Source organism: Ipomoea nil, unplaced genomic scaffold (genome assembly GCF_001879475.1).
Source record: "Ipomoea nil cultivar Tokyo-kokei standard unplaced genomic scaffold, Asagao_1.1 scaffold2761, whole genome shotgun sequence".
Taxonomy (NCBI): Eukaryota; Viridiplantae; Streptophyta; class Magnoliopsida; order Solanales; family Convolvulaceae; genus Ipomoea; species Ipomoea nil.
This window is the reverse complement of record NW_017619189.1, coordinates 1116235-1260413: the sequence shown is the minus strand read 5'-3', so window position 1 is coordinate 1260413 and position 144179 is coordinate 1116235. Positions and strand designations below refer to the sequence as shown.

General features: G+C 34.6%; 6 protein-coding genes, 2 long non-coding RNA genes and 2 other non-coding genes across 23 annotated transcripts; 4 read left to right on the top strand and 6 right to left on the bottom strand.

Moving 5' to 3' along the window:
• Positions 1-22866: 22866 nt before the first annotated feature.
• Positions 22867-24367, bottom strand: LOC109156993 (ethylene-responsive transcription factor CRF1-like). Its single transcript, XM_019304878.1, has one exon. It carries the CDS (start codon positions 23947-23949, stop codon positions 23017-23019), a length of 933 nt encoding a protein of 310 aa, XP_019160423.1. The 5' UTR covers positions 23950-24367; the 3' UTR covers positions 22867-23016.
• Positions 24368-42402: 18035 nt separating this feature from the next.
• Positions 42403-47183, top strand: LOC109157152 (fluoride export protein 2-like). 5 transcript variants are annotated; one of them, XM_019305062.1, is made up of 8 exons: positions 42403-42715; positions 42835-42881; positions 44778-45198; positions 45318-45395; positions 45736-45834; positions 45944-46136; positions 46229-46635; positions 46796-47183. In XM_019305062.1, exons 3-8 carry the CDS (start codon positions 44851-44853, stop codon positions 47009-47011), a joined length of 1341 nt encoding a protein of 446 aa, XP_019160607.1. In that variant the 5' UTR covers positions 42403-42715; positions 42835-42881; positions 44778-44850; the 3' UTR covers positions 47012-47183. The 5 variants fall into 5 exon arrangements, with proteins under 5 accessions (XP_019160607.1, XP_019160605.1, XP_019160604.1 ...); XM_019305060.1 differs by lacking the exon at positions 42835-42881; XM_019305059.1 differs by lacking the exons at positions 42403-42715; positions 42835-42881 and adding an exon at positions 44207-44518.
• Positions 47184-47232: 49 nt separating this feature from the next.
• Positions 47233-47925, top strand: LOC109157153. The gene is made up of 3 exons (XR_002050183.1): positions 47233-47247; positions 47641-47719; positions 47836-47925. It is a non-coding gene; the product is annotated as an uncharacterized LOC109157153 (long non-coding RNA).
• Positions 47710-50531, bottom strand: LOC109157151 (probable inactive receptor kinase At4g23740). Its single transcript, XM_019305056.1, has 2 exons — positions 48554-50531; positions 47710-48467 (listed from the first exon to the last, which is right to left on the bottom strand). The coding sequence occupies exons 1-2, from the start codon at positions 49809-49811 to the stop codon at positions 47839-47841; spliced, it is 1887 nt and encodes a 628-aa protein (XP_019160601.1). The 5' UTR covers positions 49812-50531; the 3' UTR covers positions 47710-47838.
• Positions 50532-64622: 14091 nt separating this feature from the next.
• Positions 64623-64693, bottom strand: TRNAG-GCC. The gene has a single exon. It is a non-coding gene; the product is annotated as a tRNA-Gly (tRNA).
• A 10064-nt stretch (positions 64694-74757) lies between these two features.
• Positions 74758-78513, top strand: LOC109157173. 9 transcript variants are annotated; one of them, XM_019305095.1, is made up of 4 exons: positions 74758-75039; positions 75247-75285; positions 75363-75423; positions 75508-78513. In XM_019305095.1, the coding sequence occupies exon 4, from the start codon at positions 75534-75536 to the stop codon at positions 78240-78242; it is 2709 nt and encodes a 902-aa protein (XP_019160640.1). In that variant the 5' UTR covers positions 74758-75039; positions 75247-75285; positions 75363-75423; positions 75508-75533; the 3' UTR covers positions 78243-78513. The 9 variants fall into 9 exon arrangements, with proteins under 9 accessions (XP_019160640.1, XP_019160643.1, XP_019160639.1 ...); XM_019305098.1 differs by having other exon boundaries at positions 75224-75285; positions 75363-75415; XM_019305094.1 differs by having other exon boundaries at positions 75224-75285; positions 75363-75419.
• A 21530-nt stretch (positions 78514-100043) lies between these two features.
• LOC109157167 (V-type proton ATPase subunit E-like) lies at positions 100044-103482 on the top strand. Its single transcript, XM_019305084.1, has 6 exons — positions 100044-100301; positions 100428-100528; positions 101710-101866; positions 102551-102744; positions 102829-102928; positions 103137-103482. The coding sequence occupies exons 1-6, from the start codon at positions 100200-100202 to the stop codon at positions 103173-103175; spliced, it is 693 nt and encodes a 230-aa protein (XP_019160629.1). The 5' UTR covers positions 100044-100199; the 3' UTR covers positions 103176-103482.
• Positions 103483-110603: 7121 nt separating this feature from the next.
• Positions 110604-110676, bottom strand: TRNAK-CUU. Its single transcript has one exon. It is a non-coding gene; the product is annotated as a tRNA-Lys (tRNA).
• A 4253-nt stretch (positions 110677-114929) lies between these two features.
• LOC109157090 lies at positions 114930-116049 on the bottom strand. The gene is made up of 2 exons (XR_002050170.1): positions 115978-116049; positions 114930-115214 (listed from the first exon to the last, which is right to left on the bottom strand). It is a non-coding gene; the product is annotated as an uncharacterized LOC109157090 (long non-coding RNA).
• Positions 116050-127615: 11566 nt separating this feature from the next.
• LOC109157154 (BTB/POZ domain-containing protein POB1-like) lies at positions 127616-132699 on the bottom strand. Of its 2 annotated transcripts, XM_019305064.1 has the most exons (7): positions 132654-132699; positions 132158-132404; positions 131117-131269; positions 129882-130003; positions 129682-129745; positions 128885-129164; positions 127616-128664 (listed from the first exon to the last, which is right to left on the bottom strand). In XM_019305064.1, the coding sequence occupies exons 2-7, from the start codon at positions 132372-132374 to the stop codon at positions 127854-127856; spliced, it is 1647 nt and encodes a 548-aa protein (XP_019160609.1). In that variant the 5' UTR covers positions 132375-132404; positions 132654-132699; the 3' UTR covers positions 127616-127853. The 2 variants fall into 2 exon arrangements, with proteins under 2 accessions (XP_019160609.1, XP_019160608.1); XM_019305063.1 differs by lacking the exon at positions 132654-132699 and having other exon boundaries at positions 132158-132573.
• Between the last annotated feature and the right edge of the window lie 11480 nt (positions 132700-144179).

Below are 144179 nucleotides of genomic sequence, written 5' to 3'. Positions count from 1 at the left end.
ATACACACTATAATATCCTTAAGATAAGTAAATAACCAAGGTTATCTTACATTACCTAAGATTTTGAAGGGAATCACATTCCCTTCAAAATCCTATGTGGAGGGAATGTGACATTCCTTGGGAATGTGACATTCCTTGGGAATGTTAGATTCCCTAAGATAATATGAACCAAACACCAGAATGTGAGCTTTGGAATGTCACATTCCCTTGGTTATGTTATATAACCTGAACCAAACGCCCCTTTACTTCATATCTTTATAACACGAACGGTACACAATGCCTTCAGTGAATAGTGCGCAAATTATGCCGTGGAATCGTGTTCACCGAGAATGGTGAACACAAATCAAAATGACGTCGTTTTTAGGCAAAAAAAAAAAAAAATCGCAGATGTGGAGTTAACGGCGCGTTACTGATCAAATTATGAATTTTCTGTTATGAGATTATGAATTTTATGAAAATTCATAATCGCATAACAGAAAATTCATAATCGCATAACAGAAAATTCATAATCTCACAACTGAAAATTCATAATCTCATAACAGAAAATTCATAATCTCATGGTTCCAAAGTGAATGTGTAGGCATGGTTCCAAAGTGAATGTGCAGGCATGGATTCATAATTTATGAATGTCCGTGATTTCGGACGGGAATATGTAGGCATGGTTCCAAAGTGAATGTGCATGCATGAATTCATAATTTATGAATGTCCGAAACTCCGAAATTATGAATGTAATGAAAATTCATAATCTCATAACAGAAAATTCATAATCGCATAACAGAAAATTCATAATCTCATAACTGAAAATTCATAATCTCATAACAGAAAATTCATAATCTCATAACAGAAAATTCATAATCTCATGGTTCCAAAGTGAATGTGTAGGCATGGTTCCAAAGTGAATGTGTAGGCAGTCACGTAATTAAAAAAAAAAAAAAAAAAAAAAAAAAAAAAAAAAAAAAAAAAAGATAACGGTGCACTAACACCGTTGGAACCGTGTTCACCATGAATGGTGAACACGGTTCCATGGCATAACGTGCGCAATGACTTTATTGCCCAAATTTAAGCTTGGAATTCCTAAGCCCAATTATTATACTATGAACGTCTGATATACTCCGTATATATGTTAATATTTAAGTGTATTTTTAGTGTATTACATATTTATTTTTTGAAGGCTCATGTTTAGTTGATATAGATTTAATTTTAATATATTACTATAAAAAATCTTCAGTATATCTTAAAAATGAACGTCTATTAGTGATTCACCTCACCGGATAGAACATGGTTTATAATATAATCTATATATATATATATATATATATATATATATATATATATATACCAATAAGAGCTCAAGAGAGTTAGACCTATAATGGGTAGAAAAAATGACGGTCAAATTTTTTAATCAAATGAATGACTCAGATAGATCATATTTTAATTTTTCTTTAAGATTTACTAATTTATCCTTAATGAATATGATTATCCGTTAACTTTTCTGTTAAATATTATCTTTCCGTTAATTTCTGCTAGTTCACCATTAACTTACTCATTGATTTTAATAAAAAAGGACTTAGGTTCGAACCTCATCCTAATCAAAGTTGGCATAATTAGTACTCTATTTTACTCTTATTAAATTATTACTAGTTTTTTACGCGCATTGCGCGATTGGGATAATGCCCAATGTTTTTTTTAAATAAGTACTTAGTATATTAAGGCAGGATTATATTGAAATTGTTCATGCATAGATAATTGAAGGTTGAATTTGCGTATTTAAATAGGTAATTCTTCTCCCAGAGGTTGAGTCTCCAACCCCAAGGGCCCCCCACACTCCGACCCGACAGAGCATTGTGGACAAGGAATCTGCCCACTTTGGACATAATTCCCGCACTGCCGCCGCCGAGGTTCAAAACCATTGAGCTAAGCCGGTGCGGGTTAAATAGGTAATTCTAAGTTTACAAATGCAAGATAATATAGTCAAGATTGATTATAATTGTCAATAAAATAATTGTATAGGTATGGTTGAAACCAAATACGGGACATAAGGGAGAACAAATAAAAATTAGGGCATAAAATATTAAATATATACTAAGGGGGTGTATTCAATCATGACTTTTGTAGAGTTTTAAAGACTTTTAAAATGATAGATTTTAATAAACATTGATTGACTTTCATAGAGTCGTTCAAAACTTTTTAAAACTTTATAAGACTCTATAAAAGTCTATATAAAAAACTTCAATAGACTTTTATCAACTTTTTATTTAAAAAAAGTCTACTAAAGTCATTGAAATTCTAAATTGAATACATCCTTACAAACTTTCAATGATTTTGATTCTTATCATTTATATAATTTTCTTACAAAACATTTATAATATATCATAAAATTTTTTTATTATATAGTTCTTCACCCACATCAACATTATTATTTATCTCCATAGAATGTAGGTTGAGACTTATATGCTAATTACTTATATATATTATTAATAAACATAAAAAAAAATTATTTCATTAGAAATTCATAACAATATTGAATAATAAAATTTATAATAAAAGAATTGATCAAATAAAATATTTAAAAATATAATTACAAGTTGCATAAAATAAAAAAATAAAAATTTAATATATATATATATATATATATATATATATATATATATATATATATATATATATATATATATATATTTATACTTGATATATTGCTAGACATCACGCAAAGAACTATTATTTACAATAAGAGACTCCGAACAACAAGAAGGTGCTACTGTTTGCAACCCCAAATTGTTGTTGCGAACAATAGTTCGCTATTCGTAGTAACTTGTTAAAAATAAGAAAAATATATATTACGAATATAAACATAAAAAGAATAAAAATCAAAATATATAAGTATTTATATGAATATTATGAAACATATACTAAAATTTGATAGATGAAAAATTTGCTTTATTCATGTATTTACGGAGAATTAGAGAAAGTTAGAGATAAAAAATTCACTGAAAAAATAAAAATCAATATAAATAAGCAATAATGAAGTAAAAATAATATTATTTCGAATTTTTAGAGGAAGATTGTAAAGTTTAGGAGAGAGAAAAAAATTGGTTGAGTTTTAGGTATGAGGAAAATATGGGATAATGAAAACGGGATTATGAGGTCAAGGAAAATATGGGATAATTTTATTAACATGATAAAAAATTCACTAAAATGAGAGATGTTAAGGAAAACGGGATTATGAGGTCAAGAACAGGAAACAAAAACGAAGAAAAAGAAGAAAAATTTACACATTTCAACCAAGAGCTAAAGTCTACTGGAGAGAACAGATCTTTTATTAATTGTGATAATATAATAAATAATCTTAATGGTACATTTACAAAATTACCTTTGTACCGTACTACAAGAACATATTCGGGTTCCGCTTTATTTCTTTTCACTATATTTAAACAACTGTTATCTTCTAGTAACATATTAAACATATACCGTAAAAGATATTTATGTAGAAAAGTGAGGATTAAATGAGGGTGTTGTACATGGTCTTAGACCAATATTACTTTCTTGTCTTGTCTTGTTAAAGAAACACAATATTTGGAGGGACCCAAAACCAAATATCGAAAAGAAAATGACCCTTCAAGGCAATTAGGAGGTAGACAGAGAAGCACAAAATTTGCTAGCAATTCAAAGTAGGCCCATTCCTATCCTCACTCTACTAATTCTTCATCCCTACCTGCAGCACAAAACTGATTATCTGAAAAAGCCTGAAAGTAGTTATTGCATAAATTGACAATAGACTAATGATATAAAATCCCAAGAAAATTTTGTTTTCTTCTGTTTCTTATTTCTTAAAAGATTACACCTTAATTTCAAAAATCTCTACCACTTCTTGTTCCGAGATTTGATATAAGAGAGGGCACGGGTTTAGCTCAATGGTTTAGTGGACAGTATTTGAGAGAAGAGATTTGATATAAGAGATTAATTACGAAATAGAGTTAATTTCACTTTTGGTTCTATAATTATTGGGGTTTTGTTAATTTCAATCCACGACTTTTAAAATTGTCAATTTATTACTTTATCTATTCAATTTTTATCAATTTTGATCACTACAGTCAAAACTCACTGGAAAATATTAATAGGTAAACTAATAAAGGTAAAGTAAAGAAGAAAGAAAAGAGAAGTAAAAAGACTAAAATACCCTCTTTATTTTACCTATTAATATTTTCCGGTGAGTTTTGGCCAACAATTTGGCCTGAGTGATCAAAATTGATAAAAAATGAATAGTTAAGATACTAAATTGACAGTTTTAAAATTCGTGAATTGAAATTGACAAGACCCTAATATTTATAGGACTAAAAGTGAAATTAACTCTTACGAAATACAGTCGTTATATCGTCGACCGTGGTGCACATGCACCGGGGTAAAAAACGGCGCTGTTTCTTTAAGTAAAGAAACGGCCCGCCGTTACTGTTAACGGAATTCGTATGTTTGGTGTATTAAACACCAACTGACACTACAGTGCATCTAAACCGACACTGCCTCACGTATTATTTTTATAATATTATCAAATGAAACTGCAGTTATATCAAAATGATACTGTAATGTGGTGAAATGAAATTGCAGTGTATATAAAATGAAACTGAATAACATTTCATATATTTGAGTGTATATTGTACAATGAAGCTGTAATTATATCAAAATGATCATGTAGTTGTGTTTTAATAAAACTATAGTGTATATAAAATAAAATTAAATAACATTTTCACATATTTGAGTCTATAAATATCAAATGAAACTGTAGTTATATCGAAATGAAACTGTAGTTGTGTTCAACTGAAACTGCAGTGTATACAAAATAAAACTGAATAACAGAGTTACTTTTTGCGGAATAGTGCGGAACGACGGAAAACAAACACCGTTTCTTTTCATTTAACAAAACAACGTCGTTTTAGTGCACGATGCATAATTAATTATGCACCGCGGTGCACGATATAATTTGCCAACGAAATATGTCTCAACTCACTTTTAGAAATCCAAATGTTTGTACAATTATACACTAATCTACACAAAACGCCTACCAGGCTACCAGCAAAAGTAAGATTCTAGTAATAATGTAATCTTACATTTTCTTCTATTGTTTACTCGTACTTTTTTTCATTCAATAAAATCAGAACATATAATTTCTGAGTACACTTATCATTGTGTCTTTCATCTCTTTCATATCTTTTGGTCAAATTGATGAGTGGTTCCTAGAATCCTACTTGGGTTTACAAAAAACATATGGCAATATGGGTTGCTTTTCATTGATGTAAATTGAATTAAGGAATGAATGCCAAAGTGTAATTAGCAAACTTTCTTGGCTGGGTGGTACATACTACAATCGAGATTCAAACATAGTGATTAAATATATAATTTTTTAAAATAAGTTTCATGTGTAATAAGTTGGAAGTAGTTAACTGAAACGACTAATAAAACTTTACTATAACTTTGGACATATATGGCAAGCAATTAAGGTTGCAAAAATCGCGTCTGGCTGCGTCGAGAAATACCGGAATCGGCCTCTTCCGCAGCCGGGCGCCTAGGCGGCCGAACCACTCTCTCTCTCCCCCCTCCTCCCCCCCCCCCTTCCTTTTTTTTTTTTTTTTTTTTTTTTTTTTTTTTTTTAAGGTTATTCGCCAAAACAACGTCGTTTTGACGAATAATCTTATAAAATAAAAAATCTAGCGCCTAGCATCTTTTTCAATATTGACGGCAAGTATAGCTAAGAGCAATTCCAACAGTTGAGGGGTTTTTTTAATTTTTCAAAAAATAAAAACAAAAACAAAAACAACAACAAAAGGAGGGCGATGTTGGTGAAGAGAATGTGCTTCAACTTTGGTGCAGTGCACGATTTTATTTTTTATTTTTTATTTTTTATTTTTTAATTTTCGTGGGGTTCATAAAAAATCAAATTATTGCAAATACAAAAAAAAATTTCCCTTCTTTCTCCTCTTCAGAGTTCACCTCACCTTCTCTCTCCTCCATGTAAGTACAAAAAAATTCACAAAAAATATTGATGAGGATGCTTTGAGAGTTACCATTAATGGTGCAGTTTATGTAGCAGAGATAGCAGTTAGGCAGCACCCAAAGTTGGTTGTCCAAACTCCAAATCTTTGTCTTGTCCGACAACCAGCTCATCATACTAGTATAGGACCACTTCTAATTCAGTCCAAATTAACCTTGGTAAGGACTCGTAGTACCTAGAATGTTTTTTTGTACATATGAATCACAATTCTGAGCTGAGGGTAGATTTTTTTGGTTATTCATGTTCCAATTTTTGGTTTACCTGTTCCAATTTTTTTGAACCACAATATATGAATGATGAGAAAAATATTAATTTTTTTTTTTTTTTATTTCAACCTTATCAGTTGTAGAGTAAGGTTGGTTTACACCTAATTTATATTTATTACCTAACTCAACTTCTTATTATGTATAGATTTTTTGCAATTAACCTCCATAAGGGCAAATTATTGTGTGGATCATGGTTCACAGAGTGTTGTGCACTATAACAAAAAGTACATTTTTAATATAAATGTACATTATTTGTGTACTGAATGTACATTATATAATATAATGTATAATATACACTCAGTACACAAATAATGTACATTCCTTGAATACAATGTACATTTTTAATATACTAAAAGTATATTATTTTTGTACTAAATGTACATTATTTTACAGTATACAAAATATGGTCTACACAGCTTGGTCCATACAATAATGATTGCGGATAGAATAGTGTAATTGAGAGCCCTTCTAATTTTATTTTTTTAAAGGTTCCACATAACTCCCTTTAACATGTAAAAAAAAATAAATAAATAAATAAAAATAAAAATAAAAATAAAAAGAGGTGATTAAATCCTATTGTTACTTGTTCATCAAATTATCACTGATTTGATCAACATGTGACTTTTTTTATGCTTACATGGAATCCAAATTTGTGTGTGTATTAAAGCCACCAATAGCCAATAGTTAGCTCATAAATGGTCATGGTACAAAGATGTATGCTTGTGATATCTTGAAGAAATTCAATATGAAAGATTCCAAGCTAGTTCTAATTCTCGTAGTTGAGAAGATGAAGGTGGTAAGAATGTGAATGGTACAAAATTGATTGGGACTTTGAGGTATTTGGTTGCTACAAGGCCAAATGTATTTTTTTAGACTTCGGTTGCTTAGCAAATTCATGGAGAAACCAAAACAATCACATGGACTATAGCAAAATGAATTTTGAGATATATCAAAGGTACAAGCTAAGTAATTATAGAATTTTTACTATACTAATGAAGTTGTAGAACTTATTGTGTATACAAACCGTGATTGGGCTAGAGATGTTAAGACCAAAAAAAGCAAATCGGGATATGCGAACCACTCTGAACAGCTAGTCATAGAAACGGGCTGCCTTGCTATTGTATGGGAAACTTAGTTTGCTAATCGTTTTACAAAAGTAATAAACACATGAGAAAAGTCACTCAATAATTGTTTAATATCCTCAAGGATTAAAAGAAAAGAAGAGATTTCAGTTTTTTGTTTAGGAGATTGCACCACTCGAAGAGAGCCAGTTTCCACATGAACATTGTTATAGTTCTTTTCCTTGAGCCAGCTTAATGCTTACTTCACTCTGCTGGATCCCTTTTGTTGCAATAAAGAATCCATTATCATCTCTTAGGACACCATTGAATCCCATCTTAGCTTGAACCTTGTTGTCAATGGGCACATTAACATTGACTTTCAGTAAACTCTTGGGTTTTTAATTATTTGATTTATTTGGATTGCTTTGTGTTAGGAACAAGTGTAGTTTAGATTTTGATGATACCAAAATTATGAAATTTTGATCCCCAATTTATTTTTATTCTTAGACTTAAGAACTCTATTCTCTTCGTTCGAATAGTCTGAATAGTAACTTGAATAGTTACCCTTTCGGATGGTTAGCAGTCAAGCCTACAACGAAGCTTCGAAGAATTCAAGAACTGAAGAGTTTGAGATGAACAATCGAAGAGTAGAAGTCAAAGAGTACAAAATCAGAAGGTTGCAAAGGCCGAATAATGAAAGGGCCTACCTTACCGAATAGGAGAGACGTGTAAAAGGTCAAATAGTAAGGTCAACTACCCAAATCCAAAAGGTTGAAAGCTTAAGGTTCGAACCATTAACTCGAATGATAAAGAGTTAACTGTTCGAAGGAACTGCTTGGAACATTATCTGAGCAAACAGTTTGAAACCTTAAGAGTTTTTTCCCATTTTGGTCCCTTGACTATCGCTCATTCTCAATTTTGCATTTCGACTTTTAATTACACCTAATGTGGTCCCTTGACTTTAAAAAATTATCCCAATTTGGTCCTCCGTAACATTTTCCATCAACCAGCTGTTAAGTTCAGGGGTATTTTGGTCCATTCATATGCTACACGCCTAAATCAACTATTGTTCATCCCTCCATCGTGTTCCTATTGTTTAACGTTCAGAAAAAACTCCAAATAAAAAATCATAACTCCAAATGCAAACCGAAAAAATCTCCAACTTATATGATAAACCATCTCCATAAATGTTAAGCATCTCCAACCATTTCTTTATAGAAAAAGACACACCACCCCTGTGGCCCTATTCAAATCAGACTGCCGCAAATCAAAAGCCAAAATACTTCTATTCTTCAACTGTAAATTTAGTATTTTGTAAATAAAACGAAATTAGGAAGCTAAGACTTGGGGAGAAAACATAGATTGGGGGAAAAGTAACAGAGACCCTCACCTATGATGTTTGGGCCTTTGCGGGTTAGAAAAGCCGAAGGGAAACGGAATGCTCTTTCTCTTAAAGATTAGTCATGGAGCAGAGTATGTAGCAGATTGTTCATTGACAAATCAACCTCGGACAATCTAGAAGATTCTGCAAAACCCGACGGAATATGACCCGAAAGCCCGTTTTTGAACAGGAAAACCTCGCTGAGATTAGCGAGCAAGAACAATCCTCTAGGGATTTACCCTTCTAAACTATTATAAGCCAAATCCAAATGCTCAAGGATTGATAGATTCTTGAAGCTTCTAGGAATTTCTCCGATCAAATTCGCGGCCCGCCACCAGATAAACTTGAGCTTCTTAAGCTCACCGAGTTCCGGCGGGATGGCTGCCGACAAGAAATTGTTGAACGCCATTCCCAGGCTCTCGAGATTCGACAATTTGGAGATTTCGACGAGGAAAGTACCATCGAACAGATTGGAGTAAAGATGTAGAAATCGGAGCTCCGTCATGTTCCCGATCGTAGGCGGGACGCCGCCGAGGTTGAGGTGTCGGAGGATCCGGAGCTGGTCAATGTCAGAAGGAATGAGGCCCACGAAGAAGTTCTGGGAGAGGTCAAAGTACTCAAGCTTCGAGCAGTTATACAAACCCGTCGAAATTCACATTGAATCAAGATTCTGGAATATAGATTTTGGAACCATAATTCACATTCAATCAAGATTCAAGACTGAAAAAGAAAAAGAAAAAGAAAAGGAAAAAGAAGAAGCTAAGGCGTACAACAGATGAATGGACCAAAATACCCCCGAACTTAACAGCTAGTTGATGGAATATGTAATGGAGGATCAAATTGTGGTAATTTTTTAAAGTCAAGGGATCACATTGGGTGCAATTAAAAGTCGGAATGCAAAATTGAGAATGAGTGATAGTCAAGGGGCCAAAATGGGAAAAAAACTCAAACCTTAAAGTAATAAAGCTTTGTGAGAAAATGTGACTAAGGCAAAAGGAGACCTAGGTACACATCTCAATGGAGACTTTCCTTAAAATGCCTAGAAAAAAGGAGCAGAACAACAAGTATTATTCAGCAATTAAAGGTGGTCTAACGGCTGAAAAATCATACACAAAAGCAACCTTAGCTTTTGAACCTTTTGAATTGTCCATTGCTCATTACCCGATGATTAAAGGACGTTTAAAATAGATTTCCCTCCAACGGGTTTATTTCAAAACGCCTATAAATACTTTCATTCAAGATTGAAGAAGATACTACTCTTTCAAAAGAGAAATTCACAAGTATTCAAAGCAATTTCCAAGCGCTAAGTTTAAGTGACCAGTGAGAGAGAAACAAGCTAAAAAGCTACATGTAGTCGTGACTTGAGTTGAAGAAGAGTGAAGATCAAGCTTAATGCAAGAGCCAAGTCTACGAGTTGGAAACTCAAGGATTTTTATCTTTGAAAATTTGTATTTCTACTTGGAAGAAGTAGAAAGGGGTGGAGTAAACTCGTGTGGAGTTGAAAAACCTAGATACTCAAGACCGGCCTTTGTGTTCAAAGCTAGAGTGGTCTTTTGTAGTAAAGGGTTTAGTACAAACCTTCTTGGAGTTTAAGCAGAAGAGTGGAGTAGGCTGGATTTTGGTCAAACCACTATAAAAATCTCTCTTTTATCTTTTAGCAAACAAACTGATATTTTAGCAAGATCAAAACTTAAGTGCAAACTATTAAAAAGGGGTAAAATTATTTCCGTTGTGCAAACTCCACGATAAGTTAATTGAGACGAAGTAACTCTTCGGTTCAATTAACTGAATAGTAAAATTTTCAAAATCGTATACAATTCTATTCACCCCCCCCCCCCCCTCTCTAGATTTGTAACTAGAGGTGGCCACGGGGCGGTTCAAAGTCGAACCAGCCTTGAATCGGCCCAAAAAAAAAAAAAAAAAAAAAAAAACGGGCCTGAGTTTTAACGGGCTTAGTCGAAACCCGAGCCGGCTTATAGATGGTCGATTCAGGTCCTATAAAAGAATAGTCCGGAGCCCTGCTTGAAACCGGCCTAGGCACGGGTCTAGGCCTAAGCAAAATCTAGCATAGACCTTATAAATTATAATACACTTTATAATATTTATAAGTTATCAAATAATATTTCAAATCTTATAAAAAAAATTTAATAGTACAAGTTCAAATGTTATTAACAGTGCAAGTTCATATTAATTTTTTTATTTTTAGATTAATAGTTAAAATATTATTTAATTTTAAACAAAAATATTAACTTTGAAAAACTGCGCGTGAGTGTGTGTGTATATATATATATATATATATATATATATATATATATATATATATATATATATATATATATATATATATATTGATCTATCTAGTGCACTATAAAAATTGATCTATAGATGAGATTAGTCGGAAATTAAAAATATACGTGTGCATATTAAGTATGTCCTTGTGTTGCACACAACACATATGTTTAATATGCACATAACATAACGCTCCATATGCACACGCGCATTTTTAATTCTCCCAATTAATCTCATTCATAGATCTATATTTTTAATGCACCAAATTGGTTCTCATAGTAACCTTACCTTATATATATATATATATATATATATATATATATATATATATATATATATATATATATATATATATATATATATATATATATATATATATATATATATATATATCACTACAAGAAAAATCTCGATTTGCGACGGAATTTTTCCGTCGCGAAAACGAGAAATTCCATCACGAATCGCGTTTTGCAACGGAATTTTGCATTTTTGCGACGAAATTCATTCCGTAGTCTCCAGGCTTGTAGTATTCTATTTCGTGACGGAAATAATCCGTCACGAGCGGTGGCGACAGAAAACCGCAACGGAATATTCTGTCGTGAAGTTGGCTACGGAAATCATTCCGTCGTGAGTCTGTCGCGATTTTGGCAACGGAAATCTTTCCTTCCGTCGCCATCGTGTGAGAAAATATCCCGTCGTGAAACTCATATTCTGTCGCACATCGTCGTGAAATATAACAACGAAAATAATTGTCATCGCGATTCCATCGCTAACCTTTCCGTTTTAAATTTTGTATTCCGTCACGAAATTCCATCGTAACAAAACAACAGAACAAACTGTCGTCGCAATTCCATCGCTAGATATTTTGTCGCAAATTTTGTTTTCCATCACTACATTTCGTCGTAAGAAAGTAATAAAACTAATTACTGTCGCAATTTCATTGCATTTTGGGCGACAGTAATCTTCTCGTCACCAATTTCGTCGTCATAACGACAACGAATATTCTATTGCTAAAATCACATTTCGTTGCTATTCTTCTAAATTATTAATTTTTTAATATTTCAGTAATTATTATTATTATGTTAAAATTCTAAAGTGAGTATACAAAATGTTAATATGCAATTATATTTATAAACAAAAGCACTATTAAAACTAAAATACAATATAATTTGTAATATAAAAGTAATAGTGCTTTATAATTCACAAATTTAATGGTGTACTTAATATGAAATTCATGTCTAAACAACAATATAATAATCCATAAAATATGAATATCAAGTCTAATCCACTTGTGATGAGGGTGATGATGAAGTACCAGCTCTCTCACATTCAAGCTGAGATCCAATCTTTGCTGCATAAGAAGCATAGAAAATCTATTGTGTTAGCATTAATTGGACCACAAATGATGCTACCATATGAGCCTATAAACTCTTCTTTTCTTATCATGCCTGCCAACCGCAACATAGTCCTCATTTAAAAAAACAAAAAAAAACAAAAACAAAAAAAAAAAAACGATTAAGAATCTTGGGAAGAAGTCAAGAAAACAGTTTAACTATTCTATATGTAAAGATTATAAATTTACAAATTTACTTGAACCTAATCCCTTTTTTATTAGTTATTTCCTTAAACAAGCTATAACAACTACGTTTTTCAAAAAAAAAAAAAAAAAAAAAAAAAAAAAAAGAAGCTATAACAACTACGATATAATATGATATGAGAGGCTAAGAGATAAATCCTACAATATTTAACATTAGAAAGCACATGAGTAATGAATCTTAAGCATATACACTCATTTCACATTACGCATTGCAGTAAAATTGTAGGATGTAACTGATATATATATATATATATATATATATTCTCTGATAAGTAGAACCAATCACATTTTAAAGCCTCCAAATCCCTAGAAAAGGAAATAATGTGAAATGTCAAATGTACTAAATATCCAACTATGCTAAGTAGAACAAAAATGAGGCTGGACATTTTAAATGTTTCTAGGCTAAAGATTGAATTCCTTGAGAAAACAGAAGCCTTACATACGAATAAACACACTTATGGAGCTCTAAGCCATTTACTGTCAAATACATTAGTTCGGTTTGAGAATCTCAACATTTCCTAATTATCTAAGGCAATTTTTTTTTTCACAAATAATTTAAATTTCAAAACACACAATCTAATAATGCATATTTCAAGTTTCTCTAACATTGTCTAGTGTTGGAAGATGTTGACTGCCATTTTTGTACTACAGCCAATCACCTTAACAACAACACTCTTACATTAGTAGGTAGCTTTGGGAATGCAGTCATCATAAGATGGCATGGAAAGGAAGCTGAAATCAGAGGTTTGCAGCCTACATGCAATTAAGAAGAAAATTTTAAATATATTGTCTATGCTTTGAGTGAGGATTTGTAAGATATGATAAATGCCACAAATGAAGAATTAGAATTATACTTTTCCTTGTAAATCAATATCAACCATGCAAGGACATGCAGAACGTACAAACTATGTTGTGCAATCTGCAGTAGCAATCATAATCAATTTCAAACATTCATGAGGAATATATATATATATATATATATATATATATATATATATATATATATATATATATAATCAACTCTTAAACAAAGATATATAGTAACCACCTGAACCTGAGCTATCCATATAAAACCTTCAGAATGCAACATTGACAAAACCATATATATACATTCCCATTACACATTCCAGTTCTGGTTACAATACAAATATATATAGGAGTAGACACCTATTACACATTTACACTAATAGATTAAATAATTAATTTTTTGGGACGACAGTGTAATTCTCCTATTACACTAACAAATTAATTTTCTCAACAAGCAACAGAGAGACGACAAACGACGGCATATTCTGACCACGCCGGCAGAAATTCATGGCCACTGGACGACCGACATAATACACCAGAATAGCACAGACGAGAGAGAAACCTAAAAGAAAACAAAATAAACTGAGAAATGAGAGGAGGGTGAGGGAACCTGTTCAGATCTGGGGAGACTCTACAAAGGCCTTCTCAGAGGCGATCGGAGAAGATGACTAGAGACTCTATGCAGCGGCTGACGGCTCACGGGGAAGGCGGCTGACGGCGACGGCGGCTGATGGTGACGGAGGCGTTGGCAAGCAGCGAAGATTGCGGCAACTTGGGTTCCTGTGGCGATCGATGAAGAGGGTTTTGGTTTAGGTTTAGGTCTGGGAAAAACTGTAAGATTTTTGGGAGCTTTTGAATTTAAGTTTGGGGGGAATTTTGGATTTAAGTTTAGAGGGAATTTTTTAATATATATAACTGAAGTTATAAAATCAATTCTATTCAATTCGAATAATAAAATGATGTTATACAATATATAAGATTTATGTTTTTTAACCTATGTTATATACCATATAATAAAAATAAAATAAGAAATATATATATATATATATATAATAAAATATATAAACAAATATTTTGAAAAAAGAAAATAACTTATATGTATGCCTTATGATAATTTTTTAAAAAAACACATATGTATATAATAATAATTTTAAAAAAAAAACACATATGTATATAAATTTTTTAAAAATATATTATATTTTATCTTAACCATACGACGTTTTTTTTTTTAAAAAAAAAAAATTAAACCTAAGATGTGGGTTCTTTATGGAATCCACGTCGCAGGATTATTATTTTAAGTTTTGTTAAATAATAATAATAATACGGTGGGTTACAAAACCTAACATATTATATGTATTTATATTTAAAATAATTTTAAAAATCCTATGACGACGGTTCCCTTTGCACGGTTATATATATTTTTATCATGCATATATTGTGCGTTAAAATTGATTCCAACACACAAGTTAAAATATGTAAATGTTTAGAGTAATTTTTAAATGTTAAATAATTAATATAAAATAAAAATGATTATTTTTGATATAATCAAAAAGAGTTTTTTAAACTTGTAGTAAAAACTAGTAGTAATGATAATTATTGTTGTACATAGTTATAATTGATAATAAAAATGACATCCTAACAATTTTTCATGTTAAAATAATTTAAATCTTCTTCATACAGTATTAATTAGACAGTAAAACTCAACTTAATATTTGTTAAAAGTGAAATTACTGTAATAAGTTTACTGATGTTGTGAAATAATCCACATGTCCATAATATCTTGTCACTTTTTTTTTTTTTTTGCATGGTTTTTAATGCAACAAAACAAATGTTTCTAATTTTTTAATTTTTCCGTTCAAAAGTAGGTGTCATTTGTACAAAGTACAATTATACTTGTCTCATTAATTGTCAAGAAATTTGAACAAGTCAAACGGACAAATTGGAAAATGTAAATAATAGTTATGTTCAATTTTGGGAAGAAGGCACTATTTCGTGACAAACTAAAAAGGAAAGTAAAACAAGTAAAATAGAATGGAGGGAGTAGTGACAAAAGAGTAATGCAATTTAGTTATATCATATGAATTCATTGTCCGAGTATAATTATTTTGCTAGATCAAATTAAATTTCAGTTATATAATTATTTTATATATTTTGCCAAAAAGAGTCTCAAATTTTTATTTTGTGATGATTTCACAAATTGTAATTTAACTACCAACTTAATTTTTTTTTTTTTTTTTTTTACAAAGGGAAGGGGGATACCCATACAATCTATGCCTACACTGAGGCTCGAAACCTAGACCTCCCACATAGGGAAGCAATCCGATACCAATAGACCACAAACCACCGGTACTACCAACTTAATTTACTAAGGAATTCTTAAAATTTTGAAATTTTAAATACATTGTTTTAATGATTTAATATATTTTATTATTTTTAGTAATTAACCATTTTAAATATCAATTCTTATTGTAATTTCAAATATTTATGTCTGTAACTTTATCTTAGCAAATCAATATAATTATTAAACAAAAAACTTTATAAATAAATAAACTTCATATTTCATTTTTACATATAAAATTTAATAAGATTAATAATTTTTAATAATTCATATGCAATTTCAATTTTAAATTAAAATTTGAAAATTTACTACTTGTAAATTGTAATACCAAGTCTAAGTACAAAATTCGACCATAAAAAAGTTATAAATTTTACTTAAAAAATTAAATATTCTTGCGACGGAAAAAACGACCGTCGCATGTTCCGTCGCCAAACTCAAAAGTCAAATATATCTTTGCGCAATCAAACATCGCAACAAAATTAATTTCCGTTATTGACTCCATCGCCGTAACACGACGAACATGTGGGGTGTCGCTTTTTCTGTTGCCAATGTGTTAACATATTGGCGACTGAATCGATTCCGTTGTCTCATTCTGTAGCAAAAATAAACTTTACTTTAAAACATAAATAAATATTTTAGTGATGGAAAGAACGATCTTCGCAAGTTCCGTCACTAACCTCAAACTTCAAATCTATCTTTGCGCCAAACATCGCAACAAAATTAATTTTATTTGATGATTCCATCGCCATAGCGCGACACACATATGGGCCGTGGATTTTCTACAGCCAATGTATTAACATATTGGCGACAGAATCGATTTCGTCATCTCATTCTGTAGCAAAAATAAAATTTACATAAAAAATTAAATATTTTAGTGACGGAAATAACGATCGTCGCAAGTTCCATCACCGACCTCAAACGTCAAATCTATCTTTGAGCCAAACATCGGAACAAAATTAATTTCTGTTGTCGATTTCATCATCATAGCGCGACAAACATGTAGGGCGTCGTATTTTCTGTCGCCAATGTGTCAACATATTGGCGACGGAATTGATTCTGCCGTCCCTTCTTGTAGCAAAAATAAACTTTACTTCAAATTTTAATTATTTTCGCGACAGAAAAAAAAAATCATCGCAATTTCCGTCGTCAACTTCTGTCGTCAATTCCTTGGTGCATAGATTACGTGAGAATATTTTCCACTTTGCCCAAAATATCGCAACAGAATTGATTATCGTCGCCGATTTTGTCGCAAAAAGATGATGGAACCATCAGTCGTTGCCTTTTCCGTCGCCGTTGTGGTGACAGAACTTAATTCTGTCGCAAAATCCGTCATCAAAATATAGGCGCCAAAATTTCCCAGTTTTTTTTTTCTCACTTTGCGCCAAAAATTCCTATGGAATTGAATTCCGTCACCATTTCCGACGCAAAATTATGACGGAACACATTCCGTAGCAAAAACCATCGCAAATCGACAACGGATTACATTCCCTCGCGATGTTTCCGTCGCGATTCGTGATTTTTCTTGTAGTGTGTGTGTATATATATATATATATATATATATATATATATATATATATATATATATATATATATATATATATATATATATATTGGAGAGGTTCTGGTGCGGTAATTTGCTCAAGTGCGGATGTACGATTTAATCTGAGCCGTTTATCAAATCTAGATCAACGGCTCAAATCAATGATTTTTTTTTTTAAAAAAAAAAAACGCGCCTCTGGAAGGAACCAAATATCTTAACCTTATGCATGAAAATGACGCACCTTCAGTACACAAATCACGCACCTTAAGTACATAAACCACGCACCTAAAGTTTTAAAATGGCGCACCATAAGTTTTAACAACTTATGCACCTTAAGCATACAAATCACGCACCTTAAGAAGGAAAACCACGCACCTTAAATTTCAGGTTGACGCACCCAGAGGCGGACCCACAGTGGGGGCAGTGGGGGCAACTGCCCCCACTCCCCCACCCCCACTATGTATAGGTCTTTATATAGATAATAAACGTTTATATATTAAATATACCAAGTTTTAAATAGTAGTTAATCTTTCTTAGATGGTAAGGCTACTTATTCTTATGTGGATAGGCCAGGGTTTGAAACCTGTAAAGCTTATGTTTGCTTTTGAATTCTAATTGTGACTTCTTCTCTATTTTATTTTTATTTTTACTTTTTTATATTAATAGTGTGATGAGTAATTTATAATGTGTTTTCCATTCGAACTATTTTATCTAATTAATTATGTTTTATATTTTGTTTTAAATATTTTTTATTGTGATGTATTTTAAGTTTTCATCTTTAATTAACGCTATGTCTCTAAGTGTTTTATTTTTTTATGTTTCAAAATATCTCGTTAATAAAATTCTCACCCCTAGTGGAGAAGATTTCTGGGTCCGCCACTGGACGCACCTTCAGTTTCAACAATTACTCACATTAAGCACACAAACCACGTACTTTAAGCACAAAAATCACGCACCTTAAGTTTCAACAACTACTCACATTAAGCACACAAACCACGCACCTTAATCACAAAAACCACGCACTTTATAAGTTTCAACAACTACTCACATTAAGCACACAAACCACGCACCTTAAGCACAAAACTCACGCACCTTAAGCACACAAACCACGCACCTTAAGCACAAAAAACACTCACCTTAAATTGACCTAGATGCAAAAATTATCAAATTGTCACCGCATTTTTTTAAAAAATTTGTTAATCCTTGACGTTGATTTAAACAAGACCAATGTCTCAAATTTAACTACACAACCGCACAGGACACACCCAACCGAACTGAATTCTTATTTTTCAGCAATGTTGATCTAGATTGATCAAATCTATCCTCACTTTTTACCTGCAGAGAACCTATTCTTACCTACACCATCTCCTATATATTAAGTTTAAATGTAAACAAGTCACTAATCTTAGCTAGTTGAGATCATCAACTAGCAATATTGTGTTTTAGTACAAGCTATTAATATGAAGTGTTGGGATTCCCTGAATACAACATTTTCTTTTGGGATCATCTTTAGAATTCTTATATTATAAACAAGAATGAATATAAAAAGTAAAATCTGTTATCAAGTATAGACGCATAGTTATAAATATAAAATTAATTTAAAGAGTAAACCCAGAATTTGTCATTAGTAATTAATTGATAACGTAACTAAAACAACAATTTTAAAACAGTTAATAAGTAGACTGTTAATACAATTATAAAGTTAGAAGTTCAAACTTTATAAAAGACACAAGTGGTTAAATCAAATTTAGATTAGTCTCAAGGTGAGTATATAGATACCACCAAAAATAAATAAAAATAAAAAGAAACTTAACTAAAAACTGTAATTTATATATAAGGATAACAACTTTAAATTGAATTTTTTGTTAAGTGATCTAATATATCTTTTTGTTAAAGTGGGATGCGATATTTGAACATCAAAAATGAAGACGAATAAAGTATTGTAGTAGTAGTATTGCTTTTTGAAATTTGTACTTTGTTTGGTCTACATAGTGTCTATGTCTCGCAGACCCCAGACACAAATGAGCTGAGGGAAACAACTACGGTTTATTTCATTAATTAACTGCATAAATGGCACCCAACTTAACTACTACCCAACCCAAACATCTATAATTCATTTACATTGTCACATCGCTCAATTCAATTGGTTAACTAATCCAAAATAAATTTTAAAAATTTACTTTACTAGTACCGCTGACTATAAGATTCGAATCTTATATATATAGAGAGAGAGGATTCGAATCTTATACCTGTGGTATTAGTAAAGTAAACACTAGTGTACAAATATTTGGCAACTTATAAGGATAGAGTGGTAATGAACCTTCTAGTTTGAGGTTCAAATTTATAATTCATCTACTCTTGTGGTCAACTAATTTTCATTAGATGCTAATTACACTTTAATCTCTCAATTATTAATGGTTAGTCATTGTAAACCTTTTTTTTTTTTTACATTTTTTTTCACAAATGTCATCTTCTACTTAGATTGCTAAATTGGTCTATGTTGTCAATACTTGCTAATTGAGGGAAAATCCAATTTAGTCCATCAATTATTATAATTTTACCACTTCAACCTTCGACTTTCAAACTTGCTCAATTTTATTCCTAACTATGACTATGCATATTTTTTTTACTCAAAATAGTATTAAGAGAAAATTTCAATTTTGGTCCACTGACTATAGAAGGTGTGTTAATTGCAACACTTGACTTTCAAAAATGTTAATTTAGTACTTTGACTATGCAATTTCTATCAATTTTGGTCACGCCAGCCAAATTGACGGCCAAATCTCACCGGAAAAATTTAATAGATTAAATAATGAGGGTATTTTAGTCATTTTACTCACCCCTTTCTTCTCCGATGAGTTTCTCTCCATTTCCGACGACGAATAACCTTCATGAGCGGCAACCTCCTTCAACCGCTCCTATCCGACCAGCTCTAAGGAAGCCCCTTTCTGACTACCAAACAATCGAACCTAAAAAAAGAATTGACTTGAAGATTCAATAAACGTAAATCCAAAGCAAAGAAAATGAAACATTTTCTGGGAAGATCCGAAACGCACACCAAAACTGGTTCTGAACCTAACAGGTCCAGAGCTGAAATCAGCAGTTTAGTCAAGAATTGAAAGCCTTATGAGTAGATACAGAGGTGAGTTTATCCATTGGGATGTCATTAACGAACTGCTGCATTTCGATCTGTACGAGCAGAGGCTCGGACTCGACGCCACCTTAGAGTTCTTCAAGACAGCACACGAAGCAGTGAAGAGACACGACATTTTATATTTTTCCGGTGAAGTTCATCGGAGAAGAAGTCGCCGGAAATTTGTTGGAGCTACCGAAGAAGAAAGGGGTGGTGAGTAAAATGACTAAAATACCCTTATTATTTGACCTATTAAATTTTTCCGGTGGAATTTGGCCGGCGTGACCAAAATTGATAGAAATTGCATAGTCAAAGTACTAAATTAACATTTTTGAAAGTCGAGTGTTGCAATTAACACACCTTCTATAGTCAGTGGACCAAAATTGAAATTTTCTCTAGTATTAACTATGACCATTTTGATTAACAATTGCATAGTTGGGGATGAAATTGAACAAGTTTAGAAGTCGATAACCAACGAGTCCAAAGTGATGAAATTCTAATAGTCGATGGACTAAATTGGGTATTAACTCATTCTTGATATAAAGAAGTTATAACTAAAGAGATAAAAGGAGAGAAAAACTAGATGAAAGACGAGAAATTACTAAATTACTTTAAAATAGCCCTAATTGTATATGACAATTAGGTAGCTCGTGACACAATCGTTATGCTATGGACGCGTGTCCAGCATGTATTGTGGACACGGTAACGGAGTCGTTAGTGGCACCGTTATCTTTCACTTTTTTTTTTTAATAATTTTAGACCGCTTCGTTATAGGAGTATATGTTCATAATTTTATCACTATATGTTCATAATTGTAAGTTCATAATGTCATAGCTCTGTGTTCATAATTCCATAACTGTACATTCATACTTCAATAACTGTACATTCATAATTCCGTAACTGTACATTCATAATTCAATAACTATAAATTCATAATTTTCGAAGCTCTATGTTCACAATTTTATCACTATATGTTCATAATGTCAGAGCTCTCTGTTCATAATTCTATAACTGTACATTCATAATTCTATAACTGTAAATTCATAATTCTATAACTGTACATTCATAATTCACTAACTGTACATTCATAATTCCATAACTGTACATTCATAACTCCACAAACGACGTTAACGGCGAGACAAAATTAAATTATTTTTTTAACTGAAATGTCGCGTTTTCCTTAAAAATGACGTCGTTTTGGACTCGTGTCCACAATGCGCTCGTGACATTAAGAAAATGAAACTTGTAAAAATTAAAAACTTGTTCTAAATTCTAATTAATTAACGTTTACGAATTAAAAGAAAAAGTGAAATTTTGTCTAATTTTATTTAATAAATTTAAATTTTATTTAAAATAAAATTCATAATATTTTTTTTAAAAACAAATGATAGCCTATATGAAACACCTGTCAATTTTTTTTGTTTTTACTTAATTTCCTACCATCCGACAGGAAATGATATTTTTTTGTTGAGCACGTGACATGTCACGCATACGTAAACGTTTTTTTTTTTTTTTTTTTTTCGGGAAAATGGCACTTTTTACCCTTGAGTTATATACTTATAGCACTTTTCCCCCCTCAATTATTTAGGTAAGCACATTAGCCCCCTCAATTATTCTAAAAGTGATGATTTTTCCCCCCTGATATATTAAATTGACATTTATACCCTTAAAGTAAACATTTTATTTATTTTACTACTCCAACAAATTATTGCGTATACGTAGGGATGACCATGGTTCGGTTTGAATTGAACCGGATACTAAAGCAATCGAATTAATAGTTTACGGTTATAATTCAGATCTAGAACCCAATATTTAAATGTCAATTTATTAAAATTATGTATCAAAAAAATTGAATCTTGAACCGTGAACCGGCGGTTCCGGATCTGATTCGCGATTTTGAACCGTCTTTATTTTAAAATTTTATTTTTTATTTTAAAATAATCTAAATTCAACAATAAATGTATTTTATTTTTTTAGTTCGGAACATGAACCGTCCGTTCCGGTTCACGATTTTAATAAACTCTAAATATCGAATTTCGATTCTAAATTGTAATTGGAATATTTCGGTTTGGTTGCTATAGTGTTTGTTTAGTTTGAACCAAATTATGGTCATAATTTGTTGGAGAAAAAAAATAAATTAAATATTTAGTTTAAAGGTAAATATGTCCATTTAACATTTCAGGGGAAAAAACAGTCACTTCAATAATGTAGGGGGAAAAAATGCTATAGGTATATAACTCAGGGGAAAAAGTGCCATTTTCCCTTTTTTTTTTTTTGAGGAAACACTCATACGTAAACGTATTCAGTCCATTTCGCTCATTCACCTACTCTATAACTCCAAAGGTCACGTGTTTCGTGCACGTGCCACAATCAAACAGCAGCCTAACGACTGGTAAAATGAGTTAAGCACGAAACACAAAAACAACATGTCCGTCACCGTTAATTTAACGGACTTGCTTAATTACTATTTAGTATTTACTACTACATCGTACTTAACTCCTAATTAACAAACCTTAAACAAAACTGATTTATATTAAACATTCTCTAGAGTCTCTGGAATCTCAAAGGGCGACGAGAGGATCCGACCCGAATATGTCTTCGAAATCTTGGAAGTATTCGTCCGCCGGGCTGGTGGATGACCCGAGTCCGAAATCATGACTTGACCCGATGAACATCTCAGTGCAGCTTTCTCCGAAAATTTCGTCGGGGAAACCCGGTTCGTGGAATAAACCGGGTTCGTGGATCGGGTTCTCGAACCAGTGATCCGGAAACGGCGAGAAGCTTGAGAAATTTTCCGAGGGGATGACGACGTCGTTTGGGTGGGCGAATATAGACTCGGAATCTGCTTCGGAGTTGAAGAGGAAAACGGAGTTGGGAGAACGGCGGCTGGCGTGAGATTCCTCGCCGGAGTTGTAGCCGGAGAGGGACTCAGCCGGCTTCTCGACGGTTGCGGGAGGTACGGAGAAGTTGGTGAGCGCGTGAGGGCCACGCAACTGAAGGGCCGCGTTGTCGTAAACCATAGCGGCTTCTTCGGCAGTATCGTACGTGCCCAACCACAGCCGTACGCGTCTCAGTGGATCTCTTATCTCCGCCGCCCATTTGCCCCACGGCCGTTGCCTCACGCCGCGATACTTGCTCACATTATTAACCTTCTTCTTCTTCAACGGCGGCGCCGCCGCCTTCCGCCTCTTCAAAACGCCGTCGAATTTCCCCTTTCCATAGCTATCTCCTCCACACCGCTCAATCGTCACTTCATTCACGTACTTCTTCACTCTCCGCCGCCCACCGGAGGGCTCGGGCTCTCCTTCGTCGCCGGAGGAATCCGTAGCATCATCGTCAGTGACGGATATCCGTACAACTCGAGGCAAACCACCATTCACCTCCGACAACTTTCTCTTGCCGGAAAACCCACCAGCCGGAGCCGGAGCCGGCCCAAACATCCTGGTTTGCCGTCGGTGCTCGCTGTACTTGTACTTCACTGGACCAGAGAACATGCTTGGTGGTCTATATTCGACCTTTTTAGACCCGCATTGAAACACAAACTTTTATGAACAGCGAAAACGACCAGATAAGATTCCCAGAATGAATGAAGCAAAAACAAGCAAATCTTGGAAGAAAGAGCATCCAAAACGAGTATGAGAAGAAAACCCACCAGTAACAACTCAATTCAAGAAGATAACTAATGTAAGAACAGACAAAATCGAACGGAAAAAAATGGAGATTTTCAGGAAAGTTTGAGAGGAATCCAGAAAAGGAAAAGGAATCCGTGTTTGTGAACAAGTGGGTATGTGAGAGTATGACTTACACAGTAAAAGCAACGTGTAAAGAATTTGATTTCTTCTATAATAAGCTTTTTTTCTGGGCAAGGAGGCAGAGAAATTATGGAAGCTTTGTAGGAATGTAAGGTTCAGTTGCAATGGAGAATGGAGAATGGAGATGGAATCCTCTTTGAAATGCCGTTATATAGGATCCACTATTGGCGAAATAACTTAAACCACCTCAGATTTTTTTTTTTTTTTAAAGTAAAAATATTTGTTATTTTTATTATTAAATCAATTTGAACTAAGATGAATTATTTCCATATATTTGCCAATTAATGATTAATAACGAGCTTGGTTGGCATGAATGGCTGAGAGGCTGAACCTCTCTCGTATGTAATTACAGGGCTTTTGGTATAGAATTATAAAGTGTCACGTAATAACAATCAGGGGTAATTTGGTCATTTTCATGTTTGAAGAAAATGATTTGGAATTCAATAGCAGGGGCATTGGAGCTGTGATTTTCCGGTCAAGAAACAAAGTCTTGGACTCCTTCGGTCAAGAAGAAGGCTGAAGACCAGAAAAGACCAAAACACCCCTGCGAAATCGGAGTTCTCACCGGCTAGTTGATGGAAGATGGCCGGAAGGTGCAAATCAACTAAAAATAATTGATATCGGGGACTAAATCGATGAAAAAGCGATTGAGGGACTACATTGACAGTTCGCTAATAATTGAGAGACCAAATCGTTGATTAACCCATAATTATATATAAAATTAAACTATTATTTATAATAATAAAAAGAAAAATATATAATTTTTGGTTGCTGGTTTAGTTCCCATTGGAAATGAAGTTAGAATTATGATGAATTGTTATAATTATAAATCACTCTGATTTTTTATTAGTAGATATTTTCTCACGCAGTTTAACTGGCAACAGATGTTAATTACTTTTTCTTTTATTTCCTTTATTCATTTAAATCAAAGTATCATTATATTGAGCATTATAAGAACATCCAAGATGATAAATATTTGGTTGCGAAATCAATTTGTATCTATAAATGTGCAGATACTATACATTTTGCAGAAAAAAAAAAAAAAAAAAAAAAGTTAAAAGGATGCATTGCACGCACATGTTTGCAGCAGGGTGTAATAAAGTGTCAAACATGTATCTGTCACTTTATTTCATGTTATAATGTATAATATAAGTAATTGAAAAAATTTTACAATGTTGGTCGCGCCCGATACAATCATATATATTGATAATTAAAATATATTAACAATAGTAGGGTCGATTTTTATATTTTTGTAGCCCTGTTCTTGTAAATAAATGAGTATACTAGCAATACTGCAATAATAGTGTAACACGTACTTAGTACACATGATTATAATAAGAACAATATTAATACAATATAAAAAAAATAAAATAAAACAAATATAAGTTTTGTCAACATGAACGGATAGAGCATGATTTTAGTATAAAAAAAGTCACGAGTTTAACTCTTATCTACTATACACTTACTTAATTTGAGTTCGTCTATCACACAATGTTATATCACCTACTCGACATTTATCAGTATTAACCACTAGTCAAATCTAATCAATACTCTTACCCTCTTTATTCATGAAATTTTCAAATCAATCTAAAGATATGTTGCCCATAGTACTCCTTATACACACACTCCATAAGTTGTTTTAACTATAACAAACACCATGTTGTGTGCATTGGTGTAAGCTCGTCATATATGCGAACATATCATCAAACAAAAGCATCATTCGTTGCATGTAATTTTGTGTTAGTTTATACTCATATACTTAAAAAAAGTAAACTCTATTAATCGATCAGAAATATTATATTATTTTTTATACTTGTTTTTATTACAATATAATTAAAATACCAACTTTTCTTCTTCTTTTTTAAAGCATTTTTTTTTTTTAAAAAATCTATGTTATATGATTACATTTGAGATTTGACTATCACTAGTTCGAATCTACATATAAGATCATTTCAATATATGTTGTTTCATTAAGAGCATCTACAATGATAAAGAGATATTTCTCCTCAACTTGATACTTAACTATTTTTATAACATCATATCACTATTAAATATTTAGTGAATTTGTATGGTGTCGATAAGAAACGAGAGTATTCAAATTCCTCCGACTTGAATTAGCCTATTGGTTACATTTATTTTGGCTCTTTTAGGTAAAATAATTAGTCTATAGGTCAATTTTGGCTTATTTGACTACTATTAGCTGTTTGATTTGGTTAAAAAATTAATACAAGTGTTTAATTAATTAGTTTTTTGTAACTCTAAAATGCTAAAATCTAAAAAGCTGTTCAAAGCAACTTTTTCAATTAGCTTTTTGAGAAAAAAAATATACCAAACAGCTATCAGCTAACAACTAATTTACCAAACACATTTCTACCATCAACTAATCTTATCAACTAGTTATATCCTCTTATTAACCTAACCAACTAACAGCTAACAGTCCCTTCAAAAAAAAAAAAAAAAAAAAAAAAACAGCTAACGATCATTTATCAAACAGGGCCTTTGTTTTTAAGTGAGTTATCGAATCCCTTGCTAACCACTTGGCTTGATGGGGGTGGTTTCACTGCTAAGTACTATTATTTACATTATTAAATACAGTATGTACTAACCTGTCCACCCACATTAGTAGGATTCTCATTTCTCAACCAATTTTATGTATGCCCGTTATATTGTTCTTATCGAATTCAAGCTGTTTTTTACTGGATCGGACCAACTGTAAAATATTATAATACTCAGTAATCCAGAATATAGTTATACCGTCTATGTATATTGTTTTACGTTTATTATAAACACTAATTGAAACCTTTTACATTTTCTTTCAAGAAAAAACTTTTATTATAAGAAAAAAATTATAGTGGATTTATTATTAGTAAAAAAAAATATTTAGTTAAATATATACTTCTAAGTCTATATTATTGTGTGTTTACTTAAGATGGAATATTAACATATATATTTTGTAAGCTTTATCAAGTTTACATGTGAAGCCTTATAACATAGGTTACATAACACGCATGCGTATTGTTTTCTGCGAATGTTATTTAAGTTTTAAGAAGTTCACACGTAAATTGATCATCCAAATGTGTACAATATGAACAAAAAAGTGATAACTATATACTTTAAAGAGTAAAACTTTAATCATATATATTTTGATAAAAACTATAACCAACTTTTTTGGGATTAATTAGAATAATCAAAGAGTCAAAAATAAACAAATAAAGTTTTACGGGACTAGCTCAGTTGATTTAACTAATCATCATAAACTCTTGCTCTAGCAGCAGTGTGGTTCGAATCTCACTGGGAGTCTGGGGTCATTAAGAGATTTGTCAATATTCTACGTTGTAGATTTGTAGGGTGAACCAAGTTAAATTCTTTTTTTCCAACTTAAGTTTTTTTTTTTCTTTTCTTTTTTCCTTTTGTAAAAATAAAATTAATATATTAAAATATATAATTAAAAAGCTCTAACTAAGATATTTCAAATGACACTCATATTGATATTTTTATTTTAATATTTTAAATTAACATATGATAATATTAAGTCATAATGTTAAGTTAATTTCTAATATACTAAATCTTCATTTTCAAAAACTGTACGTTCATTTTTACAATTTTAATGCAACTACATTATAATGGTGGATCTCAAATAGATTTATTAATGAAACATTATATGTCCATTTTCATATATAATATTAATGGCTTATTTTTACAATACTGAATGTTCATCTTTACAATAATAATGCAACTACAATTTAATACATATGAACCTAAAATACATTCATTAAGAGAATACTATAGGTTCATTTTCATAATACAGAATGTTCATTTTATCAATATTGCAAGTCCATCAGTAAACATCTAAGATTCAACATATATTAATTTAAGTATCATTATTCAAAAGATATCAATATAATATTTTTAATAATATATTTTGTAATTAAATTGGTTTTATTTATTAAAAATATAACGAATAATATGTGTAAATGATAGTAGACAAATTGATGTCATTTTAATGAATGTACAGTATTATAATAATAAATCTTGATGCATGATACAAGATGGATCATGATTCTTGTAAAATCCTTAGAGCATCTACATCAGAGGAGAAATGGAGGAGAATTCACTATTTTTTTAGGCCAAAACGCCATGGTGGCAGAGAGAGAACCAAGAGAGAGAAGGGGTGGGGAGCATCTGCAAATGTTGAGATATTACTCTGTCCCAGAAAAAAGAATTAATGATGGAAGAGAGAGAACCAATAGAGAAAAGGAATTACTCTAACATGTTTTTTTTTTTTAAATATCAGTTTTGATTTTTTTTTTCCTTTCCTCCCACATTATTCTCTTTCCTACTCACTCTTATATTCTGATCTCCCCCTAATATTCCCAACTGATAAGGATGCTCTAACATTCAAGCTAATTATTTCTTAAGAGAGAGAAGTTCCTCATTCCCTCATCTGCATTATTTTGATTGCTTCCTTAATTCTTGTAATTAGAGTGTACCTAATTGGCATCAATACTTCAAGTCTAAGAGCTCAACAAATATTACTCATCGTATTAATTAGTAGTCATTCTTGTTTAATTCTCCTATCAACTTCAACGTCAAACCATTAAGAGGGAGGGAGGGAGAGGAAACAAAAATAAATTGTGTTAGTTTACTAGCAGTTATTACTTCTTCTTCGGTGAAATTATAGATTTAGTAGCTCAAAATTAATTAATTACTCACTCACCACTGTCATTCTTCATTTAAAATGCACCAATATTCTGCTGTTCTCAATCAATTTCACTTCAAACTTCTCCCATTGAATCCCCGACCCCCACATTCTGGTCCGACAAAGCATTTGAAAAGATAGAAATCACTGGTGACTCAATACGCACAATGGATCGATCTGCTCACTTTTGACCCTCACACTACCGCTGCCGAGGTTCGAACGTTAGTCTCTTCTTTCAAATACTGTCTACTGAACCAGTGAGTTAAGCCTATGCGGGCAATAATAGTTTTAAACTTCAAAGTTGGGATGTGCATTATTTTTTAAGGATAAAAAAGAACAAATTGCACTTTTGGTCCTGTGACTATTAGGGTACTGATAATTTGAGTACGTAACTTTCAAAACTCTCAATTTAGACCTTTAACTATGCAATTATTAGCAGATTTAGTCCTGCCGGCCAATTTTAGCCGGAAAAACATAAATTGGTTCAAATTGTTTTTTGATGAGGGTAAAATTGTCATTTCACTCTCTTCTTCTTCGTTCTTCTTCTTCTTCGTTCTTTTTCTTCTTCATCCTTGCAGTTGTTGGTTTTTTGGTCACCAAAAAAACATTAAAATGAATGGGTATTAAAGAAAATAAAAATAAAAATAAAAAATTCATATTAATGGCCAAATAATGGAATTAAGGCATTCAACTTTCTTCGTTTCAACGTCGCCGGCAAAGCCATCGTGCCCGGCCGGCGCCTCGTCTTCCTCGCTGGTGTAGTCTTCGTGCTTGGGCACCGGAGCGATCAATCTCCGGTCATCGTCGTTCGAGTTTCGCGGGCTCGCCCTCGGTTGTCCCCTCTCCTCGCCGCCGCCGCCGCGCGACAGATTCACCAGCCATTTCTGCGCATCATCCCACTTCGAGGGAGTGGGTTTCCCCGACGTTGCCCGTGGATGAGAATGGCGATTCCCCCCGCCACCGCCGCCGCCGGCGGCGGCGGCGATTCCTTTCTGAAACTCAAACCCCATATTTCTCCCGCCGCCGGAATCTTGCATCTGTCCATAACTCAAACACCCTTTATCCTCAACGGATCTCATCTCTACTTCCTTAAAATCCCAGAAATCACAACAACAATATCCTAATTAGAAGAAAACACTGGTGTAATTAACCTCAACTTTCTCGAAATAGCAGAAAAAAACCCTCTGATAATCTTGGTTGAAAATCTCAGCGTATTTATTCAAGATTATGCTGACACAGAGCGGCAGTAACAAAGCTACTTACTGTAAACTATAAAGCAATGTTTCATGGGAAAAAAAATATGGTAAAAAAAGAAAAAACCAACAACTGCAAGGATGAAGAAGAAGAAGAACGAAGAAGAAGGGGAGAATGAAGAAGAAGAGAGTGAAATGACAGTTTTACCCTCGTCAAAAAATAATTTGAACCAATTTATGTTTTTCCGGTCAAAATTGGCCGGCAGGACCAAATCTGCTAATAATTGCATAGTTAAAGGTTTAAATTGAGAGTTTTAAAAGTTACGTACTCAAATTATCAGTACCCTAATAGTCACAGGACCAAAAGTGCAATTTATTCGGATAAAAAATTAAGTAATTTTCAAATAGGAAAAATGACTTTTTTATTCTTCAGTTAATTAGATATAGAGGTGTTTGATAAATAATGATAGGTTCACTAATTTTGGGCAAATTTGTTTATCTTAAGCAATTTGAATTGGTTAAACTGCTAAAGTTAATTAATGGTTGGTAAATACCAATGAGGTATGGATGGGATGAAACATTCTCTTCTATCTTAATCAGATTTCTTGAGGTAAGTTACTTTAAAATTCATTCTTTCAAAAGGTTGAACCCCAACCCTAAGGGTCCCCACACCCCGACCCGAAGTTACTTTAAAATTCATGAATGATAGCTTTGTCACTTTTGAGGTCTTACTTGACACCAACAAGAGATTAGTCTTGATGTGAGGTTGGTCAAACAAAAAAAAAAAATGATTGGTAAATAGTGGATTATATTAGTCAATTTGAGTCAAATTACTAAAAAAGAAATTTTAAATTTTATATCTAATATTTTTTTTGGTCAGACCACGAGGTGTTCTGAACAGACCCTAACTGTAAGAGATACCTTTAAACCCGTATCATACTCAGACTAATCCTCGTTCACACCGGGCCTGCCCAATTAAGGGACAAAGTGCTAACCAGATTGGTTTTTCCATACGAGAGGAGGTTCGAACTCCTGATCTCTCTTAAGGGACAAGAGTGCACGGCCACCCACGTCAACCAAGCTGGTTAAATTTATATCTAATATATAAAATGCTTTAAAATTTATTAAATAAATAAAATAATATACTCATAGCTTCATTAGTTATTTTATATAGAGTTAATTCTCAAAATGATCCTCTGACTATAACCTTTTCTCAAATTGGTTCATTGACTTTTAATTGCACCCAAATTAGTCCCTTGACTATTAAATTTTAAGCCAAAGTGGTCCACCGTTAATTTTGGTGTTAAGTGGGTGTTAAACGAAGGGTAAAACTAGTAATTCATGTTTTGCACTCCAATTTAAAGCAATATGTGACTCCTTTCAACAGCTTGCACCGCATATTTCTTCAAGTTAGGCTCTTGCTCTCCTAAATCTATAATCAAAATGTGGGTTTTATTTATTATTTTTATAATTAATTTTATGATTTAATGTTTAGAAGTTATGTTTTATTTGCTCATAATACCATCAATTAAAACATAACTTCTAAACATTAAATCGTAAAATTCATTATAAAAATATATAAAAAAAATACACATTTTGATTGTAGATTTAGGAGAGCAAAAACTTAATTTGAAGAAATATACGCGCAGGCTGCTGAAAGGAGTCACAGATTGTTTTAAATTGGAGTGCAAAATTTGAATTACCAATTTTACCCTTCATTTTAACACCCACTTAATACCAAAACTAACAGATTATTATTTTTGCTTAAAATTCAATAGTCGGAGGACTACTTTGGATGCAATTAAAAGTCAAGGAACTAATTTGAGAAAATACCATAATCGGATGATATTTTAGAAATTAATTCTTTTATATATTACTAGCAAAAATTAAATCAAACAGCTTACCAAATATTTTTCAATAAACAATTAATACTATCGGTTAGTAAAAACAATTGAGACACAAATATGTTATCCACTAATACTTTAATTGTGTAGCACCCTCATAGTGGACAATACCCTCGATCAATTGTTGGTGCCACCATTTTGTTCCCAAATTAACACAAAAAAAAAAATGTAAAGTAAAGATGACAAAATTAGCTTCAAATGATAATTAAGTAGTCATTTTGAGATAATATTTTTAGTATGGTCCATTTTATATTTGAGTCATGTCAAAGCGGATTTGATCCTCCTAAGTGAAAGGTTTAATTTGCCATATTATATTGTCAAAATAGATGAGTGAATAATAAATTGATTCTCAAAGTGTACTCACTTAAGTAGCATTTGTTGTACATTGAAAAAGTATGTGAATTTGTAGTAGTTTAAATATAATTTAACTTTTTAAAGAATTTAAATATCCTATAGTATAAAGACTTTTTCTTGCACGTAGGATAAGAATGCAAATCTTTGTCAAAATGGGTGACGTATATTTGAGTAACCGAGAAATTACTACAAAACTATGTGTTCCATATGAATTTATTACTATATACCATATGACTAAAAATATCATAAATTATGATATTTGATAATCATCTAAGATACCTTTGTAAATTTGGAGAAAACATTTACGTTGGTCTTATCCATATATAGATTTCTTGTGTGATCAACCTGTACACTCGTACGGTTTTGTAGGTTTCACAGAAAAAAATTAGTTATACATATCCACTATTATAGATTTGTTCTGAGATGAATGTGTAACACTTTTACCAACTACTGTTAGGGGCAGGTGTGCATGCATGTATAGTTAGTTGTGCCTTCACTCAATATTTGAAAATTTTAGATTGTACTGAGTAGATATATAGTTGCAACAATGTTCATTTTGTATTCCATATTTTTAGGGCCCATTTTTGGTCCGTGCATGATGTCCAACAGCGCAGGGCCTAAATTTTAGAGGGCACAATATCTATTTTTAACTAAGCTACTTAAGAAATAAAAAAATAAATAAATAAATACAATTAAGTCTACATTTCTTCACGCCTCTTTCTATCTTGCCTAAACTTAAACTCATCAGTTTTTTTTTTTTCAAATCACACACCACCATTGAAGATGACAAGATTCTTCCTTCCTGGCCCTTAGGGTTGGGGTTCAGCCTTTATTGGAAGAAGATTCTTCCTTCCTTCATTAATTTAACAACTTTCCCCCAAATTTCTTTGATTACCAAATTAAAGTTGCAATTCAATTTTCACTTCTCACTCCTAATTAATTGAGCAAAATTATACTTTTGGTAGAGTCTCATTTATTTACAGTAACAGGGCCACAAAAATCCAAAAGATGGCCCTGAATATTTTCTAACCGAGTAACCAATCGTTACACCGTGCACCAAGGCGCACATAGCACTGTGCGCCCTGCGCCTCCCAAAACGACGTCGTTTTGTTAAGTTGTTAAAAAAAATCCATTGTTTCGAATGCACATAAATACACATAAACTCATAACAGAATACACATAAACTCATAACACAATACACATAAACTTTTAACTAAATACACATAATGGGTTTGGTTAACATAATACACATAAACTCTTAACTGAATACACATAAACTCATAACACAATACAGATAAAATTTTAACTGAATACACATAGTGAGGTTTGGTCTGTTCGGATGGACTGAGTAACGTCAGCATGAAACGCGCGTGTCTTGTGCCTCAGCGCACATTGCTATGTGCACCGTGGTGCACGATATAAATTGCCCCGAGTAACACAACCTAAGTTTAGGGTTTTTTCTTTTAAAAAAAATTCTTGATACAATTAATTATAATGTTTTTAAACAAAAGAGTATATACCTATTATCTATGGTGGGTAAATTGGATGGAGTGAGTCTCTTTTAACTTAGTATTTTGACACTTTCGTGGTCATACTGGCTAGAATAATATTAGCATTACGTTTTAGTTGATTGGTTGAGAAAATGTGTGATTTGAAAAGAAAAAAAAAAGTCTATATATCACTCCACACCAAATTGTTACCAATGAGACTTGACCTTTTTTTTTTTTTTTTTTTGGACGATAATGGAAACTTCAAATCAAATCACACTAGGAAGACCTTGTATGACTGACTCAATCAAGAGAATTTTGGCAAAAAATTGAAAGCACAAATTGGCCCTGTTTGGTAAAATATTAGCCTATCAACCAATTTTGGCATATTTGACAACTATTAATTGTTTGACTTGGTTAAAAAATAAACTCCAAAATGCTAAAATTCAAAAAGTTACTCAAACCAGCCAATAGCTAATTTACCAAACACCTTCCTACAATCACCTACCAAGTCAATACCATACCACCTCCACTGAGGCTCAAACCTACAACTTTCCATGTGGGAGTGTAATTCTAATTTTGATTTATATAGTTAAGCTCTGAAAGCTACCTAATGAAGCACAAGGAGTCAACAACGCCTTCACAGAGGCTTGATTTCATGACCTCCCATATGGAAGAGTTCACTACATGCCATCTGAGCACAAGGTGCTATTCTAATTTTGATTTTTTGACTATTACATATTTTTTTGATGTTTAGTTTCCATGTTCAAAAATAGCCAAATTTGATCTCTAATATTGATAATGTATCACTTTTAATCTTAAAATAAAATGTATTACTTTTAATCCTTAAAAATGATTGAAAATGACACATTTTCATTAGTTAGCCAAAAATCATTAAAAATAGTCTCGATCTATGTAAAGCTAACCTATAAGTTGGGTGGACTTATTAATTAATAATAATAATACAATCAAGGTCCCATTTCCACATGATCATCAGTCATCACCAGACTTATAAACATACAAAAACAGAAAAAAAAAATTGATTTATTATGAACCAATTTAAGTAAGAAAGTTATTAGGTGGCTAATAAACCGATAGCGACAACATTGTCTTCACAAACATACATCATATCAAAACCAAAAAGTTGATTAAACTCCTTTTCTTCTTGTTCTTTATCAATGGTGCATAAACTATTCCTTGAAGGACAACATGTCTTTGTTAATCTTAGGTGTCGATGAATCATTAGTTGTTGGGGTATAATCAACTTGTTTAATTTTTTCATAAAAATCAGGGTGGACAAGAGAATTCCATGGAGTTCAATGATTTGCCGACTTGTCCTCCAATTATTTTTGGAGTATACATCACCACTTTGTGCTTAGATTTTATTCTTTGTTCTTCTATACTTCACATTAATTTAATCTTGACATTAAATTTCTTTATCCCATTTTATATATAGCTAAAATGTATTCTAATGATTAGCGGTTAAAAAATGTTAATTCTACTTAAATCGTGCTAATAATGTGTTAACCCGTTAGCTCCTAACCGATGAATTGCTTTGCTTTTGCAGGATAGATGTAATGAGAAGAGTAAAAGGGAGAAAGTAGACCATTTCTTATTCTTCATCATCCAATACAAAAGGTTACATCATATATATAATGTACAAGTGTAACTGCTATACTTAATGACAATAATGTGACCGTTACAACTGTGATAGATTTAATTAATCCGGGGTAGCCCGACTTACTAAACCTGATAATGATAGGACTAGGATAATGCGGTAATAAGGACGATGAATATGTGTCGCATTGACAACTTTTGTATTGATAATTGCTGTAGGAGAATTACAAGATGAATGTAGTATTAAGACCCAGAAGTAGATGTCCTAACAAGACAAGAGCATGTCGTTTTATACTAGCTAGCTAACCTCCCAACCGCCCCCATGAAAATAGGGTGGGCGGTTGGATCACGGTTTGAACGAGTCCCTGGGTGCGCCCGAAGCCTAGGACGGCCCCCACGTGACTATCCTACCCGGGTCGCGGCCGCCCTAGTTGAGGTCGACCCCAACCGGGATCGACTACGACCCCAGCTGGGGTCGCCCAAGACCCCTTATGCCGCACCACGATCACCTCGGGTCGGTTTGTCTTGAGCCCTTTTCTTAATATATTCATCAAAGTGTTATAAACACTATAATAATGCATGTCCACTTAATAATATCATTTACAACATAGAACATATTAATTAAGAATGTATGTAAAAGAATCAATGATCTATGATTCAAGTTGTAGTTAGGGACCAGGACTATGTGGTCTAATGGTATCCGGGTTGGACTTCCATTTGAAAGGTTGTAAGTTCGAGCCTCAATGGAGGTGTTATTGGTTCTTTGTGTTTCAGTAGGTTGAGAAAGTTAGGGGTAACTGAAGTTCTCGAATTGTCAATTCTTGATTCCTATTCCTTTCAGTAGATCTACTACATTGTTGTAATAGAGTCAAAAAAAGTTGTAGTTAGGGGTATTCCATGCATGTTTTAAGGAATTGAAATTAAAACCTTATATGAAAAGTCGAGTTCTGGTTCCTCGGATTAATGGTTCTAATCTGAATTTCTTTTTTCAATCTTTCTAATTTCTATTTTCAATATTATTTGAGTCCAACTTTTCAAAAGCTTTCTAATTCTAAAACAACTTTAAGATCCAACATTTATAGTATGTGTGGTTCATGGAATAGGTTAAGAATGAAATAATATTCTTTGGAATAGACCTATTCCATTGTTTGTTTTGGTTATATTATCATGGGAATAACATTCCTAGGAATGAGCTATTACCTTTGCAAAGGGAATAACCATTCCTATGGGGGGACCTTTGTATTAGCTATTTCATGCTCTTGAGAATAGCTTTTATATTACAAATACCAAAAATACTCTTTGCACATTATTTAATATTTATATTTAATAAATATAATGTATTATATAAATGTATATATTTAATTAATTATAATTTTATCTATCAATAAATATATATTTAAATAAATTAATATACACACACACACACACACTAATAATAATAATAATAATAATAATAATAATAATAATAATAATAATAATAATAATAATAATAATAATAATAATAATAATAATATCAAGTAATATGATGATATTAATCTTTACACAACTCATTTAAATTTCATTCATATTTCTTTGTTTTCAAGTAAAACAAGTGTAACTATACTTATAAAAAGTTATTCCGACACAATAAGTTAAGTAATCAAACATTTCTTCCTCTACTACCAAGGGTTCCCAACGCCCCGACCCGACAGAGAGGATGTAAATAATCTCCCTCACTGTGAGAAGTTGCTCTCGCACTATCGCTGATAAGATTCGATCTCAGGTCATTGTTCCTAAACTTCACCCTAACCAACTGAGCTGGTCATGCGGACACATTTCATATATATGAACATGGAATAAGATTACAATGAACGGGAATAAAAACCTATAATTATCTACCGAAAAGACTGGAGTGAACTTTTTATAAGATTTACTTGTGTTATTTAGATTTATTGGTCAAATATGCTAACTTATAGTCAACACATTCCATAAAGAATCTTCCAAAATGATAGGGACAAAGATCAAAGATGGAATGTCAAAGCGAGTTTAGTTGGCATGTTGTTGTTGGTTCTAAGATCTTATTTGCAAAACAATAAATACGGTATATTCATAGGAATAATATGAAGATGATTGCATCATGGAATTGTCCTGACCCCAATCCTATTCAAGTATTTAATCTTGTGTTTGTATTAAAAGAAAAAAACAAAAGCTCTGTAATTATATGTGTATACCAAAATTTTTGCATGTCATGTTGCATCACATTGTAAAGTGTTCGAAAAAAGTATTTGTTTCTTAATACAATATAAAATGCAGAGAAAAGTAAGGGAATAAATATTGTATGGTATAAAATATTTAGGTGAGTACTTTTCTACAAATTTTTAATCTCCCTTACTAAGTAATAGGGGAAAGATATACAAAATTCTCAGGTTGCTCTACAAAAAGTTTTCATTTAAGTTGTGTAACTAGAGAATTTTATCTAAAGATATATTATCAAGTGTTTATAACAAATAATACGAAAAAATATGGTAATAATGATGAATTTTACTTTTCATCTCTCATACTCTTCTTCTCTAACCCGTCCCATACAGAACTTTTTTCCTCAAACCCTTCTTGTCTGAACCTTCTCATATGTATCTTCTTAGAGACTTCTCCAAGAATGGATGTGTATCATATATATATAATCGCACTCAGGTGCGAATGCTTCGCCCAGGCGCGTAATAAGAATGAATTCTGTCCGTCCACGTGTCCAGATCTAATGGATGAGAAACACTGATTTTTTTTAAAAACGCGGTGACATTTTCGTAAATAATTGAACATCGAAGTGCAAGTAAAATATATTACAAGTGCATGTAAAATGTATTATAGGTGCAAGCAAAAAATTTACACTGAGCATCAATACTTAGTTGCACCTATAGTTCTAAGTAGTTGCACCTATAGTTCTAAGTAGTTGCACATATAGTTATAAGTAGTTGCACCTAGGTGTATAAATGTTTGCGAGTGGTTTTCAGGGGTATTACTACCCGCTGAACTCAGATCAATGAATGTGAACAAGGCAAAATTACATGCACTTATAGGTGAAAGTAGGTGCACCTATAGTTATAAGTAGTTGTACCAATAGTTATAAATAGTTGCACATATAGTTATAAGCACACCAAGGTCCATAAATGTTTGCGGAAAGTGAATGCTAACAAGGCAAAATTACATGCACTTATAGGTGAAAGTAGGTGCACTTATAAGTGATTTTACTTGCACTTCGATGTTCAATTATTTACGAAAATGCCACCGCGTTTTTTTTTTAAGTTATTAGATTTGGACACGTGTCGCGCGCTGATTCGTTCGCATATTCCTTCCTGGGCACTTATTCGCACCTGAGTGCATCCCTATATATATATATATATATATATATATATATATATATATATATATATATATATATATATATATCCAAACTCTCAAGAGAAGTTACAAGGAAGTTTCATGATGGTTAAGCTCAACTTGTCACAGAGGTGAAACTTTGGAAAAATGACTAGGGATCAAGTCTCACCAGCGGCAGTGTGGGAGCAACCTCTCAAAGTGAGGGGGTTCCTTGTGCGCAGTGAAAATAGGTCTAGCCTTTGAATTACCATGATTTACATCCTTCCAAATGCTCTATCGAGTCGGGGTGTGTGGGGCCCTTAGGATTGGATTTCAGCCTAAGGAAAAATAGGCCACCAGCGTTCTAGTGCTACCATCATAAGGGTTTCACACTTCCACCAACTGAAACAAGGAGAAATAAGAAATCATGAAACATGTTGGAGCAAAGTGATGCCATTGCCACGATTATAACTAAAGCCAACATAGTCTAAGATCCAGAATAATGGGTGGTGGATACTAGAACTTCCTAGCAATTCTGAGCGAATCAAGATTATTTTGTAGAAACTTGATTTCTAGAGCCCCAATTGAACAAGGTTAGAATCAAGTTAATTTGTGAGGTTGACCATCTAGTCATGACCCGACGTGGGGAGTATGTTGGGAAGAGATACTTAGGTGGTGGACTATTTGTTTTGCCTATTATTCCTAATACTTATCATGACATTTCTGAGTTTATTTGCCTGAAAACTAATAAAAACAACAACAACAACAACAACAAATAATTAATTAACAAAATATAATCAAGTATCGATACGAGTAGTGCACTACTACTCGAACCCATAATGGATATTTTTTCTCTATCCGAACCTATCCCAAACTCGATTATCCACTACTCGAATCCATCCTGTCAAGGTTTAAGTACCCAAAAATACTCAACATGTTGTCATCTCTATTTGAGAGAGTTGTCTATTAATTAAAAGTCTAAAATGAAAGAATTAACTTTATTGGAGTCAATTAGGTTTTAGTATAGTTTGTAATAAATTAAATAAATAAATGTTATTTAGTTTTAATTGCAATAAAGAAATAATTTTAATTAAAATAAATAAGTAACATTATAAAAAAAAATTAAATGTCTTTTATTCACTAATGATGCATCAAATGTTGTATACATTTTTTTTAAATGTCTTTTATTTCAATATTTTTTTATAAAATGGAAAAATGGGATTGTTATTATGAACTGTGTTTAGAAAAGAAGGAATAAAACAAGTTCTATATGATAAATAATTAAATATAGTGAGTCGTGGTCCACATAGCGTTATGTGGACCATGGTCCAATACGATTGTCAAATGAAAGTGTAGTAAAGTTAAAATGATACTTTAGTGTTGATAAAATGTAACTAGTGTATGAAAAATAAAATTAAAAAAATAGAGTTCATAAAATAATGTATAATGTTAAATGAAACTACGTATTTTAGTAGAATTAAAATAATACTTTAGTGTTACTATAATGAAACTAATGTGTGTAGAAAATGAAACTAAAAAACAAAGTCCGTACAAAAACATATATTGTCAAATGAACAAGAAGTGTAATTAAAATTATACTTCAACGTTACTATAATTAAATTAGTGTGTGTAGAAAATGAAACTAAAAAAAAAAAAAAACAGAGATCATGGAATAATGTATATTGTCAAATTAAACTGCAGTAGAATTAAAATGATACTTTAGTATTGCTATAATAAACCTAGTGTGCATGAAAAATGAAAATAAAAAACAAGACAATATTGTCAAAAAAAACTGAAGTGTAATTAAAATGATACGACGTCATTTTATTTCATGATCCATGTTGCAACATGGACCATGATCCACATTAAAATTTACCGCATGCCTAGGCAAATTATTGTGTGAACCGTGGTCTACATAGATGTGTGGACCACAGTTCAAAATATCGTCGTGAATATTATGAGTAAAAATAATGTACATTATGTGTTAGAATAATGTAAATTATGTGTTAGAATAATGTACATTACGTGTTAGAATAATATAATGTACATTACTTGTTTAGAATAATGAAATATCTGAGGTAACATAATGTACATTATGTTTTAGAATAATGTACATTATGAATTATAAAAATATATATTGCAGCTGAACATGCAAAACAATAAAATTAAACAACACGGTGTTGTTTTTGGACTGTGGTCCACAAAGCTTTGTGGACCACAGGTCCATGCAATAACTATTGGCATGCCTAATTGAAGATTTTAGTTCATTTTTGTTACACAAAATTTTGAAACCCAATTAATTATCTTAATAGCCCAAGCATTAGCCCATTCTTTGTTGAATAATCCTTAAGCCCAACCCAAAATCGTATACGCAAATGTTATTATATTGTAGAACAAGTCATGTAGGATAGGGCAAATTATGCTCCAATCGATATGCCATGGAACCGTGTTTACCATAGATGGTGAACACGGTCTCAACGATAACGGTGCACCATTATTTTTTTTTATTTTTCTTAATTAATCGCGTGATTTTTCTTCTTTATTTTCACATTTCGCGGTTTCACTTTCTCTTCGCACAATTACTTCAACATTTATAAATTATGAATGTGCAGGTATGAATTTATGAATGTGCAATTATGAAATTATGAATTTTTTTTTATGAGATTATGAATTTTCTGTTATGAAATTATGAATTTTTTGTTATGAGATTATGAATTTTCTGGTTTGCGATTATGAATTTTTTGTTATGAAATTATGAATTTTCTGTTACAAGTTTATGAATTTACATAAAATTCATAATTACATAACTGTAAATTCATAATCTCATAATAGAAAATTTATAATTTAATAAATGTTTTCTTTATACGATTATGAATTTTCTGTTATGAGATTATGAATTTATAGTATATTACTATATTCATAATCTCATAACAGAAAATTCATAATCTAAACAAACGCGCGCCGTTAACAGCACATTAACTAAAAAAAAATGTCCATAAAAACGACACCGTTTGGACTCGTGTTCACCATTCATGGTGAATACGTTTCCAGAGCATAATTTGCGATTATGCTCTGCATCCGGCATGGTGCACACGGTTGAACAGCATAATTTGTCCCCAAACAGGGGCCTCTGACAGAGCAATGGTTATGTTGTGCAACCGTGTGCACCATGTAAAAACGACGTCATTTTGACTAAAAACACGTGTTTCACTTAAAAAAAATCAATTTCGATTCCCCTCAACAGCATTATGTTGTTTTAGTTCATTCATTCTGGATATTTAGATAGAAATTAAAAATGATTTTTTTTTTCAGTTCATTCATTGATACTGTACTCAAGTCAAGACCCTAACTCCACCACAAAAGCTAGCTCATGAGTCGAGATTTGGCCTCAACTTAAGTATCACTCCACAATCTATTGCGGAGTCGATGTGGGAACATAATATTTTGCAACCGTGTGCATGGTTGCACAGCATAATTTGCCCTGACGGAGTTCACACTTCGCGTTGTTCTCAATCGTAATGCCCGGGCGAATTTCTTCCCGGATTCTGAAGATACACCCGGAATCAATTCGCGTTCTCTTCATGTTCCTAGTTATTGACTGCAATTTCGTTATGGATGTGATGTTTTCAGTGGGTCCCAGAAATGAGCGTTTTGCGGCTACAGTTAGACGATTCTCGCCGCTTCGCTTGCCTGGCTGCACGCCAACCTCTTGCTTCGTCGCCATTACCATCACTGCATTTCAACCTCTCATGTCATCGCGTCAAAATTTTCAATCCCACGCCCACCCTAGCATTTAAACCTCTCTCTAACAGTTATTTTGCTGATTGATTTGATAGATTGGTTGACTCTCCCCTCCCCATGGTATTCTCTCTCTATCTATTGATTTGCCTAAACTGATATGCATCTAATTTTCAGTTTGTATTGATGATTTGATTCGTTTTCTACAGTGCTTTACACATATTTATGGTACTTGTATGCAGGTAGATATCTGATTCTTCGTTTTCGTTGTCCCTTTCGCTATATACTGGTATCTATCTACTTTTCTCTCCTTTTCTTTGTCCCTTTCTTGTAAAGTGCATTAATTTATTAGTTTTCAAGTTAATTAAAATAATAAAGGGTTCTGATGTGATTCTTGGGCACTAATCTCTCTTTTAACTGGTGGCACTTTTGCTTAAGGAAATCTATTTTGTTTATATATGTATGTTTGAGTGGCCAGTAAGCTTGGAGTGGGGTAGATGAGTTTTCTGATTTGCTCAAATGCTTTGTTTGTGGGGAACACAGTTTTCTTTCCGTTAGAAACATTTTAGTTTGGTATGGTCACAACTCAGAAGGCCACTTTCAACTTCAAAGGGCCACACTGAGAGCCGGAGAGGAAATTAATTCAGTATTTAATGTTTAATTGAGCTATGGTAAGACCATAACAGTAATTTTTTTCAAAAAAAAAAAAAAACAGTAAGAAGTGCAATATTTTCACTTGTAGTTCTTAATAAGGACTCCCTCTATCTTATTTTACCTATCATTTTATTATCCATGAGTCAAATCAATTATATATTTTTTTGTTTATTTTCTTTAGTATTTTTTAAATTTATCTTTTGGTGTTTAATAGTATTTGTGTAATGCAGTTTTTAAATATATAAATTTTATATACTAATACTAAATTTAACATTATGAAAAATTGAATAAAAAATAACCTCAGTCAAGCTTTGTTAACCAAATTAGGCACATAAAATGGGATTGATGAGTAAAAATACAAAGATAATTCAAGCATACTAATTTAGATTGACTATATATATATATATATATATATATATATATATATATATATATATTTGCTAATTTAAACAAACATATAAAATAATAAGAGAGTATATATTATTGAAATGTGAGATTGACCATCTACAGTACTACTGCATTATAATAAGTTGCCATCTTCCTGTACACTTATACATAATATATTGCAAGTTGCCGAATATTTTCTTGGTCTTCATTAGAAAAACATCATTTTTACTATTGTTGTTTTTTTCTCTTTTAATTTTATTTGAAGAATAATAATTGTCTGGTTTTAAATTGTGTTCTTGAATGATAGGTACAATGGGTTTATTATCAATTGTATTCTTCTTTGTTTTTCGTTTCTATGTTTGGTTCAGACTTCAATGACTTGGAAATTTCTATGATAAAACCAGTTGGGCCATGGTTTAATATTCAAAACATGAATACAAGGTTTGGACCCATTGCTGCTTTTTCAGAGAAAACTTTGACTTCTCTACGTGTTTTGTGTGTTTCATAAGAAATCGAGTTGTTCTAAGTTTGGGGTTGAATATTTTTGCATACTTGTATGACTTGGAGCCAATATTATTCCTCAACTATTTATAAGTGGTGCCAACTGGAAACTATTTGCAATAATTTATCATATTTCTTTACTCTTTTTCTTCCTCTCTCCCCACACACACCTCGCCTTCCTGGTCAATGATGGACACTGGATTTAGATTTGTAAAACAACACCGAAAGAAGTTATTTTGAAGTTACCAATGATAATAGCCCAAGAAAAGTCTGAAAAGAAAGAGTTATTAACATAACATGTACTAATAGTTAACTGTTCACTTACTATTCCCCATGGTGTTTGTGTATATAGTCTATCTCATCATCTATAAGATTGCATTGAAGGTACAATTCGTGATGCACTTATGTGCAGGCATACAAATACCCCTGCATATTCTTTACATGTAAAATGTGTGGATATATATATATATATATATATATTATGTTCTTTTCAATTTTCATGTTTGACCTCCTGTATAGTTGTTGCAGTTGTCATTTTTTTATGCACTCTGTTTGTTTCCTGGGGTGGAGTAGTTGAACTTAGATTATTATAAAGCTACCACTTGCATCATCCTGATTGGATCATTGTCATCCCGTCTTGCAGATTGAAACTGCAATAAATTTTCTCCTGCAACAATTGAAGATCAAGTAGATTGAGAAGATTGAGAAAGGTGACCATGGAGCCTGGGAATATTGAATCTGGGCTCAGAAGAAGTGCATCTTATGCACGTTCTAGCAGTTCCCGTTCTCTGGGGAGGAGTTCTCGTAACTTGTCATTTTCTATTCCCCCACAGCCAGAAAGTGATGATGGCAGTGAATCGGTATCAGAAGCGGGAGATATTGGTGATAGGGTAATTTGCAGCAATAGGTACAGTGGGAGTGGTAGGGTATTCTTTTCTGCTGAAAATGCAGCAGAAAGTGGTATGGTTGTACCTATTGCAGAGGAAGGTATCTGGTCTCAAGATCAAATCGCTACAAACAATGTTTCTCCTGTATCACCATCTATCCCGGATATTGCATTGAAGGTGAGTTATTTGCTCTTTGTTTTTTCCTTTTTGTTTTCTTGTTTTTTTGGTCTGTCTCTCTTTTTTTAAAGATGAAGACATTTCCAATTAATTGTGATAAAAGTGTGATTTGTATGCAGGATTGCAAAAAGGAGGTGCCATGGTGGTTGGAATACTTTTCAAGCTTACTGTTTCTTGCTGTTTTCGGAATACTAGGGGTAAATGCCTTTATAATTGACCTTGTTAATATGTTGATTCAAAACCACATGTTTTTGTTTCCCATTCTTTGGAATCATTATTTTGTCATTTGTATAGTGCTGCTGCAATCATCCACCCACATCATGTAACTAATCTGCTCTTTGCCTTGCCAACGATGATGTTACGAGTCCCACATTGATAAAATAAGAGAGAACATATGGGTTTATAAGGTCATGGGTTAGACTAGCTAATAGGTTGGATTCCATCTTTTAGTGTGGTTTGGCTCATGTGCATTTTATAACATAGTATCAGAGTCTGTTCAGTCCACCTCCAATCCCTTCTGTTATGTATTATATGCAGGTTTTGTTGAGGTATGCTCTTCAAAAATTGTTTGGACCGGGAAATATTGGTGCCACAAGTGATCGAAGCTATATGTATGTTGACCTTCCTTCTAATATGGTAACCTTTGTGCTTTGCTTCCTCTTCTTTCTACATGAAAACACATGTCCCAGATAATGCTCCATCTCACATGGAGCCAAGAATTTATATTCTTTTGTTTGTTTCATAGGTTGGTTCATTTTTAATGGGTTGGTTTGGCGTGGTTTTCAAAGGACAAATTTCCAAAATTTCAGATCAGTTGGCCATTGGATTGTCAACTGGTTTTCTGGGAAGCCTTACTACTTTTAGTGGTTGGAACCAGAAGATGCTTGATCTCAGTGTTGAAGGTCGATGGGGATTTGCAGTACTTGGCATTCTTATAGGTACCGAATTGTTCTTAGAACAACTTGAGTTAACATTTACAACCGTCTTCTGTAGTTTGTGCTGTCGTTGATGGAGGTTTCGATTCTTGCAGGCTTGTTTCTTGTAGCCTACTCTATTATTTTCGGTATTGAGACTGCAAAAGGCTTTCAATGGATTTTGAGTACGAGTAAAAATCCCAGCTCTGAAAGCTCTTGGAAGATGAACAATTTCAAACGGCAAATGACAGTTTCATTAGCATTGCTGCTTATTCTGGCTGCTCTATGGAGCATGTGTATAGCACTGGAGGCCAACGAATTTAAAAGAGGCAACACCGAATCCCAGTTGTGGTTGGCTTGCCTTGTCGGACCATTTGGTGTCTGGATCCGGTGGTTCTTAGCACGATTAAATGGACGAGGCCTGGGGAAATCAGGCTTGCTGAAATGGGTACCCTTTGGAACCTTGATCGCCAACGTCTCTGCAGCCTGCTTCATGGCGGCTCTAGCAACCTTAAAGAAAGCGGTAACTTCCTTTTTGTGGCACTCGAACTGTTGGGCGAAGACCTAAGACACCAAGTCGAGCATACTGAAAGACAGAATGCTGGACTTGGCTCTTCAGACCTCTGCTCGATATGAACTTGTGTGATTATCGATTTACTCTCGTGACTTGTGTGTTGATTCAGGTGAAAACGAAGGACTGCGATACCGTTGTTGCAGGGATTCAGTTTGGGATGTTGGGTTGTCTTAGTACAGTGTCCACCTTCATTGCTGAATTCCATGCAATGAGAGAGAGCAAATACCCATGGAGAGCATATGCATATGCCATGGCTACAATACTTGTATCTTTTACTTTAGGGACTTTATTATACTCTGTACCAGTCTGGACAAAGGGATACTAACTAGAGGATTAGAGGATGATGTTTATGCAAAATCCAAGCTAGAAATAGGGGATCTAAGCTATTAGGGGGAAATTTAAAGTGATCATGATACATTGTGATTTAATTATGAATATGTTGAGTAAACTGCATGAGCTTTCTTGGTAAAATCAGAGTCTGAAACACTATTTTGGTCTGTTTTAATATTTAGTTCTATTTTCATTATTGAGACAAGCCACTTGACTGTAAGTTTCTTGAAGGTGCCTTACAAGACTAGCTCAGTTGGTTTGATCGATCATCTTAAAACTTTGTTCCAGCGGCAGTGTGGGGATTCAAATCCCATTGGGAATTTGGAGGTCATTGTGAGACCTTGATCGATCAGAGGCAGTGTTGCAAAAATCGCGCCTAGGCGCTAGGCGGTCGACCTCCTAGGCGCCCACCTAGGCGCTCTAGGCGATCCCCAGGTACCTAGCGATTTTTTCAACATTGATCAGAGGTGATGTAGACTCTTTATGAATAGAGTGTACAGGCAAGGGGTGGAAACCTGAGGACTGACTAGGCGTCTTGCAATTTACTTCCTCCAGCACCTCTTGGGGTGGTTCCAAGGACTTAAAGATTAGTCTGGCGTAAGTTTGGAAAACCTAATGTATCAGGTGTTTTACATTGGCTGGTCTAATTGAGTTGCAGAGTTTAGAAACATGATAGACAGTTTGATAACCAACTAGTGTGAAGGTAAGAATTGAAATTTATAATTAAGTCAACATGATACAGATAGGATTCACTGAGGCAGTGAAAAAGCATTTCAGCACCACTGGAAGAATAACTGGTTTCTGTTCTTCAATCTGCAGGTTTTAGTAATCAGACTCAAGCAAAGAAGGTGATGTTCTTGAGGTTGCTGTTTCTGATTTGGCTTCGATCTGCCGGACACCCTCAATCATCTTAACAACCTCTCCCATTTTAGGCCTTTGGTCCGGCATCCTCACCACACATGACAGAGCTATCTGCAACATCTCCACCATTTCTTCCTCTATGTTTGGAGACCTGAGCAGCTCCACATCAAACACTTCCGCTGTCCACTCTTCCCGGACGACCGAATGCACCCACCGCACTAAATGTATGATCTCATCCCCGCTCGTCGTGTGCACGGGGGACTTCCCGGTGAGGAGCTCAAGCAACAACACGCCAAAGCTGAACACATCAGACGGCTGTGTAGCCTTTCTGGTGTCCATTACTTCCGGGGCACGGTAGCCAGCAGCACGTGCTAGGGGTGGAGGCAACGAGCCCATGATCGCTGACAGACCAACGTCGGCTACACACCCATATTGCCTCGAGTTCAGAAAGACGTTCGAGGATTTAATGTTGCCATGAACCATCTTCCCCCCGTTTGCTCCATGGATCCCCGCAATTCCCCTTGCTGCACCTATGCCTATCTTTACCCGCGTTTCCCAATCCAAAGGTACCATATTTTCTCCCCTATTTCCTGCAGATTGAGAGATATATATGTGAGGAATTAACACTTTACAGGATGAAATGTCAGAGATTGAATAAAGAAGCATACATACATACCATGCAATATTGCAGCAACACTGCCTTGGCTGAAAAAGTCACAGACAATGAGCTTCTCTTCTTTGGAATAGTAGTATGCTCTAAGCTCAATCACATTCTCATGTTTTATGCTTCCCACAACCTCCATTTGCTGCTCGAATTCCTTCATCCCAACCCCCACTTCCTTCAACCTCTTCACCACCACCGTCGTTGCATCCTCTAGTATCGCTTTGTAAGCCATACCGAACGTTCCTTTCCCAAGAACCTCTGCAGAAGCTCTCAGAAGGTCCTCTAGATCGAACGCATAGTTACATCCCTCGAAGAAAACCAGACTATTGTTGTTCGCACCTTGCCCCCGTGAAATCGCCTTTTCAGGTGACATAATACGCCCCTTCTCCAGTTTCCCCAGGAAACCCGCATCGCGTTTCCTTCTCAGACAACAAACCAGCAACACAAAACCAAACCCAAGAATGGCAACTACACTCCCAGCCACTACAGTTCCAAGCAAAGCCTTCTCACTCAATTTTCCAGTTTTGTTGGGTTTAAGGTTTGGTTGGGGAGGCAGGGAAACAATAGGGGGACTAGAAACAGTGTAATCTAAGAAAGAAACATTATTTCCAACAAACACACTTTTGGGAAACCTTTGAAGTGACTTAGGCACAAATCCAGTGAGACCATTGTTAGACAAATTCAAAAGCTGCAGCCTAGGCAAATTCAAGTCAGGGATTTCCCCTGAGATTGAATTGTTAGCAAGGTTTAAGGAAGTGAGACGACTCAAACCCGAGATCGAATAAGGAATGCTGCCATTAAACCCATTGTTAGACAGGTTAACACTAGTAAGATTCTTCCAGACAGAGAAATCAGAAGGCAAAGGACCAGACAAATTGTTGTGCTGCAAATAAAGACAAGACAAGTTCTTCAAGTTACCAAAGTCTGGAGGGAAATTCCCAGAGATGCCATTGGATCTGAGGCTCAAGATCTGCAGTGCTGACAAGCGGCCGAGAGTGTCGTTTGGAATTGGGCCATGAAACCCAACCCCAGGTAGCCTCAATGCTATCACTCTTGACCCATCTTCATTGCAGGTCACTCCAGTCCAATTCTTGCAGACAGGCAGCCTCTCATCCCAGTTCAGAGCCCTGGAATGAGGGAGTTCTTTAACAAACTCCAGCAATGCCTGCTTATCTTGCTCATCAACAATGGTGGTGCCACTGCCTTCTGACAGCACCAACACCCACCATAGCAGAGCCAATGAGCATACATTTCTCAGCCCCCCCTCCATTGCAAGATTCTTTTTTGATCAATATTTCAAACTCTTGAAGACATTTTGGAGCTAGGAAGAAGAAGAAGAAGAAGGGGTGGCAGCTTAAATCCTTAAAGCAAAAAACACAGACTGACTGGTGACAACTATATATAGGTGCATGTGAAGGGGGAGGAGAAGCACTGGAGATTGTTTAATTTAAAGAACTGGAGATCTCAAGGTTTGGAAGGAATAGAGGGAATTCTTGTTTAATTTAAAGGAGGGATCTTTGGCTCTTTGCCTTTGCCCTTTGGGCCTGAAAGACTGGAAAACTCTGAACATGCTTTTTCTTTTTGTTGTTGTTTGCTCTTTTGCTTTTTTCCCTTTGGTTTTTAAAATCTGGGTTTTATAGCATGAGTGCCAAATCCAAGAACTTGATTCAGAACAAGTTGTAAAAAGACAGGACTTCACATATTTTACAGCCATTTCTACCTGGAGAAGTGAGCTATGGCAATAGTACAGTACCATATTGTCCCCCTTTTATTGGGGGCTGGGAAAGGTTTCTGGGCAGAAAATTCCATGATCAGCCCTAGGGTTTCACAATTCACATATCAAAAAATGGGATGATAAAGTCATCATGCCCCTCTAAACTTACTCACTAATCATTCCTTTATAGCCCAACATTCCTTTATATAGTAGGGATGGGTAGTATAGGTCAAACTTTTTCTACTTTCATTCAAAACCAGTTTCCCATTTGGCATCAGATCTGGGGAATGAGTATAATGCAATTGACTTACCTAGATGTTTGATTTCAAATGTAAAAGATTCTTTGATGTTATAGATTTTTCCGTAACTCTAGAAATTCCTCAATTACTGGTTAATTTTTCGGCCAATTAAAAGAAGTCAGGAATTAGGGAATTTTTCAAACTTTTTTTTTTTTTTTTTTTTTTTTTTTTTTTTTTTATCATCGTATCGTATTTTGAGATTTTAGTCTTTAAAGATCCAAGAGAAATAGTTATATCTTTGACACACAAATACACAAGCCTATCAACTGATTAGAGACATCCCAAAAGTGTAGCAAATTAAAAAGTTTTAACTATAATTTCAAATATTTACTTTAAATATAACAATTTATTACTTAAATAACGGATAATGGTCGGTGTAATCCATGGAGTATAACTCCCACTAAGCGTTTACTTTTTATTGGATGAAAAAAAAAAAAGAATAAACAAAAATCATGGCTTACCCCTTTTTATTAATCAATCAAAGCATGACAAAATATTAAAAATAAATACACAACCAAATTTAAAATTTATTTCCTTTTGATCTTCAATAATGTTGCCAAATCTCCAATCATTAAAATATTGAGTTAATACCCAAAATCGTCCTCGACTATAGTGGTTTTTCTCAATTTCGTCCTAAACGACTTTGGTGACCTAATATCGTCCCAGACTTTTGTGTTTTGCTCAATTTAGTCTCAGACTTTTGTGTTTTTGCTCAATTTAGTCCCTCATTTGTTATTCTGTCCATTTGGTGTTAAATAAATAGACATTTCAATAATTTTAATATTGGCATCTCTTTACTCATAGACATGTGAACTGCGAAATCCTTTTTTTTTTTACGAATTACTCCCAGAATTACTCCTAAAACTGCGAATGTAAAATTTGATTTGCAGGTCCGGGAGTAATTCTGGGTGTAATTCGTACAAGAAAGAGGAATTTCGTACTTCACAAGTTGAAAGTAAAGAGATATCAATATTGACATTACTGAATTGTCCCTTAATTTAACACCAATTTGACGGAATAACAAATAAAGGACTAAATTGAGCGAAACACAAAAGTCTGGGACGATATTAGGTCACCAAAGTCGTTTAGGACAAAATTGAGAAAAACCACTATAGTCGAGGACGATTTTGGGTATTAACTCTTAAAATATTAGTTATTAAGAGTAATACTCCAAAAACCTTGTGGTTGAGTGGCATGACTATTGTTCTCTCAGAAGATCACAGGATTAAACCCTAGTGGGGTAACACAAACACAAAAAAAAAAAAAAAATTGAATTATTATTCTACTCATTTTTACATTATAAACACTTAACTAATAATATAGATATATAGCTATACACTATTACTTTATTATTTTCATCAATATATTTCCTATTGTGACCTATTAAGTATTAACATACTAAAAATTAGTACCCTATTTTGACTAAACTAGGGATGGCAACGGGGCGGGGCGGGGGCGGGGAATGGGGTCCCCGTCCCCGTCCCCGAAATCTCTTCCCGTTCCCCGTCCCCGCCCCGTTCCCCGGCGGGGATGGAGAATTATTCCCCGTCCCCGTCCCCGCGGGGATTTTTCGGGGACGGGGAATCCCCGTTTCATTTTTTGAAATATCCCAATGAAAAAAAAAGGACTAAAATTATCTAAATTGAGAAGTCAGCAGAAGCTTCTTGGCTTCTTGCCTTCCCACATTTGCAATGCCCAGCTTCTTTCGTGGGAACTCATCCTCTTCCTGGACTGCTTTATTATATTTGATAGCAAGATTATTTAGCATTTTCTACGCGTGAGATTATCAAAAGCAAGCAGCTTTTCCAAAAGCTTTCATAGCATGATTGAAATCCAAAAAAAACATAAAAGCTTTACCCATTGCAATATCAAAAAAGATAGCTATTGTGCATGTTCAACAGTGACTCCCCTATATATATTTGATGATGTCAAAATGAGGATCATTGCCCAAAGTCAAAGAAGAGTTAAAGTGCTATACGACTATATTCCCTAAAATACAAGCAGGTTACGTAGTTCATCACCTGAGAGTTTTATTATTATTAATATTATATATTATATATTATATATATTATATATAATTTTAAACGGGGATTCGGGGACGGGGACGGGGATCGGGGATCGGGGTCGGGGTTGGGGCGGGGAATGCCGTCCCCGTCCCCGTCCCCATCCCCGCCCCCGTTCCCCGAAAACAATCCCCGAACCCGCCCCCGTCGGGGCAGGGATCGGTTTTCCCCATCGGGGGCGGGTTGAATTGCCATCCCTAGACTAAACCTGTCAGTAAGTATATATGTTACAAAAATTTATAATATAGTTTTATAAATAAAATAGTAATTTCACGTTTACAATTCACAATAGTATTATCATTTTTTTTTTATTTAAGAGTAGTAATTAATCATTTTCACTAATTGAGATTTATAAAATTTTTCATATTTTATTAGTATGAAAATTTTTCCAAAAGTTAAAAGCTAGCGAAGCATTATTATGAAATTATCAGTTTTGGTGCAAGGGACTCTTTACATCATCACCTATAAGTGGACAATTATATTGTACTAACTACTAAGTACTAACTAAAGCCAACAATCATTTCTTGTACTTTTTCCTGCCCTATTCACCACAAATTCTTTTTTATTTTTTATTTTTTTGAAAACACAAATTCTTTTTTTTTTTTTTTATCATTTCCTCTCCACTCCCCGAAACCTTCTCCGGGGCAAATTATGTCCTGAGCACGTGCCCACCACGCACATGGTGCACACGAATCTATATTCATAATTTTTATACTATAGATTCATAATTGAGTTAATACCCAAAATCGTTCTCGACTATAGTGGTTTTTCTCAATTTCGTCCTAAACGACTTTGGTGACCTAATATCGTCCCAGACTTTTGTGTTTCGCTCAATTTAGTCCCAGACTTTTGTGTTTTTGCTCAATTTAGTCCCTCATTTGTTATTCTGTCTATTTGGTGTTAAATAAATAGACAATTCCGTAATTTTAATATTGACATCTCTTTACTCATAGACATGTGAACTGCGAAATCTTTTTTTTTTTTTTTTTTTTTTTTTTTTTTTTTTTTTTTTACGAATAACTCCCAGAATTACTCCTAAAACTGCGGATATAAAATTTGATTTGCAGGTCCGGGAGTAATTCTGGGTGTAATTCGTACCAGAAAGAAGAATTTCACACTTCACAAGTTGAAAGTAAAGAGAGATCAATATTGACATTACTGAATTGTCCCTTTATTTAACACCAATTTGACGGAATAACAAATAGAGGACTAAATTGAGCGAAACACAAAAGTCTGGGACGATATTAGGTCACCAAAGTCGTTTAGGACGAAATTGAGAAAAACCACTATAGTCGAGGACGATTTTAGGTATTAACTCATTCATAATTTCTATACTGTAGATCCATAATTTCTAGAATTTCGGTGAGCTAAGATTTATACTTTAGATTCCAATTGTTGAACTATGTTTTTCACAAATAAGAGCAGTATAGAAATTATGAATCTACTGTATAGAAATTAATCAATTATGGATCTACTGTATTTAAATTATGGATCCTACGATTTTAGAAATTATGAATCTAAAGTATAAATTTTAACTCACCGAGAGTCTAGAAATTATGGATCCACAATATAGAAATTATGGATATAAATTCATACCCAGGGCCGGATATTAGGTTTTTGTGGCCCTGTTCTGGAAAATAACTGAGGCCCTCCAAAATCATAATTTTTAAAACTAACATATGTCAGTTTCGAACCTTTGACCTCCAAGTTAAAATACAATAAATACACATTACTACTATCTCTTCATGAAACCTTTTAAATTTGATTGAAAACTTTTAATTTTTATTTCTAAACTAGCTAGGTAAATATTAAATATTAGGCCTCTAAAATTTGGGGCCGCTCTAAAATTGGGGGCCCTGTGCGATAGTCCAGCTTACACAGCCTGAAATCCGGCCCTGCAGCATGTAAAGTGGACACGTGCTCACAACATAATGATTGTCCGGCCAGTGCCACGGCTTTCAATTTTGGTAATCTATATATACCTTAATTAATTCATCCAAAATATTTGTGTTTTACGTTGAGAATATTCTATGCTACATTTATTTAAAAAAAAAAAAAAGAGTGAATAATGGGTTTATAATATTTTGAGTTGTGCTAAGTAATTTTTTGGATTTGATCTTTTAGGGTTATTTAGAAACCAGGAAAATAACTTTTGAAAAATGAATCACTTTCTAGAAAATATTTTCATTTTCTGTGTTTGGTTGCATTCTAGAAAACTGTCTTGGTATGTTTGGTTCATTTTCAAGAAAATAAACATAATTTTATAATTAAACATTTTAATGATTTTGTTTAGAATATAATAACATTTATAATCTAAAAACATAATAAGTCACAATCCAGGTTATACCCTTGATTTATTTCAATTTTTTCTGTTAATTTATATATATATATATATATATATATATATATATATATATATATATATATATATATATATATATATATATATATATATATATATAGGATTACATTCAAATACAAACGGTCCTTAAAATACAAACGTGTGGATTCATTAGGATCGTTGGATTTTAGAATTGGATGTCCAGGATTTGTTTAATTATTTATGGTGTTTTTAAGGGTCCGATCGGCTGATGTATTTTAGTGGGGTATTTTTGGATATTTTTATTTCTTAATATCGGTTCAATTCCTTCTCAAATTCAATCACCACTATTTTACGCGATATTCACGGTCTCTATCTCTTTCGATTCCGAACTGCACGACTGCCAAGGGATCCCTCTCTGTCGATTCACAATCATCATCAGCCGCCGCACGATGGTCGTCGGTGGGGTCTGCGATGGAGCCAAGCGATGGGGACCATCATCCCAAGGTTCAGATCGAGGTATTTTTTTGCTCCCCTTTCTCGTTTGGAATTTTTTTCTACTCGTTTTTTGGATCAATTTTGTTGGGGTGTTTGTCGTTTGGTGGTGGAGGGTGGTTATACATGTCGGGATCCTTCATCAGGCGAGGTGTATGTGGGGTGGGGGGTGGCTTTTGGTGGTTGCCGGGTGATTGGGTCGACGGACCTCGGGGGTTTTTATTATTATTTTTTATTCCTTTTTCTTTTTTGTTTTTTTTTTTCCTTTTTTTGTACTGTTGCGCTCAATTCAATGGAGAGTGGAGACAAATTTTTAGGTCCATCATTAAGTGAGTTGTGTGTGGGGGTGGTGGCTTGCAGTGGTGCATGGCGTGTTCGGGGTGGTTGTAATACAGTACCATTTTTTTTCATTTTTTTTTTACTTCTTGTTTGGAAATTCAAGGAAAATAAGTCAGTAGATATTGTTGTTGTGCATAATTGTAGGCCTCATTGTAATTAGTTATATGATGAATTGGTATTATGAACGATGTTAATGTTGTAGTTGTTGTCTGTGATTATTCTCCAAATAATAAATTGGCTTTAAGTAAATGCATGCTATGCTAGAACTCTCACTGGCCACCAGATTCTTCTTGGTGTGCATGTGTGCATAGTGCTTAGTTTTTGGGATTTTTTGTTTTTGCTGGGTTTTATGTGTGAACATTGTTGTTAAATGACATTTGTAATTGAATTTAAGAATTGATTAGTTGCAAGGTTGTGTTATAAACTAATGAATTCGTTGTGCGCATGCTTGTGAATAAATGGGTGCATTTGTTGGGATTTATGTGTGTGCAGTTTTGTTAAGTGACATTTGTAATTTGAATTCAAGAATTGGTTAGTTGCAAGGTTGTGTTATGAAGTAATGAATTTGCTGTGTGCACGCTTGTGAATGAATGAGTGCATTTGCGTGATTTATGTGTGCACAGTTTTGTTAATTGGCCTTTGTAATATGAATTAAAGAATTGGTTAGTTGCAAAGTTGTGTTATAAAGTAATGAATTCGTTGTGTGCATGTTTGTGAATAAATGTGTGCATTTGATGGGATTTATGTGTACACAGTTTTGTTAAGTGGCATTTGTAATTTGAATTCAAGATTTGGTTAGTTGCAATGTTGTGTTATAAAGTAATGAATTCCCTGTGTGCATGCTTGTGAATAAATGGGTGCATTTGCTGGAATTTATGTGTGCACAGTGTTGTTAAATGGCATTTGTAATTTGAATTCAAGAATTGCTTAGTTGCAAGGTTGTGTTATAAAGTAATGAATTTGATGTGTCCATGCTTGTGAATAAATGAGTGATTTTATTTGATTTTATGTATGCATTGTGTTTTTCAATGTGCTCTAGGTTATTTTCGGATTGTGATCTATGGTGTGCTTATTTTGTTTGTTATTTTACTCAGAATGTGTGCACTTTTAGGTGCAAATGTGTGCATAGTTATTAGTTTGATGTCATTTTTGTTTTTCTAATATGAAGCTGAAATATGGTGATTGCCCGGAAGATTTGGTATGTTCTCTATTGACTATTTCGCCAAGTCTGGTACTTTTTACATCTTTGCGCTTTTCGTTTTTCTTCATTTTCATGTTTGCAATATGAGCTTCTGTTACAGTTGGACATGCTAATGGAATTCTTTAGCACTATTCATCCCGGGAGGTTTACTATGTCTGCGTGTTTGGAGCCAAAGCATATGCAGATGAGTTGGCGTGATGGCAAGAATAAGGTTGACTGCGGGGTGTATGTCATGCGTCACATGGAGTCTTACGTGGGACAGGGATTGACCAGATAGAGATGTGGCCTTACCAAAGGTAACACTGCTCAGCTCAAGAAGTTGAGGTTACGGTACATGAAGGAAATTGCAACATCAGAATTTAATTTACTTAAGTGTAGGAATATCTCTCGAGCGTATCAGTTCGTGTCATCAATCCCGTAGGTCCGTAGTGATTTTCGTGTACTTGGTTTAATGGATATTAATTCGCAGTTTTTGCTGTGGTATGGCTTCCTTTTTGGGTTTTTTATACAGCTACCATTGTTATTGTTTATGGGTGATGAAATCACTATTTAGTTTGTTGAGTTCTCAATTTTTTTGCTAAGTACGGGCTGCACCTGTGTACCCTTGTGGGGTCCCTAGAAATTTGTTTGTTCACAGTTGGTTGTGTGTTTATTAGTGACAAATTTATTGTATTAATTGCTCCGCCTTTATTAAAATTTCATTGTCTACTTTGGTGTGGGTTTCGTGTGTGTTTGTCGAAATGCAAAGTGTTATAATTCCGGGTGCATAGCCTTGCACGACTAAATGAATTCCGCTTGTTTTAGTAAATGGACAGATGTGTGCACTTTGGCACCATACTGTGTGCATGATCAAATATGTATAATACACTGTCTAGGCTAATATTCCCGTATATGTTTAGTAAAATGAACACATGTGTGCACGGTGGCGTTAATCTGTGTGTATGAACAACTATATAAACTATATAAATGTAAACTATGGCTAAGAAGTCAATTAAATGTACTCAAGTGACTAGTTCACCTTTAACTTGTGGGCTTATTAAAGCAAAGCACATGCACATACTTGCACTTAACTCTGTGCATTGATATCTAAAGAAATTGCAACCATGGACATTAGCTAAAAAAAAATTCGCAACAGTGGCTAGTTTACTGTTAGTGAATTGGTCTAGTAATTATTTAGGTGTCCGCACGGTAGGGTTGAACTATGTGTATGGGAATCTAAATGAATTGCAATCATTGATAATTACTACATAAATTTCATATACGGGACTAGTTCGCTGTTACCTAATAGACTTAGCGAATAACTACACCTGTGCCATTCTGCGCTAACTGTGTGCATGCGCTAACAACATACGTTTGCATGGTATATACAAGAAGCATAGTACAAATTAATATGACATTTTTTAGTCTATAAAAATGTTTTGTATATTTAAATTGATTTTATAAAAGGTGCATTATTTATGATGTTTTACTATGTATGATGATGAGAAGTAAAAATTTTTTGCACATACAGTTAAATACCGCTACTATTTTGTCTTTTTAAACTAAAACATGTTGTCATATTAAAGTAAGCATATTATAAAGAAATAGTGTGCATGGGAACTAAATAAATATCAACCATTGATATTATAAGTTCAACGACGATGTAGTTCAACTTCAAATGAAGTTATTATTCATACTATTTTAAACCGTGTGGGGTTATTCGGCTAATATGTCTTGTTTGTCTGGACAATTTCGGCTGTCGTGGCTGGGTCGGTCACAGGTAGCGCACGTCCGTCTTCTAGAGTTGCAAACTATTGTCCGACGTATGGTGTGCTTTCGGTTTTGCAAGTAGGTAACCACTGTTTTGTTCCATCGGGTAATATAATCATATCGCAATCCGTTACTCCTGCTCCGCTATGATCTTCACCTGTATATCAACAATGTTATTTTGTTAATAGTAGATGCATTATTCGGCACTGGCAGCACTATTAGAATTGTGTACGCTAAGACAAACGAAACAGTAAACCCGCACTTGGTCATCCATTTTTTTCACAGTCTGTGTCTATGTACCCATGTGTGCACAGCCGGCTAATAACGTGTGCACTAGTTCATACAGACCTCTACACCTACGCCCCACATGGTATACTGACTCCATAAGTGCTAAATTTGCTGAATTGTATACAGATTATTCAAAAAAATTCTGCTACGAGTATGGCCATATTCAAATTTGCCCTATTTTTGCAGCAGGAAAAAAAAATTTAAAAGACACGCATTACACATTGTTCATTACCGCACAAACTACATACAATGATTTTGGTAAGATATACTGTGTATTTACCTGGGTTTGGAGCATCCATGTAGTCTGGTTTGGCGTCGTAATTTGGCCGGTTTTCGCCGTGAATGGGATCTTCTCTCACGTTCATGGTTGCACGACGGAATCTCTTTGCCGTTCGTATAGAATTTTTCGTTCGCATGGATATAATGTGTTCAAATCCTACCCAATTTAAACTTCCTTAACCGTTGCATATTTTAGAAATCAATTGTATTCCTTTTCTAATCAAATTTTTCCGCTTTTACAGTGTTAATACATTCCCAATTTTGCCCTTGTCTACATTAATTAGAAATCCGTGTGTCATTATTAACCTTTCATCCAGTCCATTGATCCAATGATATCCTATGGCTAGATTATGTCCACACATTTGTATTTTAAGGGGGTTTGCATGTGAATGCAACCCTATATATATATATATATATATATATATATATATATATATATATTACTATAAGAGTTGTACTATACAATTTTTTAGACAAAAATGTCCCGGGTGTTATAACATCATCATGAATATACACGCAATCATCACCACACAAGTCAAGAGTAGTATATTGAGCATAAGCATTATCAAATGTAATGACATAAGGAGGATCAAGAGATTTATCAAAGGTCGAAGCAATAATATTATCATTTGGCTCTTCGTCCTCCCACATGATCTCAATCTCTTCATCGCTCGAGCTTTCCCCTTTTACTCCTTTTTTATTCTCCAATTTGTGAATTGAAATTTCTTCAAGCACGGGGGCTTTATTACTACTCTTTGAAGTGACGACGTGGGCCTCCAATCAGTTCTTTCTTGCCATTTCTCCTATCATCCATACCAACGTGGTTTCCATTTTCTTCAATGGTTGCAATACATCCTCCCGGTATGCCGCCATTTCCTTCTCAAATTCCTTCTTGAGCGAAACTTTGATATTGGCCAAGTCTTCCTTAGCCTCTTGAATGAAGTCTTGAAGTCTCCTCTCAAGGCGTTCATATTCTTCGTCGAATGGGAGTAATGGTTGGATAACATAACACGGTCTCTTCCAAGATAGAGGATTATAAGGGTAATACAGTTTCTTCTCTTCATAATACCATGGTGTGGGTGAGTGGGGTAGATAATTGGGTGGGGTATGCTTTCGATGGGAATAACAAGACCGGACAAGGAGAGGTTTATCATAGAAATCATATGATAGAGAATACATTTTTCAAAGCACAAGAGGAAGAACAATATTTTGCAACTAGAAGTAATTGCTTGCGAGAAAAAATGATATACAACAAATGTGCGTGCTCACTTTCAAATCACAACAAGATATAAAATATGTACAAAACAAAAGAAAACAACAAACCAACAACAAAATGCACAATATGCACAAAACAAAAAGAAGATACAATATATGTACAAAATAAGAAAAAAAACAATACAATGTACAATTAGCAAAAACAAGATAGCACAATATACAAAATGATGGATATAACAACACAATGAATTCACAAGATAGCACTTATGAAATACAATGGAATATGCACAAGGAAGTAAAAGAACAAGTAAAAGAAAGAAAACTAGACTTCATACGCAAATGTGAAACTTATGCCAACAACATAACATCCAAAACTGTTGTGATCCCCGGCAACGGCGCCATTTTGACGTGATGTAATTTAGCGGTAGATGGAAAGTAGGTTGGGAATGAAGATTCCCGGGATGTTGTTCTCTAGAGATTGACACTTGGAATTAAATGTTGTATTAGCAAGCACAACCACGCATTTGCACAAGGAAGCTAGGAGGAAGCATTGTGCAAGGGGAAGTAGGGAGCAAAGAATGAAAGAAATACAAACAACAACTATACAAATACGACGAGGAATTGGATAGAAAGCACTTGACCTTATGCATTCACTAGACTAAGGTAGACAAGAAATAGTGCAACGCAATGCTAAGTTTAGGGAGGTCGCTTTGCCTACACTAAGCCGATACATACTTAGACTCTTAGATCACACCGTAGTGTGACTAAGGCATTTTCTCGAACACTGCACCTAGCCTACGACTCCTCTAGGGCCTTGCCCTTTCGGATCGAAGGACGGGGATTACAAATGAGTAAGACTACATAGAATCACATTCTCATGCCAATTCCACTCTCTCATAATCGTCCCTCATTGAGATCCTTCAATGAAAAGAGAATCCATACACAACTCATTTACAACAAAAGTATCTAGGTCAAGCATTATTACACCTCATCTCATCAATTCATCAATACAAAACAATGAATGCATAGAATCAAGGCAATCCAATCCAACTCCTAGAATATCTAGCTACACAACATCATATATTGAAATCACAATGCAATTGAATTCAAGCTAGTAATGTAGAAGATGGAAATAGGAAATCAAAAGCAAAAGATGAAATATTACCAACTTGAATCCACAAAGTGAGATCAATCTACAAGTTAAAGAGAAATGCTTCCACAATCAAGAGAGTTGTCAATTCTCTATCTTCTAGATCACTCGTCTCTCTTAGCAATTGAAGATTAAGAGTGTTGGTAGTTGTATCTAATCTAACCTAGAGAGAGAAAGCTCTCTGGAAATCTAAGCTATGAAAAATACAAAAATGAAAGAATGATAAAAGTTGTGAAGTTAATCGCACCAAGACTCCTTTTAAAACTGATTTTCTTGGCCTGTGTACGCCTGGGCATACGAGCTAACGCTCGTGCGTACGTGCTTCAGGCAGTTGCAGCCAAATGACTCTTTTGCCCCTTGTTTTGCTTCAAATTGTCTTCGAACCACTCAATTTCTTGCAATATTCAATATTGATCTTCAAAATATGATTTGTATGAGAATATATCAATTAAGCACACAATTAATACAAAAAAGGACTTAATTTATGCAATTAAAAGCAAATAAACACTCCATAAAAGTGGCACATTTTTGCACTTATCATTTAGGAAACTTTCTTAAGATCAAACTTGTTAACTATTTTCTTTCATTTCCAATGCATGTAAATCTTATATAAATACCCCCGGGGATACATTGAAATTCAAATCTCTCGCAGTGATACTGTCAATTTATCTTCTCATTTTCTCTCTTAAATTGTTTTACGGTTGTGTTGGCCCACAGATATATTACTTTGATTAAAATTCATTCCAATTATTGTATATTTAAATACGATTCTCCCAAATAAGTTTGAACCCAAATCTAAGGATCCCTCACGTCCCTTGCCCTAGAGACTTGTGAGAGGAGATAAATCGCAAGATGTGCCTTGATGGTGTAATATTCTGAGTTTTTGCATTGACCTTGACGTGCCACCCCTTGCGAGATTCGACCATAAGTACTTACGAGATATTACCCCAAACTCACTCCTTCATCCACTAAATATCGTTGCGAGAGAGAAATTGATGGGACATTTGGTTAAAACCCAAAAATTAGAGTCAAAATCAATCCAACCCAATAACACATTGGGGGTGTTTGGTAAATGAATGTTAGCTGATAGCTGATTGGATAGTGGGTTTAACTAGTTGATAGCATTAGCTGATTGTAAAAAAGTGTTTAGTAAATTAGTTATTAGGTGTTAGCTGATTACATAAAAAATAATTTTCTCAAAAAGCTAATTGAAAAAGCTCATTTGAGTAGATTTTTGAATTTTTGCATTTTGAAACAATAAGTTGTTACAATAAACTAATTAATCAAATACTCATATTGATTGTTTAACCTAGGGGTGGGCACTTCGGTTCGGTTTATCCGAATCGAACCGAACTAGTAATAGAAAACCGAATGGTTCGGAATTTTATAATCAGAACGGTTTAGTATCGAACCGAAACCGAAACCGAACAGTTTGGCAAAAACCACAGAACGGTTCTTTAGTTTAAATTGGTGTATTAAGCTTATATATATACAGTTTTAAAGTTGTGTAAATAAAATCCAGACAATATTCAAAATGTACTTACCTAAGCCATTGGCTACAAAATTGACTTGAACACAAAGTTTAAACTTAGCAGCTTCAAATCTGCTCGGGCGAACTATTTTCTATGTTAATGCATTTAGTATCTTTACATAAACATTTTTAATATACTTCAACAATCAATATCTTTACAAAATATTCTCTAAGTTAATATTAAAGTAATTTTACTTAACATTGTATAAGTTTTATTTGTGCATCACACCGGACAATTACTAGTAATAATAATAAAGAAGTAAATCCAAGTTCCTTGATGCCTGCTCCGCCGTTCAGTTCTCATTCTTATTGGTACTGAACCTTAAATTTTTTATTTGATTTCTTTATAGCTTGTTTTCTACATTGCACTTTTGTTGTTTGTCGCAATTGTTCTTTACCTCACAATTATATCTAACTTGAGTTATATTTACAATATTCAGTATTTTCCTTAGTTTCATGTTTTTCTTTAAATTTAATGTGCCAGTCATTCTAATTTTGATTTTTAGTGCACTATAATTATTTTTTAGTACTGGAATATATTTCGAGTGCACTAGCAATGACAGATTGTGTCCAAAAATTAACTATATAGTAATTGACACCAGTTCTTTTAATATCAACTATACAGATAGATGATTATTCATCTTATCAATAAAAATATTCCAACTGTAGAGTCGGTTCACGGTTGTGCAAAAACGTTAACTAATGTTTGGTAATTAGTACTTAGTATTGTGTTTGAACTTTGGATTGCTATTTTGTTATATAATGTTTAGAGTTTGAATTTGGATTATGTGAATATGTATTGTTTGGTAGTATGTTCGAAAAATTAGGAAATGTTGAAATTTGGGGATCTTAAACCGAACCGAACACCGAACCGAAACCTAATGTTAAACCAAATGCTTTAACTTTTTTAAAACCGAAACCGAAAAAAAAAAAAAAAAAAAAAAAAAGAACCGAAACCCGAAACGCCCACCCTTAGTTTAACCAAATCAAACAGCTAAAAGTGGTCAAATAAACCAAAGTTAACTAATAGGCTAACTATTTTACCAAACATGGTCATTATCTAATATATTCAACATTAATTTCTCCCAATTTTGAGTGCATTTTTATTGCCACACCATCAACACATAATTTTCTTGTCTGGACACCATAAGATAATCATTTTCCGGAGCAATGGTCTATGAAATCTGACCATTTCACCATCTTCATCAGATTCATCAAAACAACAGTTGCAGATTGTGGAAATGGTTGTTAAAATGTGTTTGTTGTTGTTGAACATGTATACATATATATATATACATACATATATATGCAGTCATATAAAGGCCATGAAGTTGAATATATGATGAAAGATGAGAATGGAATTGGAACACTACTTACAGACCAAATGATCAATTGTTGAAGAAAAACAACGGCATTCAAAAACAGATTTAAAAGCAAATGCACCAGCCGGGAATCGAACCCGGGTCTGTACCGTGGCAGGGTACTATTCTACCACTAGACCACTGGTGCTTGTTGTTTGTGAACCCAGTTATCTTTTATATTTGAAATCCAAAATTTTAACTTTTAAGATCAGAAATAACTAGAGTTCTCCCAAGAAATAAGACTTTCACACCGCATACGCGCCTTAATTTAATTGGAAAAATATTTTAAAAAAAATAAATTATAATATACTCTTTTCAGTCTTTTGGATAAATCAAAACATGCCAATTAACACTAAGTAAAAACTTAGAGTAAGTAAAAGTATTACTCTTTTTAAATTTAAAAACAAATTAAATAGTTGATAATATTCACTTAAAAAAAATAAAATTAAGCAAGCTATGAATCAATACTTTGATGTAGTTGATGTGCTAATAATTCAGTTTAATCTTGAAGTTTTGAGTTATTTTCTAAAATATATTCTTCTAAAGGTTCTATGTGTCATATTTTGTAAAATACAAAAATAATTAAACATATTCTCACCTATATATACTAATGTATCACTATTTATCTAGTACGGAATAATATCTCCAAAATATATTTCCCAAGATGTTGACGTGTCTTGTAATTATTTGTGTAAATATTTTTTTCAAGTTGTGTTAACTAAAATATTATTTTAAAGAAATGAATAGAGATAGTAGAGAAATAGTGGGTGACATAGGATCTAGCTTATATAGTTAAAGTGTCTCCTTTCCTCTTGACTCCACCACCCATAAAAAATGATTTAAGATAATAAATTCAAATGCTCTGTCGGGCCGAGGTGTGGGAGACCCTTAGAGTTAGGGTTCAGTCTTTTGGAAGAATGATTTAAGATAATAAAGAAATAATTAAAACACAAAATAATACTCAATAAACCAACACAAGAGGTTTATTTGGGAACTTGAATGTTGCATGGGAAAAATTATGCAAAAAAAAAAAAAAATGTATTTTATTGATATTGATGAAAAATTAATGGTGGCAAGAAAATGCTATAGTTTTCGTGGATTATTTCAGCTTCCTAATCAGTGTTATGTATGATGTTTCTTAGCTTTATTAGTTTGTTTGTGGTCCATAGTTTTCGTTGTCCAATGTTCAAATTATGTAGTAGATACCTGCAATCGTTATGTTGTGAGCATGTGCTCACCTTGCATGGTTCGCAAAATTTTATATCCATAACTTTTATACTGTAGATTCATAATTTTTAGACTCTCGGTGAGTTAAAATTTATACTTTAAATTCATAATTTCTAACCACGAATCTATATCCATATTATACTGTAGATCCATAATTTCTATAGTGTATATCCATAATTTCGAGACTCTCGGTGAGCTAAAATTTATACTTTAGATTCATAATTTTAGCTCACCGAGAGTATAGAAATTTATGAATCTATAGTATAGAAATTATGGATATACAGTATATAAATTATGGATATAGATTCGTGTGCACCATGTGCTCACGACATAACTTGCCTGTCTAGCAAGGGCAATTTATATCGTGCACCAGAGCGCACATTGCATTGTGCGCCCTGGTGCAAAACGTTTTTTTTTTTTTTTTTTTTTTTGAAATTCAGCTTTTCTGTGTTTGTTGTTAACTTCGTTAAAAAAAAAATCATGTTTTAAAAATGTACATAATTGTATAATAAAATGTACATAATTGTATAATAGAATTTACATAATTGTATAACAGAATATACATAAAGTTTTAACTGTTTAAAAATCGCGTGTTTGGATGTACATAATGATATAATAGAATACACATACACTCTGTCGTGTCGACTTCACACACAACTTAACAAAACGATATCATTTTGAGAAACGCAGGGCACACATTGCTATGTGCATTGTGGTACATGGTATAACAATTGTCTAGCAAGAACAGTAGCAACCAAATTTGATGGTTCTTATGAATGCTTCTACATTTAGTGATAATAATAAATGCCTATTATAATTGATAATAATAATAATAATAATAATATCCTGTGCTACCTATTTAAAGGTTCAAATTAGTAATATCTCTCACTGACTTCTCATTCTTAATCTATATATATATATATATATATATATATATATATATATATATATATATATAAAAGTAAAATCCTCCTAACAAATTTTCTCCCCAAAATTTTTGTAGTAAAACTTATTTGGTAAGTAAATGTCAAATAGAAATTAAATAAAGGAATAAGGGTCAAATAGGCCATCGAACTGCACAAGATAATGCAATTAGGCCACTGAACCTAAAAAATCAACAATCGGGTCCCTAAACTAACCAATTTCAAACAAATCTTCCAATTTGTAGGTTTCCAACAGGTTAACAGGTCATCCTCCCAAATTAATTATTTTTTAAAAAATAAAATTTAAAAATTAATTATTTAATTAATTTAAAAAAAAAAAAAAAACAGAAACGGCCGGAGACGAAGAAACTTCTTCGTCTCCGGCCAGTTTCTTCGTCTCCCCGGCTGGAGACGAAGATTTCTTCATCTCCGGCCGTGGAGACGATCGTCTCCAGCCATGGAGAAGAAGAAACTCTTCGTCTCCATGGCCGGAGACGAAGAAATCTTCGTCTCCGGCCGGGGAGACGAAGAAACTGGCCGGAGACAAAGAAGTTTCTTCGTCTCCGGCCGTTTCTGTTTTTTTTTTTAATTAATTAAATAATTAATTTTTAAATTTTATTTTTTTAAAAATAATTAATTTGGGAGGATGACCTGTTAACCTGTTGGAAACCTACAAATTGGAAGATTTGTTTGAAATTGGTTAGTTTAGGGACCCGATTGTTGATTTTTTAGGTTCAGTGGCCTAATTGCATTATCTTGTGCAATTCGATGGCCTATTTGACCCTTATTCCTTAAATAATAATAATAATAATAATAATAATAATAATAATAATAATAATAATAATAATAATAATAATAATAATAATAATAATAATAATAATAATAATAATAATAATAATGTTATTACCTTAAATAAATAAATTATTATACTTTCTCTTAAATAAATAAATTATTATACTTTCTCTTAAATAAATAAATTATTATACTTTCCTTTTGAATTAGTATTTTCTACCTATAAATACAAGAGCTTCTTCAATCAAAGAATCTCAGACTCATCTTTCTGCTTTCTTTTTGTATGAATTTTCTACATTTTTCTAACTATATTCTCACGTACTTCAATATGTTTTTCAGTTTGGACATCATGAATAACTTCATCAACGATATCTTCTTGAAGCTCGCCCAAGAGGTGACTCGCTTGGCCCACTACAACAAGAAGCCGATAATCACTTCCCGCGAGATCCAGGCTGGCATGAGATTGGTTCTTTCTGGCGAATTGGTAAAGCACGTTGTCTCTCTAAAAACACTAAAGCAGTCACCATATTTACAAGTTCTTAGATGAAATCATTTAAATCTATGTTTCGTTTTTATATAATCTCAATTAGGGATTAATAGATGTAAAGTAACTTGGATTTGAGTTTAATTTCATATTATTCTTCCAAAAGGTTTAATTTCATATTATAAGTATTGTTATCTACCTTCAACTATCAGTGAATCGATTAGCATTCTCAACAAAAAATAAAAAAAATAAAAAAAAAAATAAAAAAAATTGAATGTCTATATCTATGTGCATTTAAGATGCAACATGTGTATGATTCATTAGGCTTTGAGGCAGGAGAACACATCTGGGTACATTGGTGGATCTGTATCTCATTGCAAAAAAATATCCATACAATTAATTAATTAATATAATTACAATTATTATTATTCTAATTCAAAAAAAAAAAAGACTAAAGAATTAATTGTAATAATGAAATTTGTTATTAATATTCTTTTACTAATTGACACAGAAATCAGACTAAAAGAAAAACGAAATTAATATTAAAAATGGACTCAAATTAAAAAAATGCGTTTAATAAGTAAGTAACTAATTTGCTAGACAGAAAATTAGGGTAAAGGAAAAAGAAAATGATTATTAAACATTGTACCAGATTGTTTTTATGATTGAAAATGAATATTACAAACGTACCAGATTGTTTCTATGACCAGAAATAAGAATGAATTTTACACACAAGAATCTATTATTAATATTCTGTTATACTAATAGGCATGGGAATCATGCCAAATGAAAAAAGGATTTAATATTAAAAATTTATTGGAAATATAACACAGTTTTCCCTACGAAAAAATTAGTAACCACCAAATGAAATATTAGGAAAAAATTATAAAGAAAAAAGAAATGGAAACAAATATTAACTCTTTCTATGAATGAAAAAAGGAAATGAATATATCCATATTTCACTTAAAATATAATTAGTAATTATATTATATTATTATAATTATATTAATTATTTATGAAGAAAAAAAGAAATGAATATGAAAGAAAAAAAATAAAATTTATATACGAAAATCTATTATTAATATTCTGTTATACTAATAGACACGGGAATTAGGCCAAATGAAAAAAAAAAGAGTTAATATTAAAAATTTATTGAAAATATAACACCGCTTTCCCTACGAAAAAAATTAGTAACCACCACGTGAAATATTAGAAAAAATTATGAGGGAAAAAGAAATGAAAATGAATATTAATTCTTTCTATGAGTAAAAAAGGAAATGAATATATTCATATTTCACTTAAAATATAATCAGCAATTATATGATTATAATTATTATAATTATATTAATTATTTATGAAGGAAAAATGAAATGAATATATTAATAGTTTACTGAAAATATAATCAGTAATTATATTTTTTATAATTATATTACTTTTTAATTATGTGGAAATGAATATTAATTCTTTTTATGAATGAGAAAGGAAATGAATATTTCACAAAGAAATCTGTTATTAATATCATGTTACTAATCGACATGGAAATCAGGCCAATTAATCGATAATTATTAGAAAAATGAATAAAAATCAATATTAATTCTTTTTATGAAGGAAAAAAAAAGAAATATATATATTCAAAAGGAAATGAAATATGAAGAAAAACGAATGAATATGTTTATATTTCACTAAAAATATAACACAACTTTTGGCACAGAAATCAGACCAAAAGAAAAAAGAAATTAATATTAAAAATGGACTCGAATTAAAAAAATGTGCTTAATAAGTAAATAACTAATTTGCTACACAGAAAATTAGGGTAAAGAAAAAAGGAAATGATTATTAAACACGTACCAAATTATTTTTGTGATTGAAAATGAATATTACAAACATACCAGATTGTTTTTATGACCAGAAATATGAATGAATTTTACACACGAAAATCTATTATTAATATTATGTTACTAATAGGCATGAGAATCATGCCAAATGAAAAAAGGATTTAATATTAAAAATTTATTAGAAATATAACACAATTTTCCCTACAAAAAAATAAAAATAAAAAATTAGTAACAACCAAATGAAATATTAGGAAAAAATTATGAAGGAAAAAGAAATGGAAACAAATATTAACTCTTTCTATGAATGAAAAAGTAAATGAATATATCCATATTTCACTTAAAATATAATCAGTAATTATATTATTATAATTATATTAATTATTTATGAAGGAAAAATGAAATGAATATGAACAGAAAAAAAATGAATTTTACACACGAGAATCTATAATTAATATTTTGTTACTGATAGACACAGGAATCAGGCCAAATGAAAAAAAGATTTAATATTAAAAATTTATTGAAAATATAACACTGCTTTCCCTACGAAAAAATTAGTAACCACCACATGAAATATTATGAAAAAATTATGAAGGAAAAAGAAATGGAAATGAATATTAACTCTTTCTATGAGTGAAAAAGGAAATGAATATTACTCATAATGAATAAATATATGAATTATTATACATAGTAGCATGAAATTAATTAGTAGGACAATTATATTAGGTAATCTAATTAATAATTTACTTTTTAAATTATATTCCCTTTTTAATAATGAATATTTTCTTAAAGTATATACACAGATTATGCTTATCAATATAGAATTAAAAGTGTATAGATGTATAATATTATTAGTACAAAATCAATTATACTTGTCTTAATAATTAATTATTAATATTATTGCCTAATAATTATGTGTTGTCACCTTTTTCGGGGTAATTATTATGGTAATTTATATACATATATATTTTTATACTTAATGTATAATATTATTGGGCACAAAATAAATATACTTACCTTAATATATATAGATTATTTTTAATATAATTTCTTAATTTATTAAAGGTAATTATTCTCATAATTTTTCTTTCCTTCTTTTGTGTAACTATTATGGTAATGTATTTAAATATTGGAAGAGAAAAAAATGTTATAATTAATATAATTAATGAAATTAATATTGTAATTGTCACAATATTTGGTAATTATAAATAATATAATTAAGAAATTTGAGAAATATAAGATTTCTTCCGTAAAAATATTTGTGACAATTTCATTAAATTATAATTAATAAAATATGAAATATAATTAAAAAAATGAAAGTATAAAATTAACAAAACATGAATATTTATAATTTTTTTTTAAATATACATACATACACTTTTTAAATTTCTAAATATAATTTTTTAAGTATAAATCTATCAATATAAATTAAAATTAATGAAATTATATTATAATTTTCCTATTTACATATTAATAAATATTATGTGTATATACAATGTGTTATACAATCATAAAGGATATGCGTCCGATTAGAGTTTATATTTGTTCATACAAAATTTAGAATTTACATTTTTATTGATTTCTAAGTACAATTCTCTTAGTTATTATTATTCATATTTTTAGAATTAATAATAATATATATATAATACAATTTGAAATAAATCAACTTAATTATATGAATTTTTTCTATAAATTTATCTAAATATGTACATGATTAGAGATTATATTAATCATACAAAATTTAAATTTAAATTTTGTATGTTATAAAAATAGATACTTGACCAAATATATAAAAGTCCAACTATATTATTATATTGTACATTTTAACATTTTTTTATTTTTATTTTTATTTTAAATTCATAAAAACAAAAAAAAAAACAAAAACAAAAATTTAATTAGTTAGTACAATACAATTTCATAAATATCATAAATTAATTAGTACAATATCATTTATATTTATAACAATTAAAGAAAAAAATAAATAATTTCAAATATATGAACCAATGATTTCAAAATCAAACTAATATACAGTTACAAATAAATATAGCATGATTAGATTTACTTTAATTAGTTTTAATTCCCTTAATGATATGACTTTTCTTTATCAGTTTTTTGTGGGAGACTAAGGGAGTGTTTGAGTTGCTGGAAATTATTATTATTTTTTAATACTTACTAATAAAAAAAATTAAAATATTTTTTACCCCCCTCCCCTTCCCCCCAATAACATGTGTAAATCTTATATTTTTTAAAATTACAATTTGATAAATATTATAAATTAATTAGTAGAATATCATTTCTGTTTATAAATTATAATAATTAAAAAAAAATCATATATGTGAACCAATGATTTCAAAATGAAATTAATATACAGTTACAAATAAATATAGCATGATTTGATTTACTTTAATTAATTTTAATTTCCTTAATGAAATGTCTTTTCTTTTATCAGTTTTTTATGGGAGGCTAATGGAGTGTTTGGATTGCTATAAAATATTTTAAAATAAAAATTCATACTAATAAAAAATCATTTTAAAATATATTTTTAACCCCTCATAATATGTGTAAATCTTATATTTTACAATTTGATAAATATCATAAATTAATTAGTACAATATCGTTTCTGTTTGTAATAATTAAAGAAAAAATAAATAATTGAAATATGTGAACCAATTATATCACAATAAATCTTTCAAAATTTAAAACAAAAGAACGGAAATTAAAAATAGAATGAAAATATTTCAATAATAATATTCTACATCATCAAGTAAAAGTAAATTAAAAATGAAAAGATAATATTTCAATAATAATATTCTACATCATCAATAGTAAATGCATATTTTAAACAATAGTAAAGGTAAATTAAAAATGGAACGGAAATATTTCAATAATAATATTCTACATCACCAATTAAAAATAAAACTGAAATTAGGTAAAAATACCATTGCATATGATATTCTAATTGATTAATTGACGGAAAATAAAAAGAATAATTGATTGAAAATGAATATGATATTACTAATTGACTGATATTTTACGATGATATATTTTCACCCGAGTCACCAATTCTAATGGACTGAAGATGTTAGCTATAGACGATGACGGACAAGATTATGTTGCTACTACCAATGTCGTCTACAATATGAGGTTTTAATAATGTGTAAATACAATTGGTGATATTATGTTTTTTTTTTTAATGACAAAATTGCTATATATCTACACACAAAAAAATAAAATTTTTTAAAGCAATTTAGACAAATATATATATATATATATATATATATATATATATATATATATATATATATATATATATATATATATATATATTTATTTATTTATTTATTTATTTTTCATACAAATGAATTAGGATAGCAATTCATTCCTATAACTGAGTTGCTAAAGAATGAGCACGTTTGCCTAATTTATAAAAATACTAAACAATGATAAATAAAAGCTTCAAAGTTACAACACTGCATGCGTATATCTACACATTAGCTATTAATTTGAGCAATTATTTGTTTAAATTCAAGCAACGATAACATCAAAACATATAAACGATCCAAACTATATCTTCAATTGCACTATATAATATTTAATGTTCTAATTTAAATAATTATATATCAATCCAGATATTCTTAATATATTACAACAAATTCACGGGCGAAATCATATCTTTAATTGCACTATATAATATTTGAGTTATTACTGAAAAAATCAGTCTTTAATCACGGTTAATTGTATGTTACTTTTTTCCGAATCACCCATCCTGATAGTCTGAATCCTGATAGTCTGATAGTTTTAACTTTAGACGATGATGGATAAAATTCCGTTACTACTACTAATGTCGTCTAGCTATAAAGAGATTTTCAATAATGTATAATTTAAGCCATTGATATTATGTTTTTTTTTTTTTTACATACAAAAATGACAAAATTGCTATATAGCTGATCTACATAGAAAATATATCTTATGTATAAATAATTTATATAACTGAGTTGCTAGACAACGAGCTAATTAGCCCAATTAATACAAATTATAAACACTGATATATAAAATCTCTAAAGTTGCAACACCGAATGCGTATATCTACACGTTAGCTATTAATTGGACAATTATTTATTCGAATTCAAGCATTGATAACATCAGAAAACATAATCGGTGCAACTCAATTCTTCAATTATATTATATAATATTCGATTTTATAATTTATACAATTGTATATCGATATAAATATTTTTAAAATTTTATAACAAATTCATTCCGTGCAACGCACGGGCGCAAATACTAGTTATTTTAATATTTAATAGTTCCATACTTCCATTCCCTTGTATTCCACAAGAGCTTTATGTGACATTTTCTATTATCAATTCTCTGCCATCTTTAACTTTTGATTGTCTCCTTCCCTTCCTGATATGAAGGCCTATGTTACTGATAAGAAAGAATTAATAATGGAGCCATCATTCAAATGTGCAGGCAATCCTAATGTCACTATTCAAATTTTGCACTTTTCTAAATATTTTATATTTTATTTTGTCTTCATAAATATATGCTGTTAGCTGATTGAATTAATTAAAAAATATAACTAATTAATGATAATATTAACTGATTGTAAAAATGTATTTAGCAAATTAGTTGTTAGTTGATAGCTGTTTGGTATAATTTCATTTCTTAAATATTCTTTATTTATTTGTTTTAGCTTTATGCATTGAGCATTGATTAATTCGCACAACTTGTTAATATTTTTTTTTAGGTAATCTGTTAAAATTGATGGTAATCTGCTATCAGGTGAAATTGCATATATTTAGAGTGTCCAGTGACCTAATTAAATTTTCTTTTCGTTCAATTGCCTAATTGCATTTTCAGGTTACGGTTCAGTTACCAATTTGAACCTTATTCCTAATAATAATAATAATAATAATAATAATAATAATAATAATAATAATAATAATAATAATAATAATCTTCAGGCTTTTCCAAATCCCTAACCTCTGCGCTTCGCTTGCTGAGTGGAGTCGTCGCCGGACCAGTCACCAGAGACCAGTTGTCCAGTCCTCCACCTCACCTGCTGTCGGCGGCCCTGCTCCGCCGCCTCGCCTGCTCCACGTGACGGACGGGCGAAGCCTCCAAGCGTCGAACGGACGAACGGACCAGTCACCACTCACCAGAGACCAGTCGTCCAGTTCACCTCGACGGACCACAGCTCCGGTCTCCTCTCGGACCTCTCTTGTCGACGAAGGTACTCACTACTCAGGCTTGATTTCTGATTTTTCTGATCACATACCACAAAACCTTGACTTTTTATTTGAATTTCCTTAAATTCTCTTACGGCTTGCTTTTGAATATGGCATACCACTTTTCATATCCAGTAAAGCCTTCTTTTATATTTTATTTGTTTACCAAATTGTATTTCTTCCTTTTAGCTAAACTTAAAAGTTTCATGAAGGTTTAAGGACATCTTCCAAGGAGTCTATGAAGCTTAATGGTGAGAATTCTCTTTCTTGGGATAGATAAATCTTCCATTGACTATTGTTGAGACTAATTGTTCCATTTTTTGGTTAGGTACGAACACGGTCTCATTGATGATATGGCTGCTTATGCATTGAAGAGTGATGTTGGTTATGTATAGATAAATTTGCAGTTTTGATCACCAATGTATGTATTGATATTATGTGAACAGGGATTGAAACGATGATTATTTGAACAGGGATTGAGGTTCTCTAAGGAAATCTAATGGAGTTCTCGGAGGATTGGAAGTCCTTGTGGCCTATATCCTCCATCTTCTCTCCTCCACTCCTCCTCCCCAACGAAGGATCTTCCTCTTCCAAGCGGCGTCGTTGTGTTGAGAAAAATCCTATCGGACCTCTGATTTTTAACTCATGCCAGGAAACACTAACCCAACTCCTCAACTCCCCCTCTCTCGCCCCTCGACTCCCTCCTCCATATCCAGACCTTACCCTTCCAAGATCTATCTTAACTTCATGCACCACCAACCAGTCTATTGCCTCTGCCATTGCATCAAACATGGGGCCCCAGGTTTCTGACACCATCCACAACTTCAATGCTCTTCAATTGCTTCGTTGCCCAAAAATAAAAGCTGACGACGAGACCATGCATAATATGGTTCTTGCTTTTTTCCCCGCCGGAGATAATTATGACCAGCTTGGGTTTACTATGCTCAATTTGAATGATTCTAAATTGTGTGTCAAGAAATTCAAGGATGGGAAAGATTTCGTTGTGCATAGTCGCAAGTTGAATCATCGGATTTTGAGATTATTGGTAAACCCTGTTGCTGATTATGATTGCTTTTATTCTTCTTCCGGTAATTATTGTTATTCATCTTCAAATTATACTTGTATTGGGTATATCATGGTTTGTACCATGTATTGTGTGCATTGGTATAGTGTGAAGATGCCTAAAGGGGTAGGAAGTATAGTCTTAGATTATGTGGGCTGTGCTGGTGTTAAGTTGTTTCAGGGTTCTGCAGTTGTTCATGCCTGTTGGAGTCCACATTTGAGTGAAGAGTGTGTGGTGTTGCTGGAGAGTGGTAAACTATTCTTGTTTGATGTGAGTTATTGGTTGAAAGATGAGAGATTGTTAAACGTAGAAGGAAAGAAATTGAGTGTTTCCTGGGATAATTTGAATGAAAATGGGAGGTGGCTGAGTTGTGAATTCAGTTGGCACCCTAGAATTTTGGTTGTTGCTCATTCTAGTGCTGTTTTCCTTGTTGATTTGAGGTTTGACAAGTGTGAAATTTTCACTTTACTGAAGATTGAGTTGTTTTCTGTGGGGAAATTTGATAGATTTGTTGCCCTATCTAGGTCAGATTCCAGTGGGTTCTGTTTTGCTGCTGCTTCAAACAACTTGTTGCTACTGTGTGATGTGAGAAAACCATCCATGCCAGTGTTGCAGTGGGCCCATAGTCTCCAAAATCCAGAATATGTTACTGTTTTCCAATTATCTGAGTTAAGACCGATTATAGAAGATGATAATTTCAAGTGGGCATCTGAATCAGGCCACTGTATTTTATTGGGTTCATTTTGGAACTGTGAATTTATTCTTTTTTGCTATGGACCAGATAATGAGAGAGGACCTGTTCTTTCTGAGATTTCAACAGTCTGCAACTCATTCTATTCATGGGGACTCCCTTCAGAACTTTCTTTGTCTGGTCGTGATTGTTTTTGCGGGAGTTGTCTCATAAGAAGAGATTGCCTGAAGGATCTCCTTCCTGATTGGATTGACTGGAAACAGAAGAAAGACATTATTTTGGGGTTTGGCATTCTTGAAAATGATCTGCATGTTCAATGGGATAATTTTGAAAAATCTGTTGGGTTTTCACTTATTAGGTTAATGTCCTCTGGCAAACTAGAAGCTCAAAGATACTCTGCAGCATGGGAATTTGATAAAACTTTAGTAGCAGCTCACAAAGAGTCAACTTTTAGAATTGAGGACAATTTTTTGTATGACACAGGCAATGGTGAGAATAAGTTGCGAAAGAAACATGAATATCTGAAAATTGACTTTCTCAAAGACTATTTGAATGGTAATGTTGCTAAAAGTGTTAGCAGGAGACAAATAGAGCTTCAGAAATATGCTGAGGAAAATCAGTCAAAGTTCCATCAAGAGATATGTGAGAAGATGAAGATTTGCGGCATCACTGCATTGAGATCACCCCTTGTTTTTTCCGATATGCTCAAAGATGCCAGATTTCCTACTAGCATTCGTGAGATTTCTTTGAAAAGCATTTGGGGCAGTTCGCCTATGAATCTCCTGGCATTAGCTTTCTCTGCCTCTAAACTCTCCGAGGAGTCCGATCCTCACCTGAAGCAGAAGAGAGCTACTTCTAATGCGGGTGATATTCTTGATAAAAACCCTTTGCCTTTTCCCTTTGGGAATACATCATCTTGCAATGCCATTGTCAGCCCAGTTCTTCCTACTCACATTCTGATTCTTCTTCGTAACCAGCAATTGGTAGAAAGGGATATTTTACCAGTTGATGATGAACTCCGACTCAATTGTGATAAAGTAATGGAAGCAGCACGTGCATTGCAATCTTCCGAGCCCTACAGTGACAATATAGTTTCCCTTGCTGATGATACAGATGGCATGCCAAACGCGTCTGAAAACCTTAATGTTTTGTGTATACACAGACCTACATTTTCTTCTCCGGATTTGGCACTAGAAAACTCCGAATATACGATGTATGAGACCTTTGTTTATCAGAAACGCCAGGAGCCGATATCTGATGCACAGAGCGAGGCGACAGCAGTGGAGCTGTTCGATGAGGGATGCCCGTTACAGTTGAAGTTCGATAGCTGTGATTTTGAGTTGACACCAACGGAGCTGGATTTGTTTCAGCAGTTGAAGAGGCAAGACTTAAATTTTCAGAAAAGTTTTCAACCATATCAAGAATATTTAATCAACTCACAGAGATTTCTCTAATTTCTTTCGATCGTTTTTGAAGTTTAGAGTCCCTTTTGGAGGGAGTTGTTGTATGTACGGTAATTTTCTTAGGTTGTAACATGTAAATTAACCACCACCCCACCTTCCCTTTACAATGTTGCTTTATGTAGCAATTGTTGATGTTTGCATCATATAGTGTAATTGTCAAATGAGTATTGAGATTTGAGACTGCAATTCAAGGAAGTGAGTTAAATAGTTTGGATGAATCTTGAAAGTTATATAGAAATGAAATATTACCCATTTTGGCTTTCTAATTCTCCTATAGTAAATTTTTTGTTTTATTTTATTTTTCTAGTTGATGGACCAGAAAGCAGCACTAATGTTATATGGAGTATTGTACTGAAAATTATAGCAACAGTTAGCATCTGGGCCACTAAATAAGTTCTTAATGGTACTGGTCACATCTCATATGAATTAACTGCTAACAAAAAAAAAAAACATTATGACCTATTTTGTGGGACTTCAACACCTTATGCATGAAGTTTTGTCTGAATGGAAAACAAATCTCATGGTCAGGTGAACATCTGGACAAAATTCATTTTCTCAACTCTTTATGTCAAATATCAAATCAAGAAATTCACAATTTATTACATGAGCCTTTTATCAAAGTTAGAAGTATTGGATATATACAGTCTACAGACTCGTGATGAAGTCCCATGTAATGCTCGTCACCACTTGTATAGAGGATATATTTGTGTCTAGATATATAGCAATTTTTTCATTTTGAGAAAAAAAAAACATAATATCATCAATTGTATTTACACGTTATTGAAAACCTCTTTGTAGACGACATTGGTAGTCGCAACACAATCTTGTCCATCCTCGTCTAGAGCTAACACCTTTAGGCCATCATGATGGGTGATTAAGGAGAAAGCAACGTACAATTGTCTGTGATTAAAGACCGATTTTTTTAGCAATAATTCAACGTGAGTTAGTGTTTGTCCTTGACTTTTGTTGATAGTCATGACATATGCAATCATCAACGAGAATTGTTCACGTTGGAACTTGAAGGGAAATCTCGTATCAGAAGGAATGAGCTAGAGATATTCGGGGGATAAGAGCTTTGGTTCCTTCATGTGTCCCATTAACTATTCTTGCTTCGACAATGTAATCTACCAACACTACAAGAAAAATGCACATAGACAACGGTTAATAACCGTTGTCGTAGGGGTATAATTTCTGTTGTTGAAGCCGGTGTTGTTGTAAGTCCCGCGCATAGACAACGATTTTTTAACCGTTGTCTTTTCTAGAAACAACAACGGTTTTTTAACCGTTGTCTATTAAGTGTTGTTGTAAGTCACGCACATAGACAACGGTTAATAACCGTTGTCTTTTCTAGAAACAACAACGGTTTTTTAACCGTTGTCTATTAAGTGTTGTTGAAGCCGGTGTTGTTGTAAGTCACGCACATAGACAACAGTTAATAACCGTTGTCTTTTCTCGAAACGACAACGGTTTTTTAACTGTTGTCTATTAAGTGTTGTTGAAATCGGTGTTGTTAAAAGTCATGCACATAGACAACGGTTAATAACCGTTGTCTTTTCTAGAAACGACAAAGGTTTTTTTACCGTTGTCTATTATGTGTTGTTGAAACCGGTGTTGTTAAAAGTCACGCACATAGACAACGGTTTTTAACCGTTGTCTTTTCTATAAACGACAACGGTGTTTTAACCGTTGTCTATTAAGTGTTGTTGAAACCGGTGTTGTTAAAAGTCACGAACATAGACAACGGTTTTTAACCGTTGTCTTTTCTAGAAAAGACAACAGTTTTTGACCCGTTGTCTATTCAATGTTGTTGAAACCGGTGTTGTTAAAAGTGATGCACATAGACAACGATTTTTAACTGTTGTCTTTTCTTTAAAAGACAACAGTTATAAATTGTTGTCTATTGTGTGTTGTTGAAATCGCTGTTGTTAAAAGTCACGCCCATAAACTGTTGTCTATTGTAAAATAGACAACAGTTTTTAACCGTTGTCTCAACCCATTTTTAACCTGCTTAAATTTTAATCATAAAAAAAAAAAATCAATTTATCCATTCACCATGGCCAAGTGTAGTTACATAATTTTGAAGAAGCTAAGCAAGGTTCAAAATAACAAGTTAAAATACTTTCATTACCAATTCTAATCGAATCATCATCCAAGTCATAATACTACAAAAAACAATTCTACGAACCAAGTCTAAATGATTACAACGTCAAATCATACCTACTCTATATAACTTGATAGAATATCGGCTCATTCTGAATGCACCAGATCAATAACCGCTTTGTCATAATCAACTTGTTGGAACTACATATAAGAAGTGAGTAAATAAATTAGTATAGATATAATAAATTTGCAATGACATGCGAACTTAAAAAACCACTTTAAAGATTTAGGGCCAATCACTTGAGAGAACATATAGGGATTTTGTCATCAATCTTGTGATGATGAGTCGCGTCCTGTTACAAAGACCAGGAGAGCGGTCTATGTTCTGCAATAACATAACAAGTGCACCGACCTTTGATGTCAATGAATGATTAGGAAGACCGGACAATCTCAAACTATTTGAGAATTCAGGAGTGTGTACTTCTGTTAGATTTTTACTGTCTAATTTTGCCTTACACAAAGAGTCACAACTTAAATATGTTCGTCCTTCTGCAGTATTCAAGTCGCACATGTACTGATTAATTTGATCAACGACATCTAAAGTCGGCGAGAGGATCGCTCGGTCTTCTAGTTGCGACTCTTCGAGCAAGCCATATCTCGAGCTTGGGAAGATGCTTTCCACTATAGTTGCAATGGGATCGTGTCCATACTTCAACAAAAACTGTGCTGGAATATCGATATCAGAAGAACCGTTGTTTACAACCCCTACAATCTCATCTCCGATGTCTGCAATCAATTTTGAAAACCAATCAACCGTCTATCTATCTTCCTCTGAAGTTAAGGTCCGTAGTCTCAAGTTCTTGGTGAGCCTTAATATCTTGCAATTTGTCCACAGGTACGAAGAATTAATAGTTGCTTCGACAACTACTGGTTTCGTTGCTTTCGGAATAGGTAGGACCTGTCTAAAATCGCCACCCATAACTACTGTCTTTTCACCAAAAGTCTTTTCAGCACTACCCGGTATGACGAACCTCAATAGATCCCTCATGGTTTTGTCCAAAACCTCAAAACAGTGTTTGTGCGTCATCGGTGCTTCATCCATATTATCAATTTGTTCCTTATTGTAAGTTCAGCAAGGTCATTGTCTTGCGATATATTGCACGCAGAATCTTCGTTCAAAGAGAGTGGTATAGCAAATCTAGAATGCGTCGTCCTGCCTCCAGGCAAGATCAAAGATGCTATCCCACACCCTTTACTCTTACAAGCATTGAAGTATCATTCGCCTTCTATGTCTAGAATTTCCCCAAGTATCCAAAATTCTCAGACCTAAAAATTAATTACACGATACGTGAGAAATATAATGAATTGCTTTTCAAATGATTTCAATACAAACTCTAAACTTGTGAATTTTACCTTGTTGTCATAAATATCCTTCAAAGAAGTAATTGTGACATTTTCACTCGATAAAGCTTCCATGATTCAGATCTAGTCATTCTTGAACTTGAGTTTATACTTCGTATTGGAGTCAATAACTTAGGCATACTAATTTAAACATATTACCCGAGATCATCAAACATGTTTGAAATAAAATATGATACGGAGTGGAAAAAATTAAACTGTCACAATACCTCTCCTTGAAATTGAGGAACTTAGGGCATTCATAGTTGAACAGAATCGTTGTTGCAGTGTAAGAACTGGATATCCTAACCTAACTATCTAATATGATAAACAATTTTAAATAGTTATAATCGAATCAAATAAATTTATGCCTGCCACTGGGTAATTACTTACCATCATTCACCCTGGCTCTACACAACTATAGTATAACGATCAGTGGATCTGCCAAATCAGCATTATAGTAAGGCAAAACAGAATCCATGTGCTCGTTCCACAGGGTAATCGCTAGCCGACTCCCCCTGAGTGAAAACAACAATGAATGTGATGACGCCTAAATTTATACTTAAACAAATCAAAAGGTCATCTAAACAAATACATATCGAGAATCTTCAATGACAAATCAACCTTTGAGGATTTGAGTTAACTTGGATAATTTTGGATTAATAATTGAAAATACACAATCAATCAAATCTGCGAAAACTAAACAAAAGATTTTAAATTGTAATTCATGAATGTACAATTAGAAATTTAGTATAACAAAAAGAAATGAAAACACATCCATATATAGAACAAAATTTAAAGAAGAATTTACCAATTAGCCGATTGCTATCCACTCCCATGGAAGCCTTCAACGATCCAAAGTCCTTGAGTTTGAACATGTATTTGGGAAAATCGGATTCATCTAGATCCATAGTGCTAATCAAAGTGTCGTGGTTCACTTTCATAATGTACTTATGCTCGCACGACTTAAACCTCATGCGACATGTTTGCACAACGAAATTGTGAATATCATAGGCTTCTCTTTCTTCAAGAGTTTATTGAATTTTACGACAAACTCTTTGGAGATTTGTAAATGGATGCAAGTTTCCTGAGGAAGATCATATCATTGCAGAATAGTGCATGTAAAGAGGAATTAGTGACCATGGAATTTAAAAATCAAGACAACAAACATAGTGCATTTTAAAATAAGCAATAACTGCATATTGACCTAGAAGAAGTATAGCTGTTTGGTAGTCTAGCTGAGACGGTATGCCTTTTTATTATTGGCTCCCTTCTTACTACATTACATGATTTTTAATTCTAAATTACTATTAGACTGTTTGTTGTTAGGATTGACTTTTTTTATAAGAAGGGAAAGTGTTCCTTTTTTTTTTTTTATTGACACATACAATATTATCATGTTTTGGCCTAAAATATTATCCTGTAGATTTTCTTCTAGTTCTGCTAGATAAGAAAACATAGAAAAAGGTTACTACAAATGTTCTATCAATTGAGAAAAAGAAAACAGCGTTATAATCTCTGCAATTATCTACTATCTACTATATTAATAAGAGCCCAAGAGGGTTAGGCCTATAATGAGTAGAAAAAATGGCGGTCACAGATTTTAATCAAATGAATGGTTCAGATTGATTAAAAGATTGATAAGATTTAAATTTTACACTAAAATTTCCTAAAATACCCACGCACCGTTACTAATTCCGTTAAAATTTTAAGAATTGCCGTTAGTTCACCGTTAACTTACTCATTGATTTCAATAAAAAAAAAAAAAAAAAAAAAAAAAGGTCTTAGGCTCGAACCTCATCCCACTCAAATTAAAGTTGGCATAATTAGTACTCTATTTTACTCTTATTAAATTATATAAATAATAATTTAGTAGCTAAAACAAAAAATTATAGATATGCATTTCTTTAATTTAGAATTATGTGTCCACAATGTCTTTATTCAAAAAAAAATTATTCATTATCAATAAATTAAATAAGATTAATAATTGTATTAGTTATATTGTCTTTATTTTTCTACAATATAAAAATTCTTTATATTCAAATTTATTAATTGATTATATTCGCTACATTGTCCTTACAATGTCTTAATTCAGTGAAAAAAAATTATTCATTATCAATAAATTAATTAAGAGAAATATTTTCATTAGTTATATTGTCTTTATTTTTTTCAAATGTAAAAATTTTTACATTCAAATTCATCAATTGATTATATTCACTACATTGTCTATTATCTTTTTTTTGCACTATTTTTCTAATTAAATATCAAAATTATAATACAAAATAATACTATATATTTATTTACCAAGTATTTTATTAATACCATGAAAAAATTAAAAAAATATATATTTAATAAAACCAACCATATTAACTACTTGAGAGATTTTGTGACAAAAAGAGTATTCAAATCACACAACAAATTGAAGTGAGAACTACCTTGCAATGTCCTTGTTTGACAATCAGCAGTTAGCGCGCGGATTATATTAGCGGATTTGACCAACGAATTTATTTAATTATTAACATTGGGTAGAAAAAATGACCGCCAAATTATTAAATCAAATGAATGGTTCAAATTGTTCAGGTTTTAATTTTTTTTTAAATTTTTCTAATTTATCCTTAATTATATGATTATCCATTTAACTTTTTCGTTAAATACCGTTAATTCACCGTTAGTCTAATTATAATATTAACGTCTAATATAGAATTATAATTACACCATTAATCTAATTCTAATATTAAAGTCTTAATAGAACTTAACTACAAACCCTAATGTCGAAATCTCCTCAAACAATATTAGTATATATTTAATATTTTATGCCCTAATTTTTATTTGTTCTCCCTTATGTCCCGTATTTGGTTTCAACCATACCTATACAATTATTTTATTGACAATTATAATCAATCTTGACTATATTATCTTGCATTTGTAAACTTAAAATTACCTATTTAACCCGCACGGGCTTAGCTCAATGGTTTAGTGGGCAGTATTTGGGAGAAGAGACCAAGGTTTGAACCTCGGCGGCGGCAGTGCGGGAATTATGTCCAAAGTGGGCAGATTCCTTGTTCGCACCGACATTTGGTCCTGTTTGCTGAACCATTGAGTCACCGTGATTTACAACTTCCTACAATGCTCTGTCGGGTCAGAGTGTGGGGGGCCCTTGGGGTAGGGGACTCAACCTTTGGGAGAAGAATTACCTATTTAAATACGCAAATTCAACCTTCAATTATCTATGCATGAACAATTTCAATATAATCTTGCCTTAATATTCTTTAAAATACTTATTTAAAAAAAAAAAAACATTGGGCATTATCTCAATCGCGCAATGCGCGTAAAAAACTAGTCCTTAATAATTAGCTTTCTTTTTGCTAGGTTGATGGAATATTATTAATGGTTGCCCCATCTTCTCTATCTCTGGACTATGATTTTAATATTATTGTATTGTATTACGAATATGAATTTTAATGTAGAATTGTAGTACAAATAGGAATAGGAATAATATTGTTGAATTGGAATAGTGATGGAATAATTTTATTATTTTATTTGCAAAAAAATGTTATCATGACTTCTGCTTTATAATGATTGACATGTAAAATTTTTCTACAAAATTTTGTAACATTTTCAATCTAATATAGTTACATGATACAAAGTATTTTTTTTTTTAATTTTTTAATTTTAATATTGTTGTATTGTATCACGAATATGAATTTTAATGTAGAAATTGTAGTGCGAATAGGAAAGTAGGAAAAAATATATTTAATAGGAATTGTACTACACTATTTTACAATATTAGAATATGAATTTGAATGTAGAATTGTAGTATGAATAGGAAAGTAGGAAACAATATAATAGGAATTTAATGTAGAATTGTAGTAGGAATATGAAATTAGGAAACAATATATTTTATTAGAAATTGTATTACACTATTTTACAATATTACGCAAACTTAAATAATATAGGACCATTTTGAGCAAGAAGTTAAAATGAGGATTTTATTTTTATTAATTAACTAGTATTTGCCCCCGTGCGATGCACGAAATGGATTTGTTAAAATATTTTAAGAATATTTGGATCGATATATAATTATATAAATTATTATATCGAATATTATATAATGCAATTGATGAATTGAGTTGGATCAATTGTATTTTCTAATGTTATAATTGCTTGAATTCGATCAAATAATTGCCCAAAATTAATAGTCAATGTGTAGATGTATGCATTAAGTGCTGAAACTTTAGATATTTTAAATATCAGTGTTCAGTGATTTATATCTGGGGATCATATTTAATTTTCAATGAATTATTAATATTCATTACCTTTTTCAATTCATCTAATTTGTTTTCCATCTTTAAGCAAAATCTTCCTTACACATTTTATACATAATTTTACATCTTTATATATGCGTATTGTAATGAGATCCTATAATTTTGAATAAAGATGCGCTACAAAATCAGTTATAATTAATTTCTTTTGAATCATTCATTATTAATTTCTTTTGAATTATTCATACGTATTAATTTCTTTCCATCTTTAATTACACAATTTTCCTTATAAATCATGGATACTAAACGATTCTATTCAATTTTCCATTTGTAAATATATATCTTTACACAACTATATTTCCAATAACATATATACAAACATTTTTTTTAATATTTCCAGTAACTTTACATTTTATAAAATATATAACCGAGATTAATATTTTTTTCATCTCGGCTAAACTTTTTTTTTTTTTTTTTTTTGACATACTCGGCTAAACCTTATAATTACACAATCCTTATATTCTTAGTATAAAATAACATTTGGTGTAAAAATTATTAATTTTCATATCGATTAATATTCTTTCCATCTCGGCTAAACCTTACATTTCCATCTCGTATTGCGAAACATTTTCCATCTTTAATTACAAAATTTTCCTTATAAATTGTGAATACTGAATGATTCTATTTCATTTTCAACTTTTAAATATATATCTTTACATAACTATATTTCAGTAACATATATACACAGTTTTTTTTTTTTTTTAATATTTCCAGAAACTTTATATTTTAAAAAATATATAACCGAGATTAATATTCTTTCTATATACTAAGTCAGTTTGGAAGTATTTTTCATTTTCAGTCAATTATTAATAGTCATTTTCTATTTCAATTGGCCTAAATTTCGTGTAATTTTTATTCTCAATCAATTATTCTTTTTAATACATATTAATTAATTAGTTAATTATTAATAATATTTTTTTTATTTCCACTAACTTTATATTTTATAAAATATATAATCGATATTAATATTTCTTTACATCTCGGTTATACGTTGAGATGAAAACTTCATTTTACATTGTTATTAATACATTTTATATCAGTAATTTTTATATTTTTAGTAATTTATTAATATTCATTTCCTTTTTCAATTGGCCTAATTTCCATAAAAATTTTGTATTTTCAGTAATTTATTAATATTCAAGTATTAATATTTATTTCATTTTTATTTTTTAATCAATTATTAATATTCAATTCATTTTTTGCATTTGAGTCAGTTTCAAAAAAATTTTAATTTTCAGTCAATAATTAATAGTCATTTCCTATTTCAATTGGCCTAAATTCTGTGCCGTTTTTATTCTCAGTTAATAATTATTTTTGTAATATTCTTTTAAATACTATAATTTCACCTATGGACATCGCAGGTGTGGGTAAACAAATAAAACAAATAAATATTCAAAGGCATGTAAACCCATTAAATCTTTCAATTTAAACAAACGAATTAAATTTAAAATTTAAAATTTTAAATGTAAAATCAATATGCTTATTCGTGCAATTTACTGAATATGTTTATTACCATTTAATTATATTATAAACTACCATACTTATTATTACTAATTATGCTATTATGTTATTACTTAATTAATATTTTTTGTACACGGTATACCAATAGAATATTTAATTAATTGACTACAAAAGTTTGAGCGGAAAAAATAAAATAGGAAGATTTTGTTTATACGTATAATATTATTAAATCGAAATTATTTAAAATATATAGATCCACATTAAGAAAAATTTTATAAATTTCAGATATTAAAATTATATATTTATATTAAAGGTGAATTTATAAATAATTAAGTTTCAATAAGTTTAGTTATTTTCTAAGTTATATATAGTTAGTAATGAATATTTTCTATATTAGATTATGCGTATATATGGTTTACCCGTATTAACCATCACTATATTAGATTAATATATAATTATTTTAATATAATATATAATTAAATCTAAACATATGGTTAATATTTATTCAATATTATTATTAAAGTATTACAATTATAAATTTACAATATAGCTTTGTATATGAAAAACATAGAAACTTAAATAGTTTAAATCAAAATTATTAAAAACAATGTGTCTACAGTACCAAATAAATTATACTTAATTCAATAATTAATTATTAATATAATTGCATAATATAAATTTACAATTATTAATAATTATTTGTGGTAATTATTAGACATTAAAAAAATAAATAAAAAGAATAAGAAAAACATAAGAGGAAATAATATATAGATGCCATACGATATCTTGCATAAGGTAAATTGATATAAAATTTAATCTAAAATTATAGTATGAATAGGAAAGTAGAAAAGAATATATTATATTAGGAATTTGTATTACCATATTTTAATGTACAATTGTTGTACACAGAAGAATTTTATTTTTATTAATAGTATAGAAAAATTAAATTTCATTAGATTTTAAATAAATGTTACCATAATTAGATGTAGTAATTTGTCATATATAAATTTCTTACTTTAATAATATTAATCATATGGTAATCTATTCTATTAATAAAAAATAAAATCTTCCCTGCATAACACAAAGAGAACAATAAAAAAAACATCATCGGATACTCAGTACTTAAAACACAACTCACAATATATTTTTTAAAAAATATTGAATGGAACAAATAATCCATACTCTAAAAACAAAACAAAAAAAAAACAATATATATATATATATATATATATATATATATATATATATATATATATAAAAGAACATTGGTTTTTATAAGAATTTAATTACAGAAAATCAAGTTTAGGTCAATAAAAGCAAAAAACACTAAATGGTACTTTCAAGTATGCACATATAGAGATTTACATTTCCGATTTGAAGTATGCACATATAGAGATTTACATTTTTGATTTCCCTAATCGAATTTGTCAATTATTAAACATTATTTATGGTAATTATGCTAAATTTACAACATCAAATAATATCTCAAAATCAACTTAGTACATAAAACTGAAATTACTATACAACAATATTTTCCTCAAAAAACAAATAATTAAACTTTATTCCTTCTCAACTTGAATTCATCCCGAATTCCTATCATGTTCACCTGTATAAATAATTTTACACAAAAACAGAATGTAGACAAAAATTAGCATAAGTTAAGTAAGTTCCACTCCACCCCGTAAAATAATGGCTTGGATTTTTTATATTTTCAAAACTCATATAAATTCATACTTTTCCAAAATACATGTGGAGTTATACATTTACTTGTATGGAGAATAAATAGTTATTTATGGAGAAGTAACCAAACTTTTTGAAATCCACATTGAAACTGGACTAAAACCTATGTACACACCCCCTAGAGGATTCCAAGCCAATGGGTAATATATGATCCATAGTCAGGTTTTCCTACCTACTACCACTCAAACAATTTGGAAACTAAATCATAACTTATGTGATATGATTGTAGCAAAAATAAGATGTGGTGAGTGTACGAGTGTGTAATGTCGTCCTCAGGGGATTGGGGGTTATGGCACGCAATATGCAATCACAAGAAACTAGGCACTAGCATAAGAAAATCAACAAGAAGCTAAGCAAATCATAACAAGGTTAAGGCTACCGTAACTAAACAAAATAACAAAAACACATATGAACAAGATGGAAACACAAAATAAAGGAATAGGACTCAAGTTAGGGAGCTTTATCATCTAGATGCTTCAACAACCTATGGATTAGGATGAACAAATAACAAAGAGTCAACCGGGAATGCACAAAAGGTATCCTAGTCTACGAACCATTCTCATGATTAATAAACAAGGAGTATAACAAGGAATTGCCCCACTTTCATGGTGAATCAATTCCAAGTCCATCAAGCACACAAAGCATCTAAAGCCCCCAATTTCCCCTATTTTCTTAGGAAGAAATCGAGTCTATGCAAGGGGTGGCTTGGATTCATCACCCAACTCTCGTTGAGGCAACCTCCAAAAACAAGCTAATTGTTGGAAGAGTTGAAACTCTACAAACTTCATTCAATGCTGAGATGGAAATTGAGAAAGTAGCAATCTGACATTAATCACCATACTTTGTTCTTACAACTGGAAAAGGGGGAAAGAAACAAGCTTATGTATGCAGGACTAAAGGGAGACCTAACGGTTATAACAGAAGCAACAGAAGCATATATGATAAAAGGAAAATACAAGAATGCCCTTGGCATTGGTCCACACTGTATCATGCACTTCATCATAAGACCTAACGGTTATAACAGAAACTCTTCTTCTATGGAAATAGGAATTAGAGGTAAGGAAGGGTTAAATACTTCATCTTGAGGTGGCACAGAATCAGGCCTAATTCCTGTATTGGCTTCATTGAAAGGATAGATCTCTTCATAGAAGTGCACATCCCTGGAAATAAAAGTGTGTTTGTCAGTGATATCATAGAGAATATAACCTTTCACATTTGCAGGGAACCCCAAGAATATACACTTCCTGGCCCTTGGCATCATTTTATTCCTTCCTTGTGAGGCAGTGGCAGCAAAACAAAGGCAACCAAAAGTTCTTAGTTGATCATAGTTCACCACTTCTCCAAACAGGACCTCATAGGGAGAGTTTCCATTATTAGTAGGAGTAGGCAATCTATTGATAAGATATGATGCATGTAAAACACACTGACCCCAGAATTCTATTGGTAGTCCAGCCTGAAATCTTAATGCCCTGGCGACATTCAATACATGTTGATGTTTTCTCTCTGCAATACCATTCTGCTGAGGGGTATCTACACAAGATTTTTGATGAACAATCCCCTTTTCATTTAAGAAATTGCCCATAAGAAACTCACTCCCATTGTCTGTCCTTATTACTTTTATTCTTGCTGAAAACTGAGCCTCAATGTAGTAGTAGAAGTTCTGAAATAGTGTTTTAACTTCAGACTTGTGTTTCATTAGGTGCAACCAAGTGAACCGGCTATGGTCATCCACAATAGTTAAAAAATAGTGTTCCCCTTTTTTTGGAGGCAGCAGCAAATGGTCCCCATACATCCACATGAATTAAATCAAAGCAATTCTCAGCTCTAGTCACACTGATAGGAAAAGAAGACCTTTTATGCTTTGAAAAATGACATATATCACAAGCAAAATCATGAGTTTTATTCAATTGAGTAGACTTAGGCTTGATTCCATTCAGACAATGTATCTTATCTATAGGATAATGCCCTAGTCTACTGTGCCAGAATTGTAAAGAAACATTGTTACATTGGCTATTAGACCTTTCATCAGAGTAGGCTTTCTCATCATAAGGAATTTTCCTTCTTGGAGAAGGATTTCTGAGCAGGTACAACCCCCCTTTTTCTTCAGCAAAACCATCCATTATCCCATAGGGGCCCTGAACATTGCAGAATTTAGCACTCATGACAATTTTACAGCTCCCTTTGCTTTGTTAACTTGCTAGTGGATACAATGTTGAATGTAAATGAGGGAATGTATAACACATTTTCTAACAGTAGATTTGGATGGAGTCTGATTTCTCCTATATGGGTAACTTCTACTGTTTCCCCATTTGGCAGCTTAACAGATATATTGTGGGCTTTGCAATATTTTTCAAAATACTCTAGGGAGCGAGTGATATGATCAGTTGCTCCTGAGTCTAAAATCCATGTAGCAGAACAATTCAGAATGGAATTAATAGAGGGAATAAGGATAGACCTGCCTTCTTTTGCTTCTTGTGACACATTCATGAATTCTGGTCTCAAACCATGTCTGTTTACTGTGACAGCTGCACTGGTGGAAGCTTGACTGCCTTGATTTTGGTTCTGTAACAGAGATACCAGCCTTTGGAATTGATCATTAGACAGCCCTATATCTCCAACTTGGTTCACTGACACACTTGTTGCCTGTTGATTGTCTTGGCCTTGTTTATTTCTGGACTTGTATCCAGCTACCCAACCAGGAGGATACCCATGCTTCTTGTAGCATTTCTCTATTGTGTGTCCAAGCATGTTGCAGTATGTGCATTTTGGTATACTTTTTCCTCCATTAGTATTATACTTCTTCTTGTTATGTGCATTAAAAGCCGCCACAAAGTTCTGATCATCTATGTTCTGACTGGAATTATCCTGAATGGCATTGGACTGCAGAATCTCACTCTTGTGGCTAACTGATCCATTAAGCTTTCTTTCCAATTTCAAGGCCATGTTTAGAACCTTTTCCAATGTTGGAATAGGGTCCATGACCAATACTCCAGACTTTATAGTCTCAAATTCATCATTCAGGCCTTCCAAGAACCTAATGATCTGATCATCATGTCTCTCCTTTTGTATCTTATTCATCAAACTACAAGAACATCTAGGAGTGCATTCACACATTGGTATAGGCCTCATCGCATTTAACTATTCCCACAGAGCATTACACTTTGTAAAATATTCATTGATAGTCAGAGTACCTTGTTTATTCTTGAAGATTTCATTCTGGACTTCTGCAATCTTATGTGGATCTGCTTGAGAGTATCTCGCTTGAAGAGTTTTCCAGATGTCCTCTGCTATCTCAAAATACAGCACACTCTCCGCTATCGTTGGGTTGAGAGACTTCAAGATCCATGAGCATACTATGCCATTGCATCTTTTCCAGACAGAGTACTTTGGATTTCTCACACCTGGATTGGCAATTGCTCCGTTCACAAAACCTAATTTGTTCTTCACTCCCAGCGCAATCTTCATGGACCTACTCCAGGAGGCATAATTGTTCTCGGAGAGGAGAGGCGAAACAAGCACCAAATTCGGATTCTCCGTAACATGGAGATAGGAAGGATCATCAAAATCATTGCCTGGATGAACTGCATTCTGATTCTGAGCACCCTGTCTAATCGGAGATGTCTCGGCTTCCGTCGAGGTTCCTTCACGAGCTCCGGCATTCCCTATGACGGCGGAGACGTAGCTGTGGCGGAGGAGCTCTGATACCATGTTGGAAGAGTTGAAACTCTACAAACTTCATTCAATGCTGAGATGGAAATTGAGAAAGTAGCAATCTGACATTAATCACCATACTTTGTTCTTACAACTGGAAAAGGGGGAAAGAAACAAGCTTATGTATGCAGGACTAAAGGGAGACCTAACGGTTATAACAGAAGCAACAGAAGCAGATATGATAAAAGGAAAATACAAGAATGCCCTTGGCATTGGTCCACACCGTATCATGCACTTCATCACTAATGAATGTGTACATCAAACATTAACAAGATATAAACACAACACCTTCATAAACACATGAACCCTAGGTAGTGTTCTTCCCCTTTTTTGCAATAATCACAAATCAAGCATCAAGATAGATAATACAACCCTAACTCAAGTCAATAAACTAACTACTCATGATTAAATAGTATAAAGAACACATAAACACAAGTAATAAGCATAAATCTTACAAAATAAAGAGATAAAAGGAAGGAACACTTCTCTAAAGAAATTGGATGGTAGAATCTTGAAATGTTGGAATCCAAGTGTTGAATCCTTGATTACAAGCTTGAAATATGTTAAGAAACCTAAATCTAAACCTAATCTAACACTACAATATGAAAGGAAGTGAAAGAGAGAAGCTAGGGCTCAACCATGGATCAAAACCAAGTAGAAATGACCAAAATTTGTGCATATATAAAACAGAGCGCAGGTGACACGGCCAGGGACATGGCCATGTCCCTGGCCGTGTCCAAAAACAGCAGTGAACACTGGAATTGCACAGAAAATACACGGCTATAGACACGGCCGTGTACTTGGCCGTGTCTTTTGGCCTTTCAAACGTCAGATTTTGGAACTATGGTCTTCATAAAAGTTGTAGCCCTTCAAGTCTTCTTTCCAATGGTGCAAGAATCACTACATTCGGACATTCATAGGCCGAGATATGGTCCAAAAACTAAACAGTGGTCAGTTTTAGATTGTAAGTTTGGAACTTCAACTTCAAGGACAATTTTGACACCTGTGTCTTCCTTTTTAGGCTTTGATGTCTGAATATGAGTTGTAGCTCTTTGAGTCTTCTTTCCAATGAAATAAGAATCACTTAAATTTGATACTTCTAGACCGAGATATGGCTCGAAAACAGAACAGTGGCCAATCCATACGAGAATTTCAGCTTGTTGACACTTGTTCCACTTTTGCCTTGGTTTAATTTGTCCATATGATCAACACCATTGAAAACATAACTCTTTGGCTCCTTTGGAAGTATTGCATCCATCTCCTTAGCTTCACCTTGGCTCCCCTTGACTCCAAATGCATTCAACATGATCTAAAATCCTTCATTTCTACTCAAAGATAATGAATTGTGCATAATGGATCAAATGAGCAAAATAAAGATCATTTTGAACAACATTGTGACACTTCATAATCAAAACAAGGCTAAATATGAGGTAGACATAGGATATAAATATGAACAATTATGCACTTATCATGATACATTCTAAGCCCAATGAGTAGTAAAGAGTCCAAGTAAACAGTACTCACTCTTACTGAATACCACACAATATATTATTTTCTCAAAATTTCATTATTTCTCCACAAATAAATACTTTATCCACAAAAATACAATTTTCCCCAGAATATATAATTTTCTCCAGAACATATAATTTTCTTCAAATACATTTTTCAAAAAAAAAATTACAATTTTAATTTCTCCAAAATACAATTTTCTCCACATGATTTGTCCAAAATATAATTATAGTCCATAATCCAGTATTAATACAATTTCACAATACTACTATGTATACAACACCAAAAATTCCAAGCCAGGTATTTACATAACGCACGAGTTCGACAAATTGAAACTCATTCTCAATATTTCGAGAATCACCACTCACAATATTACCATTTATCGATAAATGTACTTGTGTTCACATGAATAACATATATCATATAATATCAATACATACAATACTCGGAGAAAATAATAATTTTGGTGAACATAAAATCTTACCCTCGAAGGCAAACTTTCTATCAACCTTAATAGCATCCTAACCACCTTGATAAGAAATCTGTGAATCAAATAAATCCAATAATATAACTGAAGCATATTATTCATTGATCATCATCATTAATCTCAACAAACTTAGATTTAAAAAAAAAAAAAAAAAATTGGAGAGTAGAAACCATTACCTGAAATAGAGATTAAGTGAATGAGTTTTGCTAGGATTGAAGAAGACGTGGGAATAGATTGAAAATCATGAAGAACCGGTAGTGTGAGGGAAGATGAATGAATGCCAAAGTCTATAAATTTGTATTTATAGGTGGAAAATAGTAATTCAAAAGGAAAGTATAATAATTTATTTAAAAAATATAAAAAGTAAATTAAGGAAGGTAATAAAATTATTATTATTATTATTATTATTATTATTATTATTATTATTATATATTAAATTAAATATTAATTGTATATAATGTCTATATATACATATAATGGATTATATTACAGAAATGTCCGTAGATTTTTAGGGGAAAACTTGGCTATGAGGATTTAGTATTTTACTTTTAATTATATATAGATAGATATTATGAATTCCGTTTCTTTTTTCATTTTTAGTGAATTAAGAATTCTTTTTTAATTTTCATATTTTACTACTAACTTTTAATTTGACTGATTATTATTAGTATTAATTAATCAGTGAATTTCGTTTCATAAATTTTTTTCAAAAATTTTGGTAGAATTTTTTTTTGGTAAATATGCAATCTATATTATCTATATTATATATATAATAAATTTGTATATGGTAAATATGCAATCTATATTATCTATCTATATCTACTATACTAATAAGAGCCGAAGAGGGTTAGGCCTAAAATGGGTAGAAAAAATGTCCGCCACAGTTTTTAATCAAATGAATGGCTCAGATTAATCATAAAATTGATCAGATTTAAATTTTACAATGAGATTTACTTAAATACCCACACACCGTTAGTCCATCCGTTAAAAACTTTAATTAACCGTTAGTTTGCCGTTAAGTCAAACTCCTTCCTCTATTCGACTAAAGAAATTTCAATATTTTGCCAAATTTCCCTCATCGACTACTTGATCTCCACAGCCAACTCACCCGTCTTCACCTCCTCCGAAGCCATTGAAAGAAATAGACTGTTGTTTAACAGACAAAAAGAAAAGGTCGAATAAGTCAAAAGCTCAGCCGATCAGACTGTCGATATCGATCGACAATCCAGCAATTTATGTATGCCTCTCTATTCGTTCATGGTGAAGAGGCCTAAGAACTTTAACCCTAACACTGCTGATCTAAACAAAGCAACGCGAGACAACACAGAAGAGACTGAACAACGTTGAATCAAATCATCCTCAGTTTTATCCTACACAATTTTATCTGGCCTACGCTCTGAAGAGACTTCAAATCATCCTCAGTTTTGTTGAAATCCTTCTTCGCAGCTCTGAAATTATCCGGCTGGCCATCAACCATCTCTCCCACTGCGTAAAAGCTGTAACAGGTAATCAATCCCTCACCTCTTTTCTCTCATCTGTTTGTTTAAATTTGGGGCAAATTTTAATTTGAATTGAAATTATTATTTATTGCAGGAGTGAGAAGTAGCAAGAGTGGGTATGATGGGTTGGTGGAAATAACAAGAGCAGTTTTCCATAATTTCGATTCAACCCCATTCTTATGCTTGTAAGTTCTTCTCACCAGATTAATTTGAACCTTCAAATACATGTTTTCTTATTAGGATAATTGATTGAAAGTTGAAACTGCCTACATAGTTATTAGTTAGATTCTAAAAAAAACATCCAATACAATTTCATTAAAAGTATAATCTTTCATCTTCTAGATATAGTCATATATTGTATAGATAATTCTTCCACTTAGTTCATTCTTATTCTTATAGTGTAAATTGATCACAAAAATGGATGAATTCCAGTGCTGTAACATAGCTCCAACCTCTGTTTAAATAGCTGAAAGCACATGTGACCATTTTATTTGTTCAGTTGTTTAGATTCATGCATACATATATGTCCTGTACTTATTAAGCTTCTTTGATTAGACTTATAAATTCAAATCAGATTCCTGGACTGTATTCCTCTTTCTTGTTCATCAGGTTGTTGCCAATTGTTTATCTGCCCTACAAGAGATTTGGACCTTGGAAGGATCTAAATCTGAGGAAGCATCAAGGGACAGAGAGATATTGCTAAGCAAGCCAGTTATATATTTCCTTTTAAATAGGTAATATTGAAGTGATATTTACTATTTGATTTTAGTAATAAATAGAAAGTCCATACACCAAGCTCACAGAGTTATAGATGAAATCTCAATTCCAAACTAATCTAAACTCACCCTATACACCAGTATTGGATGGTAACAAGCCTAACCCACAAAAACCACAATGCCTCAAGAGAGGTCACAATTAGCCAACGAATTTGCAGAGAATAACAGTTTTCAGCTAGAAAGTAGAAAGGAAAAGATATCAAAACATGTATATTTTAAACCGCTTCAAACAGTCGCAACTCACAATTTATAGCCATTAGTTCACATCCTTTACGAATGTACCTTGATTGAAGGTGCAGATAGAAGAGCTTTGGATCCGAATCTAACAAACCCGGGTGGTATTACCTTCAAAGCAAAATTTGAGTGTTAGTGATGTTGTGTTTCGCATTAGGTTGTGTGATCCTCAGGTTTCATTCCGGGACAGTAATCCGAGGTCCTATACTCAAATTTCTTACTGATGAGAGAATTTGCTTTGTCGGTTTTTTCTGTTTTTAGTTATGACCATTTTTTGAATTTTTCATTTTTAGTTATGAACATTGTGGCGTCAGTATTTGGACTACTTGCAGAGTCATTGTTGTTACATTCAAGTAAACAAGTTATGGAACTAGAACAAGAGGTACTATTCATGAACCTTCTACAAATATATTAATATTTCGTTAAATTCTGTCACATGAGAATATATGGCACACATCTCACAATGAATGGAACATGTAGGGGAAAAAACTACCACTCCTAAATATTAGCAAGTGCCTACAAGATCAAGAGTTCGTTGTACAACTAAGATCTCAGGCATATACGCAACAATGCAGATCCACTTCTTCCTACAGTATAATCTCATTGCATGATGCTTCCCACTATGATATTACAACTAACACAATTGAGCATGGCACACTACCAAATCAAAAGAAGAGGATGTGTACTGAAGGTGAAGATCAAGAGAATGACAATGCCTCCCTCAAGAGAATTAAGAAGGTTTAGAGAAATTTATTAAACCAAATGTAGATTTTATTTAGACTATTATTTTTAGACTAGCATTATTTACACTATTATTTTTAGACTGTATTTAGAAAATTACAATCAATTATTTTAGTGACAATTATAATCAATCATAATTGCATTATCTTACATTCGTAAGTTTAGATTATCTATTTAAATAAGCAAATTCAACATTTGATTATCTATATTTATGACCATATGACCAACTCTAATATAATCTTGCATTGATATACTTAAAAGTACTTATATAAAAATATAAACATTGGGCATTATCTCAATCGCGCAATGCGCGTGAAAAACTAGTTATATATATAAATTGGATGATGTTACAAAAATGGTCTTAAATTTTGGGGGGAAAACTTGGCTAGGAGGATTTTATATATATATATATATATATATATATATATATATATATATATAGAATATATATAGATATATAGATATAGATATAGATAATATATTAATATAGATATAGATAGTAGGAATAATGGTCAAATAGGCCACTGAACTGCACATGAGAATGCAATTAGGCCACTGAACTTAAAAAACCTACAATTGGGTCCCTAAACTAACCAATTTCATTCAATTTGTCTATTTTTCAAGTTTCTCAAGTTGCTAACAAGTTACCCCTCCACCTAGAATGCATATGTGTCATTTTTTTTTAAATAATTTATTATTAAATTATTTTTTTTAATATTTAATAAATAAAAAATAAAATAATTTATTTTTAAATTAGTTTTTTTAATGTTTAATAAATAAAAACTAAAATAATTTTTTTTTTTTTTGAAAATAAAATAATTTGTTAAGACGTCGTACAGGGCTTGGATTTTATTTTCAAAAAAAAAAACAAATTATTTTAGTTTTTATTTATTAAACATTAAAAAAATTTAAATTAAAAATAAATTATTTTAATTTTTATTTAATAAACATTAAAAAAACTAATTTAAGTTTTTTTTTTAAAGTTAATTTTAAAATAATTTTTTTTTAAATGGCACACATGCATCCTAGGTGGAGGAGTAACATGTTAGCAACTTGAGAAACCTGAAAAATGGACAAATTGAATAAAATTGGTTAATTTAGGGACCCAATTGTAGGTTGTTTAGGTTCACTGACCTAATTGCATTTTTGTGTGTAGTTCAGTGGCCGATTTGACCCTTATTCCTAGATAGTATAGATAGATTAGTCCATCTATCTATTTGATGTGTCTAATTTAGTTAAGATACTAGGCTTAAGTTATTTACAATAATATTAATATATAAAATCTATATATTTAAAAAGTACTAATAAATAAAAATTCAAAATTAATAAAAATACTAAATAAAATAAATAAAGAAGAAATAGTTTATTTTATTAATGAATACTAATCAGGCCAAATGAGGGAAAGAATATTAAATTTGAAGGGGGTTTTTCTTTTTCTTTTTTTAAAAAAAAAAAATCAATAAAAATTATAACTTGGAATTTTTTACTAAAAAAAAAAAAGTATTGATAAAGAATATTTATAACTTTTAATTTATTATTTATTTTTTAAAACATATTAGAAATAAATGAAACCCGATCAGTTTATGTTTGTGGTGGGAACATTGATTATTTGAATTAAAAAATTGAAAAATATAAAATAAATACTAATAACTTGTAAATAAGCACGAGTGTTTTAAAAAAATAATAAAAGTTGGTCTCTAAAAATTGTTTAAATTTATAAAAAAAAATAATAATAAAAGAGAAGAACTAAATTTATAAATCGAAAACATTGTGGGGCTAAAATGTGATTTTTCCATTTATTTTCCACGTGGTTGTGATTTGAGCAGATTGCAATAATACTGCGAGATTTACTCGCAGTTTCCGACTCTGCTGCAAGTTGTCCTCTTCTCCTCATCTACCCCTGAGAGAGAAGAACATCCGACCTCCGGTCAATATCCGATCAGTTTCTCGGATCCAATCCGAATCCAAAGATGAACGACGCCGATGTATCCAGGCAGATCCAGCAGATGGTCCGTTTCATCCGCCAGGAAGCGGAGGAAAAGGCCAATGAGATTTCCGTCTCAGCCGAAGAAGTAATCATCAGTTCAATTCCAAATTTGATTTCTATTTCCTATGCGTATCTTTGTTCTTTTGGAGATCGTTAGAGTGGTTAATTGGAATGACGAAAAATTGATTTATTTATTTGGTGATATTGTTAGGAATTCAACATTGAGAAGCTGCAACTAGTGGAAGCGGAGAAGAAGAAGATCAGACAAGAGTATGAGCGCAAAGAGAAGCAAGTCGATGTCCGTAAGAAAATGTAATTTACACAACTCCTTGATTTTTGCTTGCTTCACTTGTGATTATATAGATAATTGCCACGTTAATTTGAAATTACTCTTGATTTGTGATTTTTGTTGAGTCCCTACAAGTTAGTGAATTGATCTTCATAATAGTTTTGCAATCTTTGATCTGTGACATCTAATTGCTAGTCTCCAGTTGGAGTTGCCCCATCCTAGACACGATATAGATCAAAGTGCGTTAAGAAAAGTTGAAAAGAAGACACTGGTGCTACTAAACCTAGTGACCATGAACAGTTGACTGTCTTTCAACTGATTTGATATGGGATCATGCCTACCTTTGGTTAAATTATTATCATGTTTACTAAACCTAGTTTCCAAGACATTTTCAAGTTTGTGGAGTTGTGGGGTCACTGAAGCTTTTAATTTATATCTAATGTCCATAAAAGCAACTTTGCAGGTTAGAATTATGAGATGATTTTGGTACATATTAAGTTTTTAATCCCATCTTAGTAATGAAAGAATGCTACACAGTGCTATTAGTGTACAGGTTTCTTGAAATATTGGGTACCTTATTCCATAAAGCAAGGACTTTATTGCTCATTAGCATCCTTCTCCAGGGTTGAGCAACTGTTATATTAGTTCAATTCACGGTGTTCTTTTCTTATTTTTCCAATTTATAAACCCCAGTACCCCTAATGTGTTTCTATTAGCAATTTTTGCATGGGATGTTGCTCACCTGTTTTCAAATATGATGAATCCAGAAAAAATAAATAAACAAAAGAAAACAAAAAAAGAAGCAAAACACTCTCTTATTGTCACACCCTTGCTGGTTTGTTAAACCTTCTGCTGGTATATTGTTCCACCTTTTAGAATATAGATGTCTTCCATTACACTATTGAAATTCCTGCTTTCATATGAACATTGAATCCTTGTACTTAATTAAAATTTCTTTCTGCTATGTGAAATTTAAAAGTGGGAGATTTGTTCACTACTTAGGTTTTGAACAAAGATGGGTCAAATAAATCAAGATCCTGAATTTTATTCATACATAAATATGTTTGTTAAACTTAGTTCAAGTAATTTCTACTTGCATTATGTTGACTTGTTAAGTTTGTAGACCGTTGTGTCTAGTTAAAGTGCTATTTGAAGTTTATTTGTCAAAAACATTTTAAAATTTATTTGCATTGTATTCTTGCAGTGAGTACTCTATGCAGCTCAATGCGTCTCGGATTAAGGTCCTTCAAGCTCAAGATGACTTGGTTAACTCTATGAAAGATGCAGCATCAAAGGAGCTTTTGCATGTCAGCCACCACCACCATAACTATAAGAAGCTTCTGCATGATCTTATTGTTCAGGTAGTAAAGTTGAGCAAGTCCTTTCTAGACTCTGGTGTAATGTGTTTCTGTAAGTTGTAGATGAAAATTTGGATGGTCAAGAAGTCAAAATCTAAGGAGAAGTTCCTTTTTTTTTTTTTTAATTTTTTTTTTTTTAAACATAGTTTTGCTGTGGGGAGGGAAAATTTATTTTATGATGGAAATGGTTTATCAATTAATATGCTGTCTTTGCTTTGTTAGTTGGTTATGTATACTGTAATTTTCAGTTTTGCACTGTTGTTGTAGTTGAGTATGTTGTGTTTTGGAAGATATCTGATCAACTTTGATATTAGGAAGGATTGAGCCTTCCTCTGGTTCCAACTGGGCAAATACTATTGCAAACAGAGTTTGACTACAAGATATAAGTATCATTTAGAAAACCTGATGGATCAAATTTTTGTTCCTTCTTCCCCCTTCCGTAGAATTTAGGTTATATTTTTATGGGGGCATGGATACATGATGTCCAGCTTATACATCTATATGAATGCATTGTTCTCTCTGTGTTTCATGTTAACATGATAATTTTAGTACCATTGTAGAGCATGCAATTGTGGTTTTGTCTAGGATGAACTCCATATATAAAGGACAATAATGACTAATGCATGAAGATCTCTAAATAGTAGTATTAAGCCTTCCATTCCAACTCCAGATTACTTTGTGTTTCAGAGTTTGCTCAAACTCAAAGAGCCTTCTGTCTTGTTGCGTTGCCGGGAACATGATGTAGAATTCGTAGCAGATGTCTTGCACTCAGCAAAGGAGGAATATGCAGCAAAGGAAGGGGTCCACCCACCTGAGATCATTATTGACAGCATCTACCTGCCACCTGCTCCTTCCCATCATGGTGCACATGGTCTTTTCTGGTATGCTTTTCAAGCTCTGTATTAGACATGAAAATCACATGTTATTTTAACTCTCTGACAATTTACTCTTCCCATTATCTACAGCTCTGGAGGAGTGGTTTTGGCTTCCCGAGATGGAAAAATTGTGTGTGAAAACACTCTTGATGCTAGATTGGAAGTTCTGTTCCGTAAAAAACTTCCAGAGGTACTCTTTGTGATTTCTCCCCTCCCCTGCAATTACTGGCCACTAGATTTTAGATGGCTGCTATTTTATTATAAGACAATCTATTTATCCATTTCTGTGCAAAATGATACTATGTATATGCTTGCATGCATGTGTGTATGCATTTATATAGTACATTGTAGTATGTAACATGCATATTTTTAACCAGAGCCCTCTCTGTCAACTGCAGATCCGCAAGCTGCTATTTGGGCAAGTTGGAGCCTGTTAGATTTGAGTTTCTTGTTCTTAGCTGCTATCAGTTCTTGCCTTCCATATCGTGAAGCTGGGGGCAATGACCACATAAATTATCAGCTTGTGTTACTTATGTTTGCTGCTTCCACCCCCCAAGTATTTCTTGTGCTAGTAAAGGTTGCCCTTTATGCAGCTTGACATAATTATTTGATTGTGGCATTAGTGCATAACTGAGTATCATATTGTTTCGAGCTCCTAGATTTTTTATGGTATTATATATCTCAATAAGTTTGGTACGATGAGACGAAGATATAATAAGAGAACTGAGTCATCCTTTTAAATTTTCGGTTAATTGTCAAAGCTGCAGCACAAAGGTAGCAAAATTTGATTAAAGTTTTTCATTTAGTTAATATTTGCTGGCTTGCTGCCTTGCTGGTCTGGACTGTTCATGCAGGTAATATTATTTACTTATTTATTTTAATGGACATTTGCTATCTCCAAATTGGTCTCTCATTGATGTTTATAAAGTTGGTTTTTGAGTCGTATATAATTTAGTAAAATTGGTTTCTAGTTGGTGAAGGAACATCAATATGAGCTTTAGTTGTGTCAAATTTGTGATAGACTGGAAATGCAAAATTTCCCTTTATAAAAATGTGACCATTAGTTTGGTCAATATTAGGGTTTACAGATCAGAAAATAAAGTTTTAGGAAACTCTTAGTGGATGTTTGGTTCAGGTTATTTCACATCACTTTTGTTTTTAGTAGTTTTCAAGGAATTACATCCCTCTATATTCTTATGTTATATGTTACATTGTTTCAAAATATTTTTTGAACCAAACATTCCTTTATGGGGTGTTTGGTAAGATGGAGTTGCTATTCCATTCCTATTTTATGAAATGTAGAATTCTATTATTTAGTTTGAGGGAATTGTAATTTCAAGAAATTGCAATTCTTTTTAACTATGGAATTGCAGTTACTAGGTTTTTCAGGAATTGTAATTCCACACCCGAATTTCATATTAAATTATGATTTTGTTGTTATTGTTATTATCATTATTATTAGTATTTTAGTCTTTATTTACTTCTTCCCTTTCAATTCCCAGCAATTCTATTCTTCTCTATCAAATAATGGAATTTGAATGGTAAATGGGATAAAGTACAAATAAGCCACTGAACTATTTAGGAAAAAGCAATTAAGCCATCGAACTCAAATAACCCACAAATAAGCTATTGAACCCGAGAAAAAAGAGCAATTAACATTTTTAACAGGTTAACTCTAGGTTTTTGCTGACTGTATTGCCAAAGGTTTATTTTATTTATATTATTTTATTATTATAATCCATCTCCATAGTAATATATTTTAAAGTAATTATAATCAAAGTAATTTTGTATTGTCTATATCTAATTTATTTATTTATTATTATTTTTTTAAACAAAAGATCTAGTGAAAAAATAATAATAAATAAACAAATCAAATCTCGAGAAAGACAAAACTATTTTGATTATAATTATTTTAAAATATAATACTATCCAAGTGGATAATATTAATAAAAAAATAATAAACATAAATAAAATAAATATTTGGCAATTCAATCAGCAAAAACCTGGAGTTAACTTGTAAAAAATGTTAATTGCTCTTTTTTTCAGGGTTCAATGGCTTATTTGCTCTTTTTTTCTGGGTTCAATGGCTTATTTGAGGGTTATTTAAGTTCGATGACTTAATTGCTGTTTCTGAAATAGTTCAGTGGCTTATTTGTACTTTATCAATTTGAATTTCTACATTATTCATTTCCTATGGAATTATAATTCCTTTCCCTTGCTATGTAGTTCAAAGACACTTGTGTCTCTTTCAAATGAGAGACCATAGGTTTAAACTCCAGTGGGGGTATTGACTCTTTGTACTTGAATAGGTTGAAAAAGTATATATGGACATATATTATATTGTAATAGGACATTGACCCTTATTCTTATTTTTTTTATAGGTCAACAATATTAAAAACTACTCCGTATTATTTATTTATTGAAAATTGTTAATTAATAAAATTATTACTGTATATTTTTTAGTGGAAATGTAAAATTTGTTAACATATAAAAATGTATTTGAATTTCAATCAGTCTTATACAAGACCAACTGTTTGTTGTAATATAGTTTAAATAAATCGAAATAGATGAAGTTCATAATTGGTCTTTATACTATTATAATTAAAGATAACTACATATTTTGTTAGTTACAAATTATTAGATCTGCTTATATGTCAATAATACAGGCAAATTCTTTCGTGAGACTCTTTCATGAATCTAAATTCGCAACACAAATCTCAAAATGTGTTTTTTTTTTTTTTAATGTTACTGAGATTCAATCTCATGACCTTCCACATGAAAAAGGTTACTACATGCCATCTAAGTATATAGTACTTGGCAATCTCAAAATGGGTTAAATGGTTAAAAATATTTAATAAAAAAAGATACCAAATAATGATACTTTTAAACGTAAGAATAATGCAACACCCAACATACCAAATTGGACACTCGACTCTTTACTGTTATTATAAAGAACACATTTACACTAAACAAATTCCTAAAGACTTCGATTGTACAAAAAGATACTTCTAAGAAAATAATGGCCATGTTTGGTAAAATAGTTAGCTTATCAATCAATTTTGGATTATTTGATCACTTTAACTATTGATTAAAAAATCAATGTTTAGAAGCAGCTAGACACTCATCAGGTGCTTGGTGGGCACCTAGCACCTAGAACACCTGGTGGCATATATATATATATATATATATATATATATATATATATATATATATATATATATATGGTCGAGATCAGGTGCGAAGGTGGTCCCAAGTGCGAATATGCGGGGAGAAGTTTTTTTTTTTTTAAAAGAGCATGCGTCTGGAAGGAAAAAGTAAAGGCTAAAAATGGCGCATCTTAAATGTTACAAAGACGCACCTTAAGTGTTAGAACAACGCACTTTAAGTATTAAAATGACGCACCTTAAGTTTATAAAAATTGCGTACTTTAAGTGGTACAAAGACACACCTTAATTAAGTAGTAAAATCATGCACCTTAAGTATAAAAATGGTGCACCTTCAGCGTAGAACTTTTGCACCTTAAGTTTATAATTGACGCACTTTAAATGTTAAAATGACACACCTTAAGCTATGGAAAGACGCACCTAAAGGTTTAGAATGACGCACCTTAAGTTTCAACAAAAAACGCACCTTAAGTTCTCACTGAATAACTGACGCACCTTAAGCACGGAGACCGTGTACCTTAAGTACAAAAACTACACACCTTAAGTTTAACCAATATGAAAAATGGCCAAATTACCACCGCGTTTTTTATTTTTTTTTTAAATCATAGTTACGTTAATCCTAGACATTGATTTTGACAAGATCAATGACTCTCATCTCACCGCATGTTTCTCACTCTCTCTCTCTCTCTCTCTCTCACACACACACACACACACACACACACACACACACACACACACACACACACACACACACACACACACACACACACATATATATATATATATATATATATATATATATATATATATTGAGATGGTTCACGTGCGAAGGGTCTCCCAACTCCCAAGTGAAAAATGGGGTGGGATCTGAGCCATTGAACTAGGTTAGATAAATGGCGAAAGATTTTTTTTTTTTTTTATTTTTTAAATGTGCTTCCTGGCAACATGGATGCGAATGATCTTAAGTGTCTCGAACTGATGCATCTTAAGTTGTGAACTGATGCACCTTAAGTCTCGAAATAATGATGCACCTTAAATGTCAAAATTCTACACCTTAAGTACTGATCGAACTGATGCACCATAAGTACTAAACTGATGCATCATAAGTACTGAACTGATGCACCTTAAGTAATATGGTATGATTTTACCAGGAAAATTTGAAAAATTTAAAAAAATGTCCCAATTACACACATTTTACTTGTTTAATAGTTTAATTACACCTTCTTTTTTTTTTTTTTTTTTCTAAAAAGGTTATGTGACTTAATTGTACAAAAAAATCTATCTGGTTAAACAAACGTATTGTTTGTGTGACTTCTCTAAGATTGAATAGGAATCGGTAAATATGATAATGGCAAGTGACAATGAGGATGAGAACTGATTGTATTATATTTTCTGAACTTGATTACAATGAGATCAGATGATGTGAATATATAGAATAGAGAGTCACAGTGTGACAATGATAAGAAGTAGAGAGTCACAGTGTGACAAGGATAAGAAGTTCTAAACAGACTCATATACATAGAGTCCTAATACTCCCCCTCAAGCACAGTGTATACTAGTAACCTGTAGCTTGTCCCTTAAGGAAGAAAATCTAGGTCCAGGCAGAGCTTTGGTGAAAATATCAGCAAGTTGATCCTTTGTGGAGATGAAGTTGACTTGGATATCGCCCGAAGCTACTCGATCACGAACAAAATGATAATCAATCTCCTCATGCTTGGTGCGCGCATGAAAGATTGGATTGGCACTCATATATGTAGCTCCTAGATTATCACACCATAATTTTGGAATGGAAATACCCGGAATCTGTATCTCACGCAATAATGACATAATCCATAGAACCTCAGCACAAACATCTGCAAGAGCTTTGTATTCAGCCTCAGTGGATGACCTGGCAACAGTTCTCTGTTTCTTGCAAACCCACGATATAAGATTACTCCCCAAGAAAACAGCAAAACCACTCGTGGATTTTCGATCGTCAGGACAACCAGCCCAATCAGAATAAGAGAAAGCATGAATGTCTCTAGATGAGCACCGTCGTATGCGTAAACCATGATCAACTGTTCCCTTAACATACCTGAGTACCCGTTTGAGTTGCTCCCAGTGTGATATGGTGGGGGCATGCATATGCTGGCATAACTGATTAACTGCAAAGGATAGGTCAGGTCGTGTGACAGTGAGATATTGCAGTGCTCCAGCTAGACTCCTGTACTGTGTGGGATCATCATATAGATCTGAATTGAAGGGGACAGTTTTCGAGACAGAGATATGTGTAGAAAGGGGTTTGCATTCAGACATTCCAGCCCGTTTTAAAATATCATTCATATACCGTTGTTGAGATAAAATAATCCCATTGTCACTCTTAACTGTTTCAATACCCAGAAAAAAATTTGGTTCACCAAGATCTCTGATTTTGAATGTAGCAGACAGTTTGGACAAGAGCTGAGACATAATACCTTGATCACTTCCCATTACAAGAATGTCATCCACGTACACCAATAGATAAACCAAAGCAGAGTCTTTAGAGTAATAGAACAGAGAGACATCTGTCTTGGATGCTTGAAAGCCAACCGATAGTAAGAACGTATGTAGTCGATTAAACCAAGCTCTGGGAGCTTGTTTTAACCCATACAGAGATCTTTTTAACAAACAAACATGATTCGGGAAGTTAGCATCAATATAACCAGGGGGTTGCTTCATATAAACTGTTTCAGCCAGATTACCATTCAGAAAAGCATTATGAACATCTAGCTGTTTGATAGACCACCCAGATGATAAAGCTAGAGATAGAAGGAGTCTTACAGTCGTAGGCTTTACCACTGGACTAAAAGTGTCGAAGAAGTCCTGACCTGGAACCTGATTAAAACCTTCCGCAACCAGCCTGGCTTTATGCCTTTCAATAGCACCATCAGCCTTTCTCTTCGTACGAAACACCCATTTACAGCCAATAATATTCATACCTGCAGTGGGTGGAACTAGAGACCATGTGTGGTTATGCAGGAGAGCATTGAATTCTTGGTCCATGGCTTCACGCCACTCAGGATATTTGACAGCTTGAGAGTAACATGTGGGTTCCGTGGGATGCACTTGAGCTGCTAGAGCAAAAAGAGGAGCATCTGCGTTGCTGCGAGTGGCCATAGAGTGAGTACGGACATTGGGCCTGATGGACCGCCCACGTGGACGGCCTCGCCGGTGAGCAACAGGCTCCACAGGATCACCCGACGAGGCAGCCTGTCCAGGAACCACGGCTGGTTCGAATGAAGCAGGTAGCGGCGGTTCTGGCAGCTCATCATTGGACACGGCAGGAATAGGTGTGCTGTGACTGAGAACAGATTCCGCCCAAGGTCCAGAAAACGGAGTAGATAGATCCTGCAAAGAAGTTTTAGTAGCAAAGGGGAAAACTTCTTCATCAAATCTGACATGCCTGCATGTGTAAATCTTATTAGTATGTAAGTTCATGCATCTGTACCCCCTAAAGGACTCAGGATAACCTAGGAAGACACATGGAGAAGACCTGTATGACATCTTATGACGATTATATGGTCGAAGATGAGGGTAGCATAAACACCCAAAGACACGAAGAAAACGATAGGAAGGAGGGGATTTATGTAACAGGAGATGAGGACTGGAGTTATTTAATACAGAAGATGGCATTCTGTTAATTAAATAGACAGCAGTCTCAAAGGCAAAATCCAAAAATTTCAAAGGAACAGAGGCATGAGCTAGAAGAGCCAGACCAGTTTCAACAATGTGACGATGTTTTCGTTCAACACGACCATTCTGTTCATGTGTATAGGCACAGGATTGTCTATGTTGAATTCCTAATTGAACAAACAAAGAATGCAACTTTTTGTACTCAGCACCTAAATCAGACTGAATGGCCTTTATTTTGCAATTAAAGGACCGTTCAACAAGAGTACGAAATTTATCAAAGATGACATAAAGGTCAGACTTTAATTTCATAGGAAAGAACCATGTATAACGGGAATAGTCATCCACAAAGATCACAAAATAACGGAAGCCAGAAGTAGATAAAGTGGGCGCAGGACCCCAAATGTCTGTGTAAATAAGATCTAGGACTTGAGAACTAGAGGAAGCAACACGGGGGAGGGGAAAACGGGCAGATTTGCCTAATTGACACCCGTGTGACCGAAACTTTTGCAGATTTGACACGGATCATTATAGCGCCAAAAACAATTGGCTCCCGTGTGACCAAAACGTTTACAAATTTGACACGGATCATCATAGCGCCAAAAACAATTGGCTCCCGTGTGACCAAAACGTTTACAAATTTGACACGGATCATCATAGCGCCAAAAACAATTGACTCCTGTGTGGCCGAAACCTTTACAGATTTGACACGGATCATCGAAGCCACGTTGCTGACCTCCACGGTAATTAAGGTTGCCATCGCAGCGCTGCATCTTCTTAATTTTATGAATCACAAAACCCTAGCTAACTGATACCAGATGAGAACTGATTGTATTATATTTTCTGAACTTGATTACAATGAGATCAGATGTGAATATATAGAATAGAGAGTCACAGTGTGACAATGATAAGAAGTAGAGAGTCACAGTGTGACAAGGATAAGAAGTTCTAAACAGACTCATATACATAGAGTCCTAATAATGAGTACATGGGGCAGCGCATTCTTGTGTTCATTTTCTGCCGAAACTGAAACTGCAGCCAATGTCAAAAAAGCACCCACCGTGGGGCTCGAACCCACGACCACAAGGTTAAGAGCCTTGCGCTCTACCAACTGAGCTAGACGGGCAGTTGTTTTGAAAGCAGTAGTTTACTTATTAAATTGTTGGTCTGAAGTGTTATTAATTCTTCGAGTTTTTTTAGTTCAAGTCTTAAACTATTTGGTTGGTTAATGTTTACCTTTCAAAAATTTTCAATTCTTATGTAAAAGACATGCTGATGTAATGGGGGGTTTACTAGAACTATTAAAGTTATTAAAGAGGTAATAGAATTTGTATATCTAATTCAACCAAATTGATATTAAAAATTAGTTGTGTTGATTAACAATCATTATTTTTTTTTGGGAAGCAGGAAAATGACTTCTGGAAAGTATTTTTTGGAAAATGAGTTATTTTCGGAAAACATTTTCCTTTCTCGTGTTTGGCTACAAAGCGGAAAACTATCTTTTGTGTGTTTGGTTCATTTTCTGGAAAATGGGGTAGAATTATATAATTAAACAGTTTATATAATTAATTATTTTATTTAAAATACAAAAATATTTATATTTTTGAAATCAAATAATATTATTATCTATTAAAAAGTTATAAATTTTTTTTTTTTTAAAAGAAGAAAGAACAAAGAATGAAAAATGACTTCCCCCAAAAAAAAGGTGAAGTCATTTTTCGAAAAAGAGGTCTCATTTTCCATTGACTATGTGGCATTTTCCTTACACAGCCAAACACCAAAAACCCGAAAAATGATTTTCAGAAATCATTTTCCGAGTTTCCAAACACACCCTAAAATTTTATTTGACGATTTTCGACCACTTTCCAGTGATCGAAAAATCGCCTGGTTTTCAACCGTGAACCCACCCAAAACATTAAGAAGGTCCAAACACTAGATTGACTATATATATGTAAAAAAAAAAAAAAAAAAAAATCTATCTAAAAGCAGCATTAAATTCAGTGCAGTTGTTGTTGTTGCGGTGCTCAGATAATATTGTAAGAGTCAGGAATCCAGTGTTGCAAAAGGTGCAGACATCATAGACGGAGCCAAAGGGGGAGGGGGGGGGGAGGGGGTCAGCTGCCTCCCCTCACCCCACCCCCACCCCCATCCCATGTATAATTTTTGTATGTATATATATGTATATATAGTACATTTTTGAGTATTAGTATATAAAAACTGTTGATTGTTAATAAGATATGAGTTATATTAGTTGGTAGAGCATGCATTTGGTTATAATAAAGGTTAGGGGTTTGAATCTTATAGATGTTAATATAGTTTTACAGTTTTTTTGGCTCCCTCCCTATGGCTTTAACACAGTCACGTTTTAATAGCTTTTTTAATATTTGATAGTTGATACACAAATACATACATATATATATTTAAATTATTTTATCAAATTAATTATGTTTCATATTTTGTTATGAATATTTTTATAAAGTTTTGATGTGTTTTATTTTTCCCCCATATCCAATAATATTTACACCTATATTTCTTAGGTAATTTATTTATTTATTTTTTAAATATCTCTTTTATTTTAATGTTTCGCCTTTACTGAAAAAAATTTCTGAATCCGTTCTTATTTCGCCCCCCCCCCCCCCCCCCCCTCAACAAAATTCCTGGCTCCGTCCCTGGCAGACATTATTGCCGGAGTCCTTCTTCTTGTGGTCCTTTATCTTCCCCTGCACTCCATTTTTATCAACCTTCTTCCTGTTATTTGATGAGTGATGATGAGTCTTATTTTCTCCATAATTCACAAGCAGAAGCAGGCTGATCGAGATAGATCGATCGAGAATGAAATGAAATTGAAGCAACAGGCCACCACTCAGTTGAGCGCAAAGCTCGAGCTGAGGGAGGAAGGGATAGATATGATGGAGGTGCAATGAGAAAAGCAGATTTGTGTTGATTAGTTTAAAAGAATAAAATTTTACAAATTACATACTATCTTATTAGTTTAAATTTTCATAATTATAAACTAGAGGTAGATGGTGATCATGTGACAAGTTAGGGGACAATGAAAATGTCAACAAATGAAGCAAAGCCAATGGCCCAAAATTAATAATTCGTCCATAGATAGATGTAAGTGAAGTAAAGTCAAAGAGTATTCAATGCCTCCCGCTTTCAGGTAGTGCCATTCTTTATAGCAAATTAGCAATGTTGTAGAAATCGGCATAGGCAGTCGCCTAGGCGCTAGGTGCCTCTAGGCCAAGGCAATTTTAGCCCTAGGCAGTTTTTAGTCAACTGACTGACTAATTGGCTGATTAGGCGTCGATTTAGTTGAGTTGAGCGCCTAACTCGATTGAGTTTGTGCCCAAATCGATCGAGTGATTTTTTTTTTACCTGCTCAGTTACTTTTCTTTTATATTTCTCCAAGTCATGTACTCAACTAACCATCTAACATATGCAGTTGACTAGTTTGGGGGATTATAACAATCTAACAACTCCTAATCCTGAGTGAGAAATTAAAAGTGAAGACGATATACTCAGATTACTCGGCCGCCTAGGCGCTAGGCGCCCCCGAACGCCTGACTAGCGCCTAGGGTCTTCTGCAACATTGCTTTATGGCAAACATATGGTTTACAAACTCTTTTCCTACTAGTTAAAATCGTGGAGAGATTACGCTCTACAAAAAATCTAGAATCTAGCATTAGTTTTCGAGGAATTTAGAAGATAATTAAAACCTACACTTGATGTCTTTCCCACACTAAGCGTAACATCAAACGTCGATTTATGAAACCGTCAGAATAAACAGCACTAAAGAAGCAACACTAGATCTTTGTGTTTCTGTAGTGATGGTTCAAAATGGCATGCCTAGCAGCCCAAAAACCCAATCTATCACCTTCTCTACTCTCATGGCATCCTCTTCTTCTACTACACTTTAGACCCTTCACTACTGGCTGGTGATCACTTAACTCATAATGTCCAAGATTATATTTCAACCACGAAGCAACTAACCATTTAGCTCTATCTTGAATACGAATCTGCCCATTATATGACTATCCATGTATTTGCAGAGATTTCAACTTGATTTCAGCATTCACTGATCCCTATACTGGACTTGGAATTGGGGAGAAGCTTCATTTTTTATTTTATTTTTTTTTTTTTTGGAAAGAAATTCTGATGCCTTTTGCAGATGTGATATAAGTTATAAGGAAAACGGAGCTCAAGGTTTTGTGTTTTTGTGTACCACATCGATTGATTGAGGAGTGGGTAGGGAGTGAGCGTAGAATAAAAGGAGAGGCGAGCAGGCAGATATAACCATCTTTGCGCTTGGGGCAATGACGCAGCTAGTGAGGTTTTAACCGAGGCGCGTCTATTGCTGGTTGAAAACTATTTCCAAACCCCCTCTATGGCTTAGGTTCACCCTAAGCCTTAGAGAATTTTTGGAAGGGCTTCCTTTTCTGGAAGCCTTGCAATTCTAGTCTAGAATTATATATTCAATTGTTTCTTCACTTGAGTTACTTGCCTTATCAAGTGAGAGCGGTTTGATATCATCCATATACATTGGAGAGTATTCGTTAGATTGTTTATGATGACTTTATGAGAATCCCTTAGGCCTAGAGAATTGTTATGTTTGTGTAGACGTTTTGTTTGGGTTCCCCCTCCATCCAATCATATATATGCTTAGAAATGGAAAGATTCACAGTGCACTAATTAGAAATTAAAGAAAAACTGAAACATGGAAGGTGTATGGGTCAGCAAAAAGAAAGCAAAACTACAACATAGAGGCGAACCCTCGACCATACCATAAGGTTAAGAGCCTTGCGCTCTATTGATCTGAGTTAGACGGGCAACTTGTTTGTTGGTGAAATGTTGGGTTATTTCTAGAAGCTTTAATCTGGACATTGTTAATAGATTTATAGTTATGGTAGAAGAGGAGTTTTGGGAAGATTTTTTTGGCCCTGTTTGGTAAAATGGATGTTAGCTGATAGCTGTTATCTGTTAGCTGATTGTGTTAATTAAAAGGTATAAATAATTGATAACATTAGATGATTGTAGAAAAGTGTTTGGTAAATTAGCTGTTAACTGATAGCTGTTTGATATAATTTCTTTTCTCAAAAAGCTAATTGAAAAAGTTGCTTGGAGTAGCTTTTTGAAATTTTAGCCTTTTGAGTTGCAAAAAGCTAATTAACCAAACATTTCTATTAATATTTTAACTAAATCAAACAATCAATAGTGGTCAAACAAGCCAAAATTGACCTATAGGCCAATTTTTTACCAAACAGGCCCTTTAAGATTATGCAACTTGGTTGGGATAAAGGTCTTTATCAGATTAGAATGCAATTTTGATCCAAAAATGCCCTAACTTTTACCACTTAGTCATAAAAATACATTAGTAGGAGGATCCAAAACCAAATACCATCATTGATTGCATAAACACAAACTAACCACAGTTAAAGTCTATATTCAAACCATAGCATGTGGACAGTCTCAGTACAAGAATATAGTTTTAAGATAAACCAAAAAATGCTTCAATTTCCTTTAGAAATAAATTTCTGCTGGATGGTGGCAAGATTCACAATGCAGCATCATATCAGGTTGCTTTTGTGGTGAAAAGGCTTGGAATTCTGGTAATTCCTTGCATGAATTGTATATTGCAATTGCATTTAGAGTAGGGAACTTGGACTGCAAACAAAAGCCACTTGGATCAAAATACATGCCAAGCAAGAAGCAAGAAAACTTGAGAAGATAAAATAAAGCCATAAGCGCATGTGGAACCCGCAATCCTAATCAAGTTGATCGGGCTGTTGGTTCGATAATCACATACAAAATTTTAAATTTGACTCCTAGTGGGAGTGGCCTATTTACTATTTTAATCTTTCGCACTCACTGGATGATATTTCTGACTCCGCCCATGCCAATGGCTGACATTATTATCATATTCCTCCACATTATGATAAGCCTATTGAATCCATAATTGGTGGAAGAATCTACGATCTAAGATTCTGATTCATAGACAACGCCACACATGGGATTCCATACAAGCCAAATGCTTGAAAAAGAGAATATAATATGTACACGACACTATTATTATTATTATTATTTTTTAAATCTTTAATTTCGAAATATTCTTAGGCCATTAAATAAATTCATTCGAACTATTTAGTGAACTCAATTTTTTTCAAATGGCAAATTATTGTGTGGAACATGGTTATGGTTATGGCCCTTTTTTGGATTTTTATGCTTCCATTCTTATATAAATAAATAAGGCCCTACCAAAAGTATAAATACAATCTTTAAAATTAATACCGTAAAATATATTATTTTTATTTCAAATAAGTATGCGTATGAATGGTATAACACTAGCTAAATACAAAAATCACAGTTCCGACTTCAATTTACTTCCAATTAAAATTAAAGCTAGGGCAACTAAAAGTAACATACATACCAATAGTCCTGAGCCCCGCACAATGAATTGCCAGGTGATCTCCATCGAAGCTGCAGCGTCCAATGTAACAGCTGCAACAAAAATTACATCGATCACGAGGTGGATTCTTAGTGCCAATAATCTATATCTATTATTGCGTTAGATGCATTGGCGTTGTAATTTGTGGAGATTGAATATGAATACAGTAATGAGTTTATGAAAGGTGAGATGAAGGGTGTTTGATACTGCTAATTCTACGTAAGCAATATATAACAACACGAGACCAATCAAAGCAAGTAAATATCTTTATTGATCACGGTAAAGGCCCTAAGTACAATCTACTTGGTTGCTCTGAGTACCGACTGACTGCGGTCGGGATTCTCTAACAACAACCTATCGATCGTCCAAAAGTCCCTTACACTGTAGCTACTGTGGGTATTTATAGCCGCTATGCCGGGGACAAGATTCCAGCCGTTCGGCATGTCCTCCACGTAGCCACCACGTGTCATCCTCCCGGGTGCCCTGCCTGTCGATGTAAAGAGCCGCCACGTGTCCTTCGTCAGCTCTTTCGCCAAAGGGCTACCGCTCGGTGGCCGACACCGTCGCTCGGGCAACTCCCGGTCGGTATACGACCGGGTTCTTCTCGAGGAGCCCGACCTGTTGCCTGCAAAGACAAGGAAAAAGAGACAAAGGCTCCTTGGTCGTGGTGAAGCTATGTCGGTCGGGATATTCCCTACCAAGAGCCCCCCAGCCCGGGCCTTTTTGATCGTCCGGGAAAAAATGGGCCGGGATGAAGAAACCCAACCGCCGGCCGCTAAACCGACCGGCCAGCTGTCATTCCCTTCTCCGCCACGTGTCGGCCACTGCCGGCCTCGGCGACTGCAACCGTTGCCTCGGAATCAGCGCTGGTCGTGTCGCGCAAGTGGACAACTTTCCCGCCTAAATGCCCTCCTATAAATAGGCCCTTGAGGCCCTCATTTGAACTTTCCTCAATCTTCTGAAGCAATCGGTACCCTCAGAGAGTCCCGAGCAGCAGATCGGCAATCCGACCAAGCAAAGCAAAAGCTCAAATCCACTTCCAAGTTTCTTCACTCGGTAAGGTTCTAGCCCTTCTCCTTTCTTTACACTTCCATGTTAGGTAGAGCTGCTAGGTCAACTAACTGTCCCGGACACTTTAAGTCCTTCACTAACCCCGACCGACCTTTAGGTAGATTGAAATGACGGACTCTGACAGTCAAAACGCATCGATCGCGGATTACGACGAGGAGGTCGAGCACCTCAGCGACGAGGAGGTGGACATCATGTCCTACTCCCCCGAAGCTACCAGCCGACCGGGGCCAGCTCCCGAGCAGGCCGCCGCACAAGACACGTCGTCCAGCTCATCCGGGTCGTCGAGCTCTAGCTCAAGCGAATCGGGGAGCTCCGACGAGGAAGAAGAAGAAGGAACCACGTCGGGGAGACAAGGATCCCCGACCGAAGGCGTTAGGGAAACGCCCACCCGGGTGGTTGGGGACCACCCGAGTCTTGCTCCCGAGCCGGCCGAAGAGGACACGGCCGGGCCAGCCGCCCCAGCCGTAGCGGAGTTCGAATTCTTGAACAGCGAGAATGTCGAACAACAAATGAGTCAGCTAACCAAGGGCGAGGCGGCTAGGATTGCCGAAAGGCTCGCGGGTCGGGTAGAGTTTGACACGAGCCGGCAGTTAGGGAATGTCATCGATCGGCATCGGGGCAAATGGATTGGGATGCACTACGACTCCCTGATGGCCCCGATCGCCATTCCCTTCACCCCCCTCCTGAATGCCTTCTTAGCCTACTACCGGGTCGTCCCGGCCCAGATCTGCCCTAATGCGCACCGGATCATCGCCTGCTTTCCGCAGATATGCGCTCGGCATGAAGCCGCCTGCACGATGGAGCTGTTCAACTTCATCTACCAGGTCAAAGTTCTCCCGGGCAATTATGGAGGCGGGTTCCTGATGCTGCAATCCCGGGCCGATATGTGCGCAATCAAAGGCCTGCCCGGGAACAACAGGGGGTGGAAGAATAGGATCTTCTCCCTCAAATACGACCCCTGGATCCTCCCGGTTGATCGCGCTTGGAGCACCCACTTTCGGAAACAAGTGGTGCCGGTCGAGACGCAAGCGCTGAGGGAAACGGTCAGCCGGATTTCGAGCAAGCTGCACGAATACACAATCTTCCGGACGGCTGAAAGTCTCGAGGCGGCTCAACTCCCGCCCCCCACATACGAGCTGCAGGAGAAGTATCTGCCCGTGCCGATGGGCGTGACGGTCGCCAAACCCGCGAGGCGAACGAAGAAAGGTTTAACTCGAGCTAACCCTCCCGACTCATCTTTATGCCTCGATTACACTAACGATCTCTTTGTTTTGCAGCTATGGCAGACTTCGGTGAAGAAGAGGCCCCCCTTCCCCCGCCCGCCAAGATCTCCCTTGGCGGTAAGAAGAAGAGCAAGGCGAAGCCGGCCGGGGAGAAGGAGGTCCCCTTGGCCCGACCGCTGAGTACCTCGACCGTGACGACGGGCGAGGGCTTCATCGTCGAGCCCTCCGATGTCCTGGTCACCCGGGTGAAAGTCGCCCGGGGAAAAGAGAAGGTGCCCGAGCAGGGCGTGAAGGAGGTGGGCGGCATAAAACGCCGCCGTGAGCAACGAAGCCCGAGCCCTTCGGTCGGGCGAGAAAGGGACGGCTCGTCCATCTTGGCCCGCATTGGCAATGCGGGGCGGGCCAAGGAAGATCTGGGGAAGATGACCCCGACCCAGGTAGCCGAGAGGATCGGCTACGACCTAGCAGAGGTAAGCCTTCTTTAACTATCCATCTTTCATTTTTTGTGCAAGTGCCTTCAATCGGGCTGACCCGTCTATTTTCGCCTTCGCAGATCTCCCGAGCGGCCCAACTCCTTCAGGGCCGGGCTATGCTGGCCGAGGAGGCTGACCACCACAAGAAGACGGCCGCCCGTCGCCTTCTGGAGGTTAAAGAGCTCCAAGCTGAGCTCGAGAAGGTCCAGAAGGCCTTGAAGAAGAGCGAGGAGGACCGGGCCCTCGCGGAGAAGGTCGCCCAGCGGGCTATCGGCGAGAACAAGGAGCTGAAGACCCGGCTGGAGAGCCCGGAGGAGCTGGCCCATTCGGCCTTTAAGGACGACCAGATCGGCTCGGCCTTCCTTACAGCTGCTTGGAGGACCAAGGTCGGGGAGGACCTGATTCTCTCCTTTGGTCGGTGGGCCTTTAAGGCCGGCCAAAGGAAGATGCTAGAAAAGGCCCAAAAACGGTTGGGGGAAGCCCTCGAAGGCGACGACCTCCAGCTCGTACTATCTGCCCTTCCTCCCGACCTAGCTGATCCCGGCCCCTCTCCCTTTGCTCCGAAGGAAAGAACGGCTGAGCCCGGTGGAACCTCAGCGGCCACCCCGAGCGGAAAGGATACGGCTGCCGGAGCTCGGGAAACGAAGAAGTAGAATAGGCTTCTTTTCTTCTTCTTCTTTTTTGTAAGGACCATTGATCGGGAGCCCGGTCCCGATTTGTACCGGGCACTCCATTATATCAATGAAACTTATTTTTGTTACTCCCACCGCTTCGTTCTTTCTTTTCGAATTTTTATCATTAGTCGTGTAAACGCCGACCCTTATTGCTCGACCTTGTGGCCTTTTTGGCCCGGCCTTGCACTGCTCGATCCGTTCGACAGCCGACCTTATGGCTTTATAGCCCGGTCATGCGTCTGAGATTTCGACATCAAACTGGCCAACCTGATCAGGTTTATCCGATCTTCAGGCCTTGTCGAAATTCCTGAAAATAGATTCGTCCTAATATTGACCTATCCGACCAAGTTGACCCGGTCCCCAGGTCTTGACGAATTTTCGAAAAACAAGCCCCATGGTCAGGATATACCGAGCGATATGGGCCTATCACACTTCATATACAAGCCCCACGGTCAGGATATACCGAGCGATATGGGCCTATCAACACTTCATATATCCCAGCCCCCACACTATCGTGCCTTCGAGGCACGAGTGGGTGCGATAGTGGACAGAAGATGGACGAATCGGGGAATTATGCTGTGAGCTCCTAGCTTCCCCGATCAATGGCGTGACTCGAATGTCCGCCGATGTGGAGCGCATCTGACCGGTCGATAGATTCGCCCGGTCGGTGTAGCTTGAAGATAAATTAATCTGCACGCAGTGAAGATACAGAAAATAACCGATCGGGCCGCCGTATGCAAACGGTCGAGCAATCACCGATCGTATATACATTAATCTTTCCCGCTCGCAGGCGGTTGAGTAAATATTTACAAACATAGGGGTTTAATTACAAATGACGACCGGGACCCACACGCAGGTAAAGCCCCCTCTTCGTCCAAAGATTACAAAAAAAGAGGCTTAATGCCTAAACATAACGAGGTGCTCGGAATTCCAAGTCCCCTCGATTACCCGACCAGTTGTCGTCTCCAGTCGGTATGTTCCTGGCCGTATGATCGCACTGATGATATACGGCCCCTCCCAGTTCTGAGCTAGCTTTCCACCCTCTAGAGGTTGACTGGCCTCCCTTCGTCGTAGAACGTAGTCTCCGACCTGAAAATAACGAGGGTTGACCCGAACATCTTTAGAACTCTTGACGCGCTTCTGATACTCGGCTATGCGCCGAGCGGCTAGCTCTCTTTTTTCTTCGACCCCATCGAGATCTACCGCCATGGCATGTTCATTTTCCTCGGCATTGTAGGTTCTCTCTCGATTGGTCGGGATCCAAGCCTCGATCGGGAGTCGGGCTTCTGCTCCATAAACCAAGGCGAAAGGGGTCTCCAAAGTAGCTTCCCTCGGGGTCGTCCGATAAGTCCATAAGACATATGGCAACTCATCGGCCCAACTACGACCAGCCGAGTGCAACTTCTTTTTCAGACCTTCCAAAATCGTCCGGTTCGCGTTCTCCACTTGACCGTTTCCCTGAGGGTAAGCCACCGACGACCGGACGTGAGTCGTCCCGATCGTGGCCAAGAAGTTCTGGAAATATTGGCTCACGAATTGGCGGCCGTTGTCGCTGATGAGATGCACGGGCACACCAAAGCGGGAAACCACATTGCGCCAAAGGAAGCGAGCACATTGCTGAGAGGTAATCGTGGCTAAGGGCTCGGCTTCTATCCACTTGGAGAAGTAATCGATAGCGACGATCACGAACTTTCTTCGACCAGAGAGCTGAGGGAAGGGGCCCAAGATGTCTACCCCCCACCTGGCGAAGGGAATTGCGGTCGTGACCGGTTGGTAGAAGGTTGCCGGTCGTCCAGGCATCCGGGCGTACAGTTGGCACGTCTCGCATTCCTGAGCTAACTTTTCACAATCTAGCTGGAGGGACGGCCAATAGTACCCGATCAGCATGATACGACGGGCCAGGGATCGGCCTCCTTGATGTGAAGAGCAAATTCCCGAGTGCAGTTCCTTCATGACTAACTCAGCCTCAAATGCGGTCAAGCAACGCATGAGGGGGCCTCCATACGATCGCCTATATAGACGACCGTCCAAGATTTGGAACCTTGGGGCTCTTAGCTTGGCCTTCCGAGCACGCTGCGGGTCGTCTGGGAGGCGCTCGTGCTCGAGGTACTCCTTCAGATCGGTGATCCAACTGTCATCTACCGGTTGGATGGGATTGACCGGTAGACGGTGAATACTGTGTCTTGGGATCACCAAGATCCGAGCTATCTTCGACATGTGTTCCGGGGCGTCTTGAGCTAATTTGGATAAGATATCTGCATCGGCGTTATCCAATCGGGGTATGTGTCGGACGGTATACCCCCGGAACTGAGCAAGCTTCTCCATGGCAAGATCTCGGTAAAGCTGCAGACGTTCTCCATTGATCTCATAATCCCCGAGAACTTGCCCGACCACGAGCGCGGAGTCCGTCTGAGCTCAGATGTATTCAGCCCCCAAATCCCGAGCGCACTGCAAACCATTAACGAATGCTTCGTACTCGGCTTCGTTGTTGGTCGGGTGGAACTGGTACATAAGAGCAAAATAGACCTTGAATCCTTCCGGGCTCGTGACCACCACTCCTCCTCCTGCCCCCTTTTTGCTACTCGACCCATCTGTAGCCAGCGACCACCACTCAGCCTCGGGATCCGCAACCTCAGGGGGCCGGGTATCCCGGGCGGTGCACTCAACCAAGAAGTCCGCAAGAGCCTGACCTTTAATAGCCGGTCTTGGTCGGTATTCGATCGCGTATTGGGTCAACATTAACGCCCATTTGACTAGGCGGCCTGATGATGAAGCAGTTCGGAGGACTGGCCCGATCGGCTGATCGGTCAACACGCGAATTGCTCGACCTTGGAAGTAGGGAGCCAACTTCTTTGCGGCAATGTATAAGGCATAGACGACCTTCTCTAGCCGGGAGTACCGGAGCTCGGGACCATGTAGCGCGTGGCTTACATAGTACACCGGTCGCTGGACCCCTTCCGGATCGGTTCGGCACAACACTGCGCTTACTGCGCGATCGGACACGGCGAGGTACACGTCTAGCTCTTCCCCGAGCTCAGGCTTTGAGAGCACGATCGGTGACATGAGGTATTCCTTCAGCTCATCAAAAGCCGCTCGGCACTCTTCGTCCCAGACGAATCCATTAACCTTTCGCAATACCTTGAAGAAAGGTAAAGCGCGCTCGGCTAGCTTGGAGAGGAACCGGCTGAGGGCTGCCAACCGACCGGTCAATTGCTGGACTTCCCGAACGGTGGAAGGTGGCTGCATGTCCAGAATCGCTTTTACTTTGGCCGGGTTAGGCTCGATTCCTCTCTTGGTCATCATATAGCCGAGGAACTTGCCGGTCTGAACCGCGAATGTGCACTTGGTCGGGTTCAGTCGCAACTGGTACTTCCTCATGATCTGGAAGCACTCGCGAAGGTCCCGAGTGTGATCGGATCGGTCCCGACTCTTGACCAGCATGTCGTCGATGTAAGCTTCCATCGTTCGGCTCAGTAGATCGGCAAAGAGCATGTTGACCATCCTTTGGTAGGTCGCTCCTGCATTTCGGAGGCCGAACGGCATCACTCGGTAACAATACAGCCCATCCGGTGTCACGAAGGCTGTCTTGCTCTCGTCTTCATGGTGCATCATGATCTGATGGTATCCCTTAAAGGCATCCATGAAGCTCATTAACTCGGCCCCGGCCGTCTCGTCGACCATCTGATGAATGCTCGGTAGAGGATACGGGTCGAGCGGACATGCTTTGTTGAGGTCCGTGAAGTCGATGCACATCCTCCATGCTGGGGGCTTAGGAACAAGAACGATATTTGCCACCCACTCAGGATAGACCACCGGACGGATGTGCTCGATCGCCGCCATCTTTTTGACTTCTTCCCTTACAAACTCGCGGCGATCGGAAGAGAGGTGTCGTGTTTTCTGCACGACCGGCTTAGCTGCGGGATCGACGGCCAATTTGTGACAAATGACCGACCGATCGATCCCGGGCATATCTTCAGGCCCCCATGCAAAGATATCGGCATACTCCCGGAGCACGGCCAGAACTTCCGCTCGAATCTCGGGGGTGAGGGCTCGTCCGATCTTTATCTTCCTGTCCGGGCGGTCCTCGGACAGGGGAACTTCTTCAATTTCTTCGGAAGGTTCAGGCTGCTCCTTCCGTTCCTTAGCCTCCTCTTTGGCTATGGTGTTCACCCGGGAAGATGGACCGGAGTCACGTCTATTGACCGCTCGGGTGTAACACTTCCGGGCGGACTGGACATCGCCACGGACCACGCCGACCCCGTTGGGGGTGGGGAATTTCATGCACAGGTGGGGCATAGAAATTATCCCACCGATCTTCATAATGGCGGGTCGGCCCAAGATAATGTTGTGGACGCAATGGAGGTTGACCACAACAAATTCCAGCTCCGTTTGGATCGACTTTGGAGGCGTGCCGATCTCGACCGGGAGCGTTACTTTTCCCTCGGGGTAGATAAGAGCCCCGGTAAACCCTGACAGTGGTACACCGACCGGAGTCAGCTCCTTCCTGTCGAGGCCAAGCTTTTCAAACACGTCCAAGTATAGGACGTTCACACTGCTGCCCGTGTCGACCATAACCCTCTGGACGTCTGTCCCCTTAACGTCAATCGTGACCACGAGCGCCTCCATGCCGTGATCACTGCTGGTAGGTTGGTCCTCAAGGGTGAAGGTTATGGGTTCCATCTTCTGCCTCTTCCCAGTTCCGCGGGAATCTACTATTGCGACCGGGCAATTAGCCCGCGGTCGGGAAGCATCTTCCAGCCCACCGAAAATGACGTGGATGGTAGGCTTTCCGGACGGGCGGCTGCCGGACGGAGGGTCGGGGTCCCGTCGGTCGTCATAACGATCATCCCTTCTGTCTTGCCCAGATCGATCGGAGCGGTGATGGGAACGTCTATGATCCCTCCGATCGGTGTTCCTTTTGTTTTCCTCTCTCTTCCCCACACACTTGTCCAATTTTCCCCTGTTAAGCAGATCTTCCAACAATTGGCGCAAGTGGGTACACTCCTCCGTGTCATGCCCAGCACATCGATGGTAAGCACAGTGCTTACTCTTGTCAGGGCCGTCTCGATCGGGATGGGGGAGCTTGATGAGATTGCAGGACTGGGCGTATTGCATGGCCTCCGCTGCGGACCGGTTCAAGGCCGTAAATTCTCCAGGCCTGGTGCGGGATCGGGGGTTGTCATCTCCCGACCTATGTTCCGCCCGCCCGGCCGGTTTACGGGACGAAGAGCCGACCTCCTGCAAACGCTTGACGGCATTCGCCTCGCCGGCGTTGGCATAGTCTGTGACCCTCCGAAGGGCCTCCTCGTAAGTGGTCGGGGGGTGTAGGATGAAGTCCTGATACAAATGTCCCGCCCGGAGAGATATGTGAAGCATGTGGGTGGCGGTCGCATCGTCCATAGGCTCGACCTCCCCAACCGCCGCTTTCCATTTGATGAGGAAATCGGTCAAGCTCTCCCCTTCCAGCTGCTTGGCCTTCTCGAGATACATGTAGGACTTCCTCACCACTTTGGAAGTGATGAACTTCCTCACAAATTTGATCGCCAGGGTCTCAAATTTGTCGATCGACCCCGGTGGCAGGGTACGGAACCACTCTGCTGCCCGACCGGTGAGGGTCGAGTAAAAGGCTCTGCACATCACGGCGTCCGAAACGCCCTTCAGCATCATGTTGCTGAAAAAATCATTCACGTGGGCCTCAGGATCTGCCCGTCCGTCATAACTCTTCTCTCCAGAGACCTTTAAGTCGAGCGGGTAAGGCTGGGCCATTACCGCTGCTGTGAAAGGCGTCTGGTGCAGGGTTGATTGGTTGACCGGGGGCGTTCCAGGGTACGCATTCCTGAGCTGCGCAACTTCCGCCTGAAGGTTATAAAGTAATCCTCGGGTTTCGTTGAGCTCGGCGGCTTGAGCGGCTTGGGCTGTATCCCGAGCGCGTCGCCGACGGTGAGATCTCGACCCGCTATACCCGGATGAAGCCTCGTGGGTAACTTCCTGCATTTGTACGTCTTCTTGCCCGCGGTCCGGGTCTTGGGGTCCCAAACGCTGGCGCATCTCCGGTCGAAGACGATCATAAGCTACCGCTCGGGCAACTTCTCCAGGATCCTCCGCTAGAACGGCCGGGGCTGGTGCCTCCATCGCGTCAGCACCCCCCGACCCCAACCGCGAATGAGCCGAGCGTCGAGCCCGGGATGCGGACTGACGCTGCGGCTCTACTTGTGCGGTCGGTTGTACTGGAGGGGCGGCGGCTGGAGCTGTATAAGCTGGCGTATACGGTGGATACGCAACCGGGGAAGTGTAGCACATCGGTTGGCCTGGCCAATACCCATACGGTAGAGGTGGGACCGGGTACGGATACTGGGCGGGATACATCATCGGCTGCTGCTGGTATGGCAGACCAGGTGGTGGGTATCCCGGTTGTATGTAATTCACCGACTGCTGGGCGGCCGGGTATGTATTTGACGGATGCGGTGGTGAGAGGTTGAGGTTGAGGTCCATCGTCTGACCCTGCTGTTGGGTAGCATAGTGGTCGGAGGAGCTCGCCGCGTCCGCCTGGTCGTCGGCAAAGTTGTTGTGTGCCCACGGATACATGTCGATATGGTGATCGGGTGCTCGTCAAGACGTTGGTTTCTTGCACGGGTCCCCACAGACGGCGCCAAAATGATACTGCTAATTCTACGTAAGCAATATATAACAACACGAGACCAATCAAAGCAAGTAAATATCTTTATTGATCACGGTAAAAGCCCTAAGTACAATCTACTTGGTTGCTCTGAGTACCGACTGACTGCGGTCGGGATTCTCTAACAACAACCTATCGATCGTCCAAAAGTCCCTTACACTGTAGCTACTGTGGGTATTTATAGCCGCTATGCCGGGGACAAGATTCCAGCCGTTCGGCATGTCCTCCACGTAGCCACCACGTGTCATCCTCCCGGGTGCCCTGCCTGTCGATGTAAAGAGCCGCCACGTGTCCTTCGTCAGCTCTTTCGCCAAAGGGCTACCGCTCGGTGGCCGACACCGTCGCTCGGGCAACTCCCGGTCGGTATACGACCGGGTTCTTCTCGAGGAGCCCGACCTGTTGCCTGCAAAGACAAGGAAAAAGAGACAAAGGCTCCTTGGTCGTGGTGAAGCTATGTCGGTCGGGATATTCCCTACCAGTGTTATTGGATCAATTTATCAGGCGGTATTGGTGGTGAATAGTACAAGTTTCAAGTTATCTCTGCAGATTCAAGACTTGAGACATCATCTGTGTCATTGGGGAACAAAATGATTTTGTCATGCTCAATTAATTAGCTCCTAATTATTAAGAGATAGAAGTGATTTGGGATCAAACTTATGAGTTTTAACACTAATTGTAGATTTTTTTATTTCTTAAGTAGCTAGGTCAAAAATAAATATTGGACCCTCTAAAAACTGAGGTCATGTGTTGTTGTCCACCTTGCACGGCCTAAAATCCGGTCATGAACATGGTCTACACAGTGGTGTGTGGACCATAACAAAAGATATATTTTTAATTAACTAAAAATACATTATTTGTGTACTGAATGTACATTATACAAAATAATGTACTTCCAGTACTCAAGTAATGTACTTTTCCTGAATACAATGTACATTTTTAATATACTAAAAATACATTATTTGTATACTGAATATACATTATTTGATAGTATATGGTCCACACAATTGTATGAACCATGCTCCATACAATAATGATCTTAAATTTAAATAATTCACATAATTGTCTTGTAGTAAATTTAAAAGAGTAGACGTGGAATGAATTTGATAACCATGTGAGAAAACTAACTCAAGGGAACTAAAAATGGAAAAATACTCCTTTCAAATTTACATCTTCGTTACTTCTTTTTATTTATTTATTTTTTAGAAAATGGAAAAGTTTCCCATTTGAAAAACACTCTACAAGGTACAAACGAAGAAAGGAGAAAAATACCAAAATCATGGATAACCAATTTTAACCAAGAAATCAAGAATTTTAAGTTCATTTTCAAAAAAAAAAAAAAAAAAAAGAAGTTCATTTTCATTACACCATGCCCTCCCAGCAACTTTTGGATTTTAAAAAAAAAAAAAAAAACACTATTTCCCCCTTGAAAAATGACTTGGTTTACAAGCACAAAAACTTGGATGATATGAAGGTCATAAAGTGTAAATACCAAATTACTCAGGCTTTGAAAGAAGTGGAAATGCTGAATTAAAGTGTCAAGGATGCATTATGACATGTGAAAAATACATACATTAAATGCAGCATACACATGACATATATGTATATTTAAAGGACACCCGAAACTACAGCATGCTTCACTCTAACCAGTTACAATGCTAACTGGGGTTTACAATAAACATTTACCCGTTGTGCAAAGCCCTGTCTGAACTGAAAGAAATAGCGCTTGCTGTCAGACAAGGCATTATCGGATGGTCAGCTCGGCCCGAAGATGAAGAATTCCGTTCATGAAGTAATGGCTATCGTCACCAACAAATGCAGTCCAAGGTATACCAAACAGGTTCCTATAGCCAACGGCCTTCCCACCAGTGAACGTGTAGTTCCCCTTATACTTGCTCACGTATTCCTCGGTTGGCTTAGTCCTAGCCGCAAACTCATAGTCGACTGCAAATGATACCGATCCTTTCTCTTGCATGCCCAAGAAAAGACCAAAGCAGTGGAATGAACTCTGTTGATCCATGTTGCAATGGGCTGACAGAAAGAATCCCTGCCCGCCTAAATGGAAGGCCTGTGAATATACTCTACCAGCAGGAAACAGATTCAAGCATTCTTCCCGTTTTAAATCTAGGTAAACGATACACTGTGGACGAGGCAACTCAAACTCGACAACTTTTACTGGTCTGTACTTGTATGCCCGCTCCACAAAGCGACGGAATGAGATGTTGGCTTCGTCAGCAGCTAAGGAACGTTGCCGATATGGTGCTTCAGCTTTGAAAAAGAGAGCCTCGAGTACGACTTTTGAGGCAAGTTCAGGATCGAAGTCATTGCAACTTAGAACTTTCTTCAGCTTTCTGCATGTCATGAATGGGAACCTAATGAGGCGACAAAGACGTGAGCCTAATATTTCACGCCTTTCCTCCAACTTTGGGTAATGGATTCGGGCCCACTTCAATACAAAGTCATAGACAGCATCCTCTGAAGCAATTTGAAGGTCATCACTAGACAGAATTGCCTCAATTCCTGCAAGAGGCAAGTTCAGTACCTCCTCTTGGAACCTGAGAAAAGATTAGAGAATTCAATTATGATTAGGAGACCAAGTTTGCTCCCTAAAAGGGAGAGAAACAAACTCCGGCTAGGTTTCTTAACACAACTGGTCCCAAGCTGGGAGAAAGCAAGGGAGTTGTAGCACAGAACTTAACCAAATCTCATGGCAATGATTTGACATATAATCTAGATGGTGAGAAAAGTATAAAATTCCTTGAAAGAGAAACTCACTTGGTTATATCCTTGAAACGAGCAGCAAGAAACTTCTTAGCTGCATCAGTTAGAGGCTGAACTGCTTCAGCCATTAAAACACTAGAAGGAAGGTCCAAATAGAGCAAGGCTGATTCACAAGTCATGGGTAGATCTCGCAGTAATCTGCTGCAGTATCTCATGCATGATGCAACCTCAAATTTATCAGCAGCCATCAGCACATCAAGCAATGCAGAAGGAGTTGTTGTTGATAAAGTATTGCTATACATAAAACTCAACAGGTCCATGAGGGCAGCTTCTTCTGCTCCAATTATAACACAGTAAGTTTATGTTGCATAGTATTGCATACAAGAAGGAAATAATAACAACAAATGATGCTGCAATAAAAGGCCAAGATCAGTGAAAAAGAATGAACTATATCATTTATGGGCTAATGTCCAAGCACCAAAGTCGTGTACTTGTCAAACAGACATGAATATGGATTGATCCCGTCTTTATTCACAGAGGAATAGGTTATGGAAGCAAAAGTACTACTACAACTACTAAAGAACACCCCTCCATACCAAATTGGTTGTCCTATCTAATGTAGGAATATATTTTAAGTATAGTAGAAAAGTACATTTTTCCTCTTTCTGCCCATAAAAAGTGGATAACTTTTTGACATTTTACTTTTATTAGAATGGTATGATAGGAAAGTAGAATTATTTTAGATGTTTATTTGAGGAAGTAGACAATATTTGAAATGTAATAAAAAGGAAATGTGAACAATGAATTTGACAGAAACAAAATAAAAATGCCAGTGAATATTCCTTGCTTACCAGAGGCATGGATCCGTAAAGTAACATGCCGCTGCTCAGACTCTCTCATTCCATTAGAGAACAACTACAAATAATGAAAAGTACAGTTAACAAGAAAGGGATGACATGAAGTACTACAAGGCAAGAAAAAACATGATAAGGAGAAATACAAGAACAAGGCAATATATAAATGTAGCAGAGCCGCATGGAAAATCCCAAACCTTATAAAAGAATGGACTCTTTGCTGCCAAGATTGGAGAACTAATGTGTATGGTTTTAACTCTAAGGACATTCGAACAGTCCATATTTGATGATGAGTCATTGCCCTCAGCAGCTTCCTCATCTACAAAATCCTCTAAATTAGTAATAGAGCTATGCAACCAACTAATAGAGGGAATACTCTAGGATTAAATTTTCATTATTTATTTGTTATTTTATTTGCATAATGAGACAATTAGCATAGTGGTCGAATTAAAATGGAACAGTTAATTCTTGCTCTTGATCTTTGATATTTATTATAGGGAAAAGGGTCAAATAAGCCCTTGAACATTGTAGGATAAAGCAATTAGACCCCTGAACATTTAAACATTGCAATTAAACCATCAAACTCATTAAAATCAATCAAATAGATCCAATTTACCGGTAACCAACAGGTTATCGGTAAATCTACACCGTTGACCGCCCTCCAAATCCACTACCAATGACCGGATTGATTGCCATCTCAGGAGAGGCGACCAAAACTGGTCGGCTTCTACGGAGAGGCGACCAAAATGGCAACCAGGTTTTGGTCGCGCATCTCCGGAGAGGCAACCAAATCTGGTCGCCTTCTCCAGGAGAAAGCGACCAGAACCTGGTCGCCTTGTCTCCTGGAGATGACGACCAAATCTTGTCGCCACCTCTGCAGTCTGGAGAGGCAACCAAACCTGGTCGCCATCTCCGGAGAAGAAGGCGACCAGGTTCTGGTCGCCTTAACTCCTGGAGATGGCGACCTGGTCGCCTTCTCTCCTAGAGATGGCGACCAGAACCTGGTCGCCATCTCCAGGAGAGAAGGCAACCAGGTTCTGGTTGCCTTCTCCGGAGATGGTCGCCTCTCCGGAGGGCGACCAATCCGGTCATCAGCGGTGGATTTTGGCGGCGGTCAACGGCAATAAGTGGTCAACGGTGTAGATTTATCAGTAACCTGTTGGTTACCGGTAAACTGGATATATTTGACCCATTTTAATGAGTTTGATGGTTTAATTGCAACGTTTAAATGTTCAGGGGTTTAATTGTTGTATCCTACAAAGTTCAAGGGCCTATTTGACCATTTTCCCTTTTTTATATTATAACGAAGAAATTGGAATCTTTCATTCAGTCAAACTTGATCCTTTAAGAGAAAACCAGTCAAGCTCTTGATTTAAAGTGATGCAAAGAACACAAAATTAAATGAAGTCCACACAAGAAAGTGAATTGTTACCAGGGTGATCTGCCATATCTCCAGTGCCAGATGGTGTTTCCTCGACCATTGCTACAGCTTCCTCATCTAGATTCTCATATACAGGGCCATCTTCGGTATCCAACATGTTGCAGTTCAAGACCTGCTCCTCACAATGCGAGACGACATCCACAGCTGACAAGGAAAAACAATATGGGTCATTTAGGTGAAATGTATCAAGGAATAAGCGAAAAGGACAAAATGCTAACTAAGAAACTCACACGAAACCTTATATAAAAGAGACAAACAGTGTTTAATGATAGGTGTGAAATTAGCTATGCTTTTCCAGATGAGCCACAAATGGCATCTACCTTTCTAAGTGAGTGAGAGATTAGAGAATCTTTTCACACTACCAATGCTTGCCATTAGTCAAGAAAAACAACAAACTGAAGATTGTCTCCCTTATCAGGCAACAAATTAACGAATTATCTTTTCCATTAGTGACAGTATATCTACTGATTGGCAATAAACCAGGGTGCCATAGGTATATCACTACAACGAAAGGTACTTCTTAAGCAACCTTGATTAGCAGGTAGTCTTGACTGCCAAGTGCCAACACTCATAAGCAGCAAATAGATCAGCAACACGACATTGGTTAATAGGAAACACTGAAGTATTATTTCCATCAAATAGTCATTTCCTAAAACCTAGAATTCCAATGTGCATCTCCATAATCTCATATTCAGGGAGCAGAGAATTTCACCTGATCCTCTCCCTCAACCTCCGCAACCGCCAGCACCCTAAAACCCAGGGACCGACAAGTAAAGTACCCAAAAACTACAACCTATGTTCTCCGACGATAAAGTCACCAATCTTAACGTAAAGCTTAGATAATTAAACGACAGAAACTCTAATTAATTTCACATAAAATCTTCTCAAGCAGCAACTCGTTTCAGGTTTAAAGCATAAAAAATGTTCAAATTCGATCCTCAATTTGCAAAATTCGCATTAATTTACCGGAATATGTACATGAAATTTGAATGTTTTATCATGCACACTGAAAATAAACACAAAAAAGCGTACCATTCTCCTTCATGATTTCTTCTCGGCGGCGCTTGCGTTTGCGGGCCCAATCAACGATGCTGCTGCAGCCCTCGCCGTCGGATTTGGAGTCCGGCAAGTCAGGCAGGACCTCAATCCTTAGGATCCGGTCGGAGAAATTGCTGTCGTTGAAGGCGAACGCGAAGTCGGATTCGGAGCCCGACCCGTGGTGATCGGCAGGAGAGGAATCCGAGTCCATCACCGTGCGTGGATCAAAAAGGTCCACGTTCTGGTTTTTCATATGAAGAAACCAAATCACCAAAAAAAAATAAAAAAATTATAATTAAACAACGAATTATTGCAGGAAAAATTAAGGAAGAAGACGAAGAAGAATGGTTGGAGAAGGTCCGGAGAGGATCAGTTGGGCAATATGTTTTGTTTTGTTCTGTGTATTTTCTGTACAATAATAATAATTAGGGATTTTCTAAATATATCAACAAAAAGAAGATAAAACGAAAAAAGGATTACTTTTATTTACCTTTGAAGGAGATAAAGGAGAAGAAGAAGAAATGGTTATGAAATTTGCAATCGCTTCTTCTCAGATCAAAATACATGACAATTCCATTCTTATATTGTTTTACCATTTTTTTTTAAAATTCTTTTTACCTTTCACATATTTTATTAATAGTATTTAATATTTTTATGTGGTATTTAATTTTAAAATAATTTATTTTAAAACATTTTCATATATAAAAGGAAACTAACGTAAAAAAGTTAGGAGTTGTATTCAATTAAAATTGTTATAGACTTTCAACAATTTTAAAAGCGGTGAATTTGAAATGACTTTCATATAATCTTTATAGACTTTCACAAACATTGTATGGGTTTATAAAAGTTGGTATGACTAACATTTATAAACTTTTAAAAACATTTTAATATTAAAAAATTTACAAAAATTATTAAAATTTTAAATTAAATACACCTTTCAAATGGCGTCTATAATCTACTTGTTGCCTTCAATTTGGAAGGACTTCAAAAATTACCTTAAGCATAAGCGAAAGAAGATGAAACTGGAGCAGTTGATCCTCTGGCTCTGGATTGAGGAGGGCAAAAGAATAATGATGGGAAGGGTACCGTCGCTAGTGGCGCTAAGGCCAATGTTGTGGAACACGGTAAAAGCTCCAAGAGTGCTAAGAAGGACAAGTGAATGCTTGGTCCGAAGGGAGGCGTTGCAAATACCAAGTTTCACGATAAATGCTTCAATTGTGGCAAATTGATTTGCAAGGCTCCTAGGAAGAAGAACAAGAGTTCTAAGGTTAATGTAGTTGGGGAAAGCAGTTAGAGGGAGGCCGAGATAAGCCTTTTGGCCATGGTGATTGAGGTGAACCTTGTGGGCTCCAACCAGTATGAGTAGTTCATCGACACCGGTGCAACACGGCATCTCTGTTGCACCCGTGATATGTTTAGAACTTTCCAGATTGTTGAGGGCGAGAAGGTGTGGATGGAAACTATGCTCAGTCTGATGTGGAAGGCATGGGCAAGGTAGTTCTAAAGATGACTTTTGAGAAGGAACTGATGTTGAACAACGTGTTGTATGTTCCGGAGCTGTAGAAGAATCTAGTGTTTGGCTCGTTCTCAAACAAGCATGGATTCAGGATAGTCTTCGAGTTAGACAAAGTAGTTTTTTTCAAAACTAGGAATGTTTGTTGGGAAAAGTTATGTACTAAGTGGGCTTTCAAACTCAATGTAATGACCATTATCAATAAAAGAATTAATTCTGTTACTTGCTTGAGTCTTCTAATTTGTGTCATGGTAGACTAGGGCATGTTCATTTAACTCTATCTATAGATTAATAAGCATGAACCACATTCTTACATTCCAAATTAACGCAAATAACACGTGTGAAATTTTTGTTGAGGCAAAACTAACTAAAGCACCTTTTAAATCGGTTGTAAAGCAAACTGAACCACTTGATTTGATCCATAGTGATTTGTGCGATTTTAAACCGACACAAACAAGAGGTGGTAATAAATATTTTATCACATTTATCGATGATAGCACACTTAACTACTATGTTTATTTGCTAAAAAGCAAAGACAAAGCAATCGAAAAATTCATTCTTTATAAGAATGAAGTTGAGAACCAACTTAATCATAAGGTTAGAAGAGATGGAGATGGTGAGTACGAAACACCTATTGGTGATTTCTATGCTAGCGTTAGTATCATATACGAGTGTACGACACCTTATGCACATTAATCGATTGGTGTTGTCGAACGTAAAAATCGCACGTTGAAAGACATGATGAATGTGATGTTAATAAGTTCGGGTCTACCTCAAAATATGTAGGGTGATGCGATTTTGACAAGTAATTACCTTTTGAATAAGGTACTCTGCAAGAAGCTCGATACGACTGCTTATAAGATGTGGAAAGATAGGAAGTAGGAAGATGAAGTGAAGATCAGTAGATGAAGTAGGAAGAACGAAGCAGTAGATCAACAGATGAAGTAGCAAAATATTAATTAAATCTGCAAAGTAAAGAAAATCAACTGACGATAAGCCAGTGTCGAAGGAAGAACAACTGATCTTGAAGTAGCCAAAACTCAACCCAATGCGAAGAAGTTAAGGAAGAACAACTCACTAAGAAGAAGACCAGTTGAAAGTGGAGTAGTAAACCTAAAGGCAACTAATCAGTTGAGGATTACTAGTGAAACAACTATCAAAATAGAAGAAAATTTTAGATCAAGACAAAGAGCAGCACACCCATTTTGAATTGATGCAGCACTTGAGGAGAAGGACAAGGTTGTTACACAAAAAAAGACAATGACGTAAACCTGCACAACCATGGAGTTTTTTTACAACATGAGCACCTATCAAAATGGGGTGTAATGGGCATATTCCAATCAAGGTTGTTTTACCAACCTGCCGACATATCTATCCTATAAATAGAGGGCTCCGAAGCTCAGAAAAAAAGATGAGAAAATACAAAGAATAAGAGAGAAGTAATCAGAGAAAAGGAGTTACAAGAAAGGTGACAAGTTTAATTTACAAGCTATTGTGATGAAAATCTAAAGGAAGAACAAGCGCATCAATGCCATATCCAGTATCTTTTAACCTTTTAATAAAAAACATCTGAAAAACAAACAACCTCCATTCCAATTTTACTATCATGGTGTAGATCTTGCTTGAGGTGACTTGGTGTACGATCCTTGGAGTGAAGATCAGATGTTGAAGATTTGGGGGGGCAATCATAGTACTTTGTGGATAATCTGTGATTGGACCATTTTGTATTTTGGGGATAAAAATGCTTAGTGAAACCTCCTTGGACTTTAAGGAACAGAGAGGAGGTAGGCAGAGTTGGCGAACCACTTAAAAATTCTCTCTTGCATTTACTTTACAATTCATTTATCATTTTTCATTCAGCTGACTTCCCCATAGAATCAATTGATCGCACACACTACACATTTCAAATCGTCTGTGTCTCAAAACTTCGCTACATATGATAATTTATTTCGTAGCGCACTAATAAGCTAACCAGCCGATTACACTTTATTTTAAAAACCAGCTCTTAAACTGAAATTTTTGAAAATCTGTGAAAGTCTATTCAACAGCCCTTCCAGACTTAATGTCTTTCTACTACTTTCAGGACCAATAGAGTTTCACTATCGGGACGTACATAAGAACATGATAATAGAATTGAGAAATCCATCATTCTTCGAAGATTTATTTCCGTGTAGGTCCAATGAGTGACCTAGTACGTTAAAACGGACGTTCAACGTAACTATGGATAATAAAAGTTGGGAATATGAAAAAGAATCCGAGCTCAAGCCTAGACATAGCAAACATGCTAGAGTTGATAAATCATTTGGTCCATATTTTATAAATTACTTGTTAGAGTATGATTCTAGTACTCTTACTTGTTTATTAGAAAATGAACTGGATTATTTAACATATTTGTTAGAAAACAAACCTTTGAACGTACGCAACAACCATGACTTTTACGGAATGACCAATGTGGACAGATGCCATTAAAAGTGAAGTAGTTCTATCCTACTGAGTCATACTTGGCAACTGGTTGATCTTTCTCCGGCTAGTAAACCCTTGTGATCCAAATTGATATATTAAAGGAAGATGAATAAAGATTATTCCATTAAGAATTATAAGGCTAGACTTGTAATTAAAGGTTACAGTCAACGCGATGACTTTGATTACTTTCATATGTATTCTTCTGTGATGAGAATAAACTCCATTAGGATGATGCTTGATATAACCGCAATGTGAGACTTTGAAGTTCACCAAATGAACGTAAAAACCACTTTTTCAAATGACAAAATAGATGAAGAGATCTATATGGAACAACTTGAAGGGTTTGTCGTTTCGGGCCAAGAAAAGAAAGAGTGTAAATTGGTTAAATTGTTATATGTTTTAAAACAAGTGCCTAAGCAGTGACACAAGAAGTTTGACTATGATTTATTAACCAGTGGGTTTAAAATAAACGAGAGTGATAAGTGTGTCTACGTTAAGGAAACAATAGACGGTTATGTCATCCTCTGTTTATATGGGGATGATATACTCATTGTGGGTAGTACTGATCAAATCTACCAAGAACATGTTAAATTCAAAAGATTTGACATGAAGGACATGAATTTAGCGGATTTAATTCGGATGGTCTTATGTTGAGCCAATTTCACTATATTGATAAAATTCTTGCAAAGTTTAATAAGGATGACAATTAATTGGCTAGGATACCCTTTGATACAAACGTTCATCTATCCAAAAATCACGGAGAGTGTATTTCTCAAGTAGAATATCATTGAATTATTGGTAGTTTGATGTATCTAATGAGTTGTACTAGGCCGGATATTGTCTTTGCAGTTAGTAAACTCAGTACATATATGACTAACCTCGGTGATATGCACTGGAAGACAATGGTAAGGGTTATGGGATATACACCCCAGGTATACTCATGAACTTGGACTGCACTATACAAGATATCATATCGTACTTGAAGGGTATATCAACACAAATTAGATATATGATATTAAGAATTCTAAGTCCACAAGTGACTGCACGTTCACGTTAGCCTGTGCAACCATTTCATGGAAATCCTCAAAACAAACCATGATAGCTAGATCCACGATGGAATATGAGTTGATAGCTTTGGACAAGTGTTGCGAAGAGGCTGGATGGCTACACCATTTTCTCGAGGATATTCCCAATGGGTAAAACCTATACCTCCAATTTGTGTACATTGCGATAGTCAAGCCACAATTGACCAAAAAGCTGAGTTTTACTTCTTGGTTTGACCAAAAAATTAAGTGTGACTTTTCAGATGAACCTTCCGATGTCACCTTTTGGGTGTAATTTTTGGAGTACCGTTCTAGAATGTACTAACTATGATTTTCAAGAATTAATTTTGAATTAATTCAACTTTTAATTTTTAGAATTAATTTCCAAATTAAATTGTCTGTTTTGAAGGTTACAAAACTTATTTTAATATTAGTGTTAGTGCCAACTTTTATTGCTATTTAACCATCATCACCTATATAAAAGTCTTTGGTTGGGCAGATGAATTTTACAAACTTTTTTGACCTACGTACTTTTCTTTATAGCAAAACTCTGCTCTTCCTTCCTCTAAATTTCTAGTGTTCAAACCTTATTTTAATTCGTCAGGTTTATTTGTTTGAGTCAAACATTACACCATAGTTCATTTTATCATGGAAAACCTAGGCTCAACGGTCCTAGCACCAAAGGGGTAACCAAAAAAGTTTTAAGGAGAGTTTGAGTACACACAACTCAGACTAACCCATTCCATTCATTTCTTGTGCTTGTATTTTCTGGAAATTAATATTTTCCTAGTATTACTTCGCTACAAATACTAATGACTTTAAATAGACGAAAATTTCTACTGTAGACCATAGTCCACGTAGCAGCATAAATCAGGTAAAAAAAGACGTCGTTTAAAGTTTTCTCCGTTAACAATGGTATATGGAAATTTCTGTTATGATTCATGTAACTACCTTTCTCATTATTTAGTTTTATATTATACACATTGTAGTTTCATTATAGCACCACTAAAGTATCATTCTAATTCAACTACAGATTTATTTGACAATACACACTAAATATGTTAGACATGGTATTCAGTTTCATTTTATACATAGTAGTTTCATTACAAACCACTAAATTAAAGTATTATTATTATTCAAATAAAGTTCCATTTGACAAAATACACTCATTATGTGAGACCTACTATTCAGTTTCATTTTATACACACTATAGTTTCATTACAACACCACTAAAGTATCATTTTAATTCAAATACAGTTTCATTTAACAATATAAGCTCAATATCTTAGACCTGCTATTCAGTTTAATTTTATATACACTATAGTTTCATTACAACACCTCTAAGGTATTATTCTAATTCAAGTATAGTTTCATCGTGTGATAATATACACTAAATATGTGAGATTTGTAATTCTGTTTCATTTTATACACATTGTAGTTTCATTACAGTATTACTAAAAATAAATAAATAAATAAATAAATAAATAAAATTAGGAGTGTCACAAAACGTAACGACTGTCGTTTCATTTCATTAAAAGAAATGGTGCTATTTTGGACCACGGTCTACTGTATAACGCTTGGTAAATAAATTGAAGACACATATTATGTTAACTACAAGTACATAATATGTTAATTATTGATACATAATATGTTAGTTGCAGATATATAACTTAAATGTTAATTTAAATTGGGATTTAAAATGCAAGGTGGAATCTAATCCAATGTATAATTTGTCAAGAAATATGCATGGGTTGGGCATATAAACCACCATATTATTGGACCTAAGTCATTCATCTTGGTCCAGCTTAATATTGCTCTAGAACCAAAACAAGCAGGCCCGACAATATCATCATTATCGGGTCAAACAAAAGGCTATTTAGCCCACATTCAAGTTTCACAATTGTTATGCCATGGACCAGTGTCAATAGTTATGCTGTTCAACCGAATGCACCATGCGCATGGTGCATACGATGCAAAACGATGTCGTTTTGACTAAAAATGCGCGTCCTACTTTTAAAAAAAAAATTTTCAGGTTCGATTCTCTGTAATAGCATTATTGTGGATATATAATTATGAATTTCTGGATATATAGTTATGAATTTCTGGATATATAGTTATGAATTTATGGATATTTAGTTCATTCATTGTAGATACTTAGTTCATTCATGGTAGATATTTACTACATTCATTCACTGTGGATATATAGTTATGAATTTATGGATATATAGTTATGAATTTATGGATATTTAGTTCATTCATTGTAGATATTTAGTTCAATCATTGTGGATATTTAGTTCATTCATTGGGGATATTTAGTTCATTCATTGTGGATTTTTACTTCATTCATTCATTGTGGATATATAGTTATGAATTTGTGGATATATAGTTATGAATTTATGGATATATAGTTATGAGTTTATGGATATATAAAAATGCTATTGCCGGGAATCGAACTTGATTTCTTTTTTAAGTGGGGCGCGCGTTTTTTAACCAAAACGACGTCGTTTTGCATCGTATGCACCATGCGCATGGTGCATTCGGTTGCACAGCATAATTTGCGGACCAGTGTCCACCTTGCAAGGTGGACCTGGGTCTAAAACGGCGTCGTTTTACTTCAAAACGATGCCATTTGAATTAAAAAAAAAAAAAAGTTGCTTCCTTCATTGCGTTAACTTGCCGTTTGTTTTCAAAATTCGTTCCTTTATATTCATAATTTTTGAACTCTACATTCATAATATTTGAATTATATATTCATAATTTTAGAACTCGATTACACAATTACATAACTCTATATTCACAATTTTATAACTCTATATTTACAATTTTATAACTCTATATTCATAATTACGTACAGAACTCTATATTCAACAGTATAACATAATTTTTTAATCTATATTCACAATTTTTGAACTCTATATTCATAAATTTTGAACTCTATTTTCACAAACAAAAAAAAAATAAAAAATAAAAAATCATTGGTTGAGGAACAGTGCCACTAACGACACCGTTATTCCAGATGCGCGTTTTGGACCTGGGTCCATTGCATTATTTGCCGAGCCATAGGGCTTGGGCCCAAGGCCAATTGGGCCATGAAGTAGACATTTGAGGATTCATTAGGTGCGGAAAATAATCAGAGCTCATGGATAAGGTTTTTGAGCGCTAAATTAGATCAAGAAATAGAGTTTGGAGTGGCCAAAGTTCAATGATTAAGGGGATGGGGTATAAACTAAATGAGGGAGAAAGTTTGGGAGACAAAGTGTGCCAAGAGATATAGTATACGGTACCAAAAACGTAAAGGGAAAAAAATGAGTACTAAGGATGCATTTGGCAATGTGAAAATGGAACGAAAGGAGAAAAATATCCAAGGGGCATGGGCGCACACTTGTTGCTGTGGTTTGGTTGGCATCTTGTTCCACTAGTCCTCATGTGGTCTTTGCTCTCCAAAACAATATAAAAAGGTGGGGGAAGGGGTCTTGTCCCTCCCAAACATCATCATCATCAAGTCTTCTTCATCCCTTTGAACTTTCACTTTCCCAGATAGTTAATTAGTAACACACACTCTCTTGTTAGTTGTTAACTCCGCTGTGACTAGTCAGTCAGTAGTCAATCTAATAGCTTGTTGGGTGGGTTATTTAGACTTGGTTTATTTCTTTGTTTTATTTATTCAATTTCTAGCACATTTACAATATTTTAAGGATTTGGAACTTTATTAATATATATAATTATTTTTCTTCACAAAAAATAAACTCCGTATTTTTTTAAGTATACTGAAATTACAATGTAATATCTTTTCATATATATTTTTTCAACCTACTAAAGCACAAAGAGTCAATATAAGATTGAGGTTCGAACTTTAGACCTCCCATTTAGGAGAGGCACACTTATGATTTTTCTTCCCAAAAAATAAACACCATATAATCTTACATAATATTCATATTCTTAAGAGACTTGATATTTTTTCTCAAAGCGAAGCATACTATTATCCATTCATTCGATTATTAAATTAAGTTTTGATTCTTACTTAGAGCTTTACAAATTTATTAAATAATTAATTAAAAGATGAGAATAGAATCCGAAGCTAAGCTTCATGAAAAATAGTTGTGTGATGTCAATTTCAACTAGTTTCTCAATCCAGGTATATGATTGTTCCCAAATAGCAGCCATAAATGTTGGCCGGCAAATTTTAGTTTCTGATTCATCCTTTAATTCATCCAAAAAAATGTTATTTGTACAATCGAGAATATATACTCTAGAGAGAGAATCCCAAGAAAAAGTCCCCCTACAAGCATTTAAGTGGTATTTATAGGAGTTTTGAGGAGACAAACGGGAGGTCAGCATGCACGACACGTGTCCTTCATGCACTTGGCGGTCTTGGAGGTTAAGGAGAGACAACCACGTGTAGCAGAATATCTGATTGATCAATAGCTACTGGGCCCGGTCTGAACGTTAATAGCAATACTCGCCTTTTAGCGCTCATCACTTATGGTCGGGGCCTAACCGAGCAGTTAGGTCGGGCCGAGCCTAAAGGTCTGCGCACGCAGACCTATTAAGCTAAGAAGGAACCTGGCCTCCAGGTCGAGTTGGGTGAATACTCTTAGGAGGTCGGTCGCACTCGAAAAACGACCCTCTCCCTGCATGGAGTCAGACCAGGTGCCCATTACACAAGGGTCGACAGCTTTTGCACAGAATTTGTAAATTTGCAAAAATATTTAAATTTGCAAATCATGTTCATCATAAGAAAAAAAAAAAAGTAAAAATGATACAAACTAGGATACAAACTCATAATCTTCTATTTGAGAAAATCATTTTGTGCCACTAAACCACAAAGTCCACTTCTGAAATTATACTTTAATTTGTCTAAATAACTAAATAGTTAATAAAATTTGTTAAGAGGTCCAAACTTTTGCAACCCAACGTCTCGTTGTTCATTTATCATGAGTATCCATCTTTGTGTTGAACTTGGCTTGTGAAAATTATCAATATGTGAAAAAGTAAATAGTAAAATAAAAGCACATGTAATATACTATTTATTAATCACGGATAAGTACAAATCCAACAATTCTTTATAGTTAATGTTTTTTTGGTACAAAATTCTTTATTATCATTAATGATTCTTAAACAGTGTTCCAAAGTGGAATGATGTCTTCTTATGCGGTTTGCAATAAATGGCCGGATACCATGATTAAATTATTCAACAATTAATCATAAATCTTACCTAATATTAATTCTTGTTTATTGCTAAGTGGCGACATGAAGAATTTCTTCTATGGATGATACTAAGATCTTGGCAGCCTAGGCAATAAATAATTAGATGACATACAAGAGTATATCTTCATGCATATCTTTAGTATATTTTTAGATTTTTAGACTTGTCTTGTCATTAAGCATTATAATTAAACCGTTTTGTTTTGCTAATTTTGAACCATGCAAAGCATTCCATTCACACTGCATCTTCAAAAAGTTCAATTATTCCTTAATTCATAGGTGAAAGTTGCCAACAAATTAAAAAAAAGGAGGTAAAAATCAATCAATCCCAATAATTATATATACAATTACTATTATCTCAAAGATAAGCTTCTAAATTAAAACTTGATTTGATTTGCAAGTTTAAGATAAACTAAAGATTAATCAAGCATAACTCTAATAAGATTAAGTTGATGTTAGCCATTATTCCTAAGCACATTGGTTATTAGCTAGTTAGATAAAGCTTGCTTAGCTTCGACAATAGGAATCTTAATTAGATTATTTTACAATATTATCTTTGCAAAAGTCTAAAATGGTAATGAAGTCCTAGATTTATTATAGGCCGGAGAGAGATTGTGGATAGATATAAAGGAAGTAATAATTGTTGTGAAATTTGTGATGATGGGTGGTAACTTTGGTTAAACTTGTGAAAATTTATATCTATTCAACATGTGTGGAATAGACCAATTTTAGTGATTGATGAGTCGAAAGTAAATATTTTTTTTTTTTATTAGTTGTGAGAAAGTTGATAGATTTTAAAGCACTTGTCTAGATACATATTACACCAATTCATCTAGATGTGCAATTATTATTATTATTATTATTATTATTATTATTATTATTATTATTATTATTATGGGTGATTTAAAAAAATAAAAAAGATTATAATGCAATTCAAGTTCAATCTTAGGGGGGTGCATAATGCTTTTTATATAAACTTTTATAGAGACTTATAAAGTTTAAAAAAGTTTTGAACAACTCTATGAAAGTCAATTAAATTTTATTAAAATCAATCATTTTAAAAGTCTTTAAAAATCATCGCTTCCACTGAGGCTCAAACCTACAACATCTCATCTCATATGAAACAACAACTTAGTGCCATTAGACCACAAAGTCCTTTGCAATGATTGTTTATTATTATTATTATTATTATTATTATTATTATTATTATTATTATTATTATTGGTGGTGGTGTTGGACGAAGCAAATTAGACCACACGATCACATGGCAGATGATGACCGCATTTGAGCGTGTATATATATATATATATATATATATATATATATATATATATATATATATATATATATATATATATATCATAATCAATATTATTATTATTATTATTATTATTTTGTATAATGATATTTATATGTTTTAAAAATCTATTCTATTTCTATTTCTTTAACCAACCAAATAGGCAAATACTGAAATATAATTCATAATGTCTATTCTTTCAACGAATTAAACAATACAATATAATTTTTGTTTTATTGTTTACCTATTCGATTTCCTCTGGAATATCATTTTTATTCGATCAAAATTCATTTCGTGAATCAAATTTGCTGTAAAGTAGTACAGATATAAATGCTATGCTAATGGACAACCATAAAAGTTTCCAAAATTTACCATAATAATGGTTACTGGTTAGTTCCTCAAACCCCAAACTGAGCTAAGAAACAAAAGCCTTTTCCGCCAATAAGGGAATTAGACATAAAGAGTGATGGAGTACGGCACTTATGGTTTGGTTTC

Excerpts from the sequence above, each read along its gene's own strand:
- LOC109157173 (XM_019305099.1), top strand. The coding sequence starts at position 75,534 with ATGGAGTTCTCGGAGGATTGGAAGTCCTTGTGGCCTATATCCTCCATC.
- LOC109157152 (XM_019305060.1), top strand. The coding sequence starts at position 44,851 with ATGGAGCCTGGGAATATTGAATCTGGGCTCAGAAGAAGTGCATCTTAT. Across the intron at positions 45,199-45,317 it reads TCCCGGATATTGCATTGAAG|GATTGCAAAAAGGAGGTGCC; the intron begins GTGAGTTATTTG and ends ATTTGTATGCAG. Across the intron at positions 45,835-45,943 it reads TTGACCTTCCTTCTAATATG|GTTGGTTCATTTTTAATGGG; the intron begins GTAACCTTTGTG and ends TTTGTTTCATAG.
- LOC109157154 (XM_019305063.1), bottom strand. The coding sequence starts at position 132,416 with ATGAAAAACCAGAACGTGGACCTTTTTGATCCACGCACGGTGATGGAC. Across the intron at positions 131,270-132,157 it reads AGAAATCATGAAGGAGAATG|CTGTGGATGTCGTCTCGCAT; the intron begins GTACGCTTTTTT and ends TTTCCTTGTCAG. Across the intron at positions 129,746-129,881 it reads AGAGTCCATTCTTTTATAAG|TTGTTCTCTAATGGAATGAG; the intron begins GTTTGGGATTTT and ends CATTATTTGTAG.
- LOC109157167 (XM_019305084.1), top strand. The coding sequence starts at position 100,200 with ATGAACGACGCCGATGTATCCAGGCAGATCCAGCAGATGGTCCGTTTC. Across the intron at positions 102,745-102,828 it reads GGTGCACATGGTCTTTTCTG|CTCTGGAGGAGTGGTTTTGG; the intron begins GTATGCTTTTCA and ends CATTATCTACAG. Across the intron at positions 102,929-103,136 it reads TCCGTAAAAAACTTCCAGAG|ATCCGCAAGCTGCTATTTGG; the intron begins GTACTCTTTGTG and ends TGTCAACTGCAG.
- LOC109157151 (XM_019305056.1), bottom strand. The coding sequence starts at position 49,811 with ATGGAGGGGGGGCTGAGAAATGTATGCTCATTGGCTCTGCTATGGTGG. Across the intron at positions 48,468-48,553 it reads TGTTGCTGCAATATTGCATG|GAAATAGGGGAGAAAATATG; the intron begins GTATGTATGTAT and ends CTCAATCTGCAG.
- LOC109156993 (XM_019304878.1), bottom strand. The coding sequence starts at position 23,949 with ATGTTCTCTGGTCCAGTGAAGTACAAGTACAGCGAGCACCGACGGCAA.